The sequence below is a fragment of the Bombina bombina genome, chromosome 6 (genome assembly GCF_027579735.1).
Source record: "Bombina bombina isolate aBomBom1 chromosome 6, aBomBom1.pri, whole genome shotgun sequence".
Lineage (NCBI taxonomy): Eukaryota > Metazoa > Chordata > Amphibia > Anura > Bombinatoridae > Bombina > Bombina bombina.
The window spans coordinates 1108769317-1108913495 of NC_069504.1; the positions used below are offsets into that span (position 1 = coordinate 1108769317).

Sequence of the window (144179 nt, forward strand, 5' to 3'; positions counted from 1 at the left end):
GGCTGATCCAATCAGCCAATCAGATTGAACTTCAATCCGATTGGCTGATTAAATCAACCAATTAGATTTTTCCTACCTTTATTCCGATTGGCTGATAGAATCCTATCAGCCAATCGGAATTCGAGGGATGCCATCTTGGATGACGTAATTTAAAGGAACCTTCATTCTTTGTTATGACTTCAATTGAAGAGGATGGCACCGCGTCGGCTGGATAGAAGATGGCTCCGCTCCGGAAGGATGAAGATAGAAGATGCCACCTGGATGAAGATGGTCTGGATGTCCTCTTCTGCCCGGATAGGATGAAGACTTCTGCCGGTCTGGATGTCCTCTTCTGCCCCATCGGTGCCCGGCTGGGTGAACACGGCTCAAGGTAGGGTGATCTTCAATGGGGTAGTGTTAGATTTTTTTTTTAAGGGGGGATCGGGTGGGTTTTAGAGTAGGGGTGTGTGAGTGATGGGTTGTAATGTTGGGGGGGTATTGTAGTTCTTTTTTTTTACAGGTAAAATAGCTGATTACTTTGGGGCAATGCCCCCCCCCCCCCCCTTTTAAGGTAAAAAGAGCTGACTACTTTGTAATTTAGTTTAGGATAGGGAATTTTATTATTTTGGGGGGCTTTTTTATTTTATTAGGGGGCTTAGATTAGGTGTAATTAGATTAACCTTCTTGTAATATTTTTTTATTTTTTGTAATTTAGTGTGTTTTTTTGTAATATAGTTTAGTTTATTTAATTGTATTTTATTTTAGATAATTGTATTTAATTTATTTAATTAATTTATTGATAGTGTAGTGTTAGGTGAATTTGTAACTTAGGTTAGGATTTATTTTACAGGCAATTTTGTAATTATTTTAACTAGGTAGCTATTAAATAGTTATTAACTATTTAATAGCTATTGTACCTAGTTAAAATAAATACAAAGTTGCCTGTAAAATAAATATAAATCCTAAAATAGCTACAATGTAACTGTTAGTTATATTGTAGCTATATTAGGGTTTATTTTATAGGTAAGTATTTAGTTTTAAATAGGATTAATTTATTTAATTATAGTAATTTCATTTAGATTTATTTAAATTATATTTAACTTAGGGGGGTGTTAGGGTTAGACTTAGGTTCAGGGGTTAATAACTTTATTATAGTAGCGGCGACATTGGGGGCAGGAGATTAGCGGTTAATAATTGTAGGTAGGTGGTGGCGACTTGGGGGGGGCAGATTAGGTGTTAATAAAATTTACTATAGTGTTTGCAAGGCGGGAGTGCGGCGGTTTAGGGCTTAATTCATTTATTATAGTGGCGCTGATGTCCGGTCGGCATTTTAGGGGTTAATAAGTGTAGGTAGGTGGCGGCAACGTTGGGGACGGCAGATTAGGGGTTAATAAATATAATGTAGGTGTCAGCAATGTTAGGTGCAGCAGATTAGGGGTTCATAGGTATAATGTAGGTGGCGCCGATGTCCGGTTGGCAGATTAGGGGTTAAAAATATTTATTTTAGTGTTTGTGATGTGGGGGGCCCTCGGTTTAGGGGTTAATAGGTAGTATATGTGTGTTACTGTACTTTTTAGCACTTTAGTTAAGAGCTTTATGTTCCGGCATTAGCCCATAAAACTCTTAACTACTGACTTTTATGTGCGGTATGAGTCTTGGAGGTAGAGCCTGTACCGCTCACTTCTTCCAAGACTTGTAATGCCAGCGTTAGCCAAATCCCATTAAAAAGATAGGATACGCAATTGACATAAGGGGATTGGGTATGGAAAAGTTGCGGAAAAAAAGTGAGAGGTAGACCCTTTCCTGCCGGACTCTTAATACCAGCGGGCGTTAAAAAGCAGCGTTAGGACCCCTTAACGCTGCATTTTAAAGCTAACGCAGAACTCGTAATCTAGCTGAAAATGAATGCTTACCTGATAAATTTATTTATTTCCGGATATGGTGAGTCCACGGCCCCACCCTTTATTTTAAGACAGTTGTTCTTTTGATTATAACTTCAGGCACCTCTACACCTTGTGTTACTCCTTTTCTATATTTCCCTTCGGTCGAATGACTGGGAATTGTGGGTAAGGGAGTGATACTTAACTGTTTGACTGTGGTGCTCTTTGCCTCCTCCTGCTGGCCAGGAGTGATATTCCCAACAGTAATTACACAAGCCGTGGACTCACCATATCCGGAAAGAAAGAAATTTATCAGGTAAGCATAACTTTTTTATCAGGTAAGCATAACTTTTTTATCAGGTAAGCATAACTTTTTTTTCTAACCCTCTGGTACCTCATATCATTCAACTCATAACTTTTTTATGCAAATTTTTTTTTATTTTTTTTATTAGACAGTGTTATGAGTTTTACATGCATTTTTTGATGTATTTTTTTAAACTTTTTTGTTGAGCGTAACAGTTAACCAGAGCTCTCAAGCTGCACTATCTCGACGCGCTCAAGCAAACATGTTTACTTTCAACATGTACTATGTGCACTACTTCTGACTATCACAAAGAGTCACGATAAACCCATTATCGCACTTGTGCAACAATTAGTGTGTCACTCGTAACACAGTAAGGGTTAAATGTGTGCTGAATCTGGAAACAGCTCAGCACAGGGGTGGAAATGGATAAGCAGTTGAGGGGTTTATGTACTCCAGTGTTCCATTTATGAGACCAATACATGTAATATACCTAAGCAAACAAAGATAACATTTCTAAACATAACTTGCAGCTTCCTGTAATTGTATAGCACTGCGTAATTTCAGACAAATAAATTATAAGTTCATCTGTAACGTGGATATTTTCAAATAAGACAATTATAGCTGACCATTGCAAGAACAAAAAAGGATCTAAGGGATGTATATTATGTATTCCAGATGGATTGCCTGCTGTTATTGGCCTATTGTCAGACAGATGTGCTGATCCGTTTCTGGGTCAAATTTCTGAGCATTTTATCATTCGTAAGAATTCCATATTCTTATTTGCCAGGCCAGAATACAGTTTTATAATGATGAAAGTGAATTAGTTCACAAATCCAAATCCATGAGGATATTAACCAAACAAAAAAAACCTTAAAAATGTAATAGCGCAGGATTAATATTAATCCTATCGTTACGGCTTTCTAATAATGAGGATTGAAAATCATTATTCCAAATCCATCATCTGCATCTTCTCAATTGTTTCTGCCTATCATTTCTGCACCCAGGTATATTTGCCAGTGAATTATTCTTAAAAATGTGTATTAGACTCATTTAGCTGGAAATTTAAATGGTTTGATTTATTCAACTCTTCGTTGCAGGACTAGTGTTAAGAGATATGGCAGCATAAATTAGCATTGATTTCAGTCAAGCAAGTAAACATATCTACACAGTAGAATCTATTAAGCATCTCTATACCTCACTAGTTACTACTAGTATCAAACCCTTTGACTAAAACTTATGCATCTTCCCACTCAATAGTTAAATGGTACTGTAACATTTTAAAGGAACTACTGAGATTGGAGAAGATGTTAGTGAACCTAATCCATGTTAAAGAGAAAGATAATAATTCAGAATGATCATGATTCAGTTAGGGCATGCAATTTTAAACAACTTTCAAATTTATTTTATCATTACATTTGCTTTGTTAAAAGCTAAACCTAGGTAGACTCAAATGCTAATGTATAAGCCCTTAAAGCCCACCTCTTAGTTCTATGCATTTTGACAGGTTTTCACAGTTAGACCGCTAGTTTGTGTGTGCCATGTAGATAGCATTGTGCTCACTCCCGTGGAGTTATTTATCAGTCAGTACTGGCTGGCTAAAATGCAAGTCTGTCAAAAGAACTGAGATATGGGGCAGTCTGCAGAGGCTTAGATACAAGGTAATCACAGAGGTAAAAAGCATATTAACAGTGTTGGTTATGCAAAACTGGGGAATGGGTAATAAAGGAATTATCAATATTTTTAAACAATAACACTAATCAAGTATGCTGTCCCTTTAAGGATAGTAAACCTTGCTGCAAATGCCAGAACTGGCACAGTTTGGCAGCTCTACTACATATTCTCCAGCTTTGCATAACCAACATTGTTATATTAATATACTTTATAACCTATAAATATCTGCCTGTTTCTAATGCAACAGTTCTAGTTCATGTGTGCCGCGTAGATAACATTGTGCTTACTCCTGCAGAGTAATCTGCACTGTTTGGATAAAATGCAAATTTGAAAAAAAAACACTGCCATAAGGGGCAGTCTGCAGTGGCTGAGAGACAACGTAATCACAGAGGTATAAAGTATATTAATATGACAGTGTTGGTTATGCAAAACTTGGGAATGGGTAATAAAGGGGGTGTCTATCTTTCTAACCAATGAACAAATTCAAGGAGAATGTCCTTTTAAATAAAAAAAAAAAACAAAGGTTGTGCTAGCTACCTCCTATCCAAACTGAAAAAAAAAAATCTGTAGGTCAAATTAACAATAAACAACACATTTGTTAAAATAATTGACATCACATTAGTTTAGAAACTGTAGCCCATAGATGGAACCATACTGCACAAACATTTTATAATTATTACTCAGATAGACCATGACCACTTGGAATTTTGTAAACTTGGAATTGTCTAGACACTACAGTATAGAAGCATCTGTCTGCAGAGTCTCAGGGATTTTGGCTTTCATGTTCATACGGACTATGACTGCCAGGACTAGAAGTTTGGGTGAAAAGAGCAGAAACTGTTGGACATTCATCTGTTCATTTTGTCTAATTAGTGAGAAAATATGCTTTGTAATCAGTTATCATGAAAGCAGATGAATTTCACTTCCTATCTAATCAGTCCCAAAGAGATGCAATGAACTTTATTTATAAGTTCAAGTTGTGCTTATCTTGCAGCTTTTGTATACATAGACCATTTACACTGAAACTAAAATGCCAGCTAGAAACATTCCATACAAAACATGTTCAAGCTCGTTGTATTTATATCCCAATGCATTTTCCCAATGAAATTGTTCATTCAAAGTTGCAATAAGAAGATATTTTAGCTCCACAATGAGATGGTTCTGACATATAATTAGTCTGGGTCATAATGTGAGTCTGTAAGCCTGCAGACCTCCCCCACTAAAGCACTAGCCTCCTGGGCACACAGGGCTCTGTAGAGCTCAAAAGCCTTCCTTGTTCAATCACTGGCCTTCTTGGTGTATGGAGTTCTATAGGGAACATTGCCTTTCCTCATTCAATCACCAGCCTCATGCATAGAACTCTGTAGTACTCATAGTCCTACCCACACATCAATGTGTCTTTATGAAATGCTCATGTTAAGTAGCAATTATCAAAGACAAATACTAAAATAGAATCTATGTATTCAATGAAAACTATTTTCTGTGCTGAACCTAAATGCTTTTACGAATATATTATAAACAAATAACTTTTTGTTCTAACTAGAAAAATCGAGAGGAAATGCCCTTCTCCTGGCTGTAATTTGCTGGAATATTTCCTCAATGTTTGCCAAGATATATAATTAGTCATGTTTTGTAAAGATAAATGAGCCTCATAGAGTCACTGGAAAGACAACACAAACTAACAAAACGTATTTTGATCTTAAACACTCTACACGCTAGAAAAGTCAAACTTGCCTCACTCCTTAATTCATAGGCGGCTAGAGTGATTCAAAGATTGAAATCACATTACTTAATTTTTGCAAACAAGCCCGATAAATACATGGCTTATGAAATTAGAGAGAGGTGTAAAGAGGTGTAAAGTGTCGGCAATTCCCCTGATAGAAACAGCCCAAAACATTACAACTTCACACCCACAGGAGATAGTAGATACATTTGCCACATATTATAGTAAACTATATGACGGTAAAAAAGTGACCCACACTACAGAGACGGAGACTCTCACTTCAACTTTTTTTACACAAACCCCACTTAAAACCCTATCCAAGGAACAAAGAGAGACCCTCAATGCTCCTATATTTGGCGGGGAAGTGGGGAGAGCTTTTAGAGACCTCAAGCCAGGCAAAGCCACAGGCCCCAAAAGGGTTCCCGGGTGAATATTATAAATTATTCAAATCCACCCTAATCTCACACCTCACTAAATTCTGCAACCATATCATGGAGGGCAACCCTCTCCCATCAGAACTTTTATGTGCAAAGATAGTGGTGATACCTAAACCAGGTAAGGACCACAAAAAGTGTCAAAACTATCACCCAATTTCCCTAATTAATCAGGACCTAAAAATCTTTACTAAGATATTAGCCAATCATTTTAAACTAATTATGCCCTACTTGATTCATCAGATCAGATGGGCTTTATAAAGGACAGCGAGGCCCCGGACAATATTAGGAGGATGGCAAACCTAATACATTTCCTTGAACATTCACGAACGCCTTCTTTGCTCCTCTCGTTGGATGTGGAAAAGGTGTTTGACAGAATAGATTGGGGATATATGTTCACAACCCTGCGGAGGATGGGGTTTAATGGATCCTTGGTAAAAACATTGCAGCCAATTTACTCACTTCCCACGGCTTATGTAGCCTTAGCGGGATACAAATCTAAAACCTTCCCAATCCTAAACGGAACTAGGCATGGTTGCCCTCTATCGCCATTGCTTTTAGCGGCTAGGATCAGAATACATCCAGACATCACCAAGAGTTAGAGTAGCAACCTCAAAATACAAATTAGCCCTCTTCGAGGACGACATTTTACTAACAATTAGTAAACCACTCATCTCCATCCCCAAATTATATGGAATATTAGAGACTGTCTCAGCAATTTCGGGGTACAAGATAAATGCAGATAAGTGCAAAGCACTACCCATAGCAATCCCCATCAGACCCAGAAATTGCTAGAATTAAACTTTAACTTCAAATGCATAAAGCACACGCTCAAATACCTGGGGATAAACCTCCCAATACACACTCACCTTCTATATAAACTTAATTATGTACCATTGTTCAAACAGATCAAGAAAGACCTATTAAAATGGAGAAACTATAACTTCTCCTGGTTGGGTAGATTAGCGGCGGTGAAGATAAATGCTCTCCCCAGGATCCTATACTTATTTAGAGCCTTATCAATTAAAGTCATCAAGCCAGATATAGAAAAGACGCAGACTGACCTGCTCTCCTTTATAAGGGGCAAAAAATCAGCAAGAATAGCAAAAACTATTATAAATAGACACAAATCATTAGGTGGAATGGGGGCTCCAAACTTAATGGACTACTACAAAGCGGCTAGGTTAACCCAGGACATGATGATTTTGAAAAGATCAGGGGAGACCATGTGGCATGTGCTTGAAACGGAGATAGGAGGTTGGGGAGATCCAAACTCATTTATATGGGACACAGATTACTCACAAATAAGTAGAGGCTCCTCAAGGACATTTGCGCTAGAGCTCACATTAAGCACATGGAGGAATGATGTGGTGCCAAAAAATGACCTTCTACCAAAACACTCCACACTTACCCCACTCAGATATCTACTATCTAATGATCTCTGGACACAGGTCAAGAAATGGGAAAATAAGGGGCTTTATGGAGTAGCAGACATTATAGAAAATAGGAAAATAATAACATACACTCAACTGCAGGCGAGATTGGAACCACTAAAACTGCACTGGTACCTATCATCTCCATCTACACTCTTCAATACAGACCATAGAGACACATAGCAAGACCCCTCATCGTATAAAACACTACATATCCATACTCTATATAGTCATTCAATCATCCCCTCATGGAACCAAATCTTCTGTAATGTCAGCGTGGGAAAATATTTAAACATCCATAGAGAAGCGGAGGACTGGGAGAGGCTTTTTCAGTCAGCCGACAAAGATCTTCTGAGTATGGACCTGAAATAAAATACTACCAAAACTATTTTCAGATGGTATCTGACCCCGTTGAGAACCTTGCATATGTCCCCTCAGGGCAGCAAGATGTGGTATAGGGGATGTGGGGAGATTAAAACATATAGACACATGTGGTAGGATTGTCTAGAAGTTAGAATGGTATGTAGACGTCTGTCCTCCCTTATGAGCCAACTACTAGACGAGGATATCCAACTTACTATACAGGAGGCCTTACTTCATGAATGTATCCACACTTATGATAAATATCTTAACACCTTCATCAGAATCCTCTGTACAGTTACCAGAACCTGCATTGAGAAACATTGGAAGACAGGAACTCCCACATGACTAGAAATATACAACAAAATACAACACACATACAACATGTATAAACTAGCAACTGGGATATTAAACACTGGGTATATGGTTAATAAGATCTGGTATTACTGGATAGGTAGGGCAGTATCACTCAAATAAACACTTTCTGAGATCTGGACCTGGCTGGGCACCACAAATTGTTATTTTTTTATGCGTAAACAAAATTTACTTATTTTGTTTTCACTAAGTTCTTTAATGACCCCCCCCATTAACTTGTATTTGCTTACAATGTTTGAAATTGGTTAATAGAAGCTACAGTTATGTTGAGAACCACCAAAGCAAACTTTTCTGGGTGGCAGTCTAAATTTGGAGAGAAGTGGCTGGAGCCACAGAGTAAGGAATCTCAGGACCCAGTAACTATAAATTCTCAGGGACCCTTTATATGGACATATGTGATTACACAATTGTAGAACACTACTGGCTCTCCTGTTCTCTTATGTGTTATGGAAAGGCTTTGCAGATATTGTTGTTTATGTATCATAACATGTTTGTATATCCTAATAAAGAATATTTAAGCATAAAAAGAGCATTTAAAGCAGGTTCTAGGAGACAATTTACCAGATTGAAGAGAAATTTAACTAATGATGACACCTTCTTAAGAAAAGCAGATCAATTGTCTGACCAATTGAGTGATAGGGGTTAGTCCAGGAGGATAATATATGAGGCCAGGAAATAAGAAGATCTTCTTAGAACAAAACAGAATAAGATCAGGCATTTTGAGGGTGTTAATTTTGTGACACAATACAGTAGTCAATACAAACAGATGTGCAGAATCATACGCAGGCAATTTTCTCTGCTAGCAGTGGAGGATGGTTTGATTGAAGTAGTGAAGAAAAGTTGAAGGTTTTCTTATAGACGAGGCAAAACTATTGGCAATTTGATAGCACCTACTCAAATAAGATGAACAGAGAAGAGAGTATACAGATGGCACGTGAATAGCTGTCTCCCCTAGATAGTATTATTTGTGTAGTTACTAGAGAAGCTGTCAAACATAAGATGGGCATTGCCATTCAACAAATGTTCTATATTTATTTGCGTGTGAGCGATATAAGGTTTTCGAGTCCATTTGCATGCAAGTTAAGTTCCGCTCGTATTACAAGTTAAAAGTAAATGCATGAGCGTAATCTTGATTTACGCAGAATGATTACCGTGACCTCATAAACTCTGGTTAACTGTTAGCTCAAATAAAAAAATTGCAACAAAAACACCAAAAATACATTACAAAGTATAATTACACTCATAATAACACTATCTAATAAAAAATATTTAAAAAAATTGTATAAAAAAGATATGAGGGCTCAAAGATATGAGGTCTCAGGTGTTTCATACTGCAGATTTCAACCCAGTTACCAACGCTGACTTTAACTGCAGCCCTTGAATAGCTAATCACAACTACACCTCTAAACCTATGGTGTGCAATTGATGTGTTATATAAACGGACCGGTTTAGTAAATGCAGCTGATACTCAGAGTGGGTTGTCATCTTTATGTCTAAATTACATGATTTAAATTAACCTACCGATAAGTAAAGAGACCCAACCAATACCTACAATACTTAACCCCTTATGTGCCTTTAAAGTGGTAAACTGCCTGTTTACAAGATACCCTTTAAATATATGGGTGTGCATAAGAGGGGGCTTGCTGTAAAACCAAACTAATTAGCTTAAACTCAAGCACTGTTTATATGTTACCCCAATTAAGCGGAGCTACCTCCTACTCAGATTTGTGACAATTTTTTCCAGAATTATTGTATCATAAGCACTTCGCTACAGTACCAATAATTCACAAGAAGCATGTTAGTATAACAGTTACTTTGCTCTAGCTTAAGCCAGTGGCTTGGTTATAAGTTATATATTGGGAATATTACAACTATAACATTCACTTTAACCTGTTATATATTGAATGTATCCCAATCTTTCAAGTACTAATAATTTTTATAAACCAAACCACTGTCAAAATGACATAATTAATACGAACTGTATTTTATTGTTTATGTGCTTCAAATTACCAACTATAAACATAATCACAACTCACAATTAAAATAAAAATTTTTTTGTAAATAGAGGTTTATTGACATATTCTAGATTGTAAGTTCCCACGGGAACAGGGCCCTTAATTCCCCCTGTATTTGTCTGTAAAATTTTGTGTCTTATCGTATTGTTTCTCCACTGTACTGTTATCCTTGTACCCATGGGCAGCGCTGCTGAATCTGTCGGCGCTTTATAAATAAAGAATAATAATAATAATATTAAAGCACTAGCTTAATGTAAGAATTGACTCACAACCTATTCTAGTTTGTGTTTGATTCCGACTAATGTACGTTTCTCTGACTCTAGTATTTTAAACACACTAGTATATCAGTCATTTTGTCTCATCTTTGGTCACTGGTTATGTTGCTACTTACATAAGACCACACATATAGTGGTTAGAATTACAGGATTTAGCGACACTTATATCTATACATATTCAGTAACTATCTCATAGTGCTTTATTAACAACGCTTACTTGGTAACATATTCAATTCAAACATCCACCGTCAATTTACGATGCTTTACCAATCCAGGAGTAGTTGACACTAAGTAGTCAATTTAATATATATTATAGGAGATACTAATAGTGAATTCTAGCTATCACAGATTGGCTAGCTTTACCTATTATAGACTATTATTGGATATGACTATGATATTTATTATGCTACACTGTTAGCATCTATTATCTGTACGGCACGCTGTGAATCCCCCCTATCCGTAGTTTTAATTGTGTGTGTGTGTGTGTGTGATAATTTTAACCAAGTGTACCAATAAAAGTTACATTTTAATTTATTTTCTCACATCTATTTGACCCATTTTCGTCATTTAATAGTATTGACTCAAGTTCTTTGTGATTATTTCATATTGGAATTAACCCACCTTCTAGGACTCAGGAGTGCTATTTGTGTATACTTTTTGTCGAGGATCTCCTATTCTCCTCAATTTCTGCATCTTTTGCCTTCTATCCACCTCTTGGAGTATGTAGTTGCAAACGGTTTTATCCTCTGCTTATCTCCTCCCAGGAATACGTGCCCAGACAAGAGAAAGAAACTAACGGCTAGATTACAAGTTTTTGTCGGTAAGGCTTGCGGTGTTAACTTGCATTTTTTTCTCACCGCTCACTTAAGACAATGCTGGTATTACAGGTCTCACCTCAATACCAGCGTTGCTTACGGTAGCGGTGAGCTGGTAAAACGTGCTTGTGCACGATTTCCCCATAGGAATCAATGGGGGAGAATCGGCTGAAAAAAAACTAACACCTGCAAAAAAGCAGCGTTCAGCTTCTAACGCAGCCCCATTGATTCCTATAGGGAAATACATTTTATGTATACAGCTAACACCCTAACATGAACCCCAAGTCTAAACACCCCTAATCTTACACTTATTAACCCCTAATCTGCTGCCCCCGACATCGCCGACACCTGCATAACATTATTAACCCCTAATCTGCCTCTCCGGACGCCGCCGCCACCTACATTATCCATATGAACCCCTAATCTGCTGCCCCCAACATCGCCAACACCTACTTCTTATTTATTAAACCCTACTCTGCCGCCCCCAATGTCGCCGCCACCTAACTACACTTATTAACCCCTAATCTGCAGCCGCCAATGTCACCGCCACTATAATAAAGTTATTAACCCCTAAATCTAAGTCTACCCTAACCCTAACACCCCCTAACTTAAATATAATTTAAATACATCTAAATAAAATTACTATCATTAACTAAATTATTCCTATTTAAAATTAAATACTTACCTATAAAATAAACAATAAGATAGCTACAATATAACTAATAGTTACATTGTAGCTATCTTAGGTTTTTTTTTATTTTACAGGCAACTTTGTATTTATTTTAACTAGGTACAATAGTTATTAAATAGTTATTAACTATTTAATAACTTCCTAGTTAAAATAAATACAAATATACCTGTAAGATAAATCATAACCTAAGTTACAATTACATTATAATTAAATTAATTACCTAAATTAACTACAATTAATTACAATTAACTAATTACACTTAATCTAATCCCCCTAATAAAATAAAAAAGCTCCCCAAAATAATAAAAATCCCTACCCTACACTAAATTACAAATATCCCTTAAAAGGGCATTTTGCGGGGCATTGCCCCAAAGTAATCAGCTCTTTTACCTGTAAAAAAAAATACAATACAGCCCCCAACATTAAAACCCACCACCCACACACCCAACCCTACTCTAAAACCCACCCAATCTCCCCTTAATAAAACCTAACACTAACCCCTTGAAGATCACCCTACCTTGAGATGTCTTCACCCAACCGGGCAGAAGTGGTCCTCCAGACGGCCAGAAGTCTTCATCCGATCCGGGCGGAAGAGGACTTCCAGATGGGCAGAAGTCTTTATCCAGGCGGCATCTTGCATCAGCAAATAGGATTTTTTCTACCTTAATTCCAATTGGCTGATAGAATTCAGCCAATCAGAATTGAAGGGACACCATCTTGGTTGACATCACTTAAAGGTACAGTCATTTAGTGTTAGTCGTCGGATGTAAGAGGATGCTCTGCGTCGGATGGCTTGAAGATGGACCCACTCCGCTCTGGATGGATGAAGATAGAAGATGCCGTCTGGATGAAGACTTCTGCCTGTATGGAGGTCCTCTTCTGCCCGGATCGGATGAAGACTTCTGGCCATCTGGAGGACCACTTCTGCCCAGCTGGGTGAAGACGTCTCAAGGTAGGGTGATATTCAAGGGGTTAGTGTTAGGTTTTATTAAGGGGGGATTGGGTAGGGATTTTTATTATTTTGGGGGGCTTTTTAATTTTATTAGGGGGATTAGATTAGGTGTAATTAGTTTAAAATTCTTGTAATTATTTTATTATTTTCTGTAATTTAGTGTTTGTTTTTTTCGTACTTTAGTTTATTTAATTTAATTGTAATTAATTGTAGTTAATTTAGGTAATTTATTTATTGTAACTTAGGTTAGGGTTTATTTTACAGGTAAATTTGTACTTATTTTAACTAGGAAGTTATTAAATAGTTAATAACTATTAAATAACTATGGTACCTAGTTAAAATAAATACAAAGTTCCCTGTAAAATAAAAATAAACCCTGAGATAGCTACAATGTAATTATTAGTTATATTGTAGCTAGCTTAGGGTTTATTTTATCGGTAAGTATTTAGTTTTAAATAGGAATAATTTAGTTAATTGTAGTAATTTTATTTAGATTATTTTAAATTATATTTAAGTTAGGGGGTGTTAGGTTTATGGTTAGACTTAGGTTTAGGGGTAATACATTTAATATAGTTGCAGCGATGTTGGGGGTGGCAGGTTAGGGGTTAATAAATGTAGGTAGGTGTCGGCGATGTTAGGGAAGGCAGATTAGGGGTTAATAAAATGTAACTAATGTTTGCGAGGCGGGAGTGAGGTGGTTTAGGGGTTAATATATTTATTACAGTGGCGGCGATGTCCGGTCGGCAGATTAGGGGTTAAAAAATGTATTTAAGTGTGTGCTATGTGGGGGGGGGGGGGGCTCGGTTTAGGGGTTAATAGGTAGATTATGGGTGTTAGTGTACTTTTTAGCACTTTAGTTAAGAGTTTTATGTTACGGCGTTAGCCCATAAAATTCTTAACTACTGACTTTTAAATGTGGTAGAAGTCTTGACAGGAGAGGGTCTACTGCTCACTTTTTCCAAGACTCGTAATACCGGCGTTAGGCAAATCCCATTAAAAAGATAGGATACGCAATTTACGTAAGTGGATTTGCGGTATGCTCGAGTCGCGGAAGAAAAGTGAGCGATACACCTGTACCTGCCAGCGTGCGTACCAGCGTGCATTAAAAAGCAGCGTTGGGACCTCTCAACGCTGCTTTTTAAGGCTAATGCAAGACTCGTAATCTAGGCACAAGATAGTGTAATATTGCCTTTAATGAATGGTTAAAAACACAAAATACTGTATATTAACTCACATGATAAAGAATAATACTCGCATCAAATAAATAAATAATACCAAATATTTCAGTGTCCTTTAAATAGTGCACATAAAATACAATTTATTACAGTTAAACACATAAGTAAAAACATGGATCCATGAAAGAATAGGCACAAAATATATAAAACATTATAAAAACATTATGTAAAATGAAAACGTTATCATAAAAAATGAGGTCATAAAAAAGGCTGTCAATTTCTTTTTAAATAAAGATCCGGAGCTACCAGAACGACAAAGAAATTTTATCATCGATGGGATACAATATATTCTAACCCACAATTACTTTAACAACAAAGGAATATATTACAGACAAGTATGTGGGACAGCTATGGGGACCAGGTTCGCGCCCAGTTATGCTAACTTATATATGGGTTACTGGGAACGCATCTTCTGGGACTCATGCCCAGCGAGCGCGGACCTGGTCCTCTACAACAGATACATTAATGACATTATCATGATTTGGAAAGGCTCAATAGATGACTTAGAATATACCATCCAAGTAATGAACACCAATATGTATAATCTCAAATTCACTCACGAATTTAGCAAACATGAGATTACATATTTGGATCTAAAGATCGAAATCAAGAATGGCAGATTAGAAACGTCTACATTTTTCAAAGAAGTAGATTGTAACAATTACATTCATAAAGACAGCTGCCATCTTAACAGATGGAAGTCCAACATACCCAAGGGACAAATGTTGAGATTAAAGAAGAATTGCTCAGATCCCAAAAAATGGGAAGAGCAAACTATCGTTTTAAAAAACAGATTTCTAGAATGGGGGTATGAGGAAGGAGCCCTAGAAAAGGACATAGAAGAAGTAAGACAGAAAGATAGGAAGGATCTCCTGTCATACAAACCAAAAAAAGTCTATAATAATTTTGATGGAGACCAATTAAATATTCCTTTTATTATGGAATACAGTGAAAACAGGCACATTGTGGAAAAGATCGTAAAGAAGCACTGGCCACTACTAAGAAATGATGATATTATCGGGGATAAACTAACACCCCACCCAACATTCATTTACAGAAAGACTAATAATCTGAGAAATAAACTTTCTCCAAGTGTACCTAGAAACATGATGTCAAATACAAGAGATGTGTATGGCAGAGAAGTGAAAGGCTTCTACCCGTGTGTGAGCTGCAAGGCCTGTCAAAGAGGAGTGAAAACTAAGGAGTTCACCTCTTTTAACACAAAGGTCAAATACAAAATTAAGGACCTTATAAAATGTAGCAGCAAAGGAGTGATTTATATGATATGGTGCAGTTGTGGTTTCCAATATATAGGGCAAACCTCTAGAATCCTGAGGGATCGGATCAGAGAACACTTATTAAAGATCAAACATAAAAATACCAAAACAGCACTATACAGACATTTCTTAACCCAACACCAGGCCAAACAAAAAGATTTTAGTTATATTGGTATCCAACTGGTCACACCTAATTGGAGGGGTGGAGACCAAGAAAAAAGGCTACTAATAGCAGAATCTAGATGGATTTTTAATATAGACTGCCTACATCCCAGGGGTTTAAATAACAGAGAAGACTTATCACATCTATTAAGCCTAAAATGAATAGTTTGGGGAACAGTTTATTTGGGGGATCACTTAACCAACCAGCATGTATTTTCATACTAGCTAGATTTGCAGTTATTTTTGATTCTCCCAAGGAACTATAATAGGACTAATAGATATCCCCCAGACACAAGGGCCCGGACCCTATTCTCTTCCGATTTATCCATTAACCTGACCTCTCTTAGGATCACACACCCTTTTTTTTTTTTTTTTTTAACTTCTTTTTTATTAAGGACACAAGAAAAAGGACAAATATGGTCACAGTTTTACATCAAAGACGGCATACTCATTAGTAAATGAACATTTGTACAGTTAAGTACAGGTGGGTACATTGTCAGATATTGTCATGGAGCATTCTCTCATGTCCCATTTTTTGGTTTCCAGTTACAAATGAACAGGAACATATGTGTTTACAGTGTTACATCAAAAACAGCGTTATCCAGAGTAGGTGAACAATTGTACAGTTAAGTATAGGTATATATAGTAACAGATAATACCATATAGCAATCTCTCATGTCCCAGTTCTTGATTTACAGTTATTCTTTCTTATCCTTTAATTGGTAATAACTTGTTTAAACTTTCCCTCTCCCATCCCCCCCCCCACTCCCCCCTCCCAAGATTCAAACATCACCTAACTACATTTTAAACTCACTAACCATATGATGCCGAATCCATCATCTTATAATATTAAAACTGCTCTAGATCATTCTTTGTGGTACATAGAGGAAGGAAGAGAAGAAAAAAAAAAAAAAAAAAAAAAGGAAAAATAAATCTCTCCAGCTCCCTAGATAGAGATGTTTTCTCTCTCCTCCTCCCCACCCCCTCTCATCTGTTGCAGGAATCTCCATTCTCCCCTCAAAGAGGCTGTCAGCATGTATTCAGTATGGGCAAAGGGGAGCAATAATTGTTTTTGTGAGTCCATAGTTAGGGTTTCAATATATTTCCGCCATTTAGTTATAAAGTGTCTGAGTCGTCTGTCGGTGTCCATCTTAGTGTCTAGCTGTTCGGTAATCAGTTGTTTGTGTATGCTGTGTTTAAATGCACTAAAGGTAGGAGCAGCATTCTCGGTCCAGACCCCAAGAATAGTCTTTCTGGCTATTAAAATTATGGTAGTTAGTATTGGGATGTGCTTAGCGTCCTGTTCCTCCCAATTCAAGAAGCAGATTTGCTCCACTTCTAACTTGACCCTGATTTTGATAATGTTTGTGATCCAGTGAGCCATCCTACCCCAGAACTGTCTAACTCGTGGGCAGGCATAGAAGTAATGAAGAAAATCTGGGTCGTTAATCCCGCACTTACTGCACTTATTTACCACCCCAAGCTTCCATTTAGCTAGTCTTCGTGGGATAATGTAATCTTTATGCAGCATTCTGATCTGGGATTCTCTCAGTGTCAAGGATAGTGTTGCCCACACACCCTTTTTTTATCCCAGCTGTTTTAGATACTTTTTAGGAGAATTTAGAGTCAATATCAGCCACTAGTATTAGTTGACTACTATTACCAGTTTTACACTATTTATTGATTAATTGTCCCATCACTATCTATTTTTACAAATTCGATTTCCCTAAAGAATCTTGTACCTACTCTCTTTTTATTTGAATGCTTATAGACTATTATTATGATTATATACGACGTTTGCTGATTTTTTATGTGTCCGATATTTTAGTTTTTTATATTGTAACTTATTATGTATATGTAATATGCTGTCATTCTTATATTGCATTTTATATGTGTTTACATACTTTGTTATATTTGTATAATCAATTTATGTATCACATTTTTAGTCCACTTGTTTTTATGACCAGTCGTTTATTGTATTTAACCAGCCATTCTATGTCTTTTAACTAGCGATTCTATATGGTTTTAGGATTTCCTATATGTAGCCATTTCATGATATATCTTCCTTGTATTGTACCTGCCATTATTAGGTCTTATGACCAATATCGCCAAATAATACAACCGGAAGTAGTAATAATTCCACCGGAAACAAAACAAAGAGCGAAACCGGAAATATAATTGTAGTGAAATAGTACAACCGGAAGTGGTAATGATTCCACCGGAAACAAAAAAAAGAGCAAAACCGGAAATATAATTGCAGTGAGGCACGCTCTAGGCACCTCCGGTCATACGAAACACTTAAGATATTTATGGCATCATTAATCCATAATTTTTTGAAAACAAACACTGAAGGGCAATAATAGATAATACAAAGAAACCATTTAGAAGGAATAATTTATTTATTTATTCAATTAGACTCAACTTCCTTTTCCGGGTTAGATGTGTTTGGCGCCAAATAATTAGCGCCAAAACACTGATTGGTTAACAATAACCATAAATAGAGCCACCATTATATACCACCTATAGTCTTGAAAAAGGCCCAGTTTTGGGCCGAAACGCGTTGGCAGAATTGGTGAGCTTTTTTCCTACAGTTTATGTTCATTTGTTAGCTTTATTGCACTATTGTATATTTCTTTTACAGGTTGGATATAGGGATTACACCCAGGTTTTATCGGATACTCCCTTACCCACCACCTACACATTGTCTGGAACCTTCTTCTGAGGAGACTTGAGGAAGTTTTACTTACAACACTTATATCAAGGATATCTGACAAATGTGATGTACAACTTACAGGATGCCAGATGTTTTTCCTCATCTTAGAAATGAGCTAATGACTACAGATTTCAATGTATTCTGAAATGTATATAAGCTCGCTATCCTGAATAATAAAATTAGAGCTGGTCAACAAACATATTCTTGTGTGTTCTCTGAACGGCCCTCCAAGTACTTGAAAACACTTTGCAGGGTAGATACCAGAGTCCTGAAGCAAAGGAGAAATAGACACGGTCACATTTTACACTGTCTATTTGTTACACTGTTCACATTGTGAGGGGGTACCCCATTTTTTGTATATCCTTTTGTACTATATCTGTGCAATTATCATAGCATGTTTGCACTTTCCATAGGGAATACTGTTCCCATCCGGAGTTATATTTGTCCAACCATCATTTTTTATGACCTCATTTTTTATGATAACGTTTTCATTTTACATAATGTTTTTATAATGTTTTATATATTTTGTGCCTATTCTTTCATGGATCCATGTTTTTACTTATGTGTTTAACTGTAATAAATTGTATTTTATGTGCACTATTTAAAGGACACTGAAATATTTGGTATTATTTATTTATTTGATGCAAGTATTATTCTCTATCACTTTTTATCACACATTTTTCCTTATATATAATATATATGGTTTAACTCCACCCACCATATGTCTTTTTAGTTCCCAGCCTATCTTTGGCGCTCCTAGGCTTCTTTTCCATTCTTTAGACTCTTATTTAAGGGTTAGCTAGGTACCCTTTTAGCACCCAGGAGCTAGTAGGAACATTGTGTAAGCGCTGTGAGATACCGTAGTATCAACTCACATGATACACCCTCAAACAGTATGAGGTATGAATAACGTGTGAATCAAACTCCAAAGCCAGTCTCACAGGATACAAAAATGTATAAAGTCCTGGACGTCAACCAGCATACTTGAAAACATGATGCATAAACCAGCAATTGCCGGTATTTAAGCAATAATAAACAAACCCTAACGCATTTCAAATGATAAATGGTTAGTTCCTTCTTCCTCAGAGGGATGTATTGCCCAATTGGATTGTCCGTTTAAGTAGATGGAGCGGTGGCACGCCCCCCCCCCCCACTATTGGACAAAGTATCGGTCACATGATTTAATACGTCATCTGCGTCACCCATGTTAGAAGCTCAATAGAAATGGAGTTATCCGTTTTACGATTAATATCAGACTAAATAAAGGGTATGGGTTACACCGGTATCCTATATAATAAATGGCCAAGTATGTTTGTCATATGCAGTCATGCGCAGTAGAGACTGAACGAGGACAAACATAAAAAGACAAAAACAAAAACAGAGGCGCCACATGTGTAGATCAATAAGAACCACTGTAATCCAAAAAGTACATAGATGCAGGGTACTCACAAAAGTAATGGCACTCTGTTGTGCCAATAGAGACGGGCTGGTATTCTGCAGCAAACCAGCTGGCTGATCAAAAGATCCTCCAAATAGCGTGGACAGCACTAGAATCAAATGGCACTGAATCACCAGGGCATCAATCTCAATCACAATGGCTCCCTCAAACTGGAGCTAGGAAATGGATAAGGATAAGGGCTATGGTACCCTTGGGTTACTGGTCAGGAGTCTGTCACAACAACTACCAGACTTATATTAAAGTTAAAAATCAGTATTTTATTATACAAAATAAAAATACCAAAAATATAACAAGATTACAGCTGGGTGTGTGAGAACAGATCTCCTTTCAAAGTACAGAGTATAGTAGCGACGCGTTTCTCGGGGGACACCCCGTTTCCTCAGGCTTGTATACTCTGTATGGTTATGCATGCACTATAAATAGGGCTCAGTAACCACATGTTCATATGAACCCTCCTCTTCCTTTACAAACATGAACCAATTTTGCCGGTCAAGTCACTACGTCACTTTCTAACAATTGTTGTAGTTAATAGCCACATCAGCTTCTAGCGTATCACATAAGGTAACGTCACAACACATCACTTCCTATTATTTGTAGTCCACAGCCACATTAGAATCAAGCGTATCACACAAGGGTTTATGGCCAAGTCCCTAAAAGGGCACATACCATTGGCCATTAAGGAATCATATGTTTCCTGTTTACATTTGTAGGATTGTGTATTTATTAACAATCGGAATCAGATCGTATAATTTAAGCACTTATATGGTAACTTTCAAATGTTTAACCACTATGAAATTTCACTTGTTTAATCACACACACCTTACATTACTTCTATGGAGATAACGATATTTCTCATCAGTGCAACAAATGGGCGTATTGGGAGAGGAAGGATTCTATTGGTTCATGTTTGTAAAGGAAGGGGGGGGTTCATATGAACATGTGGTTACTGAGCCCTATTGTCCTTGAGAAACACGTCGCTACTATACTCTGTACTTTGAAAGGAGATCTGTTCTCACACACCCAGCTGTAATCTTGTTATATGTTTGGTATTTTTATTTTGTATAATAAAATACTGATTTTTAACTTTTATATAAGTCTGGTAGTTGTTGTGACAGACTCCTGACCAGTAACCCAAGGGTACCATAGCCCTTCTCCTTATCCATCTCCTAGCTACAGTTTGAGGGAACCATTGTGATTGAGATTGATGCCCTGGTGATTCAGTGCCATTGGATTCCAGTGCTGTCCACACTATTTGGAGACTCCTTTGATCAGCCAGCTGGTTTGCTGCAGAATACCAGCCCGTCTCTATTGGCACAACAGAGTACAATTACTTTTGTGAGTACCCTGCATCTATGTACTTTTTGGATTACAGTGGTTCTTATTGATCTACATATGTGGCGCCTCTGTTTTTGTTTTTGTCTTTTTATTACAGAAGTATATCATCCCTTCGGGTGAAGACAGAGAGCTGCCTTTGGACATATGAGAATTTTTGGTTGGACTTCCAATTACTTTCTTGGCCAGTTCTATGAGTATATTTTATAAATTGTTTATTTTGTATACTTCACATATATACTGGTTCTGTTTGTTATATACCACTTGTATCCCTACATCATAGCGCCTCCTATAAGGATTCCTGTGATAACACACTCACATTCCTTCTTTTTGGATGAGGACAAACATACCTGGCTGTTTGGATCCTGACAGCAGAGAGAACAGAGCAAGGCTAAAGCAGCGTGTCAGGGAACATGGCAAGCAGGAGCGTCACAATGGGGGCGAGGCTGGCGTGACAAGAGGCATGGCCAGGAGGGTTGCCACAATGGGACGTGGCCGAGAGAGAGAGAGCAAAGGGTTTGAAAGAGAGAGCCAGAGAGGGGAAGAGAGAGCAATAGAGGGGGGCAAGAACAAAAGAAAGGGGGGAGAGAGAGCAAAAGAAAGGGGGGAGAGAGAGCAAAAGAAAGGGAGGGGAGAGGTCAAAAGAGAGGGGGGAGAGAGATCAAAAGATAGGGGGGAGAGAGCCAAAAAGGGGTGAGAGAGCCAAAGAGGGGGGAGAGAGAGAGCAAAAAAGGGGGGAGAGAGAGCAAAAGAGGGGGGAGAGAGAGCAAAAGAGGGGGAGAGAGAGCAAAAGAAAGGGGGGAGAGAGCCAAAGAGGGAGGAGAGAGAATAAAAGAGAGGGGGAGAGAGCCAAAGAGGGGGGAGAGAGAACAAAAGAGAAGGGGGAAAGAGCGCAAAAGAAAGGGGGGAGAGAGCCAAAGAGAGAGCAAAAGAGAAGGGGAGAAAGAGCAAAAGAGAGGGGAGAGAGAGAGAGAGCAAAAAAGAGGAGGGAGAAAGAGAGCAAAAGAGAGGGTGGAGAGAGAGAGAAAAAGAGAGGGGAGAGAGAGAAAAATAGAGGAGGGAGAGAGAGAGAGAGCTAAAGAGGGGGAGAGAGCAAAAGAGAGGGGACAGAGAGAGCAAAAGAGAGGGGGAGTGAGCAAAAGAGAGGTGGAGAGAGAGAAAAAGATAAGGGGGAGAGAGAGCAAAAGGTGAAAGAGAGAGCAAAAGAGAGGGGAGAGAGAGCAAAAGAGAGGGGGAAAAAGAGCAAAAGAGAGGGGAGAGAGAGCAATAAAGAGGTGGGAGAGAGGGAGCAAAAAAGAGGGAGGAGAGAGAGAGCAAAAAAGAGGGGGAGAGAGATAGCAAAAGAAAGGGGGGAGGAGAGAGAGCAAACGAGAGGGGAGAGAGAGAAAAATAGAGGGGGAGAGAGAGAGAAAGCAAAAGAGGGGGGAGATAGCAAAAGAGAGGGGACAGGGAGAGCAAAAGAGAGGGGGGAGAGAGCAAAAGAGAGGTGGAGAGAGAGCAAAAGAGAAGGGAGAGAGAGAGCAAAAGAGAGGGGGGGAAGAGAGCAAAAGAGAGGGGGACAGAGCAAAAGAGAGGGGGAGAAAGAGCAAAATAGAGGGGAGAGAGAGCAAAAAAGAGGAGGGAGAGAGAGAGCAAAAGAGAGGGGGGAGAGCAAAAGAGAGGGGAGAGTGAAAAATAGAGGGGAGAGAGAGAGCAAAAGAGGGGGGAGAGAGCAAAAGAGAGGGGACAGAGAGAGCAAAATAGAGGGGGGAGAGAGCAAAAGAGAGGTGGAAAGAGAGCAAAAGAGAAGGGCGAGAGAGAGCAAAAGGGGAAAGAGAGAGCAAAAGAGAGGGGAAGAGAGAGCAAAAGAGAGGGGGAGAGAGAGCAAAAGAGAGGAGGGAGAGAGCAAAATAAAGGGGGAGAGAGTGAGCAAGGGGTGGGACTGCTGTTCTGCAAAAATTGCCCATGTACACAGGCTTTAGTACTAGTAAAAATATAAATACATAAATAGAACTATAAAATGTACTACATAATCTATAATGTCTGTACTTACAAATCATTAAAAGTTTATCATCTGACAAGTTTAGTTATATCTGTACTATACATAGAAAAGAATATATCTAGATAATATGAGGCCTATGTATCATAGGTCTTGTGGACCTGATCCGACAGTGTGGATTAGGTCCGCAAGACCTTGCTGAATGCGGAGAGCAATACGCTCTCCGTATTTAGCATTGCACCAGCAGCTCACAAGAGCCTGCAGGCTCGCCAGAAACTCGGGGCATCAAGCTCCATTCAGAGGTTGATAGATAGACCCCTTTATGTCTAAAAAGTATATAAAATATGTTACAACATTTAAACACTTTAAAAATAGCAAGTGTTAGAATAAGCGCCACGGAAATATACCCTCTAGCTTTATACGTGAGGCCTCCTAGCTGGCTTCAAAATTAAATTTATAGGAAATGGGTGATGTATAAAGCACCTAAAAGGCTGGGTAATATATAAGTCACTGTTAAGGGTAATGTGAACCTGACTGCAGCCATCTTGTTCTTCGCAGCCATCTTGTGATGATTAGCATCCATTTTGTAATGATTAGACTTTATTATAATGGTTCATTCTGTAGTGAGAAATATATGCTTGTCATCTTATTCTGCAAAGCTAGCTAACCTTGTAGATGTCCCTGGCTGTACGCCCAGAAGAATATAATGTCAATAAGATTGTCCAGCGACCTTGGTGTATCTGCAGATGCATGGTTTATTATGACTATAGAATATTGTTATGAGCTATTGAATTTCCAGAATCACACTGTGCTTTACTCTGTAGAACTGTGTAAGATGACGCGGTCCTAACGTGTCATCCCCTTAACCCTGTATGCTGTTACTGAAGTCTATAAGATAGGCTTGCACTGTTCAATAAACATGATTGGCTTTAGATCATATTGCTGCGTGGTCTGAGTCATTCTAACGGATCCTTATCAGATAATCTACATCTGCTTCAGGTGGTACAGCGGCCCAGAGGCTTCGGCCTGACCTGACACTTCCCCCCCCCCCCTTTGGGGATAACACCTAACAATTATGGTGTCAGTTATGTGGGATTCGCAGTGAGTAAGTATGAGTGCTTTTACCATGCTTTCCTTCTGTGAATCTGAACCTAAATTTAGTCTGGTAATAGGTGTTGGTAATATATGATAAAGGGTTAAGGGGTTCCTGTGGTTGAGACGCAGGTTTGCGGAGGTTATTGTCCTGCCGGCAGTTGTGATAACCCCTCCAGGCAGGTTAAGATTCCTGTGCTGGGTTACGACAGGTATTGTGAGTCCTGTCTGTGATAAGCGCGCAAGAAATAAATGAATGCCATTTGACGGTAGATTTAAGTTAAGCTCCCCCGGGAAAGTTGGCAGTGAGTGAGTCTCATGTGTGTTAAAGTTTCCCATATTCATTCCCATAATAGAGTTTTGTTACCCACCTGAAACTCATGTTGATATCTGATGCTTGCTTTGCTTTGTTTATTTGTGTTTTGCTGCTATATAATTGCTTAGAAAATATTAAGTGGCTATGCATGTTATTATTGTGGCTATTATTGTGTGGAGGAATGGGATGTGCTTATAGATAATAATGCACAGAGAAAATTACATGTATAAGGTCGAAAAAAAAGAGTTAATAGATTCTGCTAAAGACAGGAACATTTCAAAACACTGTCAGTGAGCACTGCTGTGTGGTAAATAGAGAAATCTCTGTGTTAAAAAATGTAGCAGGCAAAGAAGGGGGGCCACCACTGAGCGCGCACATAGATCAGAGAACAGAAAAAAAAAAGAAAAAAAAAACTGTTACAGCAGCTCAGTTTGTAAAACTTTTTGTTTGCTTGTAGTAATGAAAAGGAAATTTTGTATATTGAGATGCATAATGTGTGATGGTCTGTCGGTTCTCACTGTGGTATGCATGTAACAGATTTACTTTAAACCAAAAACAGAATGTATTATTTGAAAATGATTGTCCCAATCCATGCAGAAAATGGCCATTCTGCGGGGATTCGGAATGAAATACATTTTGAACTTGGTGAAAAGTTAATCTTGTGGTCTTTTTATATTTGGTATTTGGTATGCTATGAAATAGATGTTTTTCTGAGAAAGGAAAAAAGGGAGTGAATCTCTGGTATGCGAGATGAGATGGGTTTGTGTGTCTGTATCGCTGTAAAAATGTTTCTTTCTGTTTCTCTGCTGGGAAATCAGACGTTGTAAGGAGGTATTTTGTAGTGTTATTTTTTTTATACCTGTGTTTTAAAGTCAGCAGCATGTTTTAAGTATGTGGTGTTAATAAGCAGTTTTAGTTTTAAGTGATAATTGTTTTTCGGCATGTAAATATATGATATTGTTTTTGCAAGTGAAGTAACGGCTTTGAAAGTGGCTTTGAATGTGCGATGGTGTGTGTGATTTTTTGTCACGCTCTGGTAAATATGAAACTGTTTCTTGTATGATTAATGGGTTAACATATGTTGTATTTGTAAGGTCTGTGCACGGAGTTAGTGAAAAAAAAATAAAATATAGTTATAGGCTGTAATTGAAATGTTATCTAAAAGTACGTCCGTTTTTGTTGCAAGTAAATTAATCTGCAGGTCATGCTACAGTACAGAGGTGGAATTTGTGTGGTAAATCATACAAGCAGCCTAAATTATGGTTAGGGTATATATATGAGATTTACGTGATGAGTGGTTAGTCCTTAAAGGGACAGTCCACTGTACAATTGTTTTTATATTAATGTATTGTCCATGACTTGTTATACAAGCTGCATAGTATAAAATGTAGGAGAAGTTACATTTGTAAGTCTGTGTATAGCTGATGTAATTTGTAATGGGTTGAATTTCGGATAATCCTTATCTTATATTTGTCTGTAAAATCAGAGCTCAGTGCGTAGACGGAGCAATAGAAAATTGTCATTTTATTATTTAAAGGAGCAGTTTACTAATGTGAAAGGAGTTCAGGAGCAGCAATAATACTGTATTAGTAGTTTGCAAAATATATTTTAAGAGACCTTTCTTTGTATATATTTATTTTAAATCTGCCGTTTAGATAGCAGATGTTTCTTTTGCAGTATAACTTAATTCTCTCTGTAATGCAAAATGAAGTGATAAGTTGTCTACAATTTTTGTGTAGCGATCTGTGAGACTAGTGGAAAAAAAAACACAAGAAAAAAAAACAGAGGAGTGAAAATATTTAAAGGGATACAGGCAAACTGATATAACATCTGAGAATTTAAGGGAATATTTACAGAAAAGACAATGAGGTTTACTGTAAGCCTAACACTAGTATATTTAACTGTGTTAGCAGTTTCAATTAAAGATTATTTTTTAGTCTGTGTAAAATGTCCCTTTAACTAGCACTGTGAGTGCGTTCTTATGCTGCTTATGCTTGCTTAGGCTATTTAAGGATCGTCAGTATACATTTTTATCTTGAGTAAGGCCCATGGATCCTTGGGAATAATTTAAAGGGGAAATTTTATTGTTATTCTTGAGTAGAAAGCTTATTTTTGTGTTATATGCAATTGTTATATTTGGCTGGAGAGCTGCAGAATGGTGAATATCAAATTATACACAACGTTAAAGCCAATAATTTTGTTGTGGTTAAACTAATTAGCATTTATCAAGTTTTAGTGTGAATTTTATATTTTTAAGCAGTAAACAGCGTTTTTCCTTTAAGTAAAAATGAAACTTTGAGCTTGCCTTACTATCCTTGAGAAGAATGATAACACTGTGCATGTTTTGGTTTCCTTTAAAAAAAAAAAAAAAGTTCTCTCTTGTGTTTGGCTTTGTCGCAGAGAGAAAGATTTGTACTTTACATTTAAAGCGGCAGTACTGGTGTTCTATGTTATAAGTTAACAAAGAGAGAAATAAAGAAAGATAGGGGTTTTTTATAGCACTCATACTTACTTATGAGGGTATGAAGTTAGTTTAAAAAACTTTACTTTAATTATTTGTTTAAAAGATATGGGGTAACAACCCCTAACGTTACACACGAACCACTACCTAATATCAAAGAAACTAAACTAAACTAAAAACAAGCCAACAGTCACTTCTCTGTTTCCTGGCCGATAGCAGGAAACGTCGGCATCAGGTGGCTGAAGTGACTGACCGGCAATATTCAAAATATTTAGAGCAAACGCGTTTCGGCTATGACCTAGCCTTTCTCAATGCTATATTTTGCTGACAGTTAGTAAACCCGAGGCTACCGGGTGCGCGGACTTTTAAACCCATTCTCAAACCGAGAATTAGCCAATTGGGTTAGTTTCTGGGAAGACGCCTTCTTAGTATCCAATGATTACACTGGGTGGAAGACGCCTACTCACCGAATTGGACTATATGGCTGAGAAGTGTATTGGGTATGTCGCGCATGCGTGTTCATCCACTAATAGCATATATAGAAAATCACTTGTATAACAGCTGCTATATTGCAAAATTATATATATCTATATTGATTGAAAAGGTAAGTATCGTATTCAAACGTGAACCATTCAAAACACAAACTTAATCGATATTATACTCAATCGATTCCAGTATAGCGATTGTTATATACCAAAGCTTTAACAGTGTTATATCGTTGTGAAATTTTACGGCGCTATTTGCAGCTACAATACTCTTTGTAGCCATATGTTAATCCAAAAAGTGCTAAACACTGTACATTGAAAGCTTTGCTCTGATGATAAAGGATTTTCACATAAGTATCAAGCAAAACTTAGGTATGTTAGGTTACGTACTTAATTATTATAATTCCCCAAAAATAATATTTCTTGGGATTTATATGGGTTTGATTCAATATATAACCTCCATGTATAGCGATACTAATTAATGTGAAAGGTGAGTCTTAAGCTTAATCCTCACTAGTAATGTATGTACCTTATATATCACCTAATATCTGCTTAGAAGTGTACAGGTGACACAGTGGTATTACATCTAAGGCTACAATATAAGTTTTCAATTCCACTATTAATGGCATTAATATATTGTTTGGAAAACAATGGCTTAGAATCCTACTGTAAATATCTTTTTTAATAATTATTAATTATTAAAATTAATGTTTTAATAGAAAAAGTTTACTTAGATATATATTTTCTTTCTGGGTCCCAATCTATACACATATGGTATTGACCAGAAATCCTAGATCATAAGGATCCTGGTCAGGCATATATTATATGTAGACCGGGACCAGCAAGCAGTGCTATAACGTTCCATACAAGAAGTGATCTCTTTCTGCTATATATCACATCAGATATATACCCAGTAATTGTTATATTCATTCATACCATGAGGCATGACGGTATTTAAATTGAAAACCCATTTAGTTTCCAACTGTAACAATTTATCCTCAGTGTTACCTCCTCTTATTCCTGGCCTCAATTTCTCCAGACCCCAACATTTTAGGGCACTAGGTTTCCCATTATGACATTGTAGGAAATGCCTAGCGACACTGGTAATTTGTTTGGATTTGTCTACATCTCTTTGAGCTGTTCTAATATTACTAAGGTGTTCAGTTATACGTGTACACATACTCCTTGTTGTCATTCCTATGTAATATAGATTACAGCTACAAGATATACAGTAGATAACATTTGTACTCTGACAATTTATATGTTGTTTGATATTCCAAATTTTTCCAAATCTATCCACTATTTTTTGTTTTTTGAGCATGTGTTGGCATACTGAACAGTGTCCACATGCTATGGAGCCCTCATATATAGGTAATTTCTTAGCATTTCTATCATAATGGCTCGTAACCAGTGTATCCTTGATATTTCTAGCACGTCTGTATGTCACTAGTGGCTTCACTGTTATTAAGGGTTTTAATAGATCATCCCTAGTTAGGACATGCCAATGTTTATTCAGGATCTGGATGATTTGATCACTTTGTGCGGAATAAGTGGTAATACATCTTAAGGGGGTATTTTTCTCCTTAATTTTAGGGGTGAGTAATTCAGCTCTATCTTTCAGTAATGCTCTGTTGTATGCTCTGGCAAGCAATTTTTTTGAATAGCCTCTTTCCAGTAACCTTTGTCTTAGTTCTCTAGCAGCTATTTTAAAATTCTCAATGGTGCTGCAATTTCTCCTTAAGCGTATATATTCGCCCATAGGTAGTCCTCTAATAGTAGCAGGGTGATGATGACTGCTTGCATGCAAAATATTATTAGTGGACGTGGGTTTCCTATTTGCTTCTGTCACAATTGAGTTGTTAGTCTTTTCAATTGTGAGATCCAAAAACTCTACTTTAGATTTTTGTATATTAGATGTAAGATATAGTCCAAACGGGTTTTCATTTAATGTTGTAATGAGATCATGTAGGAGATTCTCAGGACCATTCCATATAAATAGAATGTCATCTATATATCTGGACCAGTGGGAGATATATTTGGTGAGATGTTTCAGATTGTCATTGAATACCACAGTTTTCTCCCACCAGCCCAGATATATATTAGCGTAGGTTGGGGCACACACAGTGCCCATCGCTGTCCCACAGGTTTGTAAATAGAACTTATCATCGAATACGAAGAAATTATGAGTTAGAATAAATTCTATCATATTCAATAAAAATTGTTTAACCTCCTCACTCATACTGGTATTTTGGTTAAGAAAGTGTGACACCGCTCTACATCCCCAATGTGTTTTTATACTAGTGTAGAGCGATTCCACGTCACAAGTTACCAGTACTGAATTGCTGTCAATATTGATCTCATTAAGTTTGTTTAACAAATGCATCGTATCTTTGGTGTGCGATGGAAGTGATTCAACAATATATCTTAATCTTGCGTCTATGTATTTGCTGGCTTTTTCAGTAAGGGAGCCTATTCCAGACACTATTGGTCTGCCTGGTGGTTTACGTGCATCCTTATGTATTTTAGGCAGCAAATACAAAGTAGCTGTTTTTGGTTCTTTTACTTCTAGAAATTTAAATTCCTTCTGATCTATAACACCATTGTCAAAGGCTGAACGAATCAATTTATTGTAACTGTTGAGAAACATCTCTGTAGGGTTACATAGAAGTGGCTTATAGTTAGATGAATTGTTAAGCTGATGTAATGCTTCCTCCCTATACATAGTGTCAGGCCAAACAACGATGTTGCCGCCTTTGTCACTGCTTTTTATTTGTAAACCTTTCATATTTTTCAATTGTTTCAGGGCTTTAATTTCTTCATTAGACAGATTATGATTGGTAATGCCACTGTTGTCCTGTAAGTCTAAAATATCTTGACATACAAGATTAAGAAAGGTCAGTGTGTTATATGACGTATGATTGGGAGGTACAAATTTGGACTTAGTTTTTAGGATAGCTCACCAGCTAGTGTCCTCATTGTCAGAATTGCAGCTAATGGCTTCATCTAACAATGCAATTAAATCATTAATGGCAGCTTGATCATTGGCATTGAGAGTATCAGATTCAGAGTTACTGAAATATTTTTTAAGGAGAATTTTTCGGGTGAATAAGTGAATATCCTTGATAGCCTCAAATTTGTTTAAATTTGGTGTGGGTATGAATGATAAGCCTCTTTTTAGGACAGATATTTGTACATTAGAAAGAGTAACATCAGAGAGATTAATTATGTTCAATTCTGGAATGTCTACTTCTTTTTGTGTTGTGATTTGTGACTGAATTTTACTAGTCTGCGGGTTCTGGTCCCGATTTTTACGGCCCCTTCTGGTTCTCGGCCTAAAGGGATGTTGGTATTGTAGATTTTATGAGGTACAATTCTATTTTTCAGGATAGTTCTAGGTAAGATTTCGCCATCAGATAAATCTACATCTGTACTATCACCTTCTCTGTCTGATGTGTCTACATCTATACTAGCAGTCTTGTTCTGCCCCCAAGAGTAGATTGTGTCAGAAGAATAATCATTGAGATCTCTATCAATCTTACGTTCTTTCCTCTCTGAAATAAAACGTGCAAACTTCTCAACTTCTCCCTTGGTTTTGTTATATGATTTTTGAAACTCTTCATTTAATTCATATTGTTTAAGTTCATCGCACAGTTTAGAAATTCCCTCATTGATATCATTTAATTTATCTAACTCATATTCAGTTAGATATCCCATTAATTTAAGCGAGCATTCAGTCAGGGCACTTTCCCATTTAGTTTTAAATTCAGGTTTATAATCATTAAAAGAAGGAAATAATTTCAATCTAAGGCCTCTAGGAATGACACTGTTATCTTTATAAAAATTGTACATTCCTATATTCCATTGCTTCTTTATCTGTTTCCTTCTAATTTTTTTAAGATTCTTTAAAGAATCAGACCATTCCACAGAACTGTTACTCTCTGTAGTACTTTTATTTCTAAGTTCAGCTGTAAGATTTGTTATATCTTTAGTCCATTGGAGCATTTCTGCCCCTAAATCAAAAGAGGCCATAATTCAAAGTGTGTTAGAGTGTGTGCTCTAGTTTAAGAGAAAAATGTGATTGATAGAGATCTCAATGATCTCAATGATCTCAATGATTATTCTTCTGACACAATCTACTCTTGGGGGCAGAACAAGACTGCTAGTCTAGATGTAGACACATCAGACAAAGAAGGTGATAGTACAGATGTAGATTTATCTGATGGCGAAATCTTACCTAGAACTATCCTGAAAAATAGAATTGTACCTCATAAAATCAACAATACCAATATCCCTTTAGGCGGAGAACCAGAAGGGGCCGTAAAAATCGGGACCAGAACCCGCAGACAAGTAAAATTCAGTCACAAATCACAACACAAAAAGAAGTAGACATTCCAGAATTGAACATAATTAATCTCTCTGATGTTACTCTTTCTAATGTACAAATATCTGTCCTAAAAAGAGGCTTATCATTCATACCCACACCAAATTTAAACAAATTTGAGGCTATCAAGGATATTCACTTATTCACCCGAAAAATTCTCCTTAAAAAATATTTCAGTAACTCTGAATCTGATACTCTCAATGCCAATGATCAAGCTGCCATTAATGATTTAATTGCATTGTTAGATGAAGCCATTAGCTGCAATTCTGACAATGAGGACACTAGCTGGCGAGCTATCCTAAAAACTAAGTCCAAATTTGTACCTCCCAATCATACGTCATATAACACACTGACCTTTCTTAATCTTGTATGTCAAGATATTTTAGACATACAGGACAACAGTGGCATTACCAATCATAATCTGTCTAATGAAGAAATTAAAGCCCTGAAACAATTGAAAAATATGAAAGGTTTACAAATAAAAAGCAGTGACAAAGGCGGCAACATCGTTGTTTGGCCTGACACTATGTATAGGGAGGAAGCATTACGTCAGCTTAACAATTCATCTAACTATAAGCCACTTCTATGTAACCCTACAGAGATGTTTCTCAACAGTTACAATAAATTGAGTCGTTCAGCCTTTGACAATGGTGTTATAGATCAGAAGGAATTTAAATTTCTAGAAGTAAAAGAACCAAAAACAGCTACTTTGTATTTGCTGCCTAAAATACATAAGGATGCACGTAAACCACCAGGCAGACCAATAGTGTCTGGAATAGGCTCCCTTACTGAAAAAGCCAGCAAATACATAGACGCAAGATTAAGATATATTGTTGAATCACTTCCATCGCACACCAAAGATACGATGCATTAGTTAAACAAACTTAATGAGATCAATATTGACAGCAATTCAGTACTGGTAACTTGTGACGTGGAATCGCTCTACACTAGTATAAAAACACATTGGGGATGTAGAGCGGTGTCACACTTTCTTAACCAAAATACCAGTATGAGTGAGCAGGTTAAACAATTTTTATTGAATATGATAGAATTTATTCTAACTCATAATTTCTTCGTATTCGATGATAAGTTCTATTTACAAACCTGTGGGACAGCGATGGGCACTGCGTGTGCCCCAACCTACGCTAATATATATCTGGGCTGGTGGGAGAAAACTGTGGTATTCAATGACAATCTGAAACATCTCACCAAATATATCTCCCACTGGTCCAGATATATAGATGACATTCTATTTATATGGAATGGTCCTGAGAATCTCCTACATGATCTCATTACAACATTAAATGAAAACCCGTTTGGACTATATCTTACATCTAATATACAAAAATCTAAAGTAGAGGTTTTGGATCTCACAATTGAAAAGACTAACAACTCAATTGTGACAGAAGCATATAGGAAACCCACGTCCACTAATAATATTTTGCATGCAAGCAGTCATCATCACCCTGCTACTATTAGAGGACTACCTATGGGCGAATATATACGCTTAAGGAGAAATTGCAGCACCATTGAGAATTTTAAAATAGCTGCTAGAGAACTAAGACAAAGGTTACTGGAAAGAGGCTATTCAAAAAAATTGCTTGCCAGAGCATACAACAGAGCATTACTGAAAGATAGAGCTGAATTACTCACCCCTAAAATTAAGGAGAAAAATACCCCCTTAAGATGTATTACCACTTATTCCGCACAAAGTGATCAAATCATCCAGATCCTGAATAAACATTGGCATGTCCTAACTAGGGATGATCTATTAAAACCCTTAATAACAGAGAAGCCACTAGTGACATACAGACGTGCTAAAAATATCAAGGATACACTGGTTACGAGCCATTATGATAGAAATGCTAAGAAATTACCTATATATGAGGGCTCCATAGCATGTGGACACTGTTCAGTATGCCAACACATGCTCAAAAAAACAAAAAATAGTGGATAGATTTGGAAAAATTTGGAATATCAAACAACATATAAATTGTCAGAGTACAAATGTTATCTACTGTATATCTTGTAGCTGTAATCTATATTACATAGGAATGACAACAAGGAGTATGTGTACACGTATAACTGAACACCTTAGTAATATTAGAACAGCTCAAAGAGATGTAGACAAATCCAAACAAATTACCAGTGTCGCTAGGCATTTCCTACAATGTCATAATGGGAAACCTAGTGCCCTAAAATGTTGGGTTCTGGAGAAATTGAGGCCAGGAATAAGAGGAGGTAACACTGAGGATAAATTGTTACAGTTGGAAACTAAATGGGTTTTCAATTTAAATACCGTCATGCCTCATGGTATGAATGAATATAACAATTACTGGGTATATATCTGATGTGATATATAGCAGAAAGAGATCACTTCTTGTATGGAACGTTATAGCACTGCTTGCTGGTCCCGGTCTACATATAATATATGCCTGACCAGGATCCTTATGATCTAGGATTTCTGGTCAATACCATATGTGTATAGATTGGGACCCAGAAAGAAAATATATATCTAAGTAAACTTTTTCTATTAAAACATTAATTTTAATAATTAATAATTATTAAAAAAGATATTTACAGTAGGATTCTAAGCCATTGTTTTCCAAACAATATATTAATGCCATTAATAGTGGAATTGAAAACTTATATTGTAGCCTTAGATGTAATACCACTGTGTCACCTGTACACTTCTAAGCAGATATTAGGTGATATATAAGGTACATACATTACTAGTGAGGATTAAGCTTAAGACTCACCTTTCACATTAATTAGTATCGCTATACATGGAGGTTATATATTGAATCAAACCCATATAAATCCCAAGAAATATTATTTTTGGGGAATTATAATAATTAAGTACGTAACCTAACATACCTAAGTTTTGCTTGATACTTATGTGAAAATCCTTTATCATCAGAGTAAAGCTTTCAATGTACAGTGTTTAGCACTTTTTGGATTAACATATGGCTACAAAGAGTATTGTAGCTGCAAATAGCGCTGTAAAATTTCACAACGATATAACACTGTTAAAGCTTTGGTATATAACAATCGCTATACTGGAATCGATTGAGTATAATATCGATTAAGTTTGTGTTTTGAATGGTTCACGTTTGAATACGATACTTACCTTTTCAATCAATATAGATATATATAATTTTGCAATATAGCAGCTGTTATACAAGTGATTTTCTATATATGCTATTAGTGGATGAACACGCATGCGCGACATACCCAATACACTTCTCAGCCATATAGTCCAATTCGGTGAGTAGGCGTCTTCCACCCAGTGTAATCATTGGATACTAAGAAGGCGTCTTCCCAGAAACTAACCCAATTGGCTAATTCTCGGTTTGAGAATGGGTTTAAAAGTCCGCGCACCCGGTAGCCTCGGGTTTACTAACTGTCAGCAAAATATAGCATTGAGAAAGGCTAGGTCATAGCCGAAACGCGTTTGCTCTAAATATTTTGAATATTGCCGGTCAGTCACTTCAGCCACCTGATGCCGACGTTTCCTGCTATCGGCCAGGAAACAGAGAAGTGACTGTTGGCTTGTTTTTAGTTTAGTTTAGTTTCTTTGATATTAGGTAGTGGTTCGTGTGTAACGTTAGGGGTTGTTACCCCATATCTTTTAAACAAATAATTAAAGTAAAGTTTTTTAAACTAACTTCATACCCTCATAAGTAAGTATGAGTGCTATAAAAACCCCTATCTTTCTTTATTTCTCTCTTTGTTAACTTATGGTTTCTAAGGGGTAGCACCGGAATCTAATGATTCTTTTTCTTACTTTAAACCAGTGTAGTGCCAGTTTATCCCAATCCCTATAGATTGTAATTTCGTATGTGAGAATTGCACTCACATTTTTCTCTTAAACTAGAGCACACACTCTAACACACTTTGAATTATGGCCTCTTTTGATTTAGGGGCAGAAATGCTCCAATGGACTAAAGATATAACAAATCTTACAGCTGAACTTAGAAATAAAAGTACTACAGAGAGTAACAGTTCTGTGGAATGGTCTGATTCTTTAAAGAATCTTAAAAAAATTAGAAGGAAACAGATAAAGAAGCAATGGAATATAGGAATGTACAATTTTTATAAAGATAACAGAGTCATTCCTAGAGGCCTTAGATTGAAATTATTTCCTTCTTTTAATGATTATAAACCTGAATTTAAAACTAAATGGGAAAGTGCCCTGACTGAATGCTCGCTTAAATTAATGGGATATCTAACTGAATATGAGTTAGATAAATTAAATGATATCAATGAGGGAATTTCTAAACTGTGCGATGAACTTAAACAATATGAATTAAATGAAGAGTTTCAAAAATCATATAACAAAACCAAGGGAGAAGTTGAGAAGTTTGCACGTTTTATTTCAGAGAGGAAAGAACGTAAGATTGATAGAGATCTCAATGATTATTCTTCTGACACAATCTACTCTTGGGGGCAGAACAAGACTGCTAGTCTAGATGTAGACACATCAGACAGAGAAGGTGATAGTACAGATGTAGATTTATCTGATGGCGAAATCTTACCTAGAACTATCCTGAAAAATAGAATTGTACCTCATAAAATCAACAATACCAATATCCCTTTAGGCGGAGAACCAGAAGGGGCCGTAAAAATCGGGACCAGAACCCGCAGACAAGTAAAATTCAGTCACAAATCACAACACAAAAAGAAGTAGACATTCCAGAATTGAACATAATTAATCTCTCTGATGTTACTCTTTCTAATGTACAAATATCTGTCCTAAAAAGAGGCTTATCATTCATACCCACACCAAATTTAAACAAATTTGAGGCTATCAAGGATATTCACTTATTCACCCGAAAAATTCTCCTTAAAAAATATTTCAGTAATTCTGAATCTGATACTCTCAATGCCAATGATCAAGCTGCCATTAATGATTTAATTGCATTGTTAGATGAAGCCATTAGCTGCAATTCTGACAATGAGGACACTAGCTGGCAAGCTATCCTAAAAACTAAGTCCAAATTTGTACCTCCCAATCATACGTCATATAACACACTGACCTTTCTTAATCTTGTATGTCAAGATATTTTAGACATACAGGACAGCAGTGGCATTACCAATCATAATCTGTCTAATGAAGAAATTAAAGCCCTGAAACAATTGAAAAATATGAAAGGTTTACAAATAAAAAGCAGTGACAAAGGCGGCAACATCGTTGTTTGGCCTGACACTATGTATAGGGAGGAAGCATTACGTCAGCTTAACAATTCATCTAACTATAAGCCACTTCTATGTAACCCTACAGAGATGTTTCTCAACAGTTACAATAAATTGATTCGTTCAGCCTTTGACAATGGTGTTATAGATCAGAAGGAATTTAAATTTCTAGAAGTAAAAGAACCAAAAACAGCTACTTTGTATTTGCTGCCTAAAATACATAAGGATGCACGTAAACCACCAGGCAGACCAATAGTGTCTGGAATAGGCTCCCTTACTGAAAAAGCCAGCAAATACATAGACGCAAGATTAAGATATATTGTTGAATCACTTCCATCGCACACCAAAGATACGATGCATTTGTTAAACAAACTTAATGAGATCAATATTGACAGCAATTCAGTACTGGTAACTTGTGACGTGGAATCGCTCTACACTAGTATAAAAACACATTGGGGATGTAGAGCGGTGTCACACTTTCTTAACCAAAATACCAGTATGAGTGAGGAGGTTAAACAATTTTTATTGAATATGATAGAATTTATTCTAACTCATAATTTCTTCGTATTCGATGATAAGTTCTATTTACAAACCTGTGGGACAGCGATGGGCACTGCGTGTGCCCCAACCTACGCTAATATATATCTGGGCTGGTGGGAGAAAACTGTGGTATTCAATGACAATCTGAAACATCTCACCAAATATATCTCCCACTGGTCCAGATATATAGATGACATTCTATTTATATGGAATGGTCCTGAGAATCTCCTACATGATCTCATTACAACATTAAATGAAAACCCGTTTGGACTATATCTTACATCTAATATACAAAAATCTAAAGTAGAGTTTTTGGATCTCACAATTGAAAAGACTAACAACTCAATTGTGACAGAAGCATATAGGAAACCCACGTCCACTAATAATATTTTGCATGCAAGCAGTCATCATCACCCTGCTACTATTAGAGGACTACCTATGGGCGAATATATACGCTTAAGGAGAAATTGCAGCACCATTGAGAATTTTAAAATAGCTGCTAGAGAACTAAGACAAAGGTTACTGGAAACAGGCTATTCAAAAAAATTGCTTGCCAGAGCATACAACAGAGCATTACTGAAAGATAGAGCTGAATTACTCACCCCTAAAATTAAGGAGAAAAATACCCCCTTAAGATGTATTACCACTTATTCCGCACAAAGTGATCAAATCATCCAGATCCTGAATAAACATTGGCATGTCCTAACTAGGGATGATCTATTAAAACCCTTAATAACAGAGAAGCCACTAGTGACATACAGACGTGCTAGAAATATCAAGGATACACTGGTTACGAGCCATTATGATAGAAATGCTAAGAAATTACCTATATATGAGGGCTCCATAGCATGTGGACACTGTTCAGTATGCCAACACATGCTCAAAAAACAAAAAATAGTGGATAGATTTGAAAAAATTTGGAATATCAAACAACATATAAATTGTCAGAGTACAAATGTTATCTACTGTATATCTTGTAGCTGTAATCTATATTACATAGGAATGACAACAAGGAGTATGTGTACACGTATAACTGAACACCTTAGTAATATTAGAACAGCTCAAAGAGATGTAGACAAATCCAAACAAATTACCAGTGTCGCTAGGCATTTCCTACAATGTCATAATGGGAAACCTAGTGCCCTAAAATGTTGGGGTCTGGAGAAATTGAGGCCAGGAATAAGAGGAGGTAACACTGAGGATAAATTGTTACAGTTGGAAACTAAATGGGTTTTCAATTTAAATACCGTCATGCCTCATGGTATGAATGAATATAACAATTACTGGGTATATATCTGATGTGATATATAGCAGAAAGAGATCACTTCTTGTATGGAACGTTATAGCACTGCTTGCTGGTCCCGGTCTACATATAATATATGCCTGACCAGGATCCTTATGATCTAGGATTTCTGGTCAATACCATATGTGTATAGATTGGGACCCAGAAAGAAAATATATATCTAAGTAAACTTTTTCTATTAAAACATTAATTTTAATAATTAATAATTATTAAAAAAGATATTTACAGTAGGATTCTAAGCCATTGTTTTCCAAACAATATATTAATGCCATTAATAGTGGAATTGAAAACTTATATTGTAGCCTTAGATGTAATACCACTGTGTCACCTGTACACTTCTAAGCAGATATTAGGTGATATATAAGGTACATACATTACTAGTGAGGATTAAGCTTAAGACTCACCTTTCACATTAATTAGTATCGCTATACATGGAGGTTATATATTGAATCAAACCCATATAAATCCCAAGAAATATTATTTTTGGTGAATTATAATAATTAAGTACGTAACCTAACATACCTAAGTTTTGCTTGATACTTATGTGAAAATCCTTTATCATCAGAGTAAAGCTTTCAATGTACAGTGTTTAGCACTTTTTGGATTAACATATGGCTACAAAGAGTATTGTAGCTGCAAATAGCGCCGTAAAATTTCACAACGATATAACACTGTTAAAGCTTTGGTATATAACAATCGCTATACTGGAATCGATTGAGTATAATATCGATTAAGTTTGTGTTTTGAATGGTTCACGTTTGAATACGATACTTACCTTTTCAATCAATATAGATATATATAATTTTGCAATATAGCAGCTGTTATACAAGTGATTTTCTATATATGCTATTAGTGGATGAACACGCATGCGCGACATACCCAATACACTTCTCAGCCATATAGTCCAATTCGGTGAGTAGATGTCTTCCACCCAGTGTAATCATTGGATACTAAGAAGGCGTCTTCCCAGAAACTAACCCAATTGGCTAATTCTCGGTTTGAGAATGGGTTTAAAAGTCCGCGCACCCGGTAGCCTCGGGTTTACTAACTGTCAGCAAAATATAGCATTGAGAAAGGCTAGGTCATAGCCGAAAAGCGTTTGCTGTAAATATTTTGAATATTGCCGGTCAGTCACTTCAGCCACCTGATGCCGACGTTTCCTGCTATCGGCCAGGAAACAGAGAAGTGACTGTTGGCTTGTTTTTAGTTTAGTTTAGTTTCTTTGATATTAGGTAGTGGTTCGTATGTAACGTTAGGGGTTGTTACCCCATATCTTTTAAACAAATAATTAAAGTAAAGTTTTTTAAACTAACTTCATACCCTCATAAGTAAGTATGAGTGCTATAAAAACCCCTATCTTTCTTTATTTCTCTCTTTGTTAACTTATGGTTTCTAAGGGGTAGCACCGGAATCTAATGATTCTTTTTCTTACTTTAAACCAGTGTAGTGCCAGTTTATCCCAATCCCTATAGGTTCTATGTTATAAAAAATGATATATATATAAATTGCTCACTACAAAGAAACAAGTATTTATATTATATTCTGTCACAGAATATAGCTTAAAACTGATAATTTTATTTCTGTGGCCGTCTGCTGTCAAACTGTATCTCACAGATATTACAGAACTCTTTGTTATTTAACATAACCCCCACTGTGTTCAATAAATAAATGAGATATTATTTAATGAAGTGATTTAAGTGACACTTTAAAATATATATAGTTATTTGGTTACTAACTAGTCTACAACTATAATTGCAATGACTTTGATTGCTGCTTAACAGCTAAGCCATGGTCTATAATGTGTCTACTATAAACACCCCTATATTAAGGCGATAGGGGACGGCAAACAAATGATGCACAATTTATCTGATTCTACTGCATTTACATAACTTGCTAATTTATCTGATTATAGTTTTGACATGCCTTGTGTCTAGGGCCTTCTTCCAGCACACAGTTTTAGTTTTATTTATATGGCTTACGTGTATTTTGTCTCTTGGTGTTGCAAAGAGATTTCAACAGCTTGTGATAAGAGGCAGCCCTCAAAGGCTTAAAAATTAGCATATGAGCCTACCTATGTTTAGTTTACACTTTACACTAAGAATACCAGGAGGAAAAAAGGTGATTTTGATGATAAAAGTACATTGGAAAGTTGGTTAAAATTAAAAGTCCTATCTGAATAATGAAAGTTTCATTTCTACTAGAATGTCCCTTTAACAGTGGATTTGCATGGTGCATGCGGCAGGAGAACTGTGGCTGTACCATGGTTATCTGATCGTTCCCAAATAAGCGCAATTTTATTTGTACAATATGCAACTGAAGTTTCTTGAGCATCTGCTGTGATTGCTTTATTTGTGTGATATCAAAGTTTTGTACATAGTAGACATTGCAGAGCCTGGGTATAGATGGTTCTTAGGGGGATGTTTTTAATTGTTTGTGGCGTTTTGCGAGTGTTTCATTTCAGTGAATGTCAGAATATGTGTTGAATTTCAGGTGAATTGTGGTTGTTTGAAATTTGTGTCGGCAGCTAATGTTTTGTTTTGTGAAAGACAAAAAACAATTGGTTTTCAATGTTTGTTTGTTATGTTTTTCTCTTTTGTGACTACGTGTGGAAGCGTGCTGTATGGACAGCATATTGAATAGTGAAGTGTATTTGATTTTGCTTGCTACTGAATTATTTTTGAGTTTCCATATTTAGGTAAAATCTGTACAGGCAAAATTCCATAAGTGCACTCTTCAAAAGATTAAAGATTGAAAGCAAGTAAACCTTTAAAGAAAGAAAAGATGAAAGACCTTTTGTCAAGCTTGTTTTAACCACCATACTGCAGTAAAAGTTGCTGAACTATCTTTGGATCCATTATTTGCTTTGCATGCTGGTACCAGCCCCAGAACTGGACTCTGGGTAATTCATGACTGTTTCCTCTGATGTGTGTCTTCAGGACATAAAGACTATCCTTCTCTGGACTGTGTCTTGCCGCTCGATATGGAGGACCTGTTATGCTGTTACAGGGTCAACCAATTAAATTAGGGGAGTATTGTTAACTCGATTCCTTATATTGCTTGTTTTGTATTCTCTTGTATTTGTTTTATTTTTATTAATCATATTTGGTATAAGAAATCATATGATTCATTGGTATTAGTGCACATTGTAGTTTATGTGCTTTACAAAGTAACACTTTAGATAAATGTAACTGTGAACTTCGCAGTATTGTACCCTACTGAATGGCCCACTGAGTATAAAAAATATGTTTAAGGAAAATGCTGCAATATATCATAATATTTTAGACCCTTCACCCTCTAGAACATAAGGAAGACACGTCTCAGCTAGAAGTTTATATTAAATATACGGAAAAATATTTGTTTAGGGAATAGATAGTCCAGAAAAGCAAGTGTATTTTTCCCTTTTATTAATTAATTGGTATGGTATTTGCTATTTGAATTTTGTAGTTACAGAGGTTTGTCAAAGAAAGGAATTATCTTACCATAAAGATGTGTTTACCTTTAAAAGAGTTTGTAGTTTTAAATGATGTTCTGTTTATATGCTGTCCTCATACAGGAGTGTGAGAGAATTTAGGTTGCATAAAATAATTAGTAAACTAGTAGAGTTTATATCAGATGAGATTGTTGAATATTAGGATCATGGTTGGAGAATTATAAACATTATAGATAGCAGCCATGCAAAATAAAGCAACACGAGGTTCTTTTATTTTTTAGAAGTTCAAAGTGACAGTATAAAGAAATTCATTTATTTTTATTGACTGTTTTCCTTTTTTCATTTTTGCTACAGGGCAGGCCTTAGCATAAGTTTTAGCATAACCATTCAGGCCCTTGATGAAGTCTGGCAGGTTTTCACTTGCTTAGTATTCATGAAGTATCATTTAAAAGTGTATAGAGAAGTTGTAAATTATTCTCTGAGAAATATCAATGTATTTAGTTTGTTTTATATATCAACAATGTTTTGTTTGATTTTAAATGACATAGGATGAAAGTGACGTTTTATTTGGACATAATTGTGATTGTATTGCGGTGTGTACTCATCCTGTACTGTTTCTGTTTGCTTCCTAGACTCCCTGTGACTCGAGTGTTTGCTTGCCATGGGTATCCACTGGTTGCCTTGTCTACCCCATGAACAAACCATCAGATTTCCAGCATCTCCCTGTGGAAGAACATTGGATAAGCACCCCTACTGCAAATGAACTGTTGGAGAATTGTATTATAGCAAAGTGTCATGGTGTAGCGCTCTCAAATGGACAAAGACTGTTCTTAAAGTGATCAGAGGCCACCTAGAGACAGTTGTGCTGTTGCTATGTCATGCTTTACTGTGGAGAAGGAACTGTTGGACATATTGGGGGGGTGCTAGCAATGCAGGTGGAGAAATGAACGATGCAGCGTTGTTTGGGGGTAGATGGGGGGCTGGTTGGGTCTCTGTGCCGGTAGACCGGTAGTTTTGGGAAGGCTGGAAGATAGATGGAAGGTATTGGAGAGGCTGCACCTATATGCAGTGACAATTAGCCTATAAATGTATATCACGACATAGGAATATTTTTCTCTTTAGTATTCTCACATAGAGTTCTGTTACCATAATATAAGGCTTTACTAATTTTCTATGCCTGTCTATTTTTATGTTATTCTGTTAGAATAAAAGGATGGTATGTTAGGGGTAATGTGAACCTGACTGCAGCCATCTTGTTCCTCGCAGCCATCTTATGATGATTAGCATCCATTTTGTAATGATTAGACTTTATTATAATGGTTCATTCTGTAGTGAGAAATATATGCTTGTCATCTTATTCTACAAAGCTAGCTAACCTTGTAGATGTCCCTGGCTGTACACCCAGAAGAATATAATGTCAATAAGATGGTCCAGCGACCTTGTTGTATCTGCAGATGCATGGTTTATTATGACTATAGTATATTGTTATGAGCTACTGAATTTCCAGAATCACACTGTGCTTTTCTCTGTAGAACTGTGTAAGATGACGCGGTCCTAACGTGTCATCCCCTTAACCCTGTATGCTGTTACTGAAGTCTATAAGATAGGCTTGCACTGTTCAATAAACATGATTGGCTTTAGATCATATTGCTGCGTGGTCTGAGTCATTCTAAGGGATCCTTATCAGATAATCTACATCTGCTTCAGGTGGTACAGCGGCCCAGAGGCTTCGGCCTGACCTGACACTCCCCCCCCCCCCCCCCCTTTGGGGATAACACCTAACAGTCACCAATCAAACCAAATATATATTTTAGCTCCTTAAGACACTAAAATGTATAAGTAGATATAAATTAGGTGTTCATGATGTAGATTAAAAGATTAATTTAATACAGCAGATTTCAATACAATAATATAAAAACAGCAATAGAAATAAACAGTGGTATAATGTAGATGGGAATTCCCAGATTAAATAAAATCCAATAAATATCCAATTGATGTCCAGCAAAGTAAAAGTGTCCAAAAGCCAAATGTCCAAATTTTATATTAAAAAGTCACTAAAATATATTCTGTTAATCCAAAATAGATGATGATAAAACTGATGTGATGAGGTGAAGAAGGTGAAAAATTGTGAAAAAATACAAATTTAAAAAAATATATATATACATATATATATGTGTGGAAAATAAAAATGAAAAAATGAAAAATCAAACACACAGAAAAAGCTGTGTTAAAAAATGGTGATAAATGCAAGTATTATAGTGAAACCAAAAACAAAAATCCTCCAGGTGTGTTCCTAATAGTAGTCTGTGTCTTTAGAATTTAGTGTAGAAATGTCCTATAAAAAATAAAACAACATAGTGTAGACCATATAAATTAAAAATGGAATTATTGAAAATGTGCTTACCCACTGTCGTTTTAGGCACTTTATACATCACCCATTTAAACACTTTAAAACATAATACATAAAGAGCGCAATTCATATTTTTGCATTTAGAATGATGTTAAAATCAGTTCATATCGTTAAAATTACAGTATATATAGAAATATCATAACACCATGACACATTTTTAAAAACTTATATGCTTGTACAGATGTATATATGTTTTACATATATTTATATGTGTATTTATGTATTTACAGACATATATATACATATAAACACATAAATATATATGTATGCATATCTAGACATCTATAAGTGCATTGGACCCCTTTGCAGTAACGTAAATAAAAACATGAAAAATTTAATTAATGCAATAATCCTATTTTCTAAAGTGTTATACTCTATTTTTATATATATACTGTGTGTGTATATATATATATATATATATATATATATATATATATATATATATATGTATATATATATATATATATATATATATATATATATATATATATATATATATATATATACTTTTTCAGCTGAATTAAAGTCCATGGGGTAATGCAAAGTCTATTTGTTACTGCTACTTTGTGCAAACCTTTTACTTCCAACTGGTAATACGAGCACAAATTTTAAAGTGCTAAAAAAATTACTGCTAGCAGTTTTAACGTTCAAAGGTAAATGCAAACTACAGCTCCACTCTATGGGACCAATTTATCAAAGGTCTTGCGGACCTGATCCGACAGTGCGGATCAGGTCCGCAAGACCTCGATGAATGCAGAGAGCAATACGCTATTGTGGCTTCATAACTGCTGTTTCTGGCGAGTCTGAAGACTCGCCAGAAACACGGGCCCACAAGCTCCATTCAGAGCTTGATAAATGGGCCCCTATATGTGGGACTCACCATAAGTGAGATCCACAGACTCATTCCTGAACATCTGTCCAACATCAACTAAGGCACACTAACTACATTATTAATGCAACACTTCACTAGGATACATCACAAGAAAGCAGACAGCTTTAAATGCGCTATTATTGAAAAGGTACAATCTAACAAAGGGGGGGGGGGGCAATGGGGAGGAGCTTTTAGAGAAGAGGTAGATCTACCAGATTGTCACATTAGGTATGGTAGATCCAAATGGACTAAACTCGGAATATGATCTGACAAACTTAGGTATAAGCTCTATAATGAACTGGAGCTAAATATCCCAAAGATTATAGAATATTGTAACCTTATACAGAAATGACGGAATTCAGCACAAGATGTTAGGGTTATATATTTAATAACCAATGGGGACTCCTAAGTCTAATGGAGCACATACTTTTAAAGTAACTAGCAACAGCTGTGAACAGGCCATTCCATCTCAGTAATTATATGTTCAAGTAATTGTCTAATACAATTTTAAAAATATAAGATGGAATGTTTAGTTAGACTGTAGAATATGAAGAGGCATAGGTTTTGCTACTATTAAATATATGATAATAAAACGGAAGATAGAATGTGCAAATCATATACAAAATATATTATATAGGGTGTAATAAAACAATATCTGTGAACTAACTACTAAAAACATTTCAATATGAAATTGATACAAGGAAAAAAAGAAAACAAAATTATTTTTGACTACCTTAATTGGTTGCAACCACCTTAAATACAACTGTGGGGATGAGTGTGAGGGGTCTCTTTCACTGCATTGTTTTGTGTTGTCCAATGAATGTGGTATATGTGTTTTACAGCTATGTGTATGGCTTCTGCCGAAATGCGTCAGCTGATTCAAAGCAGATGAGGGGCACCTCATTACTTTCATTTATGGTGTTACCATCCATGTAAATAGTACATCCATGAGTATGAGAAGCAAAGAGACAGCTCAAAACCAAAATCAATGTAGTTTTATTAACAATTAATATTGCACACATAAAATCTCACTTACTGGAAGTAAAATGTTTGAAGCCTGTCCAAAATAAGTGAATCCTGATTTAGGTGAATCTGCTCTCTGCAAAACTGCTCTTGAGAAAGCCCGGACGTACTCCGGGAGAAATGCGTTGAGATTTTTTTTGTCTAGCATGAGCTCCCATAGGTGACTGCTGCAACAGGTGAATGCTTGGATGTTTGCGGAGAGTGCGACTGACCAGCTGTTTTGTGGAGAGCAGATTCACCGGAATCGGGATTCACTTGTTTTTAATAAAACTACCTTGAATTTGGGTTTGCACTGTCTCTTTGTGTCTCATACTCTATTAGATTTTTACTTGTGGAGCAGGAACCCGCAAGTATGAAGACAGCAGCATCCCGTTGGGAGGATTGGTGAATGCAAGATACTTTCGCTTCAATTGGGGACAAGAATTGGATATACACTATTTGTCCCTGGTACTAGTAAGACTCCTTTGTATAGGAGATTTGATTTGCTTGTGTTCTATTTTATATTTGATGTGAGTGCTGCTATATTTCTTAAGTTGTTTCTTAAGCTTGTTAAACTTACAATAAATGTTACATTTTTTGAAACTCCAGTGCTCATCAATCTCTATTTCCTTGGTGGTACAAGTGACTGTGAGTAGAGCATGGAGTTTTAACTGTGATCCCTATGGTGCTCTGTTTTGAATACAGCCTATGGGGCCTATCGATCAAGCTCCGAATGGAGATTGATGCCCTGTGTTTCTGGCGAGCCTGCAGGCTCGCCAGAAACAGCAGTTATGAAGCAGCCATCACAAAGACCGCTGCTCCATAACCTGTGCGCCTGCTCTGAGCAGGCGGACAGACATTGCCGGAATTCAACCCCATCGAGTACAATCGGGTTGATTGACACCCCCCTGCTGGCGGGTGGAGCTGCTGGTGCAATGCTGAATACGGAGAGCGTATTGCTCTCCATATTCAGCGAGGTCCGCCAGACTTTCTTAAATAGAGGCCAATAACTTATTACAAGTCTTACTTGATCCAAATATACACAGAGAAACTGAATTGATGATGTCATCAACTGGTGTGCAATGGAGAGTTCCAAGGGGGCGCAGAACTGAGAGCACTGGGAACCCTAAGAAAAGCAAGTGGAGCAATTGAAATTTGGAGTAGGACAAGGTGATGTTGCTTGAAGACCGGGCTCTGTCACAATTCAGCGGTGTGACATAACCCACTCAGGATTGGAAGTGAGTAAATGAGCTACTAATGTTCAGATATTGGATAACAGAATTATTGAATTTATTTACAAAGGCTGAATTGACTATACGAGCATGTACTGTATGATTGATAGAAACAAATTAATTGCACATAAAAAACCTTTTTGTTTTGAGTGTCTCTTTAAGTATCACGTCACAGGGTCGAGTCTCACTACTTTAAAACTGACAAGCCTGTCTAGTGTTTATTTTATCGCTCATTATCGGTTTTCCTTTGTGTATATGTTAGAGTGGAATTTTTTATAGAAGATTTTTTTTTCTTTTTCTTTATTTGTCATGTGAGTCTTTAAAAGCATTTTGTTTATCGTCACACAGATTTGTCTTGCCACTCTTCCATTAGCAGGATACATTTTGTTCTCTTAAAATACATTACTAAATCAGTTCAAATCTCAGTATGCTATTGCCTGTATAGAAAATCATAGAATATCAAATATGTACATTAAAGGGACGATTTATCAAGGGCCGAATGGCCCCTGATGCCCCTGTTTCCGTGCGAGACTTCACGCTCACCGGAAACAGCAGTTATGAAGAAGCGGTCTTAAGACCGCTGCTCCTTAACTGGTCCGCTGCCTATGAGGCTCAAGACATCAATCCGCCCGATCCTATATGATCGGGTTGATTGACACCCCCTGCTAGCGGCCGATTGGCCACAAATCTGCAGAGGACGGCATTGCACAAGAACCAGAACTGCTTGTGCAATGTTAAATGCCAACAGCATATGCTGTCGGCATTCAGCGATATCTGGCGGACATGATACGCTACAACGTATCATGCCCACCAGACAATGGTAAATCGGCCCCTCAGAGTCCGATAAGAAGTGGTGCGCTACTTTTTTTCCTAATTGAGCACTAACTGCACTCATAGTAAAGCATTTGCAAGGCCAGATTAGTGTGCGTATTTTAAACTCAAAGTAAAAAGGTAGCGCACAAAAGACTAAGGTGTGCTAACTTCAGGACTTTGGATATTGCAACGGCGCTAAATCATTCTCCCAATAAACTTCTATAGACCACACTGGAGAAATTCCTATTAGTTATCGATTGCGCTATACTGACACTGCACTAGATCAACTGCACTAAAGCCAAAGGTGTGATAGCAATACTTTTTGTTCCTAGGCTCTTCATATAGAAGAAAGTTTATGTTTTTATATATATATATATATATAAATATATATATATATATATATGTGTATATATATATGTGTGTGTGATTATTATTGTAAAATATATATTTATACCTATACCTATATCTATTTGTATATATATATATATATATATATATATATATATATATATATATATACATACATAGTGTATATGTATACATATATATATATATATATATATATATATATATATTTATTTTATTTTTTTCTAAGTGGAGCATATGAATTTCAAGTATTTCTATTCAAAACACATTAAAACATATTAAAAATTAATAAAAATTGTATTGGATGTTTCACTGTATTTGATTGGGAAGGGCTCAAAATAGTATATGTATGTGTGTGTGTGTATATATATATATATATACAGGTAGCCCTCAGTTTATGCCGGGGATAGGTTCCAGAAGGAATGGTTGTAAATCTAAACCGTTGTAAATTGAAACCCAGTTTATAATGTAAGTCAATGGAAAGTGAGGGAGTTAGGTTCCTGGCCCCTCTCAAAATTGTCATAAATAACACCTAATACATTATTTTTAAAGCTTTGAAATGAAGACTTTAAATGCTAAACAGCATTATAAACCTAATAAAATCACACAACACAGAATATATAATTAAACTAAGTTAAATGAACAAAAATATTTGCTAAGTAGCATTATAAACATAATAAAATAATCACACAACACAGACTTCACTTGCATTTTTCTGCAAACAGTTCTTTCTATGCATTCCAATCTGGACTGATTTATAGACAGGAAGATCTTGTTCCTTTGAAATCTGCTCGATAGCTCAGGTCTGGGTAAACTGAATAATATCAGCTTGCTTGACTTTGCTGCAACGCAAGCGGGCAGCTCTACCTACTGGCTATTTTAATAAATGCACTGCTTCTCAATGCTTTTCATTAGCAGTCACATGACCGGAAAACAGGTTGTTATTCTGAAACGGTGTAAATTGAACTGTTGTAAACCGAGGGCCACCTGTGTATATATATATATATATATATATATATATATATATATATAGATATATATATATATACAGTAAATGTGTATATATGGTATATATATATATATATATATATATATATATATATATATATATATATATATCAATAAGAATTGTTGCATAGGAAATTAAAACATCTAAGCAAGAGTCACCACTTGCTTTCACCCACTAAAACTCCATATAGACTTTTCCAATGCACAAGAGGATTCTGGGTGCGATATGCAAATTAGATATACAACATCTCAGATTTTTTGCTTCATACTGTGTTAACACAGCAATTAAATGCAGCAATACAGAAATCACCACTAGACAGCCTGTTTCGTTCTTGTTAGAACTCGTCAGTAGCAGATACATATCTGATTGCTGCTTAGGTAAAGCTCATTTCAGGGTTAAATCAAAATTTATTTAAATTATGGTGGAGATAAAAGTCTGAGATTTACTTTTGAGACATGGAGGATTTTAAGCTCATACTTTTATCTCCATCGTAATTCAAATTAATTTTGATTTAACCCTGAAATGTGCTTTACCTAAGCAGCAATCAGAAATCTATCGGCTACTAACAAATTCTAACAAGAACGAAACAGGCTGTCTAGTGGTGATTTCTGTATTGCTGCATTTAATTGCTGTGTGTTAACAAAGTATGAAGCAAAAAATCTGAGATGTTGTATATCTAATTTGCATATCTCACCCAGAATCCTCTTGTGCTTTGGTAACAGTGTATATGGAGTTGTACTGGGTGAAAGCAAGCGGGGACACTTGCCTAGATGTGCTTATTTCCTATGCAACAAATTTTATTGATTTACTTTTGAGATCAGGGGGCCGAATTATCCGCAAAATTATCATATTGTGGATCATGTCCGCTGCACATTGATAAATGCCGACAGCGTACGCTCTCAGCATTTATCATTGCACCAGCAGTTCTTGTAAACTGCTGGTGCAATACCGCCCCCTGCAGATTCAAGGCCAATCGGCCGCTAGCAGGGAGTGTCAATCAACCCAATCGTATGAGATCGGGTTGATTTCTGGCGATGTCTGTCCGCCACCTCAGAGCAGGCGGACAGGTTATGGAGCAGCGGTCTTTAGATTCTGAAGGCTCGCCAGAAACACGGGGCATCAAGCTCCATAATATGTATATAATAATTGGATACTTGTATAGCACACAACCTCAAACTTAATCGACTCGCGGCACTGATAACAGGTATTATTCTATATGTTTATATGTATGTACATTAGCAAAACCATATTTACCCATATAAACACATTACACATGTATACACATATATACAAATATATAGACATTTATACATACGCACCTTCATATATGAGTATAATACTTTATTTTAATATATTTTGGATGTGTTTTGTCTATTTATTTATTTTTTTTAACCCTTACACTTTACTTCAGATCTCAAGTCGTGCAGCTTAGGCTTTTACTTGAGCGCAACCTATAACTTTCAACATGTAATATGAGCGCTAGTCACAATCTCCATTGACTATATAGTTTGCGTTAGAGCAATGCTGGCTGCGCTTATACTTCTTTGGTAAATGCGATTTACCATGGACTTGTAATATCAAGTTGCATGCTAATGTGGTCCCATTTCATATTTATAAGAGACCGTCCATTTTCTTTATAATTATACAACACGATCTGATAAAATCCCACCGCACAGTCAAACCTATTAGAAGGCTGCCCTGAATGAAATAAACAGATGTACAAATCAATCTACTTTGTGATGTGTAGATAGTTTCCACGAGAAGAAAATGGTTTTTAGATTTTAGTTTGCTTGAAGGATTTATAAGTAATTAAAGAACAAAAACCTCAAGCAGAGAAAACCAGCAGTTGCATAAGCAGACTCTTTGATTGCGCAGAAAATCTGAGCTGTTTAAATTTACAACAATAGCACAATAAACAAGGTTGCATAAATATATTCTAATTATAACCAGCTTTAAACATTGGACGATGGTCTTCAAGTACAATACAAGTAATTAAGCATAAATATAACAATTAAACATACATATAAAACTAATTAGCCCTTTCATGAGTCAATCTTTGTTTCCCCTGGGTAACATTTTATGTTTGGTTCTAATAATTAAACTGATAAATACAATAAGCCTAGAGAATATTGTCTCCTCTATATAGTTCACCAACAAATTGTTTTTGCTATAACAGAAGAAACATGAAAAGAAACACGAGGGTAAATATCAGACTTTGCTTAATTTTGTTCCAAAATTATATTTTCATAATTGTTGCACAAAAAGGTATAGAGGCCAATTTAACAAATGTCTTGCGGACCTGATCCGACAGTGCGGATCAGGTCTGCAAGACACTGCTGAATCCGTTACACCAGCAGCTCTTGTGAGCTGCTGGTGCAACGCCGTCCCCTGCAGACTCGTGGACAATCGGCCGCCAGCAGGGAGGTGTCAATCAACCCGATCAGGTTGAATTCCGGCGATTCCTGTCCGTCTTTAGAACGCTGCTTCATAACTGCTGTTTCTGGCGAGTTTGAAGACTCGCCAGAAACACGGGTCCACAAGCTCCGTTCAGAGCTTGATAAATGGGCCCCATAGGCTGTATTAACATAGTTGTTCAAATCAACATTCTAGGGGACCCAATAGCTTGTAATACTAAAGAGGGGTTTCTCCTCTTTCAAATAAGAGGTAACTTGGGCTTTCAGAAGTCCCAATTTTACTTTGCCAAATCTCCTTGTTGCCTAATATTGCAGGTGATTTCTATTTTACAGTGACACCTGCATATTAGAAGGGCATATGCCTATACATTTAAAAGAGAAGTATCTTGATGGAGTGGTGTACTGTACACCTCTCTATCTGCTTTTAAAGTAGAGATGGAGGTCTTAAACGACCAACCAAAGTAATAAAGTAGTGCTGGTCCTTTGAAGACTTCCCTACTATTTGTGGCAGGACCACATGCTGAATGAATATTTCACCTGGCTCTGGTAGCATATATAATAAAGGTATCTGTTGTTTCTTCTAATTAATGCACTAAAAAATGAGATGATTTGCTACCAGAGAACAACACATTGTCATTTATCAAAATACAGAGGATGACAAGATGTTGCACTGGCACTTTATGGATTAAATATATTTAACAAATCACTTTTCAGGGTAAAGGTTTTCCTCCCTAGATAAGAGATGTTAAAATTGACTGATCCATTTGGTATTTTCTAGCACTGAACAATGTCTCAACTGTCACATATTCCACATTATTAGGACAAAAGGATAGCGTTTAATAAATACAGAACCACTAAGTCAGAAGAGAAAAGGAGTGTGTGTAAAAGCAATAGGGGTCGGCTAAACAGAAAATGATGTGCAAAGTCAAGTTTCAAACAGAAAAAAGTATAGTGGAAGATGCAAACTGAAGATTAATAATTTAATTATATTTGGAGAGATAAAGACATAGATAAATGTCATCACTTGACAAAAATGAATGTGCATTCCTTGTGACGAGACTTAAAAGTATTATAGAATAAGGTACTATTAAAATATTTTGCTAAAAGAAAAAATAATAATGTGTAAACTGGGTAAACCCATTAGAGCTATTAAACTTTCTGAACAACATTAAAAAATATAGATATGTCTACATTGCTACAAACCCTCTTTTGAGGACTCAGTGTTACAAAGGATTTAGCGATTACTAAACATTACTAATTCAGTCAATAATCATGCTGATATCACCACACTGGAGACAGCTAATGGTGACAGGCCTATGGGTAGTCAAGATTCTTTGTCATACTCTTCATGCCAAACACTCAACCCCATTGGACCATTTTACTACTTGTGCTCTGGGGGATGTGGCTGAACCCCCAGGAGTGAGTGTTGAGCTTTTTATGCGATCAGAGGGAAGACTTTGCAGGGACCGATATGGCAATAGTGGATAAGCTGATTACATAGCCAGACCTGAAGGATAATGCTCTTGTCAACTCACCTGGAGGGGTTTAGCACTATGATATATGGACTGGCTTTAAGATTTATGCTGATTCTAAGGTGACCCAACTATACTGAGACAAATGAAGTGCAGTGTTTTGAAACTGACCCTTTCTATGCTGGTGGAGACTCGAGGAGTCCCTCTAGACAGGACATTTGCATTTATCGACATGTTGAGCTGGTAAGTGGGAGCAGGCTAGATGTAAGGTTGTTTAAACTCCTCCTATGCTGGCTTATTGATAAGGAAACTATGCTAGCTGACCTAAACTATGCATGTGGCTTTCCATCCTTATACATTTAACACTGTCTTAGTATGGGTAGAATATTTGATTTGATGCATTATTTTATACCTCATGTTATATATCTCTTAAAGAAGTCCATGCTGTATTTTTATAAGATATTTATTTTTCACATAGGACTATGTTTAGAGGTTCTACAATATAAAGTTAAAATACCGTTCCAGTGTGAGATAACATAACAAAATATTTTTATGATTTATTTTTTTATAGTTTTTCGTGGTTGGTTCTTGTTATAGTTATGAGTATAGAAAACAGTGCTTCTATATTAGGTGCACAAATATAATAAGGTCAGAATCGAAAAGATGGACGATAACCCACAGCAGCACTCTTAGGCCTAGATTTGGAGTTCGGCGGTAGCCGTCAAAACCAGCGTTAGAGGCTCCTAACGCTGGTTTTGGCCGCCCGCTGGTATTTGGAGTCAGTGATTAAAGGGTCTAACGCTCACTTTTCAGCCACGACTTTTCCATACCGCAGATCCCCCTACGCCATTTGCGTATCCTATCTTTTCAATGGGATCTTTCTAACGCTGGTATTTAGAGTAGTTTCTGAAGTGAGCGTTAGAGCTCTAACGACAAAATTCCAGCCGCCTGAAAATAGCAGGAGTTAAGAGCTTTCTGGCTAACGCCGGTTCATAAAGCTCTTAACTACTGTACCCTAAAGTACACTAACACCCATAAACTACCTATGTACCCCTAAACCGAGCTCCCCCCACATCGCCGCCACTCGATTAAAATTTTTAACCCCTAATCTGCCGACCGCCACCTACGTTATACTTATGTACCCCTAATCTGCTGCCCCTAACCCCGCCGACCCCTGTATTACATTTAGTAACCCCTAACCTGCCCCCCACAACGTCGCCGCCAGCTACTTAAAATAATTAACCCCTAATCTTCCGACCGCAAAGCGCCGCCACCTACGTTATCCCTATGTACCCCTAATCTGCTACCCCTAACACCGCCGACCCCTATATTATATTTATTAACCCCTAATCTGTCCCCCTCAACGTCGCCTCCACCTGCCTACACTTATTAACCCCTAATCTGCCGAGCGGACCTGAACGCTACTATAATAAAGTTATTAACCCCTAACCCGCCTCACTAACCCTATCATAAATAGTATTAACCCCTAATCTGCCCTCCCTAACATCGCCGACACCTACCTTCAATTATTAACCCCTAATCTGCCGAGCGGACCTCACTGCTACTATAATAAATGTATTAACCCCTAAAGCTAAGTCTAACCCTAATACTAACACCCCCCTAAGTTAAATATAATTTTTATCTAACGAAATAAATTAACTCTTATTAAATAACTTATTCCTATTTAAAGCTAAATACTTACCTGTAAAATAAACCCTAATATAGCTACAATATAAATTATAATTATATTATAGCTATTTTAGGATTAATATTTATTTTACAGGCAACTTTTTAATTATTTTAACCAGGTACAATAGCTATTAAATAGTTAAGAACTATTTAATAGTTACCTAGTTAAAATAATAACAAATTTACCTGTAAAATAAATCCTAACCTAAGATATAATTAAACCTAACACTACCCTATCAATAAATTAATTAAATAAACTACCTACAATTACCTACAATTAACCTAACACTACACTATCAATAAATTAATTAAACACAATTGCTACAAATAAATACAATTAAATAAACTAGCTAAAGTACAAAAAATAAAAAAGAACTAAGTTACAAAAAATAATAAAATATTTACAAACATAAGAAAAATATTACAACAATTTTAAACTAATTACACCTACTCTAAGCCCCCTAATAAAATAACAAAGCCCCCCAAAATAAAAAATTCCCTACCCTATTCTAAATTTAAAAAGTTACAAGCTCTTTTACCTTACCAGCCCTGAACAGGGCCCTTTGCGGGGCATGCCCCAAGGATTTCAGCTCTTTTGCCTGTAAAAAAAAACATACAATACCCCCCCCAACATTACAACCCACCACCCACATACCCCTAATCTAACCCAAACCCCCCTTAAATAAACCTAACACTAAGCCCCTGAAGATCTTCCTACCTTGTCTTCACCATACCAGGTTCACCGATCCGTCCTGGCTCCAACATCTTCATCCAACCCAAGCGGGGGTTGGCGATCCATCATCCGGTGCTGAAGAGGTCCAGAAGAGGCTCCAAAGTCTTCCTCCTATCCGGCAAGAAGAGGACATCCGGACCGGCAAACATCTTCTCCAAGCGGCATCTTCAATCTTCTTCCATCCGGTGCGGAGCGGGTCCATCTTGAAGCAGGCGACGCGGATCCATCCTCTTCTTCCGTTGTCTCCCGACGAATGACGGTTCCTTTAAGGGACGTCATCCAAGATGGCGTCCCTCGAATTCTGATTGGCTGATAGGATTCTATCAGCCAATCGGAATTAAGGTAGGAATTTTCTGATTGGCTGATGGAATCAGCCAATCAGAATCAAGTTCAATCCGATTGGCTGATCCAATCAGCCAATCAGATTGAGCTCGCATTCTATTGGCTGATCGGAAAAGCCAATAGAATGCGAGCTCAATCTGATTGGCTGATTGGATCAGCCAATCGGATTGAACTTGATTCTGATTGGCTGATTCCATCAGCCAATCAGAAAATTCCTACCTTAATTCCGATTGGCTGATAGAATCCTATCAGCCAATCGAAATTCGAGGGACGCCATCTTGGATGACGTCCCTTAAAGGAACCGTCATTCGTCGGGAGACAACGGAAGAAGAGGATGGATCCGCGTCGCCTGCTTCAAGATGGACCCGCTCCGCACCGGATGGAAGAAGATTGAAGATGCCGCTTGGAGAAGATGTTTGCCGGTCCGGATGTCCTCTTCTTGCCGGATAGGAGGAAGACTTTGGAGCCTCTTCTGGACCTCTTCAGCACCGGATGATGGATCGCCAACCCCCGCTTGGGTTGGATGAAGATGTTGGAGCCAGGACGGATCGGTGAACCTGGTATGGTGAAGACAAGGTAGGAAGATCTTCAGGGGCTTAGTGTTAGGTTTATTTAAGGGGGGTTTGGGTTAGATTAGGGGTATGTGGGTGGTGGGTTGTAATGTTGGGGGGGGTATTGTATGTGTTTTTTTTACAGGCAAAAGAGCTGAAATTCTTGGGGCATGCCCCGCAAAGGGCCCTGTTCAGGGCTGGTAAGGTAAAAGAGCTTGTAACTTTTTTAATTTAGAATAGGGTAGGGAATTTTTTATTTTGGGGGGCTTTGTTATTTTATTAGGGGGCTTAGAGTAGGTGTAATTAGTTTAAAATTGTTGTAATATTTTTCTTATGTTTGTAAATATTTTATTATTTTTTGTAACTTAGTTCTTTTTTATTTTTTGTACTTTAGCTAGTTTATTTAATTGTATTTATTTGTAGCAATTGTGTTTAATTAATTTATTGATAGTGTAGTGTTAGGTTAATTGTAGGTAATTGTAGGTAGTTTATTTAATTAATTTATTGATAGGGTAGTGTTAGGTTTAATTATATCTTAGGTTAGGATTTATTTTACAGGTAAATTTGTTATTATTTTAACTAGGTAACTATTAAATAGTTCTTAACTATTTAATAGCTATTGTACCTGGTTAAAATAATTACAAAGTTGCCTGTAAAATAAATATTAATCCTAAAATAGCTATAATATAATTATAATTTATATTGTAGCTATATTAGGATTTATTTTACAGGTAAGTATTTAGCTTTGAATAGGAATAAGTTATTTAATAAGAGTTAATTTATTTCGTTAGATAAAAATTATATTTAACTTAGGGGTGTGTTAGTATTAGGGTTAGACTTAGCTTTAGGGGTTAATACATTTATTACAGTAGCGGTGAGGTCCGCTCGGCAGATTAGGGGTTAATAATTGAAGGTAGGTGTCGGCGATGTTAGGGAGGGCAGATTAGGGGTTAATACTATTTATGATAGGGTTAGTGATGCGGATTAGGGGTTAATAACTTTATTATAGTAGCGCTCAGGTCCGCTCGGCAGATTAGGGGTTAATAAGTGTAGGCAGGTGTCGGCGACGTTGAGGGGGGCAGATTAGGGGTTAATAAATATAATATAGGGGTCGGCGATATTAGGGCAGCAGATTAGGGGTACATAGGGATAACGTAGGTTGCGGCGGTTTACGGAGCGGCAGATTAGGGGTTAAAAAAAATATGCAGGTGTCAGCGATAGCGGGGGCGGCAGATTAGGGGTTAATAAGTGTAAGGTTAGGGGTGTTTAGACTCGGGGTACATGTTAGGGTGTTAGGTGCAGACGTAGGAAGTGTTTACCCATAGGAAACAATGGGGCTGCGTTAGGAGCTGAACGCTGCTTTTTTGCAGGTGTTAGGTTTTTTTTCAGCTCAAACAGCCCCATTGTTTCCTATGGGAGAATCGTGCACGAGCACGTTTTTGAGGCCGGCCGCGTCCGTAAGCAACTCTGGTATCGAGAGTTGCATTTGCGGTAAAAATGCTCTACGCTCCTTTTTTGGAGCCTAACGCAGCATTTGTTTAAACTCTCGATACCAGAGTTAAATTTATGGTGCAGCCAGAAAAAAGCCTGCGGATCGTTAATAGCCCTTTTACCGCCAAACTCCAAATCTAGGCCTTAGAATGATATGCAGATGAAAAGACCTGTAGGAACAGATGGAGAGGCGCCTCATAAAACAATATCGTCTGTACAAGGGATGCAGACAGGACACAGAACAATTCCAGATAAATGGGTACTCAGATGGAGAGTGGCACTTAGATGGTGCCTAGCAAGACAGGTCGGGACCTCAAAAAATTCACCCGACAGACTGCCACGCTATCCAGGCCAATCACATGGGGATCGATCACCAATCAGCAGTCAGGATGCAGGAGTCCCATTAGCTTCCTATGTAATCACAGCGTTTAGCGGTATAGCTCACTGGATAGAACAAGCCGGGTTGTCAGCCTACGTGAGTGTAGAAAGGAGTTATAATGGAGGAAATAAATAAACTTGCAGGGAGCAAGTACTGGATATAGTGTCAACATTTATTGATAAACATTAAAAACAGCAACGGGTTTCTCGACCGTATAGGTAGTTTCAACAGGCTGTATCTGACATAAAAGTACTTGCTCTATTTAAAACACCCTTAACCAATCGTGAGGCCATATGGGTACACACCCCTCTCAGGGTTTGAAAATCACCCCCCCCCCCATAATGATGAGTGGAAACACCCTCTTAAAGGTTAGTTCGGCTGGATGTGTATACATATGGCCAACACAAAACAAAAAAGTCCACATAATATAAATCCATACAAGTTATGCTAAAAATGGACAGAAAAACTTGAAGCTAAAAAAGGAACACTAATAAGTGATTGCGATATTGTAGATGGTAGCTCATGATCTAAACTTACAGTGAAAGTCACATGATTGAATACATAGATATGACATACAAAAATATATACTTTAGACAAATAACTGTCCTTGAAGTAAATAGACATAGTCAACAAAATATATTTTTGTAACAGATATAGGCCTCTATTTAGCAAAGTCTGTCGGATCTGATCCGACAGTGCAGATCAGGTCCGACAGACCTCGCTGAATACGTATTCAGCATTGCACCAGCAGCTCACAAGAGCTGCTGGTGCAACGCCGCCAGCAGGGGGGGGGTCAATCAACCCGATAGTACTAGATCAAGTTGAATTCTGGTGAAGTCTGTCTGCCTGCTCAGAGCAGGCGGACAGGGTTATGGAGCAGTGGACTTTGTGACACACGGGGCATCAAGCTCCATTCGGAGCTTGATAGATAGGCCCCATAGAATAAAAACCACAATAATAATAATTAAAACACAATGGCCTAGATTTGGAGTTTGGCAGTAGCCGTGAAAACCAGCGTTAGAGGAGTCAGTCAGGAAAGGGTCTAACGCTCACTTTTCAGCCGCGACTTTTCCATACCGCAGATCCCCTTACGTCAATTGCGTATCCTATCTTTTCAATGGGATCTTCCTAACTCCGGTATTTAGAGTCGTGTCTGAAGTGAGCGTTAGAATTCTAACGACAAAACTCCAGCCGCAGAAAAAAGTCAGTAGTTAAGAGCTTTCTGGGCTAACGCTGGTTCATAAAACTCTTAACTACTGTGCTCTAAAGTACACTAACACCCATAAACTACCTATGTACCCCTAAATCGAGGTCCCCCCACATCGCCGCCACTCGATTAAATTTTTTTAACCCCTAATCTGCCGACCGCCACCTACGTTATCCTTATGTACCCCTAATCTGCTGCCCCTAACACCGCCGACCCCTGTATTATATTTATTAACCCCTAACCTACCCCCCACAACGTCGCCGCCAGCTACCTACAATAATTAACCCCTAATCTGCCGACCGCAAAGCGCCGCTACTTACGTTATCCTTATGTACCCCTAATCTGCTGCCCCTAACACCGCCGACCCCTATATTATATTTATTAACCCCAAATCTGCCCCCCACAACGTCGCCTCCACCTGCCTACACTTATTAACCCCTAATCTGCCGAGCGGACCGCACCGCTATTATAATAAAGTTATTAACCCCTAATCCGCCTCACTAACCCTATAATAAATAGTATTAACCCCTAATCTGCCCTCCCTAACATCGCCGACACCTAACTTCAAACATTAACCCCTAATCTGCCGACTGGAGCTCATCGCTATTCTAATAAATTTATTAAACCCTAAAGCTAAGTCTAACCCTAACACTAACACCCCCCTAAGTTAAATATAATTTAAATCTAACGAAATAAATTAACTCTTATTAAATAACTTATTCGTATTTAAAGCTAAATACTTACCTGTAAAATAAATCCTAATATAGCTACAATATAAATTATATTTATATTATAGCTATTTTAGGATTTATATTTATTTTACAGGTAACTTTGTATTTATTTTAACCAGGTACAATAGCTAAAATAGTTAAAATAATTACAAAATTACCTGTAAAATAAATCCTAACCTAAGTTACAATTAAACCTAACACTACACTATCAATAAATAAATTAAATACAATACCTACAAAAAACTACAATGAAATAAACTAACTAAAGTACAAAAAATAAAAAAGAACTAAGTTACAAAAAATAAAAAAATATTTACAAACATCAGAAAAATATTACAACAATTTTAAACTAATTACACCTACTCTAAGCCCCCTAATAAAATAACAAAGACCCCCAAAATAAAAAAATGCCCTACCCTATTCTAAATTACTAAAGTTCAAAGCTCTTTTACCTTACCAGCCCTGAACAGGGCCCTTTGCGGGGCATGCCCCAAAGAATTCAGCTCTTTTGCCTGTAAAAAAAACACATACAATACCCCCCCAACATTACAACCCACCACCCACATACCCCTAATCTAACCCAAACCCCCCTTAAATAAACCTAACACTAAGCCCCTGAAGATCTTCCTACCTTATCTTCACCATACCAGGTTCACCGATCGATCCAGAAGAGCTCCTCCGATGTCGTGATCCAAGCCCAAGCGGGGGGCTGAAGAGGTCCATGATCCGGCTGAAGTCTTCATCCAAGCGGGAGCTGAAGAGGTCCATGATCCGGCTGAAGTCTTCTATCAACGGCATCTTCAATCTTCTTTCTTCCGGATCCATCTTGCAGACCTCCGACGCGGAACATCCTGCTGGCCCGACGGACTACCGACGAATGAAAGCTCCTTTATGGGACGTCATCCAAGATGGCGTCCCTCGAATTCTGATTGGCTGATAGGATTCTATCAGCCAATCGGAATTAAGGTAGGAAAATTCTGATTGGCTGATGGAATCAGCCAATCAGAATCAAGTTCAATCCGATTGGCCGATTCCATCAGCCAATCAGTGTAGTGTTAGGTTTAATTGTAGATAATTGTAGGTATTTTATTTAATTAATTTATTGATAGTGTAGTGTTAGGTTTAATTGTAACTTAGGTTAGGATTTATTTTACAGGTGATTTTGTAATTATTTTAACTATTTTAGCTATTAAATAGTTCTTAACTATTTAATAGCTATTGTACCTGGTTAAAATAAATACAAAGTTACCTGTAAAATAAATATAAATCCTAAAATAGCTATAATATAATTATAATTTATATTGTAGCTATATTAGGATTTATTTTTAAGGTAAGTATTTAGCTTTAAATAGGAATAATTTATTTAATAAGAGTTAATTTATTTCGTTTGATTTAAATTATATTTAATTTAGGGGGGTGTTAGTGTTAGGGTTAGACTTAGCTTTAGGGGTTAATACATTTATTAGAATAGCAGTGAGCTCCTGTCGGCAGATTAGGGGTTAATACTTGAAGTTAGGTGTCGGCAATGTTAGGGAGGGCAGATTAGGGGTTAATACTATTTATTATAGGGTTATTGAGACGGGAGTGAGGCGGATTAGGGGTTAATACATTTATTATAGTAGAGCTCAGGTCGGTCGGTAGATTAGGGTTTAATAAGTGTAGTTAGGTGGAGGCGACGTTGGGGGCGGCAGATTAGGGGTTAATAAATATAATATAGGGGTTGGCGATGTTAGGGCAGCAGATTAGGGGTACATAGGGATAATGTAGGTGGCGGGGGTGTACGGAGCAGCAGATTAGGGGTAAAAAATAATATGCAGGGGTCAGCGATAGCGGGGGCTTCAGATTAGGGGTTAATAAGTGTAAGGTTAGGGGTGTTTAGACTCGGGGTACATGTTAGAGTGTTAGGTGCAGACGTAGGAAGTGTTTTCCCATAGCAAACAATGGGGCTGCGTTAGGAGCTGAACGCGGCTTTTTTGCAGGTGTTTGGTTTTTTCCTTTCCTTTTTTTAATTCCTATTGGCTGATTAAAATCTTTCAGCCAATAGGAATGCAAGGGACGCCATCTTGAATCGCGTCCCTTGCATTGAAGATTCAGTTTACGGTGGTGACCATAAGAAGAGGAGCTCCAAGTCGGATGTCTTCAGGATGGACACGCTCCGCACTGGCTGGATGAAGATCGAAAAAGCTACCTGGATGAAGACTTCTTGACGCATGGATGTGGACTTCGGCTGTATGAAGATCGAAGAGGCCGCCTGGATGAAGACTTCTTGCCGCATGGATGAGGACTTCGCCGGCTGGATGGATCCTTCAAGCGGGACTTCAACAACTGTAAGTGGATCGTCTTGGGGGTAGTGTTAGGTTTTTTTAAGGGTTTTTTGGTTTAGGGTCTGGGCTAAATACCCTTTTAAGGGCAATGCCCATACAAAGGCCATTTTCAGGTTAGTTTAGAGTTAGGGTTTTAATTTGGGTGGTTAGTTGTGGGGGTGGTGGGTTTTACTGTTGTGGGGGTGTTTTTATTTTTTTTACAGGTAAAAGAGCTGATATCTTTGGGGCAATGCCCCACAAAAGGCCCTTTGGTAGTTTATTGTAGGCTAGTTTTTTTTTTTTGGGTGGGCTTTTTTATTTTGATAGGGCTATTCGATTAGGTGTAATTCTTTTTTATTTTTGATAATTTGTTATTTTGTGTAATGTTTATTTTTAGGGGGTGTCCCTTTTAAGGGCCCTTGGAAGTTTGGGGGTGGAGGGTTGTAATAGTGTTAGGGGGTGTTTGTGTTCTTTTTAAAGTAAAAGAGCTGGATATCTCAGGGCAATGCCCTACAAAAGGCCATTTTAAGCCCCCCCCCCAAAAGGCCCCTTTAAGGGCCTTTGGTAGTTTATTCTAGAGTAGGGTTTTTCTATTTTGCTGTGTTTTTTAGCGTATTAGAATAGGATTCATCCTTTTTTTGTGATCATTTTGTTGTTGTTTTTTTGTAATTATAGGTTTTTTAGTTTTTATAATTTTTTTTTTATTTTATTTTTGGTAATGTTAGGTTTTAGTGTAAGGCAGGGTTTTATTTCACAGGTAAGTTTGTATTTATTTTAACTAGGTAGTTAGTAAATAGTAAATAACTTTATATTAACTAGTCTACCTAGTTAAAATAAATACAAACTTACCTGTGAAATAAAAATAAAACCTAAACTAGCTACAACGTAACTATTAGTTTTATTGTAGCTAGCTTAGGTTTTATTTCACAGGTAAGTATTTAGTTTTAAAAAGGAATTATTTAGTTAATAATTGTACATTTAATTTAGATCTAATTTAATTAAGTTAAAGTTAGGGGTGTTAGGGTTATATTAGGGTTAGGGTTATGGTAGAGTTAGGTTTAGGGGTTAATATAGTTTAATGTAGCTTGTTGTGATGTGGAGGACTGGCGGTTTAGGGTTAGGGTTAATAGGTTTATTTAGTTAATAAGTGTAAATTTAATTTATCTATATTTGGATTATTTTAAAGTTAGGGGGTGTTAGGGTTAGGGTTACGTTAGGTTTAGGGGTTAATATAGTTTAATTTAGCTTGTTGCGATGTGGGGGGTGGCGTTTTAGGGTTAATAAATGTAGTATAGTGGCGGCAATATCGGGAGCGGCAGATTAGGAGTAAATCCTTTTATTTAGGTAGTGGCGATATCGGGATTGGCAGATTAGGGGTGTTTAGACGTAGGGTTTATGTTACGGTGTTAGGTTTAAACAGTATTTTAATTTCCCCATAGACATCAATGGGGCTGCGTTACGGAAATTTTGTTTCCGCGATCGCAGGTGTTAGTTGTTTTTTTTTGCTTGCTCTCCCCATTGATGTCTATGGGGAAATCGTGCACAAGCACGTCTCAGCAGCTCTCTGATTGTGTACGGTATGGAGCTCAAAGCAACCATATCGCACGCAAAATGCGTATGTTTGAGAACTTGTAATAGCAGTGCTATAGAAAATTAAATAACGTAACTTTTGTTGTGTTCGTTAATTTCTCTATAGCGCTCAAAACTTGTAATCTAGCTGTATGTAAGTAAACCGAATATGTAAAATGAAGGTAAAACTGAAATAATATAACTTTTCTGATATAAAATGCAAAAAACGAAGGGTACACATTTACAAATTCCACTTTCTGATTCATCACATTGATATTTTTTATACCCATTGGCTGCATGAGATGGCTGCTACACATTGCCAAGAAATGTGTTACAACCACTCTAGTAGCCAAGGTTTAAGCTTGTTGGCTTAAAAATTGAATTATTTTAACTATAGCAGTAAAAACAATTTCTTAAATTTGATTCAGAGCTGTTGCCTCTCTTTGTATTATGTGACCCTTGCTAGCTAATGATTACAATAGTCATTATTATTCATTCTTACTGCAAGAAATGCTAGAATATGCAGAGACTGTCACTGCCTCCAGTATCATTGGGGTTATCATTTAAAATAATTTGATGCTGTCAGTCTTCCTACTTGCACATTGAATCAGATTTTTAACCAATAATGCTGCACAGATATCCTTTCCCTATGGAAACTTTAAAATCTTCAAAACTGAACTTTTACAATTCCCCAAAGCTCGGTTGCTATTAAAATGTTATCATCTCCATCCATAACTGCTCTCCTGAGGTCATAGTTAGCTGGTTGACCTACATTTAGTATGAAAAAGGATGAACACTTGTAAACAGACTTAATGATCTGATCTATGGTTCAGCAATGATCAACCTATGACCAAACATTCTATCTTGAGTAAACAAACAAATTAGTCCCTTATGATACTGCTCTTCATAAATAAGTAGGTTCTATTGATGGATGGGAAGATCTTCCAGAAATATATATATATATGAATTGTAAAATATCCTGTGGATACATACAGCTTGTACATAAAAGTAAATTGATAGCTTTTTCTGTCAAATATGATGTTAATTTTTTTTATATATTTTACCAGAGTATTAAAGTAGTGGGGTGAGTTTGTTTTATCCATTGGTTGCTGGTCCATTGGGGCAGTGTGGGCTATGAGGGCAGTGCCCTTCCAAATGCTCCCATATGTATTATTATTATTATTATTATTATTATTATTATTATTATTATTATTATTATTATGTAGTTCTTAATTTTATTTTTCAGTCTCTTAATTATTTTTATTTAGGTGGTGCAATTTTACTTTAATATTTGTGTGTTTCTAAATGGAATCATGCATCCTTGAAATACTGCTTTAAAAAGACACCTCTTAATTTTCTTTTTTTTTCTTCGCTCCCACTAGAACGTTAACTTCGCTAGAAGTTAAAACATTTTTTCAACATGAACAAAAAGATAACCACAGGATATTGTGTTTGCAGAATCACAATAACCCCATTTAGGGGTTAATAGTATAGGGGGTTAATAGAAATGCGGGGATAGCGGCGGAATAGGGATTCATTGTGTAGCGGGATAGTTTGCGATGAAGAATGTGGCGGATTATGGGTTAATAGTGTTGGGGGGATAGTGTAGCTTGTGAAAATTTATTTTAATGGGTTTGTTTTGTGTTTAGTGCAACTTTTCTCAAGTGCAAAAGCTGACATCAGCATGTTACCTTCTAAAGAAGTGTTTACGATTTTTATGACAGTGGGTCATTGTGTAAAGACAGTCTATTGGAAGTCAAAAGAGTTCTAACTGACTTAAGTCAAGGGCCTCTATTTAAGAAAGTCTGGCAAACCTGATCCGACAGTGCGTATCAGGTCCACCAGACCTCTCTGATTACGGAGTGCAACGCCAACCCCTGCAGACTCACGGTCAATGGGCCGCCAGCAGGGGGGTTTCAATCAACCCGATCGTACTCGATCGGGTTGAATTCCAGCGATGTCTGTCCGCCTGCTCAGAACTGGCGGACAGGTTATGGAGCAGCGGTCTTTGTGACCGCTGCATCATAACTGCTGTTTCTGGCAAGCCTGCAGGCTCGCCAGAAACACGGGCATCAAGCTCCATTTGGAGCTTGATAGATTGGCCCCAAGGAGTGCATCAACTTGAAGAAAACGCATAAGAAATATCCAACACTACTTGGAAAGTCAAAAATCTGGACAACAGACGTTGAAGACAGAACCTCTGAATACATTACATCCCTGAAGCTTTTTCACCATCCTAACTTCCAGACTATTTACAAAAGTTATTCAAGTATCTGGTGGACATTAAGGAAGGAGAAAATATCTTGTTAGATAGAGCTCACAGAGCTCTGCAACCTAAACCATCTAAATCTAGTGATATTAAAACATAAACAAAAAATATTCCAAGTATTAAATAAAGTAACCGTCACAGAGGTTAGGATATTGATTTTTATGGTATTACTATTTAATCAACCTGTCACATAGAAACATAGAAACATAGAATTTGATGGTAGATATGAACCAAAAAGGCCCATCAAGTCTTCCCATATTACATGTTACTTTTTCCTTAGGATAGCCTTATGCATGTGACAGGCATTTTTAAATTCCTTTACAGTCTTTGTGTTTACCACCTCAAATGGAAGTTCATTCCATGAATCCACCACCCTTTCTGTAAAGTAAACGTATATGCCCCAAACTGTAATAGAGTGTCCTTTTATAAAAAACTACTCTCACTTATAACAGAATCAAGAAGAGGTGCACTAATTGTAGGTAGGGATCTTAATATTGCTTTGGACCCCACCATCAACACATCCTCTATGCACACAAATTCAAATTCCTGACCTCCCAATATTATATACCAGTTTATCAAACAATTATGGATAATAGATGTTTGGAGAGTTAAACACCCCACCCAATGAAATTACACCTTCTACTCAATATACACATATAGATTACTTATGTGTTGATCAAATGAGCTTGAGGCTCACCAAAGACTCAAACATTGGCCCCACTGTGTGGTCTGACCACTCAATGATTTTTCTGGCTTTGTACTGGCCGGACTGCCCTATCACAACCTTCATCTGTAAATTTGATGAACCGCTAATACACCATCCTACCAACTTTTAACAAAATAATTCAAATTATATAAGATTAGACGTCCCCTCTAACCGTCTGGACAGCAAATAAAGCATTAGTCAGAGAAGAATGCATCAAACAAAAAGCCACATGTAAAAAAAAAAACATATGAGTCTTTCAATACCTGGACTAGCCACCTTAACACTCTAGAACTGCAGCATAAAAAAAACTAAAGATATAAAAATCTATAAGTCTGAAATTGCAGCTAGAAGGGAATTGAATGATCTACTTATTAAAGAAGTGCAGCAGAAAGCATTTTATCACAAACAAACCTATGAGGGCAAACAGGGAAGCACTTTACTAGCAAGATGCCTTATAGCTAAATCCTCTAAAGCTCACATTTATAAGCTAAAACCAGGAGATAGTTAATCAATATATGATACCAAAAGTATAGCCAATCATTTTAGTGAACACTATAAACACTTATATAAATTACAAGTAGATACTTCAAAGAACCATTTTGATCAAATGAAAGCCTACATAAATGTGGCAAATGTGAACAGGTTACATTCATACCAAATTCTTCACACTATCTTAGGTCACTGCCTCTATTAAAGAACTCCTGAAAGGAAAAAGTCCAGACCCTGATGGCTTTTCAAACTCATATTACAAAGTTTTTAAAGATATAGTAGCCCCCCATTTTCTCTCCCTATTTCACACTTTAGATAATGGTCATGTATTACCATCTGAAATGCAAGAATCCCATATCACAGTCATTCTCAAACCCTGGATAAATAAGAAAACCATCTATAGATCAACTAATGCCGGGGGATTTGGTTTGCAGAATATAAGAGATTATAACAGTGCAGTCACCCTTCAGAGCGTTTTAGATTGGTATGGATCGGGAGACTCCAAATCTTGGATTTCCATAGATTTCCATATTTTAAAAACTCCTAGAAAAGGTGCTTTATGTTGGGTCCTGAAAGAACTCAAACCTAGTTCAATCCGATTGGCTGATCCAGATCAGATTTTTTCTACCTTAATTCCGATTGGCTGATATAATTCTATCAGCCAATCGGAATTGAAGGGATGCCTTAAAGGAACCTTCATTAGTTGGGAAGTCGTCGGTTGAAGAGGATGGCTCTGCGTCGGCTCCGTTGAAGATGGCTCCGCTCCGATCCGGATGGATGAAGATTGAAGACGCCGCCTGGATGAACACTTCTACCGGATGGAGGACCTCTTCTTTGCCGCTTGGTTGAAGACTTCTACCTGATCAAGGACCTCCTTTGCGCACCTTGGATGAAGAATTCAGCTCGGCTAGGTGAAGACGACTCAAGGTAGGGAAATCTTCAGGGGGTTAGCGATAGGTTTTTTTAAGGGGGGTTTGGGTGGGTTAGAGTAGGGGTATGTGGGTGGTGGGTTGTAATGTTGGGGGGTATTGTATTTTTATTTTCAGGTAAAAGAGCTGATTACTTTGGGGCAATGCCCCGCAAAAAGCCCTTTTAAGGGCTGGTTAGGGGTTAATAAATATAATATAGGGGTCGGCGATGTTAGGGACAGCAGATTAGGGGTTCATAGGGATAATGTAGGTTGCGGCAGTGTACGGAGCGGCAGATTAGGGGTTAATAATATACAGCAGGTGTCAGCGATAGCGGGGGCGGCAGATTAGGGGTTAATAAGTGTAAGGTTAGGGGTGTTTAGACTCAGGGTTCATGTTAGGGTGTTAGGTGCAGACTTAGAGAGTGTTTCCCCATAGGAAACAATGGGGCTGCGTTAGGAGCTGAACGCTGCTTTTTTGCAGGTGCTAGGTTTTTTTCCAGCCCAAAATGCCCCATTGTTTCCTATGGGGATATCGTGCACGAGCACGTTTTTTCCGGCTTACCAATACCGTAAGCAATGCTGGTATTGAGGGTTGAAGTGGAGCTACATTAGGCTCAACGCACCCTTTTTTTAAGCCTAACGCAGCCCCTCAGACAACACTAAATACCAGCGTTGTTGGAAGGGTGCGTTGGGAAAAAAAGCAGCGTTAGCTACGCGGGTCTTTACCGACAAAACTCTAAATCTAGCCAAATGTTTTTACTTAGATCATCAACATCTATTTAACGTGTGGGACCAGATCACGATTTCAGGTTATCGTATATAATTTAACTGATCCCCTTTATTTCCTATAACATTAAACACAGAAATGGTGGGTGGGTTAGATAAAGCATTTAAAAAAAACAAGAACGGGATTATATGATCCCTCTGATCAAATTCCTTGGTAAGGGAAAGTTAAAATTAAAAGAATTAGGAGGAGGCAACTACACAAATTGGCTCAAATATGCACAGCTTTTACACTTCATCCAAACTTCAAATATGAAATCTGATTTTCTTAGACCAACAGCTCAGTTTGAAACAATACGTTTGAAAGGTGAAGTCATCAGAAATCCTCTCTCTCTCTCTCTCTCTCTCTCTCTCTCTCTCTCTCTCTCTCTCTCTCTCTCTCTCTCTCTCTCTATCACATAAGCTTTAACAAGCTTTTGAGGAGGTGATATTACCAGAAAATGCTAAAATGCTGAAGAGACCTAGAGTTGTAGATAGAAGAAAAATAATGGATTTTTTTTTTTATTATACTCATAAATCCTCTACTCACCTCAAATGTTAGAACTTAACTACAAACCACCACTTTGGTGATACCTAACCCCATTGAGACTTAGTACTATATACCGAGTGGCCCCCAAAGGGTGCCATAGGGGATGTAGAGACGTTGGCAGCTTGGTTCACATGGAATGGCACTGTACAGAAGTCCAGACCCTATGGCAAGTAATGGAAACACATTCAGTCAGTCCATATGAATGATTTTTCATTGGCCTTACTGAATGATTTACCAAAATTCCTCTAAAATATTAGACTAAATTTATTGCAGACTGAATGCAGCTAAATCCCAAATATTGCATTATTAGAAAACTACATTAACTCCTTCCAGAAACATGGATATCTGGAGTAAATGAACTTGTAACCCTCGAAGACTATGGATATCTTAGACTTAATAAATCCACTTCTTTTTTAGAGGTGGAATTTTATTGGGAGAAATCTTTGCATTCTCTTAAAAATACAGACTCACCCCCAACACCTTCTTAAACCTAGCTAGTGATTATACGTTCAATACTTAGTATATATGCATATGTAATATAGTGACCGCCTACAGAGATCCCCCTTTTTATTTTTATTCCTTTCTCATTTCCTTTCTTCTTCATCACTCTATGGCATATTCTCCCTTCTTTTTCTATACCTCTGCCAACATTCAATTGAAATGACATACTCAACAGAATATCTTGTCTTTCAGTACTTGGTGTAATAAATACGCTCTTAATTTTCTTTACGAGTGAAGTGCTAACATTTGCATGTAAGCGATAAGGGGTTTATCACGGTTGTTTGTGTTCATTGCGTTTACTGCTGGTATTATGAGTTGAAAGTAAACACAATCGCTTGAGCGATTTCCACTAGAATGATTACCGCATCCTCAAATCTCTGGTTAAATGTTTCGCAAATGTAAAAAGTGGCAAAAAAGTACACTTACACTTATAATAACACCATCTAACAAAAATTATTTAATAATATATGGCACACAAAAGTTATAAAGGCTCACAGATATGAGATCTCGGGTATTAGAAAAAAAGGCAGACAAGGTGTTTTAACATTGAGATACATGCATATACATGTTTAATAATGTACATGTGTGTGTGTATGTGTATATATATATATATATATATATATATATATATATGATCCTTGGATGTATGGGGGGCTGCATGACCCCTCTGTCTTTGGTATCTAATTGTGAGAAATAAATATGAGCAAAGTTAATTTTGGGGAACATAATATTTCCCAAGTGCCAAGGGCTACTTTACTACTTGCTCTGGCATTGGAGTATTTCCTGTATTTGTGTTCCATGTCCCTGGTTGTTGCTGGATTTCCTGGCTGGGACATTGCCTATGTTTGGGCTAGATACTTTCTGACTGCCTTTGAATCTTGGACTGACCTGACCTTGTCTCTGCATTTGACCCAGCTAGTACTTTTGATTGGACTTTTACTGTTGAAATATCTCAGCTCCAGGATCTTATTGCCTCTTGTTCCGATTAATTGTTCAATCTCCAGCTCTGGCACTGTCAGCTGCTGCTTGCAGCCTGTATTCAGCACTCTGGTATTCCTTGCATGGCCCAGAAGCCCTAACTCTCTTATTTGGCCCAAAATGCGGGCACTTCAGAACTTGGCTCTTGTCTTTCTCAACTTGCATTTGAGCTGCTGACATCAGCTTTACTGGTTTGTATAGTTTGTTCCCGTTTGTTGTATATATTTGCATCTCCAGTGATATTGCTATGCAATCTGCCCAGCTTTCCACTACCCCTGCCATTTGGCGCCATTCTGTAGAAAGTCCATAACTCTGACACCCCTTGAAATACACGGACTGGACTCATAGGGGCCTATTTATTTATGTGCGAGATGACATGATCCGATATTGCGAATCTTGTTCGCTGCACACTGATAAATGCCGATAGCATTTATCATTGAACTACTGGTGCAATGCCGTCCCCTGCAGATTCGCGGCCAATCGGGCGTATTCGATCGGGTTGATTTCTTGAGATTTCTGTCTGCCGCCTCAGAGCAGGCGGACAGGTTTTCAGAAGGCTAGCCAGAAACACGGGGCATCAAGCTCCATACAGAGCTTGATAAATATGTCCCATAGACACTTGTTAGGCTGCTGAGGGACTTTATCATTAAGGTGAGCCTATATTCAAAAAAACATTTTTGCAATGTGGGTACTCTTTACAGTGGAATATGTATATGTGATGGAAATGGTTGCAAGATAGAAGCAGCTCGATTGATTTCAAAGTAACTGATCTCTCCACTCACTTCTCTGATCAGAGGTGGCTACAATTCTTATGCATTCTGCCATTTTTAGAGCTGCCAAGTTGTGATACATTGTTTCAGCAAGATAGTTTCGCTAATGCGTTTCATTAAAGGTCAATGGCTTTTTTTATGTATTATAAAATAATATCTTCACAATCTCAGCAAAAGGATTAAATGTGATAGCCTGCTCTTCTCTGAAAATTATTGTTAAAACTATCATGAGCTGCAATGAAAGTGCCATAAAATGCTTTAGACTCGGACAGATGTTTTACCAACTATTCCAGGTCTTCAAGCTATTTTTTTTTTTATTTTTTTTTTTGCCTCAAGAGAAGCATTGCAAACTATAGCTAATGTACTTGCTTTATTCAGACTTTTTTTCTGTTTAGGACAATATATTTTGTTACTGATACTAGTCTCTAGACAATTATTTCTCTGCAGGGCTGGAAACAGGCACTGGATTAACACTAGTAAGAAGTTACAGAAGCAGACAAGTATGAATTTAGATGCCTGTCTTTGACATTGAGTGGACTGGAAGCTTTTTCTCTTTTGAGTAGTTAATTATATCTCATGATTGTTAAAACTATAATAATATTTTTCCACCAATGATTATGTTATATGCAATAGTTCATTGTGTCTTATCCTTTTTTGCATATGACTGATATTTTCTATAAAAGATCTGTAATGTGATAGGCAGCATACTGAAAACCTACTTATACCATTTATCCAGTCGGGAAGTGATAAATTGTAACAGACAAGAAAACATTTAGGCATTTGCCTGGCTTTAAAGTGACATTATACCCAGGCAGGCAACAGATAAGCGTTAATTGTATTAAAAGCCATTTCAGGAACACTTCATTTCTAGATGTGTGTATACGTTGTGCTATATGCGTCTGTGTGATGGTGGTCTATGCATAGGTTTGCCATATTTCTGCTTTAAAGAAGAACTATAAAGAAAAATACATGTCAAGAGCTATTTAGAGAAAGTGTTTGTAATAATGTTTAGTTATAAGACCTGAGACAATTGTATTTTCCATATATTTTCTTTTAAAGCAGCAATATGGCAGCCTTATGTATGTATAATGGTGTAGGTGCTGATGTGTGTGTATCAATCTGTATTTAGTAGACAGTAAAATGTGTGAGTATCATTACTTTTCATGCATTTCATTTTTATTTCCTAATTGTATTTCCATACATGCCTATCCCTACATTAAATGGTTGTAAACTCAATATGGACATTTAAAGGAATACATTTCAATTTTGCTTTTGGTAAAAGTAGTGTTTCAGTGATAGCTTTGATGATGCACTGAGTATGTGTATATATGCCTTATAGATATCAAACAATGTTTATGGAGGGTTCAAGGACAAGGAGGTGAAGGCACATGTTACCAGTAGCCCTAAAGGGGGGGACTGCACATGTTTCATGGTTGAGATGGGGCAGAGTCTGATGTGGGGCTAGGACAATGTTTAAAACCAAGGGCATTTGTCCTGGCTTGAGAAGCTACAGATATAAAGTGGGCAGAACTCTGTGATAATCTTGCAGGATCTGGTTGGGAGATCTGCTCTCAACATTAAACATTGTACTTAATGATACAAAATAAGTGATTGCAGGAGCAATACGCTATCTTTGCGCAGGCACCATGTTTAAATGCAGGACGCATGGGATTGAGGCATATATTCCATCAGTACTTTGTCCCTGAAACTGACATTTTTTATGTGTCAGTACTGCAAAAACTGTGCATTCATTTATATTTTTTGTAGGATCAGAAGCAGCAATGCACTACTGGTTGCAAATATTTACCTAATATCATTAGCTCACCTGATGCATTCAGCTAGCTCCCAGTAGTGCATAGCTGCTCTTCCAACAAATTATATCTAGAGAATGAAGCAAATTTGATAATAGAAGTAAATTGGAAAGTTGTTTTAAATGATTTGCTTTATCTGAATCATTATATTTTTAGGTTTTATGTCCCCTTAAGGGCCATGAAATCCAAAATTTTACTTTCATAGTTCAGGCAGAACATACGATTTAAAAAAAGTTTCCTGTTAACTTCTATTATCAAATTTGCTTTGTCCTCATGTTATTCGTTGTTGAGGATATATCTAGGTATGTAGTGTGCACACGCCTGAAGCACTACATAACAGGAAATAGTGCTGCCATCTAGTGCTCTTGCTAATGTATAACATTATTATAAAGCTGCTGCCATCTAGTGCTCCTGCTAATGTATAACATTATTATAAAGCTGCTGCCATCTAGTGCTCTTGCTAATGTATAACATTATTATAAAGCTGCTGCCATCTAGTGCTCTTGCTAATGTATAACATTATTATTAAGCTGCTGCCATCTAGTGCTCTTGCTAATGTATAACATTATTATTAAGCTGCTGCCATCTAGTGCTCTTGCTAATGTATAACATTATTATAAAGCTGCTGCCATCTAGTGCTCTTCCTAATGTATAACATTATTATTAAGCTGCTGCCATCTAGTGCTCTTGCTAATGTATAACATTATTATTAAGCTGCTGCCATCTAGTGCTCTTGCTAATGTATAACATTACTATAAAGCTGCTGCCATCTAGTGCTCTTGCTAATGTATAACATTATTATAAAACTGCTGCCATCTAGTGCTCTTGCTAATGTATAACATTATTATAAAGCTGCTGCCATCTAGTGTTCTTGCTAATGTATAACATTACTATAAAGCTGCAGCCATCTAGTGTTCTTGCTAATGTATAACATTATTATAAAACTGCTGCCATCTAGTGCTCTTGCTAATGTATAACATTATTATGAAGCTGCTGCCATCTAGTGCTCTTGCTAATGTATAACATTATTATAAAGCTGCTGCCATCTAGTGCTCCTGCTAATGTATAAAATTATTATAAAGCTGCTGCCATCTAGTGCTCTTGCTAATGTATAACATTATTATAAAACTGCTGCCATCTAGTGCTCTTGCTAATGTATAACATTGTTATAAAGCTGCTGCCATCTAGTGTTCTTGCTAATGTATACCATTATTATAAAGCTGCTGCCATCTAGTGCTCTTGCTAATGTATAACATTATTATAAAGCTGCTGCCATCTAGTGTTCTTGCTAATGTATAGCATTATTATAAATCTGCTGCCATCTAGTGCTCTTGCTAATGTATAACATTATTATAAAGCTGCTGCCATCTAGGGCTCTTGCTAATGTATAACATTATTATAAAGCTGCTGCCATCTAGGGCTCTTGCTAATGTATAACATTATTATAAAGCTGCTGCCATCTAGTGCTCTTGCTAATGTATAACATTATTATAAAGCTGCTGCCATCTAGTGCCCTTGCTAATGTATAACATTATTATAAAGCTGCTGCCATCTAGTGCTCTTGCTAATGTATAACATTATTATAAAGCTGCTGCTATCTAGTGCTCTTGCTAATGTATATCATTATTATTAAGCTGCTGCCATCTAGTGCTCTTGCTAATGTATAACATTACTATAAAGCTGCTGCCATCTAGTGCTCTTGCTAATGTATAACATTATTATAAAACTGCTGCCATCTAGTGCTCTTGCTAATGTATAGCATTATTATAAAGCTGCTGCCATCTAGTGCTCTTGCTAATGTATAACATTACTATAAAGCTGCAGCCATCTAGTGTTCTTGCTAATGTATAACATTATTATAAAACTGCTGCCATCTAGTGCTCTTGCTAATGTATAACATTATTATGAAGCTGCTGCCATCTAGTGCTCTTGCTAATGTATAACATTATTATAAAGCTGCTGCCATCTAGTGCTCCTGCTAATGTATAACATTATTATAAAGCTGCTGCCATCTAGTGCTCTTGCTAATGTATAACATTATTATAAAACTGCTGCCATCTAGTGCTCTTGCTAATGTATAACATTATTATAAAGCTGCTGCCATCTAGGGCTCTTGCTAATGTATAACATTATTATAAAGCTGCTGCCATCTAGTGCTCTTGCTAATGTATAACATTATTATAAAGCTGCTGCCATCTAGTGCTCTTGCTAATGTATAACATTATTATAAAGCTGCTGCCATCTAGTGCTCTTGCTAATGTATAACATTATTATAAAGCTGCTGCCATTTAGTGCTCTTGCTAATGTATAACATTATTATAAAGCTGCTGCCATCTAGTGCTCTTTCTAATGTATAACATTCTTCCAAAATGTCTGCCAAATAGTGCTGCAGACATATCCACACTCCTGATCTTCCCTATTTTTCAATAAAGGACACAAATAAAAAGAAGAAAATTTGATAATAGAAATAGATTGCAGTTGTTTAAAATTGTATTGTATTGTTTAATATTGTATGTTCTAATTGTGAAAGAAAATGTTTGGGTTTCATGTCCCTTTAAAGGGACACTGAACCCAATTTTTTTCTATCATGATTCAGATAGAGCAGGCAATTTTAAGCAACTTTCTAATTTATTCATATTATCAATTTTTCTTCGTTCTCTTGCTATCTTTATTTGAAAAGGCAGGAATGAAAGCTTTGGAGCGGGCCTATTTTTTATTTAGTACCATGGATAGGGCTTGCTGATTGGTGCCTGCATTTAGCCATCCAATCAGCAAGCGCAACCCAAGTTCTCAACCTAAAATGGGCCGGCTCCAAAGCTTTTATTCCTGCTATTTCAAATAAAGATAGCAAGACAACAAAGAAAAAGTGATAATGAAAGTAAATTAGAAAGCTGCTTAAAATTGCATGCCCTATACGAATCATAAAATAAAAAAATTGGGTTTAGTATCCCTTTAAGTACAGGATCTGAATTGAAATAATTAATAAACAATGGTGTGCTATGTCAAATAGCAATATATTGAAACAGAAATATCAGCTGATATTGTTTCCAGAACATTTTACCTTTTTTCTACTCCCTGTGCCTCACTACTAACTGTTCTCTATTCCTTTTATCAAAGTCTTTGCTGCTAGCAGGGTGTCTGGCAATTTCTATTGCAGGCTCTGAAAAGCACTGCTGTTTAACTGTTTGTCTGCCAGAGGGAAGTGCAATAAATGTGTCAATAGGTTGCTAAATGAAATCACTATCCATCATCCAAACAATACAATTTGCAATCTTACCCTTACAAATGTTATATTTGTCTTGGGATTGATATGAGCTATTACATGTTAGAGCAGAAACCATTTCTCCTTAGAAAATATCAAATTACTTACTGTACTTCAGCTGAAATAGATTTCAGGTAATAACAGAAGATTCTTTTTAAGAAATGCACTAGGAAATAATAACAGGTGACAAGCACTCAAGCTTTGGAATGGAGTACAAGAAATCACATTTAGTGAGAATGAAATAAATTTAATATACTTATTGTGTGTTTCAGGCAGGGAACGAGATATGAGATATTACTGTTTATTCTGGTATTACAAAGCCCATCTGGTCTGGTGATTCTCTTAACTAAAGTACTCTGATGTCATCCTTCAAACAGAAATAATTGTAAATATCTTAAATCATTCCCATTTTTCATGGTTCAGACTTGCTTTTAGAAAAAGAATTCAGATGCTTCAGCAACCTTTAGTCAAAGGGGCGTCTCGTTGGCTACTAGGTCAGAAAAGCACATATTCTAGGTCAGAAGGAGGGCTAGCTGGCTAGGTCAGAGGGGTATTGGCTATGGGGAAAGGGAAATGGGAAAAGAGGATGGCACTATTTAATAATGACCCAATTAGAAATAAATTACATTTGAAAGAGGGAGTGGGTGCTGTACACCATAGGAAATGAAGCAAAAACATGTAGTGGTAGATCCAGCTACACAAAGTGTATACTAAATAGCACTCCTCAACTTTATGACCACTAAGAATATGAGATAATAGTGATAAGATTACATCAAATTGCTTACACTTGAGAGTGTACATGAAATTCCTATAATTTGGGAACACAAAGAAGGTTAAAAAATAGGTCAGATGGGTGCCTAGTTGGCTAGGTCAGAGGGGCACAATCAGCTTCCGGTAATGACAATTATTGTGACTCCTCATATTCATTGAACTACCCAAAATATGTGACCTAGTGGACTTTCAAGAGTCCTGTGATTATCTGAATATACATGACCTAGCTACTGAAACTCCCCTGAATAGGTCCCTCCTTAAATTATCACATGTGGGCTTTAAGCCGAAACCAAAGAAAGTGGCCCCTTCCTAGAGGTCTTTCATCACAGAATTGAGAAGGATTCGGTTCTCTTTGGTTAAGCAGTCAGATAAGGGTGGGAGTATTATAGTTCAAGACAAGTCAGCCTATATACTAGAAGCTAATAGGCAATTGAATGATGTTGATGTCTATCAAAAATTAAAGGGACAGTCAAGTCCAAAAAAAACTTTCATGCTTCAAATAGGGCATGTAATTTTAAACAACTTTCCAATTTACTTTTATCACCAATTTTGCTTTGTTCTCTTGGTATTCTTAGTTGAAAGCTAAACCTAGGAGGTTCATATGCTAATTTCTTAGACCTTGAAGGCCACCTGTAATCTAAATGCCTTTGATAGTTTTTCACCACTAGAGGGCATTAGTTCATGTGTTTCATATAGATTACATTGAGCTCATGCACACGAATTTACCATGGAGACAGCTCTGATTGGCTAAAATGCAAGTCTGTCAAAAGAACTGAAATAAGGGGGCAGTCTGCTGAGGCTTAGATACAAGGTAATTAAAGAGGAAAAACGTGTATAATTATAACTGTGTTGGTTATGCAAAACTGGGCAATTGGTAATTAAGGGATTATCTATCTTTTAAAACAACAAAAAAATCTGGTGTTGACTGTCCCTTTAAGACATAACCCCACAGAGACATTTAAGAAAGAGCTTCTGTCTATACTAGATGATGGCCTAAAGGAGGGGATCCTTGACAAGGAAACAGTGGATTTCCTATTTGTTCCCAATCCTATTACTCCTATATTCCATCACCTCCCCAAGGTATACAAGTCCTTGGAGGAGGTGAGGGGTAGGCCACTTGTGGCAGGAATAGGGTCCCTTTTTGAGAATATGTCATGTTGGGTTGAATCGCTATTGCAGCCGCTTGTTTAACAACTCCCCTCATATTTGAGGGATACGAAGCACCTTCTTAACTGTCTTAAACATACTACTTGGGGCGACAACTACACATGGCTCACTGTGGATGTGGTGGGGCTGTATTCAGCTATTTCACATTCTAGTGGTTTGGAAGCAATTCAATATTCACTTTATTCTCTTAGCAACTATGATGACACACTCAAGAGATTTTTAGTCCGCTCACTTGATTTTCTGCTCACACATAATTTTTTTCAGTTTGCAGGGGATTTCTATCCCCAAAGGCGTGGTACAGCCATGGGGGCAAAATTTTCCCCAGCCTACCCCAACCTTTTTATGGTTTGGTGGGAGATGCTCCATGTCTTTGGAGATAGAAATCCTTTTAGGGGGAATATCCAGATGTTTAAGAGGTATATTGATGACCTCCTGTTCTTGTAGAGAGGAGGTCATGAGGAGCTGTCTGAATTTGTTAGATACTTGAACATGAATAATGTTAACCTGCAGTTCACTTATGCTCACCATTCACACTCAATACCCTATCTGAACCTCTTACTCATTGGTAATGCAGAGTCACATAATGTTAGCACCACATTATATCGGAAACCTATAGCCTCCAATGCCATTCTCCATGCATGCAGCAACCACCCCAAACATAAAGGTTTTGGGGTGGCTAAAGGTCAATTCATCTGTATTAAAAGAAATAGCACAAATGAAAATGACTGTGCTAGAGAGAGTGTGGCATTGGCAGCTCAACTTATAGAATGAGACTATTCAAAGAAAGTGGTCAATAGAGCTCTATTAAAGGTCAATCGTATGGATAGGGATCAGATGCTCTCGGATCAAATGTCTTCTAAAAAGATTGCCAATTATGATATGTTAAAAACTACCGGCTAGATTTAGAGTTTTGTCGGTAAAAACCCGTGTAGCTAATGCAGCTTTTTTTCCCAACGCACCCTTAAGACAACGCTGGTATTTAGAGTTGTCTGAAGGGCTGCGTTAGGCTCCAAAAGGGTGCGTTGAACTGAATTTACCGCCACTTCAACCCTCAATACCAGCATTGCTTATGGTAGCGGTAAGCTGGCAAAACGTGCTTGTGCACGATTCCCCCATAGGAAACAATGGGGCAGTTTGGGATGAAAAAAAACCTAACACCTGCAAAAAAGCAGCGTTAAGCTCCCAACGCAGCCCCATTGTTTCCTATGGGGAAACACTTTCTAAGTCTGCACCTAACACCCTAACATGTACCCCGAGTCTAAACACCCCTAACCTTACACTTATTAACCCCTAATCTGCCGCCCCGCTATTGCTGACACCTGCTGTATATTATTAACCCCTAATCTGCCGACCGGACACCGCCGCAAGCTACATTATCCCTATGAATCCCTAATCTGCTGCCCCTAACATCGCCGCCACCTATATTTATTAACCCCTAATCTGTCCCCCCCCAACGTCGCCGCCACCTACCTACACTTATTAACCCCTAATCTGCCGACCGGACCTCGCCGCCACTATAATAAATTATTAACCCCTAAACCGCCGCACTCCCACCTCGCAAACCCTATAATAAATAGTATTTACCCCTAATCTGGGCTGGTAAAAGAGCTGATTACTTTTTAATTTAGAATAGGGTAGGGACCCTTATTATTTTGGGGGGGCTTTTTTATTTTATTAGGGGGCTTAGAGTAGGTGTAATTAGCCTAATATTTTTGTAATCTTTTTTTATTTTTTGTAATTTATTGTTTTGTTATTTTGTAATTTAGTTTAGTTTATTTAATTGTAGGTAATTGTAGGTAATTTATTTAATTAATTTATTGATAGTGTAGTGTTAGGTTTAATTGTAACTTAGGTTAGGATTTATTTTACAGGTAATTTTGTAATTATTTTAACTAGGTAGCTATTAAATAGTAAATAACTATTTAATAGCTATTGTACCTAGTTAAAATAAATACAAAGTTGCCTGTAAAATAAATATAAATCCTAAAATAGCTACAATATAATTATTCATTATATTGTAGCTATATTAGGGTTTATTTTACAGGTAAGTATTTAGTTTTAAATAGGAATACTTTAGTTAATAAGATTTAATGTATTTCGTTAGATTAAAATTATATTTAGGGGGGTGTTAGGGTTAGACTTAGCTTTAGGGGTTAATACATTTATTATAGTATCGGCGAGGTCCGGTCAGCAGATTAGGGGTTAATACTTGAAGTTAGGTGGCGGCGACGTTGGGGGGGGCAGATTAGGGGTTAATACTATTTATTATAGGGTTTGCAAGGCGGGAGTGCGGCGGTTTAGGGGTTAATATAATTATTATAGTGGCGGCGAGGTCCGGTCGGCAGATTAGGGGTTAATAAGTGTAGTTAGGTAGCGGCGACGTGGGGGGGGCAGCTTAGGGGTTAATAAATATTATGTAGGCGTCTGCGATGTTAGGGGCAGCAGATTAGGGGTTCATAGGGATAATGTAGGTGGCGGCGATGTGCAGTCGGCAGATTAGGGGTTAAAAATATTTATTATAGTGGTGGCGATGTGGGGGGACCTCGGTTTAGGGGTACATAGATAGTTTATAAGTGTTAGTGTACTTTAGAGCACTGTAGTTAAGAGCTTTATAAACCGGCGTTATCCCAGAAAGCTCTTAACTACAGCCTTTCCATGGGCGTTAGGAGTCTTGTCGGTAGAGGTGTAACGCTCACTTCAGCCAAGACTCTAAATACCGGCGTTAGGAAGATCCCATTGAAAAGATAGGATACGCAATTGGCGTAAGGGGATCTGCGATATGGAAAAGTCGTGGCTTGAAATTGAGCGTTAGACCCTTTCCTGCCTGACTCTAAATACCAACGGGCGGCCAAAAGCAGCATTAGGACCCCTTAACGCTGCTTTAGACGGCTAACGCAGAACTCTAAATCTAGGCGTACATTTATAACTACATATAGTGCCCAGTTTGACCAAATTTGTGATATCATCAGAAAACATCTTCGAATCCTTACAGCGGAAGTGTCAGGGTTTTTTCCCTGCTTTGTTTGCCATGTGCTGCTGGCAGCTATTTTACTCACCTCTCTTGCTGGGTCTGGTGCAGAGTGTGTGATGCTGCTCATTTCCTGCATGCCCTCTTGTGGCCAGACTGGTGTACATCATCCGTGTGAGACAGGTTGCAGTCTCAGAATTGTGATGTCATCACTTATTATTTAAAGGGCCTCTGTTCAGTAGGCTTTACCCTTGCGTTGTCTCAGACCTGTTTGTGAGTTCCAGTTCCTGTGTAATACCTGGCTGTCTGACGTCCCTCCTGGTTCCTGATTCCTGGCTTGTTCCTGACTTTGCTGCTCTCTTTGTACCTGATTCTGGCTCGTCTGACTATTTGCTTTGGCTCCTGGCTCAGCTCGTCTGACTACCAGCTCTGGCTTTGACTCCTGGCTTGTTGTTTGACTTGTGCACTTTTTATTATTTTTTGTTATTAATAAAGGTGTGATTATTTTTGCACTTCTCATCTCATTCTGATTCCTGGCACCCTGACATTACGCAAGAGCCATGAATCCTGATGGTGCTAATAATCCACCTTTTCATACCATCATTTCCAGGATGGATGAACAGGATCACCGCTTGGATCAATTTGCATTAGCCCTGCAAACCCTGCTGACTCACACTGCACATTTGGACCAAAGTGTACCGCAAGTTATGGCTGCTCCTGTTTCTGATGCTGTACCTAGTCCTACCAGAAGCATGTCCGGTTCTACACCTCTACCTCAGCAATATGGAGGCAATCCTATTCAGTGCAAAGGGTTTTTGAACCAAGTTGGCATTTACTTTGAGATGTTACCTCAGACGTTTCCCTCTGACAGAGCTAAGATGGGATTTCTCATCTCGTTACTCTCTGACACAGCTCTTGTCTGGGCTAATCCCTTGTGGGAGACTAATAAACCTGTGATTTCAAAATACCCTGAATTTGTGGCCTCCTTTCGAAGGGTATTTGATGTTCCAGCTCACTCCTGGTTGCTGCCAAAGATTTACCAGAGGATCTCGAGGCATTGGTGTCTTTTTTGATTCTAATTAACATCAGACTCAGAGAAAGGCCTTCTTTCAAGGAGCACTTGCAGAAGCCTCCTGTTCCGTTGTCTCCAATATGTTCGTTCCCACCCATGCCACCCTCTCCTCCAATGCCTCCTGGTCCTGAGTCACCAGGTACTGCTGAGCCGATGCAGTTGGGATTCACGCTTCTCTCCGCAGTGGAGAGAGCCTTTAGGTGGAGGGAGGGGCTCTGCCTCTATTGTAGGGAGACGCTCACACCTAAGGTCCTGTCGGGGGCAGACCTTGGGTGGTTTATCCTCATCCCCGGAACTGCTAAAGGAGAAACCTTTGGTCACAGTTGTCATTTCCTGGGTGGACTCCTCCATACTCACCCAGGCTCTTGTTGACTCCGGTGCTGCGGGCTATTTCATTGACAGTGCTTTTGTATCAAAGCACTCCATTCCTGTTTTGCTTCAGTCTGTTCTGCTTGCTATTGAGGCCATTGATGGCAGGCCCCTTCAGCCCACACTCGTTACTCACAAAACCACTCCCTTATCTATGGCTGTTGGGGCTCTCCATTTTGAAACCAGTTCCAGGTGAGAAACCAGTTCCAGGTGAGAAACTCTCCACATTTTCCAGTTGTTCTGGGTTATCCCTGGCTCCTAAAGCACAATCCCAGTCTCGAATGGCGCAGGTCCAAAGCTTTGTCATGGTCTCCACAATGTATTTCCATTTGTCTTTGGAAACCAGTTAAAGTTTTGTGCACTTCTTTGGTATCTTAATTGCCAGAGGAGTACAGAGAGTTCCTAGACGTTTTTAACAAGGTGCGTGCTGGTACGTTGCCTCCTTACCGGTCTTCCGATTGTGCCATAGACCTGCAACCCGGAGCCATTCTTTCTCGGGCGGGTTTACCCTCTGTCTTTTGCGGAGAATTGTGCTATGGAGGAGTATGTTGCTGATGCTCTGTCATGGGGGATCATCCGCAAATCCTGCTCTCCTGCAGGGGCTGGCTTCTTCTTTGTGAAGAAAAAGGGTGGTGAGTTAAGACCATGCATCGATTATAGGGTTCTTAATCGTCTTAAAATTAAGAATGATTACCCTATTCCGCTCATTACGGAACTCTTTGACCACCTCAAGGGAGCTACAGTCTTTTCTAAACTTCATTTAAGAGGAGCATACAATCTTGTTAGGATCAAGGAGAGCCATGAATGGAAAACAACATTTAACACCAGGAGCGGGCATTATGAATATCTTGTAATGCCTTTTGGCCTATGTAATGCTCCTGCTGTTTTTCAGGAATTTATTAATGATTTCCTACAAGATATGTTGCAACAGTGTGTTGTGGTGTACTTAGACGACATCCTCATACACTCACCCACACTTTTGGCTCATCGTTCTAATGTTACACAGGTTCTTCAGAGACTACATGAGAATGGCCTGTTTTGTAAACTCGATAAATGTGAGTTCCATCAGACTCAAGTAACCTTTCTAGGTTATGTTATCTCCATTGCAGGGTTCTCCATTGATTCTGACAAGTTGTCTGCAGTTCTACAGTGGCCTCTCCTAGTTGGTCTTCGGTCTATTCAACGCTTTTTGGGGTTCGTAAATTACTATAAAAAGTTTATTAAAAACTTTTCTTTCTTTGTCAAACCTATCACAGACATTACCCGTAAAGAGAATGATCCACTCCATTAGTCACCTACTGCCATTAAGGCCTTTGATAGTCTTAAGACTGCCTTTGCTGCCACTCCAGTTCTGGCTCATCCTAACCCTGCCCTGCCTTTCGTTCTCCAGTGGAGTGCAATTATGAAATTGGTGACAGGGAATTACTGGCCATAATTATGGCACTCAAGGAATGGAGGCATCTCAAGGGTACTAGTGTACCAGTGCTCATTCTTACTGACCACAAGAATTTAACTTATCTATCTGAAGCAAAACGTTTATCGCCCCGACAGGCCAGATGGGCACTATTTTTGTCTCAGTTTAATTATGTGGTCTCCTACCTGCCTGGTAGTAAGAATGTTAGGGCTGATGCCCTCTCTCGACAATTTTTGCCTCTGTCCAAGAAGGAGTCTGTAACTACTCCAGTTATACCTCCTGACCATATTTTGCTACCATACATACTAATTTGTCTTCTCCCTTGGGGGAGGAGATACTGGCTGCACAAACCAATGCACCTCTTGAGAAACCTAGTGGTAAATGTTTTGTTCCTTTTGCCAGGTCTTCGTTCTGATGTTGCTGCGTATGTTGCCTCCTGCTCAGTTTTTGCACAGAATAAGTCTCCTTGACATCTTCCTGTGGGTCTTCTTCAACCTATGGCTCCGCATCGGCTGTATGGAAGATGGCTCCGCTCCACTCTGGATGGATGAAGATAGAAGACGCCGCTTGGATGAAGACTTCTACCGGATGGAGGACCTCTTCTTGCACTGCTTGGATGAAAAATTCGGCTTGGCTGGGTGAAGACGACTCAAGGTAGGGAGATCTTCAAGGGGTTAGTGTTAGGTTTATTTAAGGGGGGTTTGGGTGGGTTAGAGTAGGGGTATGTGGGTGGTGGGTTTTAATGTTGGGGGGTTGTATTTTTTTTACAGGTAAAAGAGCTGATTACTTTGGGGCAATGCCCTGCAAAAAGCCCTTTTAAGGGCTGGTAAAAGAGCTAATTACTTTGTAATTTAGAATAGGGTAGGGCATTTTATTATTTCGGGGGGCTTTTTTATTTTATTAGGGGCTTAAATTAGGTGTAATTAGTTTAAACTTCTTGTAATTTTTTTATTTTCTGTAATTTAGTGTTTGTTTTTTTTTGTATTATAGATTAGTTTATTTATTGTATTTTAGTTTAGCTAATTGTAGGTAATTTATTTAATTAATTTATTGATAGTCTAGTGTTAGGTGTATTTGTAACTTAGGTTAGGATTTATTTTACAGGTAATTTTGTAATTATTTTAGCTAGGTAGCTATTAAATAGTTAATAACTATTTAATAGCTATTGTACCTAGTTAAAATAAATACAAAGTTGCCTGTAAAATAAAAATAAATCCAAAAATAGCTACAATGTAACTATTATTTATATTGTAGCTATATTAGGGTTTATTTTATAGGTAAGTATTTAGTTTTAAATAGGAATAATTTATTTAATGATAGTAAATATATTTAGATTAATTTAAATTAAATTTAAGTTAGGGGGTGTTAGGGTTAGACTTAGGTTTAGGGGTTAATACCTTTATTATAGTAGCAGCGACGGTGGGGGTGGAAGATTAGGGATTAATATTTGTAGGTAGGTGGCGGCGATGTTAGGGAGGGCAGATTAGGGGTTAATACAATTTATTATAGTGTTTGCGAGGTGGGAGTACGGCGGTTTAGGGGTTAATACAATTATTATAGTGGCGGCGAGGTCCGGTAGGCAGATTAGGGGTTAATAAGTGTAGGTAGGTGGCGGCGACGTTGGGGGGGGCAGATTAGGGGTAATAAAAATAATATAGGTGTCGGCGATGTTAGGGGCAGCAGATTAGGGGTTCATAGGTATAAAGTAGGTTGCGGTAGTGTCTGGAGCGGCAGATTAGGGGTTAAAATAATTGATTATAGGGTTTGCGATGTGGGGGGGCCTCGGTTTAGTGGTTCATAGGTAGTTTATGGGTGTTAGTGTACTTTATAGCACAGTAGTTAAGAGCTTTATGTTCCGGCGTTAGCCCATAAAGCTCTTAACTACTGACTTTTTTTGGTGGTAGGTGTCTTGTCGGTAGAGGCTCTACCGCTCACTTCTTCCAAGACTCCAAATACCAGTGTTAGGCAAATCCCATTGAAAAGATAGGATACGCAATTGACGTAAGGGGATCTGCGGTAGCCTGGAGTCGCGGAAAGAAAGTGAGCAGAAGACCCTTTCCTGCCTGACTCTAAATTCCAGCGGGCGGTAAAAAGCAGCGTTAGGACCCCTTAACACTGCTTTTGACAGCTAATGCTAAACTCTAAATCTATCCGTATGTTTTTCTTTATACAACTGATATTTTATTAATACAGTGGATACTAGTTTTTGAGATTTATTCTAATATTGACCTCTCTTTTTTATCCCAACAACACCTTACTGTTATATTAGGTAGATGTTAATGTTTATAGTAATTTGCTATTTACTTTAATTATGTTTATTTTTGGCTAGATTACGAGTTTTTGTCAGTAAGGCTGTGCGGTGCTAACGAGCATTTTATTCTCACCGCTCACTTAAGACAATGCTGGTATTATGAGTATGTATAAACCCGGCGTTAGCCGCAGAAAAGTGAGCGGAGAGCAAAATTTAGCTCCACATCTCACCTCAATACCAGCGCTGCTCACGTTAACGGTAAGATGGCTAAACATGCTTGTGCACGGTTTCCCCATAGAAAACAATGGGGCTGAGCCGGCTGAAAAAAAAACTAACACCTGCAAAAAAGCAGCGTTCAGCTCCTAACGCACCCCCATTGTTTCCTATGGGAAAATACATTTTATGTCTACACCTAATCTTACACTTATAAACCTCTAATCTGCCGCCCCCGACATCGTCGCCACCTGCATTATATTATAAACCCCTAATCTGCCGCTCGGGACACCGCCGCCAACATCGCCGAACCCTACATTATATTTATTAACCCCTACTCTGACACCCCCAACGTTGCCGCAACCTACCTACATTTATTAACCCCTAATCTGCCGCCCCCAATGTTGCTGCCACTATAATAAAGTTATTAACCCCTAAACCTAAGTCTAACCCTAACAACCCCCAATTTAAACATAATATAAAATAATCTAAATAAAATTACTACAATTAAAGGGACACAACCAATTTTTTTTATTTCATTATTCAGATAGAGCATGAAATTTTAAGCAACTTTTTAATGTACTCCTATTATTAATTTTTCTTCGTTCTCTTGCTATCTTTATTTTAAAAGCAAGAATGTAAATATTAGCAGCAAGTCCATTTTAGGTTCAGCACCATGGATAGTGCTTGCTTATTAAAGGCTTACATTTACCCACCAATAAGCAAGCATAACCCAGGTTCTCAACCAAAAATGGGCCGGCTCCTATGCCTAACATTCAAGCTTTTTTAAAAAGATAGCAAGAGAACGAAGAATAAATTATAATAGGAGTAAATTAGAAAGTTGCTTAAAATTGCATGCCCTATCTGAATCATGAAAGAAAAAAATTGGGTTTAGTGTCCCTTTAAATAAATTAATCCTATTTAAAACTAAATACCTACAAAATAAACCCAAGCGCCTAGATTTAGAGTTCTGCGTTAGCCGTCAAAACCAGCGTTAGGGGGTCCTAACGCTGGTTTTGGCTGCCTGCTGGTATTTAGAGTCTTGTAGGTAAGGGTCTAACGCTCACTTTCCAGCCGCGACTTTTCCATACCGCAGATCCCCTTAAGTCAATTACGTATCCTATCTTTTCAATGGGATCTTTCTAACGCTGGTATTTAGAGTCTTGGCTGAAGTGAGCGTTAGGACTCTTTAGAACGACAAAACTCCAGCCGCAGAAAAAAGTCAGGAGTTAAGAGCTTTATAGGCTAATGCCGGTTTATAAAGCTCTTGACTACTGTGCAGAAAAAAGGACAGTAACACACATAAACTACCTATGCACCCCTAAACCGAGGTCCCCCCACATCGCCACCACTCTAATAAAAATTTATAACCCCTAATCTGCCGACCGCACACCGCCGCAACCTACATTATCCCTATGTACCCCTAATCTGCTGCCCCTAACATTGCCGACCCCTATATTATATTTATTACCCCCTAATCTGCCCTCCCTAACATCGCCGACACCTAACTTCAAGTATTAACCCCTAATCTGCCGACCGGACCTCAACGCTACTCTAATAAATGTATTAACCCCTAAAGCTAAGTCTAACCCTAACCCTAACACCCCCCCAAGTTAAATATAATTTTTATCTTACGAAATAAATTAAATATTATTAACTAAAGTCTTCCTATTTAAAGCTAAATACTTACCTGTAAAATAAACCCTAATATAGCTACAATAAAATGAATAATTATATTGTAACTATTTTAGGATTTATATTTATTTTACAGTCAACTTTGTATTTATTTTAACTAGGTACAATGGCTATTAAATAATTATTTACTATTTAATAGCTACCTAGTTAAAATAATTACTAAATTACCTGTAAAATAAATCTTAACCTAAGTTACAATTAAACCTAACACTACACTATCAATAAATTAATTAACTAAACTATCTACAATTATCTACAATTAAATCAACTAAACTAAATTACAAAAAAACCCCACTAAATTACAAAAAATAAAAAAGGGCAAAAGGTCCTTTTAAGGGCTGGTAAGGTAAAAGAGCTGTTAACTTTTTATTTTAGAACAGGGTAGGGCATTTTTTTATTTTGGGGGGCTTTGTTATTTTTTAGGGGGCTTAGAGTAGGTGTAATTAGCTTAAAATTCTTGTAATCTTTTTTTATTTTTTGTAATTTAGTTGTTTTTTTTTGTAATTTAGTTTAGTTGATTTAATTGTAGATAATTGTAGATAGTTTATATAATTCATTTATTTATAGTGTAGTGTTAGGTTTAATTGTAACTTAGGTTAGGATTTATTTTACAGGTAATTTTGTACTTATTTTAACTAGGTAGCTATTAAATAGTTATTAACTATTTAATAACTATTGTACCTGGTTAAAATAAATACAAAGTTGCCTGTAAAATAAATATAAATGCTAAAATAGCTACAATATAATTATTATTTATATTGTAGCTATATTAGGGTTTATTTTACAGGTAAGTATTTAGTTTTAAATAGGATTAATTTATTTAATAAGATTTATTTTCTTTCGTTAGATTTAAATTATATTTAACTTAGGGGGTGTTAGTGTTAGGGTTAGACTTAGCTTTAGGGGTTAATACATTTATTATAGTAGCGGTGAGTTCCGGTCAACAGATTAGGGGTTAATACTTGAAGTTAGGTGTCAGCGATGTTAGGGAGGGCAGATTAGGGGTTAATACTATTTATTATAGGGTTTTTGAGGTGGGAGTGAGGCGGTTTAGGGGTTAATACATTTATTATAGTGGCGGCAAGGTCCGGTCGGCAGATTAGGGGTTAATAAGTGTAGGTAGGTAGCGGCGACATTGGGGGGGGCAGATTATTGGTTAATAAATATAATATAGGGGTCGGCAATGTTAGGGGCAGCATATTAGGGGTACATAGGGATAATGTAGGTTGCGGCGGTGTACGGAGCGGCAGATTAGGGGTTAAAAATAATATGCAGGGGTCAGCGATAGCGGGGACGGCAGATTAGGGGTTAATAAGTGTAAGGTTAGGGGTGTTTAGACTCGGGGTTCATGTTAGGGTGTTAGGTGCAGATTTAGGAAGTGTTTCCCCATAGGAAAAAATGGGGCTGCGTTAGGAGCTGAACGCTGCTTTTTTGCAGGTGCTAGGTTTTTTTCCAGCTCAAACTGCCCCATTGTTTCCTATGGGGGAATCGTGTACAAGCACGTTTTTGAAGCTGGCCGCTTCCATAAGCAACGCTGGTATTGAGAGTTGCAGTGGCGGTAAATATGCCTGTACGCTCCCTTTTTGGAGCCTAACTCAGCCCTTCAGAGAACTCTCAATACCAGCGTTGTTTAAAAGGTGCGGGGGGAAAAAAGACACGCGTAGCTAACGCACCCCTTCTAACGCAAAACTCTAAATCTATGCATAAGATAGCTACAATATAACTAATAGTTACATTGTATCTATCTTAGGATTTATTTTTATTTTACAGGGCAACTTTGTATTTATTTTAACTAGGTAGAATAGTTATTAAATAGTTAGTAACTATTTAATAACTACCTAGCTAAAATAAATACAAAAGTACCTGTAAAATAAAACCTAACCTAAGTTACAATTACACATAACACTACACTATAATTAAATTAAATCCCTAAACTAAATACAATTAAATACAATAAAATAAAATAAACTAAAGTACAAAAACAAACACTAAATTACAGAAAATAAAAAAAATAATTACAAATTTTTAAACTAATTACACCTAATCTAATCCCCCTAATAAAATAAAAAGGCCCCAAAATATTAAAAATCCCTACCCTATACTAAATTACAAATAGCCCTTAAAAGGGCTTTTTGCGGGGCATTGCCCTAAAGTAATCAGCTCTTTTACCTGTAAAAAAAAAATACCCCCCAACATTAAAACCCACCACCTAAACACCCAACCCTACTCTAAAACTCATCCAATCCGCCCTTAATAAAACCTAACACTAACCCCTTGAAGATCACCCTACCTTGAGATGTCTTCACCCAACCAGGCAGAAATGGTCCTCTAGACGGCCAGAAGTCTTCATCCGATCCGGGCAGAAGAGGTCCTCCAGATGGCCAGAAGTCTTCATCCGATCCGGGCAGAAGAGGTCCTCCAGATGGCCAGAAGTCTTCATCCAGACGGCATCTTCTATCTTCATCCATCCGGAGCGGAGCGGGTCCATCTTCAAGCCAACCGACGCGGAGCATCCTCTTCTTCCGACGACTCCCGACGAATGAAGGTTCCTTTAAATGACGTCATCCAAGATCGTGTCCCTTGAATTCCGATTGGCTGATAGGATTCTATCAGCCAATCGGAATTAAGGTAGGAAAAATCCTATTGGCTGATACAATCAGCCAATAGAATTGAGCTCACATTCTATTGGCTGATTGGAACAGCCAATAGAATGCGAGCTGTCAGGGTAAAGGTCAATGACACAATATATATATATATATATATATATATATATATATATATATATATATATATATATATATATATATATATATATACTAATATATATACGTAAATGAAAATAATATAAAAAGGATGTGTGTATATATGAAGCCGTCTATTTTATCAGATGTGCTGTAGAATAGAAATTCTGATGTCAGGATTTAACTCAAAACCCCCTACAAGCTGATTTTGGCTAGGTAAATGCACGTTTATCAGGATTGGAAATCAGCATAGCCTTTTGAAGCACGACCCCTGCTGTGTAAAATACACAGACATTTTCCAAAAGGAACTAACTCAGTGACCATGCTCATTTGACTATATGCAGAGTTTTATGACTCTAAGACATTTGGTCTACCCCAATTTAATACAGTCACTTAGAGGAATGTTGGGGAAGTAATTTTGAAAGAAAACAGAGTTTGTGGCTTGAGACAGGATGAGTCATAAAAGGCAAATTAAGAGGATAGATTATCAGATAGGTAACACCACACAAAATATATGGAGACAAAATGTCTGAAATACCCTTTTGGAACTGATCAAAATCATAGAGAAACAGCTTTTATGCACATAGGTGTTAGTTAAACATCAAATACACATCTGCACTGCTGGCTAAACAGGAGATATGCTGTATTAAGACTTTTACAACTACTCGTGGATTGACCCCATGTGGGGCAATGAAGGCCTTGGGAAACAAAAGACAGATGCTGAGGTGTGACTCTGAAACTCATTAAAACAGATAACAAATAAACATTTTTTTTTCTCTCTCTCTTTGAATGCATGCCGCAGAATGTATTAAATATAGAAATTTGGGAAATTGTCTAATCCTCTATTATTACATGGGTATTTGCTAAGCTGGGAGGTAACTGTTTTAGTCAGTCAAAAATGTTTAATAACCTCTGTGTTTTTAAAAATATAAATAGATGTTTGTGGACCAAAAAGTAAATGATTAATAATACTTAATTTTATTTCATATGGACCATAGACATATGAAATGCTTAAACCATTTCTGATTATTGTTTCCATTTCTATTGCAGGCATCAATTCATATATGCAGAAATTGTCGGAGACATAGAACATATTATATTAAGTGAAAGAAAACATATTAGAATATATAAATGCCATTAATTTCAGAATAATTGGCAGTATAAACTAATATAATACAATATAAATAATGTTAGACACATGTCTCATATCAAAATGACCAGAGAGGTAATATGATATTACCCAGCTGCGATTGGTATTGCAAACTTATTAATAGGAAGAAAATTATGGTAGTTATTATACATTTTAAAGAAAGATGTTTAAATGTATAGCTGTATTTTTTTTTGTCATGCTGCATTTGTTTGTGCTGTCTAATTGTAATGCTGCCACCCGGTGTTGCCATGAGAGAACTACAGCCAGAAAGCTTTTTGGCTGTTGGAAATGGGATATTCAGATTATCCAATAGAGGGACAAGGTTTCGAAGGGCCATCCATATTTCACACCAATGATTACACTATATAGTGCTATGCAGGAAAAGGTGGAGGAGACTGGCTGCTGAGTTTTGTAACTGACTAAAGCTGTTTGCGTGGAACACAGTCAAACTATAAAAACAAAGTGGGCCATACTTTCCCTGTTCCATTGCAATTACACTTATTTTATATGAGGTGTGAAAAATCTTCAAGCTGGATATCATTTTGGTAACGTATATATAGAGTATAAGAAAAGGGCTGCTGATTACATGTGATATTTTAAAGTCACTACAGTTTAAAGATACAGTTTTCTGGGTTTTGTAAGATAAGTTATATGCATAGTCAATTTGTATTTAATAGATTTAGGGAACAGTCTGCATTTTACTAGCATTTCACAGCCTATATATTGTATTGTTGTTTAAATCTGTGTCTGATTGGCTAAGTAACTCATCTATGCAAGTTCTGATATTGTCAGTTAATTTTGTATTAGGATAAATTGCAGTTAAATAGCAGAATATATATATATCCTATTGGTTAAGAGCACAGCTTAGAATTGTATTGCTTGGATGTTAAAGACTATTTATAAATAAGGTGGGTTTTTAAAGGTAAGCGTGTATGAACTTTGCATAGCATATTTAAATAGTTTTCAAGCGTATATAAATTTATTTCATATTTCTTTTATTGCAAATATATTTCAAAGATGTTCATGGATAATAACTAAATAAAAGAGTTCAGGTATTTATATTAATTTTATTTGTTGTCTTACTAGAAGTATATTGATTGTGGGTTTAGTCTAAAGGAAGATTGTTAAATATATTCCCTGCCAAATACTCACACATTGTTCGGAGAATACTGCTAAGATTTTCATAAATATACTGACATAATAATTGGAGGCACTTTTCTGAGATTTATTAATATTCCATCATATTTGATATAATATATTTGTGGTAGATAGAAATTATTATAAAAGAGAGAAAAAGTTTCATATTTCGATATTAATATTTTGAAGATATAATTTTTGAAGAGTTGAAATATTGATTTTCATATTTCGAGATTGATATTAATATCTTGAAATATTATTAAAGATTAATTTTTGAAAGATTAATAAAAATATTAATTTTTCATATTTAAAAATTAATCAAAAATATAAATTTTTCATATTTTCAAAGTTAATCAAAAATATTAATTTTTCATATTTCGAAGTATTAATTTTTCATATTTCAAAATTAATAATATATTTATTTTTTTAAATATAACATTTTTTTCTTCTCTCTTTTTATTGGCAAAAATTGTATTAGCGTTTTAGTTTAACTAAGTACTAAACCAATATAATAATGTCTGTAGCCAGAAGTGACTCATTTAATTCTATACATAGCAATGAAATTGGTCCCATTACAATACCTATTGCTAAAGGTCAGGTCCTTAAGAAAGATATCTTAAGTTACATTAAAGGGAAGTTTAATATTGCGGGTGAATTAAATGATTTTATGGATATGCTTGAAACTAGGGCTAAAAATATTACCGTTAATAATAATATGTGGAATGAAGAGAATGAATTCTTCCAGGAATTATTAATGATTAATCAATGCAAAGCTCCCAAAAAGCGAGAAGAACTAATACTAAAATCTTGGCCCCTCTTAATATGCATTATTGATGAAATGTCGTTTTGTGTCACAGACAAACGATTGCAAATACAGGAGCTAGAAAATAGTATTCGTTCCTCGCGCAGAAGCGAAGAGGGTTTAAAAATAGCCAAAAATAAAATGGATGAATTTGCCCAAAACCTAACCGCCTTAGATAAGCATAATACAGACTTAATCGCACAGATACAAGATTTAAATAAACAGCTTGCGCAAAGCCAGAGAGAATTAAGCGATTTAAAAAGGTCATATCGCCATAATGAACACCCTTATATTAACAGTGAGAATAATGCAGATAATGCTAACTCCTTCAGCGAACGCGTCAGGGACGAGGTACAAAAACATATGGAACAGTATAGACAAATTACCCCTAACGGGTCAGAAATAGATTTCCCAAATAGGCAGTCACCTCATGATGTAAATCCAGAGAACTGCTGTAGCGCAGCTGGTGCCTGGGAGGGAAACTCTAACATAGAAACCCAAAGTAAGTCTGATAAAGTCTATGATTCCCATAAAATAATCACCTTCGTACAATGCGCAGTACCTATATTCTCCAATAAGGGAACAACATCTGTGATTGATCATTTAGAGGCTTTTGAAAATGCGTTAGCTATAATGAATGTTACAAGTGAGAAATTGAAAATTGAATTTCTGCCCTGGGTATTTGACAGTAAGCATCACAAATTCTTTGCTTCACTAAAGGATATGAATATTCATTCCTGGAATGGGGTAAAACGACAATGCAGAAAAGAATTCGGGCAATATCGCACTAAAACTGCCGCGAAAATAGCGGTATATGGTTTAAAGTGTCGTGCGAATCAGAGTCCAATCGAATTCCTTTCTGTATTGAAAAATGCGTACAGTATGTCTGAAGATAATCCCAAATTTGATGGCTCAGAATTTGTAAATTTATTTTTTGAAGCACTGCCTACACCCATCAAAATTAACTTAGCTAGAGATTTTGATGAGGACTGCTCATTGGAATGGCTGATCAAAGAGAGTACAAAATTATACTGTATTCAGCAATCCAGTGAACAGGGGGTGAAAAAGGAGTCGAAACCCAAAATTGTAGCAGAAACTAGGGTGTCACCTAAACCCCTCAATTTGGAGTCTAAAAAGAGAATTTATGCAGAGGTGGCCAGTCAAAACAGGCCATCTCCACAGAGGTTTAATTCTGCCCCTCCCCCTACACAGGTTGAGGCGCAGGGAGACTATAACCAAAGTGGGGGACATAATCAGGTGAATAATTACTCACAAAAAGAATACTCACCAAATAATTGGTATCCGCGCAAGGGTAGATACAATAGATGGCGAAGATATTCTCAGGGTAACCAGACACCCCAGGTATATAATGCTCCCCAAAGTACTAATGCTGAACAAGCTGAACCCCAGGGGCAACCACGCCAGAATAGAAATAACGGCCCTGATTCTGAGGGAACCCAATGGTCCAGGAATCATTACAATGGGGCACCAAGAGATAGGCCCAGGGGTAGAGGTAACTTGTACAATCAGGTAGATATGCTGTTTACCCAGTTAAATCGGTTGAGCGAACAAATCGCTAATATGAGTCAAAAATCTACGGCTCAGCAACCGAACAATACTTTTTTAGGGGTACAGCCAGTGGTCAGCAGTGGACCACAGGCACAGTCATAAATACTGCAGTATCACCTGAAGGGGAGGGGAGAGATATACAAAATGTAATAATAAATATCAATGATACTAATCATGTTATCTCCCCACAGACCGGAAACGGACAAATTAGCTGTGACGATGAGCGACCTCATCCGGGAAAAACTAACAAACCTCTTCCCTTGCAGCTCTCTCCTAACATTATCTCCACAGATGCAGTACAAAAGAATCCAACCGACCCTGTCATAGAGGAAACAGGTAGGTATGAAGGTTCCTCTGCATCTAATGACACGGCGAATTCAGGTAACACGTGGCGAAGCCCACAAATGTATGCTAACGCCAACTTTATGTGTGAAATGGTAGAAACTGCAGGAAGATATTATGTATTAGTTGAGCTGCAAGATTCAGTCTCCAACCCTATCAGGGGATTAATTGACACTGGGTCACAGGCAACTATCTTATCCCACAGGTACTACACACAGCTAAATGAGCTAACACCCCACAAACCTAAAATAAGAGAATTTGACGGTTCTCTAATAGGTGTTGGGGGTGACTCCCTAAAAGTCTACGGTACTGCCTGGTTAAAATTTAAATTGGGGAACAGGGTCATAAGGCACCCTGTCATTATAGTGGATCTGCTAACTGATCGTTTAATTATTGGTAGTGATCTCCTGAAGCGATTAAGCACCATAATTGATTGAATAAATAATGTAATTTGGTCACAAGTTAAACGACCTATCAATTATGAAAAATCTGGTATATCTCGCAACCGACATAGCTGTCACGTGGTGGAAGAGAAACCAGATGCTGTGGAGATTCATTTCAGGAATAACTCTGTACCTGAAATCACTATTCTACAAATAGATGATCAGACTCCTTTTAGTGGCTCTAATGGTAATACTTTTAAAATTTCGCCTGGAAAGATAGCGAATATTTCCCTAGATGGCGATGTATTAACCATATCACTCCACAAGGGGGATCATAAAATCCCTAAGGGGGGAGGCCACGCTCAATACCTCACAGGGATTGAGAGAGTTAAAGAGGATCTATTTATCCCTATACAAGTACATGACCTTGGTAAAACCAAGTATGCTAAAATAAACTTAAAACAGGAAGCTAGCTATATAAGCGAAGGTTTATTAGCTCAAATAGCTGAACCTAAAGTGATTAAATATCTTTCTCCCCAAGACCACAGTGTCAACGGCCTGGACGACAGGTCTGAAAGCTATAACATCACAGCTAAGTGCTTATTATCTATCTCTATTGGTAATAAGGCAGTGAAGCACCTGTTTTTAGTTTTAAATACTCCCAATAATCAAATATACATTGGCAATGATATCTTACATAGATATGCCATACAAATAGATTTGATTAACCCTTGCATCTGGAGCAGGTTAAAGGGGGACCCTGAAGTATTTCAGGATGAAAATGCAGCCCTGAAGTCAAACCAGCAATTGCCATATGCTGTGAATATGCAGGTATCTAGCGATGTTATAATTCCTGCTGGGGCTGATAAATTTCTTTTACCCTTACAGGTAAAGAGAGGTCAGAAATTAAAAACTTCTGAAACACTGATTTGCCTCTCCCATAGAATAGAAAATCTGGGTGTCACAGTAACCTACACTCCTATGGTGAATATTGGAACTGTTATAATAAATATTATAGTGCATAACATGACCCCACAGGATATAACCTTATCCAAGGGAACTACCATAGGATATGCACTGGAATCAAGTTATTACACTTTTGGATTCCAAAATAATGTAATTGGGCTACTACCTGAAGGATACTTAACTGAAGAACAATTAATAGAACAATCATTTGCATCTATGCCAGAGTGTCTATTTAATATTCAGTCTATTTATCCCTTCAGCTCAGAGGAAGGCATCTGTAAAATTGAAAAGCCTCTCTAGTGTTTGATCAGCCAATCAAACAGCAAGATTACCCCAATACCCAGAGTCATGGGAGCAATGTAAATTATAATCAAGGGGATCTCACCTCTAGGCTGGAAGAAGCCTATGAAATAGGACAGCCTGAAATCCTTCCAGGATTTTAGCAAATAGTCAAAGAGCAAATATCCTTAGCTAATGGCTGTTCCAGCGATGATGAACGCCAACAGCTGCGAGAACTCCTGATGGAATACAAGGATATTTTTGCTAAGGATTCTTATGACTGTGGTACTACAGACTTGCACATTGCAAGAATACAAACAGATCCCGATGCACCACCTGTATTTGTCAAACAATACAGACATCCCCTAGCCTCGTATGATTCTCTTGCAGAGATCATAAGGAATTTGGAAGAAAGAGGTATTATCAGTCTCTCCCAGAACACAGAAAAAACCCCACAGACCTTTTCACTCAATTGCTGAAATAGCCATCTAACTTTCTACAGTCTCTCCCAGAACACAGAAAAAAACCCACAGACCTTTTCACTCAATTGCTGAAATAGCCATCTAACTTTCTACAGTCTCTCCCAGAACACAGAAAAAAACCCACAGACCTTTTCACTCAATTGCTGAAATAGCCATCTAACTTTCTACAGTCTCTCCCAGAACACAGAAAAAAACCCACAGACCTTTTCACTCAATTGCTGAAATAGCCATCTAACTTTCTACAGGTAGCCTTCTGGAAAACAGCTTCATTATATTTTACCTACTAAGTTGTTTAATTGTATGTGTTTGTATATTTATTGTTAATTCCTTTTGTTTTGTTTTTATTTTAAATGTATATATTACAGGCTGTGCTAGTCATAATTTGCATAGTTTAAGCAACTCTTGTCCATTTATCTGTATTTGTTTGGTTTTATTTCACCCCTTGCCTGTCTTGTATGTCTGTCTTATCTCTGCAATATTTTGTTTTTTGATGTGTTTTTTGGTTTCTGCTTGATTGACCCTTAGCTTAAAATGTCCATAAATGTACCCTCCCACTCATTTTAACACTTTTTCTCTGGGCCATCATTAACCAATTTATCTCTCTCCCTTTACACAGTCTCTCCCAGAACACAGAAAAAAACCCACAGACCTTTTCACTCAATTGCTGAAATAGCCATCTAACTTTCTACAGGTAGCCTTCTGGAAAACAGCTTCCCTCCCACCCTACCCCTCACTCCACCCACCCCAAGCTCATTTCCTCATTTATAGATAGTCTCCCACACAACTTTAACTCTCCTAAAATGACAGGTGCAAACACTGATCAGCACATCCTTCCATTCCCTTAACCCCATAGAATACACAGTACTTTTATTATATTATGTTTCACATACCTTTTTGTTCCCTTATGCAATTGTTACAGCAATTCTGTGTCTTATATTTTTAACTGGTTCCCAATTCTGTAAAAATGCTCAATATAATTATATTCTTTTTTGCTACCCTTTGTCTCTATAACAAACTACACTATTCAATTACTCCTTCTCCCTCTCCACCTGCACTGTTCATTAGCCCATCTCTCTTAAACTCACCTTACTTTTCTACTCATGAACTTTACCTACTCCTAAACACTCTCTCTACCCCCTGCAGCTCATCTCAAAAGCAGTCTCACTACTGCAAATCTGTATCTCATCTCATGTCACTCTCCCTCTTGCTTCTACTTACTGCTGGTGACATCTCCCCTAATCCTGGTCCCCAACCAATGACAAGCCGTGCACATGCATGTGTACCATCCCATAGACTCAGAAAACAAAACTCTGCTCACCTTACTCACATTCCTCTTGCATCTAAAGCCACTACCCCTTTCACATGTGCACTCTGGAACTCTCGCTCTGTTTGCAACAAACTCACTTCTATACATGACCTCTTCATCTCCCGCTCCCTTAACCTTCTGGCCCTAACAGAAACCTGGCTCTCTCCCCTAGACACAGCATCCACTGCTGCTCTGTCACATGGGGGTCTCCACTTCAGCCACACTCCCAGGTCTGGTAATAGACAAGGAGGTGGTGTAGGTATTTTACTTTCCTCTTGTTGCACCTTCCAACAAATACACCCTATCTCTTCCCTCACTTTTCCCTCATTCGAAACCCACATGATTCGCTTATTCTCCCCTCTCTCTGTACGTGTTGCAGTCATATACCGACCCCCTGGCTCCGCAACTCAATTTCTAGATCACTTGGCTGCCTGGCTACCCTACTTCCTTTCCTCAGACACCCCTGCCCTCATTCTCGGCGACTTCAACATCCCCCTTAACAATCCCACTGCCTCATCTGCTAAACAACTTCTGCAACTCACTTCCTCTTTCGGTCTGTCACAGTGGACTGATTCTCCCACTTACAAAGACGGTCACTCCCTTGACCTGATCTTTAGCTATCGATGCACTCTCTCAAACTTCTCAAACTCCCCTTTTCCTCTTTCTGACCACCATCTCCTTACCTGCAACATATCATCCCTTCCTACAACTCTCCCACCTTCTACTCATCACACCAAACTTCACAGAAGTATTAGGTCTTTAGATCAGCAACAACTTGCTAATTCCCTTCAACCACTCCTCTCATCCTTCTCCACCTTTTCCTGCCCTGAACAATCTATCTGCCACTATAATTCTACCCTTATATCCATCCTTGACAATCTCGCCCCTCTAACCACTGCTAGGAAATCACACACTCATCCCCAGCCCTGGCATACTCCTCTGACACGGTACCTACGCAGATGTTCCCGTACTGCTGAACGGCATTGGAGAAAATCACGGAGTTCAGCTGATTTTCTTCATTACAAATTCATCTTGAACTCCTACTACTCTGCCCTTAATCTCCACAAGCAACACTACTTCTCTACTCTTATCTCTAATCTTTCTTCAAACCCAAAACGTCTGTTCGCCACTTTCAATACTCTCCTCCGCCCTCCCCCACTTCCTAATACAACTTCTCTGTCAGCTCAAGACTTTGCCAGTCACTTCACCAACAAAATTGACTCCATCAGACATGAAATCAGCTCTCAACACAATTCCATTCTCTCCCCCCCTCAAATACTCTCACTCAACCATAACCCTCATAACCTGAAACTTAGTTCATTCTCCCCTGTTACTGAAGATGAAGTTTCAGCACTTATACTGCGCTCTCGCCTCACTACCTGTCCCCTTGACCCTATCCCCTCACAGCTGCTCCCCTCTCTCTCTGCTACCCTTACCCCTATGCTAACACACATTTTCAACCTCTCCCTCAGCACTGGTACATTTCCCTCATCGATGAAACATGCACTGGTCACACCTATCCTCAAAAAACCTTCCCTTGACCCTACTTCTCCATCAAACTACCGCCCAATTTCCCTCCTCCCTCTTGCTTCAAAGCTTCTCAAAAAACTAGTATATGCACGCCTATCCCATTTCCTTACGTTAAACTCCCTTCTTGACCCGCTGCAATCTGGATTTCATCCCTATCACTCCACAGAGACAGCTATTGTTAAGGTCACCAACGACCTACTTACAGCTAAATCAAAAGGCCACTTCTCTCTGCTTATCCTCCTTGATCTGTCCGCAGCCTTTGACACTGTCGACCACCCTCTTTTGCTCCAAACCCTCCAATCCTTCGGCATCTGTGACACAGCCCTTTTGTGGCTCTCTTCCTACCTGTCAAACCGTACCTTCAGTGTAGCCTTCTCTGGGGCCTCCTCTGCCCCGTCACCACTTTCTGTCGGAGTACCGTAAGGCTCTGTCTTTGGTCCCCTTCTCTTCTCAATCTATACGTCATCACTAGGTTCCCTAATTAAGTCCCACGGTTTCCAATATCATTTGTATGCCGATGACACCCAAATCTACTTCTCTGCACCAGAACTATCTCCTTCCTTGCTAACCCGTGTCACTAACTGTCTTTCTCACATCTCTTCCTGGATGTCCTCTCACTACCTCAAGCTAAATCTCTCCAAAACTGAGCTCCTCATTTTCCCCCCTTGTTCCAAAATCTCCACCCCCAATATCTCTATAACTGTCGACAACTCCATCATTACCCCTACCCCGCATGCCCGATGTCTCGGGATCACATTTGACTCAGATCTTTCCTTCACTCCTCACATTCAGTCCTTGGCTACAGCCTGCCGCTTCCACCTTAAAAACATCTCTAAAATTAGACACTTCCTTACACAAGACACAACTAAGATTTTAATCCACTCTCTCATTCTTTCCCGCCTTGATTACTGCAACTCTGTCCTCTCTGGTCTCCCCACCTGCCGCCTAGCTCCTTTACAATCCATAATGAATGCCTCTGCCAGACTCGTCTTCCTTACACGTCACTCTTCATCTGCTGCGCCTCTCTGCCAATCCCTTCACTGGCTTCCTCTTGCCTCTAGGATCAAACACAAAACTCTCACTCTGACATACAAAGCCCTCAACTGCACTGCTCCCCCCTACATCTCAGAACTTGTCTCCAGATACTCTCCCTCCCGTCCCCTTCGCTCTACTCACGACCTCCTACTCTCCACCTCTCTTGTCACCTCATCGCACTCCTGTTTACAGGACTTCTCCAGACTGGCTCCCATCTTGTGGAACTCTCTGCCTCGCTCCACAAGACTCTCTTCTAGTTTTAAAATCTTCAAGTGCTCCCTAAAGACTCTACTGTTCAGGGACGCATACAACCTACGCTAACCTTTCCTAATACCAGTTCCTCTCCTCCACTGCAATCCCCTGAACCCTCTTAGCATGTAAGCCTAAAAGTCCAGCTGTTTGCAGATCACCTTCTTAAGAGCTGACTACAACAGTGCAACTCTTGGCAGGGCCCTCTACCCTATAATTGTTTTGTTGTACTCCCCCTTTGTTTATAGCGCTGCGGAATCTGTTGGCGCTCTACAAATAACCGATAATAATAATAATTATTATTATCAGACAGGTGCACAGCTCTTATAATAATCCTATTCTAGGTGTCCTTAAGCCCAATGGACAATGGCGTTTGTGTGCTGACTTAAGACAGCTAAACAAACGAGTATACATGTCTGGCTGGCCTGTGCCATATATTGACCAATGCCTAGCACAAATGCAGGGATCCAAAATATTCACTGCCATTGATTGTGCGCAGGGATATTGGACCATAAAGGTACATGAAGAGGACCAATATAAGCTAGCGTTCTCTTTCCAAAAGGTCCAATATGCATTCCAGAGACTGCCATTTGGATACATAAATTCTGGACATGAATTTGCTGTATTCATGCATAAGGCTATGCCTGATGCACTGGAAAGGAGGACCTTATCTTATGTTGATGATGTTTTAATCAAAAGCACATACTTTGAAAAACACATTGCAGAGCTTAAACACGTCCTCAGCCAACTTAAAAGGGCAGGTGTCAAATTATCCCTACAAAAAGCTCAATGGTGCCGCACTCGTGTAAACTTCTTGGGACATGAAGTTACCTCTGAAGGATTAAATCCCCAAAAGAAAAAGGTGGAAGCTATAGTGAATTCTAAAAACCCAACTAATTTAAAGGAATTGAGACCATTCCTGGGTATGACAAATTATTCTCGCAAATTCATTGATAATTATGCGGAATTAGCTAAACCACTACTACTTCTTCTAAAGAAAGATGTGAAATGGCACTGGAGTGAGTCTCAAGAGACAGCCATCAGAGAGCTGAAGAGAAAACTCACTCAAGCACCTTGCTTAGCGTACCCTGAAGGTGGTAAACCTTTCTTCTTAGAGACAGGTTACACAGATATAAGCATGAGTGCTGTTTTATACCAAAAACATGATAATTTGAACAAAGCCATTGCTTATGCGAGCAAAAATCTATTCCCAGTAGAAATAAAGTTTAACGATTGCAAAAAAGCCCTCTTATCTACTGTATGGGCTCTACAAAATTTCCGCAGCTATATAAAGGGCGAGAAAATTATTGTAGAAACGGCCCACCAGCCTTTGCTATATTTGCAAAGTGAGAGAATAAGGGATGGGAATTTGTCTAATAGCCGCATAACAGCGTGGACTCTTTCCTTACAAGGCTGGACACTAGAAATTCGCTACAAGCAGAATAAAAAGAATCCAGTTGCACAAGGGCTTGCTGAGCTCAACGACTGTACTGCTAGAGATCCTGGGGAAGAATTATCAGAAGATGATTTTCTGGAGGAACAATTGCTTTCCCCATATAAAATGTACAATGAGGACCATTGTCAAACATTACCTTGGGTATATGTTGATGGTTGTTCTTACCATGCCACTATTGATAATGAGCGCAGATTAGTCGCTGGCATTGGTATAACTGGGGCAAATGGATTCTCAAATATATCTGTAGGTTTCAACATTGGACCAAGATCCAGTCAAGTTGCAGAACTAACTGCTATTTTCAAAACCATTGAAATGGCTATTGAACATGGTATTCATGAATTTGTGATCATAACTGACTCAAATTATGTGCGTGACAGTTTTGTTGAATACCTGCCAACTTGGAAAAGAAATGGCATGCAGAAAAGCAATAACAAACCAGTCAAGCATGGCAAGTTGTTCTGCGAGATTGATAATATGGTGGTATCCAATGATTTAACCATACACTGGAAAAAGACCAAGGGTCATTCCAGAGTTCTAGGTCCGGATAAGGAAGGCAAAGACCTTGCGGATTCGTTAGCCAAACAAGGAGCCATAACTGGAGAACTCCTTAATATTGACCACTTAATGGGTGCAATTCAGGTAGAAGCCATTACCAGAAACCAGGCAAAACAACAAAGTGAGACTAACTTGGTACAATGGAGTCAGGATTCTCCTAGTGAGGACCTGATCACTAGTCAAAAAGAAGACCCCATTGTAGGCATCTTCTATAAACACATAGAAGATCCTGAAAGCAACCCCATCTCAAAAGATGATTGCATTGGCAAAGAAGATCTTAGAATATTAATGAAATCTAGATCACAATTCAAGTTACAGGATGGTTTGTTAATTAGAACTTCCAAAACTGGCATCCAGCAATGGGTAGTACCCACCAAGTTCAGAAGTCTAATGCTTCAACATGCCCATGATGCTCCCACATCTGGACATCGTGGTGCCAAACTCACGTACGAAATATTGCGTGATTATGCTTTTTGGCCACACATGTTGAAAGATGTTCAAACCTACTGTCAAGGGTGTTTAATCTGTCCACAGTTCCAACCCACTGCACCAACGCATAGAGCGCCATTGCAGAAGAGGGGGATGGTAATGTCATGGTCAGATATACAAATTGATTTTATCGGTCCAATAACAAGATCATCAAGAGGTAACAAATACATGTTAACTGTAACATGCCTGTTCACTAAATGGGTAGAGTGCATTAGTGCACCTAACAATAATGCAGAAACATGCGCAGCATTGCTCTTCAAACATGTGTTTTCCAGATTTGGTCTGCCCCAAAGAATCGAATCAGATCGGGGGACCCACTTCACTAGCGAAGTGATGACCAAAATGTGGAAAATACTAGGGGTTAAAAGAAAGCTCCATATTGCTTATAGAGCTGCCTCAAGTGGTGGTGTAGAGCGTTACAACCAGTCCATTGTTAAAATCCTCAAAAAGTTTGTGAGTGAAACAGGTAAAGACTGGGATGTAAAACTACCTCTAGTCTTAATGGCATTAAGAGCAACTCCAAGTAGTGCTACCAAAATGTCACCTTTTGAGCTGATGACTGGTAGAAGAATGGTTCTACATCAACATCTGCTGTACCGTACATCAGACCAAAACTTGATAAACTTAAGAAAACACCTGCAATATGCATTTGCATTTGCTCAAAGGAATTTAGAAAGATCCGCAACTGCCACTAAAACCTATTATGATCTCAAAACGTCCAAAAAGGAATATGAACTAAATGATAAAGTTTATCTTTATAACTTTGGAAGAGATCAGGTTAGGGAGAAGAAATGTCTTCCCTCATGGAAAGGTCCTTTCGTCATTACTGACAAAATATCTCCAGTGGCCTATAAAATAAGGATCCCCAAAAATGAAAGTTTCATAGATAAATGGGTCCATATCAATCAATTGAAGGCATGTCATCCCAGATCCCAACTACAGGTCATAGAGGGAGAATGAAGTGTCATATCCCCAAATGAACTAAAGACATATGTAGCTTAAAGACGCTTAACTGATAAACATGAAGGCTCAAAATAACAAACTTTCTACATAAGAGACTATCTATGTTGTATATGGCCAACATCCTCACTGAGTACCGCTGACTTTGATCCAATTCAAACACATGTGTCCTACATATATTTGAATTTGAAAGGGGAAATTATGTCAGGGTAAAGGTCAATGACATAAAATATATATATATATATATATATATATATATATATATACTAATATATATACGTAAATGAAAATAATATAAAAAGGATGTGTGTATATATGAAGCCGTCTATTTTATCAGATGTGCTGTAGAATAGAAATTCTGATGTCAGGATTTAACTCAAAACCCCCTATAAGCTGATTTTGGCTAGGTAAATGCATGTTTATCAGGATTGGAAATCAGCATAGCCTTTTGAAGCACGACCCCTGCTGTGTAAAATACACAGACATTTTCCAAAAGGAACTAACTCAGTGACCATGCTCATTTGACTATATGCAGAGTTTTATGACTCTAAGACATTTGGTCTACCTCAATTTAATACAGTCTCTTAGAGGAATGTTGGGGAAGTAATTTTGAAAGAAAACAGAGTTTGTGGCTTGAGACAGGATGAGTCATAAAAGGCAAATTAAGAGGATAGATTGTCAGATAGGTAACACCACACAAAATATATGGAGACGAAATGTCTGAAATACCCTTTTGGAACTGATCAAAATCATAGAGAAACAGCTTTTATGCACATAGGTGTTAGTTAAACATCAAATACACATCTGCACTGCTGGCTAAACAGGAGATATGCTGTATTAAGACTTTTACAACTACTCGTGGATTGACCCCATGTGGGGCAATGAAGGCCTTGGGAAACAAAAGACAGATGCTGAGGTGTGACTCTGAAACTCATTAAAACAGATAACAAATAAACATTTTTTTTTCTCTCTCTCTTTGAATGCATGCCCCTGAATGTATTAAATATAGAAATTTGGGAAATTGTCTAATCCTCTATTATTACATGGGTATTTGCTAAGTTGGGAGGTAACTGTTTTAGTCAGTCAAAAATGTTTAATAACCTCTGTGTTTTTAAAAATATAAATAGATGTTTGTGGACCTAAAAGTAAATGATTAATAATACTTAATTTTATTTCATATGGACCATAGACATATGAAATTCTTAAACCATTTCTGATAATTGTTTCCATTTCTATTGCAGGCATCAATTCATATATGCAGAAATTGTCGGAGACATAGAACATATTATATTAAGTGAAAGAAAACATATTAGAATATATAAATGCCATTAATTTCAGAATAATTGGCAGTATAAACTAATATAATACAATATTAATAATGTTAGACACATGTCTCATATGAAAATGACCAGAGAGGTAATATGATATTACCCAGCTGCGATTGGTATTGCAAACTTATTAATATGAAGAAAATTATGGTAGTTATTATACATTTTAAAGATAGATGTTTAAATGTATAGCTGTATTTTTTTTTGTCATGCTGCATTTGTTTGTGCTGTCTAATTGTAATGCTGCCACCCGGTGTTGCCATGAGAGAACTACAGCCAGAAAGCTTTTTGGCTGTTGGAAATGGGATATTCAGATTATCCAATAGAGGGACAAGGTTTTGAAGGGCCACCCATATTTCACACCAATGATTACACTATATAGTGTTATGCAGGAAAAGGTGGAGGAGACTGGCTGCTGAGTTTTGTAACTGACTAAAGCTGTTTGCGTGGAACACAGTCAAACTATAAAAACAAAGTGGGCCATACTTTCCCTGTTCCGTTGCAATTACACTTATTTTATATGAGGTGTGAAAAATCTTCAAGCTGGATGTCATTTTGGTAACGTATATATAGAGTATAAGAAAAGGGATGCTGATTACATGTGATATTTTAAAGTCACTGCAGTTTAAAGATACAGTTTTCTGGGTTTTGTAAGATAAGTTATATGCATAGTCAATTTGTATTTAATAGATTTAGGGAACAGTCTGCATTTTACTAGCATTTCACAGCCTATATATTGTATTGTTGTTTAAATCTGTGTCTGATTGGCTAAGTAACTCATCTATGCAAGTTCTGATATTGTCAGTTAATTTTGTATTAGGATAAATTGCAGTTAAATAGCAGAATATATATATTTCCTATTGGTTAAGAGCACAGCTTAGAATTGTATTGCTTGGATGTTAAAGACTATAAATAAGGTGGGTTTTTAAAGGTAAGCGTGTATGAACTTTGCATAGCATATTTAAATAGTTTTCAAGCGTATATAAATTTATTTAATATTTCTTTTATTGCAAATATATTTCAAAGATGTTCATGGATATTAACTAAATAAAAGAGTTCAGGTATTTATATTAATTTTATTTGTTGTCTTAGTAGAAGTATATTGATTGTGGGTTTAGTCTAAAGGAAGATTGTTAAATATATTCCCTGCCAAATACTCACACATTGTTCGGAGAATACTGCTAAGATTTTCATAAATATACTGACAGAGCTCAATCCTATTGGCTGATTGGATCAGCCAATAGGATTGAACTTCAATTCTATTGGCTGATTGCATCAGCCAATAGTATTTTTCCTACCTTAATTCTGATTGGCTGATAGAATCCTATAAGCCAATCGGAATTCAAGGGACGCCATCTTGGATGATGTCATTTAAAGGAACCTTCATTCTACGGGAGTCGTTGGAAGAAGAGGATGCTCCGCGTCAGTTGGCTTGAAGATGGACCCGCTCCGCTCCGGACGGATGAAGATAGAAGATGACGCCTGAATGAAGACTTCTGGCCGTCTGGAGGACCTCTTCTGCCTGGATCGGATGAAGACTTCTGGCCATCTGGAGGACCACTTCTGCCCGGTCGGGTGAAGACGTCTCAAGGTAGGGTGATCTTCAAGGGGTTAGTGTTAGGTTTTATTAAGGGGGGATTGGGTGGGTTTTAGAGTAGGGTTGGGTGTGTGGGTGGTGGGTTTTAATGTTGGGGGGTATTGTATTTTTTTTTACAGGTAAAAGAGCTGATTACTTTGGGGCAATGCCCCACAAAAAGCCCTTTTAAGGGCTATTTGTAATTTAGTATAGGGTAGGGATTTTTATTACTTTTAGGGGGCTTTTTTATTTTATTAGGGGGATTAGATTAGGTGTAATTAGTTTTAAATTGTAATTATTTTATTATTTTCTGTAATTTAGTGGGGGGGTTTTCATACATTAATTTATTTAATTTAATTGTAATTAATTGTAGTTAATGTAGGTAATTAATTTAATTATAGTTTAGTGTTAGGTGTAATTGTAACTTAGGTTAGCATTTATTTTACAGGTAAATTTGTACTTATTTTAGCTAGGTATCTATTAAATAGTTAATAACTATTTAATAACTATTGTAGCTAGTTAAAATAAATACAAAGTTATGCCGTTGACAAACGGGATAACAGATTTCCTCATGGTACTTCAACACAGTCTCAACTTAAGCTAAATGGACACCAGTCTGGTCAACCACCTCAATATAGAGGCATGATGCCTCCATTTGCTGGAAATATGTTCCCTTCATACCCAAGGCTTCCATTCCCATCAATACAAGGCCCTAACAGATTTCCAACACCTGTAGAAGTCAGCAGATCACTCAGAGGAAGAACAGCAGCATCCTGGCCTAAGGAGGCTGTTGAACGTCCTTCCATCATTAGTGCTAATGAACTTAAGCAGCTAGATAACCTGGAAACAGAAGCAGATGAAGGCTGGGCAGGTGCACAAAGTGAAGTGGATTATACAGAGAAGCTCAACTTTAGTGACGACGACGAACAGTCTCCTAACCATAAAGAAAAAACAGAGAGCTGGGATGATCGAATTTCCAAAACTGAGCTAAATCAATCAAAACTCTCTGAAAGTTATGATGGCCATAGAGAACCAGTAGACAGACTTGCAGTTAACATTTGTCAAACACTTGCTCCTTCTGGATCTAAAGGATTGTTTGGAAAAGGACCCACTCTTGACTCCCAGCATCCTCCTCAGGGTCGCCCAGTTTCTTCAAATCGTACAGCTCTTTTATCGCGTCCCAACGAAGATGAGCTGTGGAAACAGAGACGACGGCAGCAAGCAGATATTTCAGCTGCAGTGGAGAGAGCCCGTAAGAGGCGAGAAGAGGAGGAACGAAGGATGGTAGAGCAGAGAAAAGCTGCCTGTGCAGAGAAACTAAAACGTTTAAATGAAAAGTTTGCTTCATTAGCGGCTATCTCTTCTACTTCATCTTCGGCTGCCTTGACAGAGAAACAGTTGTCTGAGAGAACTCCAGAGGAAAAATCTCCCACTGAACTACCTCAAGAGCCTCCACATACAGCTGAGAAAATACCTATTGAGCTACCTGTAGAGGAATTTAAATGTAAAAGACCTGCCTCACCAGGACAACCTGAAAAAAAGAATGATCTATCTAAACCTGATGGTGATCTTCCACAGGAGGATGAAAACATGGTTTCCGAGCATAAAACCTCTAATATAGCAGAAGAACCAGCTTTTGACAGGATGCCATTGGAAAGAATGAACTCCCCATCTGCTGTACCTACTCAGCTTTCAACCAGTGTCTCAATTCTTCCACCTTCTTCAGTGTCAGCATCTATTACAACACCTTCACCAGCACCTTCCCTTTCCCCAGTCTCTGTGACAATACATGAACATGATGTAGAACCTGGTAATCAGTCACGCCCAACATTATCATCTAGCTATTCAAAGCAATTTCAGAAGTCATTGCCTCCAAGGTTTCAAAGACAACAGGAGCAAATGAAACAGCAGCAGTGGCAGCAACAGCAAGGTGTGCTGTCTCAGCCTGTTCAATCTCAGCCATCAGGTAGTCCTGTCCCTCCACCACAACACAGACCTCTGTACCAGTCTGTGGGACCTCATCCTCAGCATTTGGCTTCAATGGGCTTTGACCCCCACTGGCTAATGATGCAGCCTTATATGGACCCCCGCATTATATCTGGCCGACCTATGGATATGACGCCTATGCATCCAGGGATTATACCAACTAAGCCTTTAATGAGGAGAGATCAAATAGAGGGCCAAACTGCTTCCTCTGAGCCCTTTGAGCACATGACACAACCAATAAGAGATTCTGGAATTCCATTATCTGAATCTCGTGTGATGTGGGGAACTGAGTCTTACCAACATAAAGATCTTCATCAGGTTGCCACTTCCCCTAAAGCACCAGAAAATGCTATAGATTTCAGAAATGAGAATACTGTTGAGCAACAAGTTATCCCTGAATCCTACACAGTAGAACATATCTCCTTTGGACCACAAACCAAATCTGATTTTTTCTCAGACTCTCAAGAGCTTAACCTTCATACATCACAATTGCAGCAACCAGAATCTGTTGAATTTCTTCAATCTGAAGAATTATCTATCTCAGTTTCTTGCTTTCAGCAATCACAAAATCAGTACTCTGTGGCAGAGGACACCCCTAATGCTGATACTTACCCTGCCTTAAGCAGAAGCATTTCAAATGATTCAATTCAAAACCTAAAACTGGAGAAGAGAAGTGTTGAGGCAGTGACCTTGAACCCCAAAGTTCCCATTAGACTATCTGAACCCATACAAGATGATGCAGATGACAAAGCAATTAAAGAGTGTTTTCAGTCACCCAAACCCACAGAAGTTTGCAAAATTGAGAAACCATTCAAAGCCAAGTCTGAAACTAGATGGGGTCCTCGCCCAGGGTCCAGAGGCAGAGAGGATAGACCTGTGAGAAGGTCTGGCCCAATAAAGAAGCCTGTTCTTCGTGATATGAAAGAAGAAAGGGAACAGAGGAAAGAAAAAGAAGAGGAACATTTTTATCATGATAAACCTGTTAAACAAGAGAAAACAGAAAGGAAATCCTTAACTTCACCAAATCCTCTAGATGAAATTCCTATGCCTGAACAGCAGCAACCAATCCCAGAAACAGAGTCTCAACCTAATGCATCACAATCAAGCTTGTTGCATTTAGAAACATTAGCAGAAAATACTGTGGGGTCTGTTTCCAAACCTTTGGTACAGCCAGTATTAGTCACTCATTCAAATAAGGAAGATAAGAATATGCAAGTGGTACCCAAAGAACAGTCTTTTGATACATCTAAACTAGAAATCAAACCTCCAGTAGCATCCATTCCATCACATGCCACAGTACCACATCGTAGGGAGCATGGACTTCCTCCCAGGTCATTTAGAAAGGAATTTAGGGATAGAGATTGGTTTCCAGATCAAGGATACCGTGGAAGAAGCCGTGGTGAATATTACTCCAGAGGCCGAAGCTACAGGGGGTCATATGGTGGAAGAAGCAGAGGAGTAAGAGGGCCAAGTCGTGACTACCCGCATTATAGAGATACCAAGCAGCAAGACCTTCCTGGAGCCATAAGACATAGGGAAGAAAGTGAAACACGGAGTGAAAGTTCAGACTTTGAAGTAATGCCAAAAAGACGTAGACAACGAGGATCTGAAACAGAGACTGATAGTGAGGTTCATGAGAGTGCCAGTGACACTCCTTTGTCTGACAAAGAGGGTGTTGGCAGAATTATGCCCCGTAGAGATGAGCGAAGTGAAGAAAAAAACCCACCAACTAATCTTCCAGTTTTAAAATCAGAATCTGTAGGATCAATGTCTGATATAAGGATTGAAAGATCTTTCTCTAGAGAGGATGACTCTAAAACGAGACCTGGCTTCTTGCCAAAAGGTGAGCCATCTCGAAGAGGAAGAGGTGTGAGTGGATTCCGACATAGAGGCAGAGAACCAGGAGTCCGTCCAGCACGGCCACCTCCACCTAGGAGACCTGGCTATAGGGACAATCAGTGGATTACAAGGCAACAGGAGTCCAGACATCCTCCACAGTCAAGGATGGATGAAGGTGTAATTAGGGAACAGGAGCACTTAACACTACCATCTAGGGATAAGAGACATTTGAACAAATATGAAAGAAAGTTTGATATAACAAAAGAGAGACCCAAGAAACAAAGGCTAGCACGTCCACCAAGGCAGGATAAGCCTCCTAGGTTCAGGCGTTTAAAAGAGAGAGACAGGGATGATACAGATTTAACAGGAAACAAAACACCAGACCTTTCCAATCATAATTCTTCTGATCAGGCCAATGAGGAATGGGAAACTGCTTCTGAAAGCAGTGACTTCAATGAAAGGCGGGAGAGGGATGAAAATAAAGTAGCCTCTTCAACTACTACTCAGTTGCTTGTCCACACAAAGACACTAGAAGGTTTGACACAATCTCCTCCAAAGAGAGAGTGTACTAAAAGAAGCTTTTCCAGTCAAAGACCGGGAATAGATCGTCAGAATCGCCGTGTGAATGCTGGACCACAGAAACCTGGCAGACATTACTCTGGGCCAAGGGGTGAAAGAAGAAATGGTACCTCTTTACAGAGAGGAAAAAAAGGGCCGCTTGATGAACATATTCCAGGAATATCTATAGTAGATCATTCTGTTAGTGTAACTAATCACTATCACTCATACCACTTATACACTGAAGAAGCTAGCAATGCTTTAGCACCACAGAAAGGTGGCAGAGAGTCTGCTGGCAAGAAGAAAGAAGAACCTAGGCCCATAACAAAGAAGTCTAAAGAAAAGGTGGATGCCTTGTCACAGTTCGACCTAAACAATTATGCAAGTGTTGTTATTATAGATGATCACCCTGAGGTAACAACCCTTGAAGACTCTCAGTCTAATATCAATGATGGTTTTACAGAAGTAGTCTCTAAAAAGCAGCAGAAACGTTTGCAGGATGAAGAACGTAGGAAGAAAGAAGAGCAAACTGTACAGATTTGGACCAAAAAGGGTTCAACTGAAAAAGGAAGAAATCAGAATTCAAAACTTCCACCTCGGTTTGTGAAAAAGCAACAACAGCAAGCTGCTGCTTTACAGATCCAGTCTCCTGTGATAGCATCTCCCTACGTTCCAGTACAAACAGTTCAAGCAAGCCAAGCTACAGCACCTGTTCAGCCTCAGACAGCATCAACAAATAATTCTGAATTTTCAGGACAAACCAAAGCCCCACCTGCTTCCCAGCTGCATAACACACTGGGAACTGAACTATGGGAGAATAAGATTGTGCTAAATGACTTGTCCAAGAAAATGGGTCAGAAAAATCTTCCCCAACCACCACCTTCCAGTGCATGGAGTAAGCCTCTAACAGGTTGTGTGCCACCTACAACACCAGAGGCTTCTAGTCAAGAAACTTCCATAGACTTGGCAATAGAATCAATCCAGTTTGGAGCCCCTGTTTCTAGCAGCAGTGATAATGAAGGTGGTTCTACATTGTCTGATAAAGTTACTGATTCACTACCTGAGCCAAAAGAGCAGAGACAAAAGCAACCACGTGTCGGCACAATTAAATCACACAAGATCACAGATATCAGTCTTATTCAAAATAAAGGATACAAGCCAGGTCCTATTGGTAAAGAGCGATCTTTGAAAAATCGCAAAGTGAAAGAGGTACAACAACAAGTAGAGCCAGAAACTCAGGAAAACTCGATCCCAGCCACAGGGCTGATGCCAGAATCTGTTCCACAGAAAGAAAGCACAGTAGTAACAGAAGTTACCACGGAAATAAGCAGCATACTATCTGTTTCTGCTCCAGAATTTGGAACCAGCTCTAAGGACTCTGTAATCGATTACACCAGCCCATCCAGTTCAATTCCAAATGTTCCAACTCCATCCAGCAGCAAAATAGATTCTACTCTAGTGTCCAGCGTACCACTGTCTCATACTCTTCCCCTTCCAAGAAGAGAGACACTCCAACAAAACTCGAGTTTGACACCAGTGTCTCCAGCTACTGTTGACCTTACTCTAAAGATGGAGTCTGCTCGCAAGGCATGGGAAAACTCTCCAAGCATTGGAGAAAAAGGATCACCAATCACCTCTGTTGCACCTCCCAGTACCAGCACAGTTGCAGTTGGACCTTCTACAAGCTCCAACAGTGGAGTAGTTGGAGTTTCAGCCAGTAGTAGCAGTGCAGTGTCTCCCACTCAAAACAGCATACCATATAACTCATTTTCTATCACATCTATTGCCCCAATACCTGTGGCATCAGTCACAACAACCACCAATTTAGCAGGTGCCGTAACATATACTACATCTTCCCATAGTACAAAAACATCAACTTCTGACCCACCAAACATTTGTAAGGTGAAACCACAGCAACTTCAGAGCAGCAGCAATCTATCATCCTCTAACCATTTCTCCCAACTCAGTTGCATACAGTCACCATAGCACAGAAGCAGAGCACCCAGGTCTACGTTTCCCAATCAGCGGCAGGACCTGCAGCTCAGATTCCTGCCTTCTATATGGACACTAGTCACCTCTTCAGCAGTCCGCATGCACGATTAGCTCCCCCGACGCTGACACAGCAACAAGGATTCCAACCAGGACTCTCTCAGATTCCTATTCCCATCTATGCTCCTCTGCAAGGTCAACATCAAGCTCAGCTTGGTTTAGCACCTGGCCCATCTGTATCTCAAGCACAAGAGTTGTTTACTACTTCCTTACAACCGTACAGGTCCCAACAGGCATTTCTTCAGAACAACCTATCTCAGCCCTCTCCTGTTGTCTTATCTGGAGCTACTCTACATAACTTCCCTGGGGTTCAACACCAAGACCTAACTAAGGCTCAGTCTAGTATGGCTTATCAACAGACCTCTAGTGCACAACCTATTCCTTTCTTATATGAACACCAAATAGGCCAGTCTGGTCTAGGAGGTTCTCAACTAATTGATACACACATTCTGCAGACACGTCAAGGTTTGGGGCAGCAAAACCTTTACTCAGGGCAGGTCCAGCAGACTAATCAAGCCAACTTTTACAACACAGCTCAGTCTCCTACAGCTCTTCAGCAAATGACAGTATCAATGCAAGGATCACAGCTGTCATTGCCCAGCTTTGGCTCTACTACAGGTCAGCCTCTCATTGCCTTGCCCCAGACCCTGCAACCAGCACCACAGACTCAGCACCAGAATCTTTCTAGGGCAGGCCAAGTTAGTCAAGGTTACCGTAGCCTCATACCTACAGGCAGTCAACATGGTATTATGGCCACTACTGCCAAGGTAACCGATATTGATCTTAAACCTTATGGTGGTGGTTTGGATTACGTGAAACCTGGTACACCACCTGGAAGAAGCACAACTCCAACATCAAGTCCTTTTCGCACCAGATCTACAAGTCCCAACAGTCAGATCAGCAAAATAAACTGTCTGGCTTACCAGAAGCACCAGTATTCTTCAACTGCATCTAGTATAAGGCTGGGTCAGGCTCCCTTTCCTACGCAATTTCCTCCTCAGGTTAATGTTGAGGTGGTGCTTCCTACCATGACAACCTTTATCAAGGATGCAGTATCTGAGGCTTTGGCTGCTCTCCCACCTTCAAATAAGATTATCTCACAGCCTAGCCTTGTCCCTTCATTGGTCCGAACACCTCACCCAAACACCTTTCAACCTCCAGTTCAACGGCAGCCCATGGCACTACCTAGTCAGACGCAGCCACAGATGCCCACAAGTTTGATGAGTCATCCTCGCCTTCACCACATGTCTCGGGCACATCCTGTTCCACCATCAAGTGTGCGGGTAACTCCAGCACATGCTGCTATGAAGGCTGAACAGGAATTAAAGGCAAAACAGAGAGCAGAGGTTCTACAATCAACACATCGTTTCTTTGAGCAGCAGCATCAACAGAGCAAACCCTTCCATCCCAAACTTCCAAACAATACCGCTGTTTCCACTAAAACTTCAGACACCCTTTCGGATGCCCCAATGATTGCACAGGACAATGTTGAGAACACCAAACCTGCTTCTCCTTTGGCTCCAGTCATAGTGCCAGCCTCTGCTAAACCCATCAGAACTGGACCAATTAAACCTCAAGCCATCAAAACAGAAGAGACAAAATCATAGAGACAGTTGTTTTCCGTGTTATGTCGGAAGTATAACACTGAGATGAATTAATATTTTTCTTTTTTTTTTTTAAACTAAAAGATGCAGCAACCTATAAATTTGAATGTGGACTTTAGAAATGTGCAAATGATAACACCACTTTAACACCACTTCCATTTAAGGTTTTGTAAATTGAGAAATATTTTATTCATGGTGGGTCCAACTACGTGCACATTTTCGATTTTATGAATACATGAGGGGCTGCAATTTTGTGCTTACATGAGGGGCTGCACTTTTCAGTTTGGATTGACATGTCACTACTGTATGGTTAGAAATTCTGGTAATGCAGAATTTATTTTCATTGGCCACACTGAGACAGAAAGGGCTTAAATACAATGCAATGTAATTTGGAAACCCAAACACGCTTTATGGTCTTGTTTTGGGTTAAGCTTATTGATTTTATCTCACACACTGTATTTGGCTTTGTAAAAATGTATGGTTCCTTTTTATAAAACCTTAATTTTGTTTGGGCCTTGTAATAAAGCAGGCCCCCCCGACTGACAAGATTAAATACTGGAACCAACCAAATTTCTGCAGTTCTAAATACACTTAGCCTGATGCTTTCTATTTATTTAATAGTCTTTGTAATACATACATTCATGGAAAAATATAACTATAGTTTACTAGTCAGTTAAGAATAACTATCCTAGAGGGGAAAATTACTAGTCCACTCATAAAAAAGTCTTAACTCTTAATATTATAAACACATATACTATTAAACTAATCTGGCTGCAGATTTATCTCACCTTTGTTAAATATATAGAATTTAAACATATTGCTGCTTTCTTAAATGGTTCAGGAACATTACAATATAATACTGTAATGTTCTCAAAAACCTACATGAGACAAAAAAAATACATAGATTCTATCAAATCAATTTATAACAAAACAAAAATGAAAAAAAGAAAGGGCACATGCATGCATTAGAAAATTAATTTGTAAATGAGAAAGCATTTTGAGATTTTTTGGAGCATGGCTCCCTTAGAAAAATAATTTGGTGTTGAAACAGCGAGGTTAGGTATCTATAATGCAAGGAAAATTGGCATAGCAAAGTCATAAATATTTACTTCATACATATTGGGTGTATTTTGCTTTAAATTAGTTTGCAAATGTCAGTACTTTCCTTTTATATTACATAAATTGGTAAACTAATATTCTCTGTATTATCGAAATAAATCTCAAGGTTGTCATTACAGATCATGTGAAAATATTGATGACAATAATAGTTTCAGGCAAAAAAAAGCTGCACCTCAGTTTAATTTTTGTTTGATCTTTTTAAATATAAATGTTCACGTGTTTTGTTTTTAGCTGTGATGTTATTTTTGGAAGTAAATGAAGGGGAAATATTTAGAACTGCTGTTTTCACATATCTTATATATTTGGCTTTGTACAAGATTTGCAACCAATTTGCTCTACTACCCCATTTTCCAACAATGTGTTTAGAGGGAAAACGTTAAATGCATTGTATTAAATACTTAAGTTCTTTATTTACATTACCAGGTTTCATTACAAAATCTAATAAAATATGCTTTAAAGGTATTTGTGTCTGTTACACATGTATTGTACCTTTATTCTAATGATTAGCTATTCAGATATGATTTATTAAACTTGATTGTATAAAAAAAAAAAAAAAAAAAAAATACAAAGTTGCCTGTAAAATAAAAATAAACCCTGAGATAGCTACAATGTAACTATTATTTATATTGTAGTTATCTTAGGGTTTATTTTATAGGTATTTCGTTTTAAATAGGAATCATTTATTTAATAATAGGAATTTTAACTAATTCAGATTTATTCGGTAGATTCGGCGCTATTTTAATTCAGAAATTCAAATCGATCCGGATCTCCGAATTTACAGAATTTACCGAATTTACGAATTGATCCGAAAAGAATCGCACATGTCTACTTTTATGCTGTTTGCTTTATTCTTTAATAAATATCTGTTTTTGAATTTAGTACTTTTTTATGCTTATATAGGTCAGAGGGGCATCTGGGTGACAAAGTGAGAAGGGTGGCTGACTGGCTAGGTCAGAGGGGTGCCTGGTTGGTTAGGTCAGAGGGGCGTCTGGCTGGCTAAGTCAGAAGGGTGGCTGGCTGGACGGGTTAGAGGGGCACCTGGCTGGATAGGTCAGAGGGGAATCTGGCTGGATAGGTCAGATAGTTGCCTGGCTGGATCAGAGGGGCATCTGGCTGGCCAGGTCACACAATCTTTCGGATTTTGTTTATTTATTTATATATATACTAGTACTAAAGCCCGTGTACACGGGCCATTTTTTGCAGTACAGCGGTCCCACCCCTTGCTCTCTCCCCCCCTCTCTTTTGCTCTCTCTTCCCCCCTCTCTTTTGCTTTCTCTCCCCCCTCTCTTTTGCTTTCTCTCCCCCCTCTCCTTTGATCTCTCTCTCCCCTCTTTTGCTCTCTCTCTCCCCTCTTTTGCTCTCTCTCTCCCCTCTTTGGCTCTCTCCCTCCTTTCTTTTGCTCTCTCTCCCCCCTCTTTTGCTCTCTCTCCCCCCTCTTTTGTTCCCTCCCCCCTCTTTTGTTCTCTCCCCCCTCTTTGGCTCTCTCCCCCCTCTTTGGCTCTCCCCCCCCTCTTTGGCTCTCTCCCCTCTTTTGCTCTCTCTCCTCTTTGGCTCTCTCTCTCTCCCCCCTCTTTGGCTCACTCCCCCCCCCCCCTTTGGCTCTCCCCCCCCTTTGGCTCTCTCCCCCCCTTTGGCTCTCTCCCCCCCTCTTTGGCTCTCTCCCCCCTCTTTGGCTCTCTCTCCCCCCTCTTTGCCTCTCTCCCCTCTTTTGCTCTCTCTCCTCTTTGGCTCTCTCTCCTCTTTGGCTCTCTCTCTCCCCCCTCTTTGGCTCTCCCCCCCTTTGGCTCCCCCCCCCTTCTTTGGCTCTCTCCCCCCCCCCCTCTTTGCCTCTCTCCCCCCCTCTTTGGCTCTCCCTCCTCTTTGGCTCTCCCCCCTCTTTGGCTCTCTCCCCTCTTTTGCTCTCTCTCCTCTTTGGCTCTCTCTCCTCTTTGGCTCTCTTTCCTCTTTGGCTCTCTCTCCTCTTTGGCTCTCTCTCCTCCTTGGCTCTCTCTCTCCCCCCTCTTTGGCTCCCCCCCTTTGGCTCTCTCCCCCCCCCTTTGGCTCTCTCCACCCCTCTTTGGCTCTCCCCCCCCTATTTTGCTCTCTCTCTCCCCTCTTTGGCTCTCTCTCCCCCCTCTTTGGCTCTCTCCCCTCTTTTGCTCTCTCTCCTCTTTGGCTCTCTTTCCTCTTTGGCGCTTCTCCCCCCCCCCCCCTTTGGCTCTATCCCCCCCCCCTTTGGCTCTCCCCCCTCTCTTTGGCTCTGTTATGTTATATATTTAAATGTTTTATTTCTAACAAGTAAATAGTAGAAATGTTGCTCCTTTGATAATTCTGTCTAAAAGTTGGAGCTTAAACTTAAGGCAGAGTATCTGTGAGCAATTACTGTAATGTGGTGAGATTCTGGGTTGTATCTTTAATGAAAAATAAACCTTTTAAAGCAACAAGATAAGCGAATACAGAAAACACTAGTTCAGTGAATTCAATTATGCAAATCAGAATAATGCAAAAATAGAATATATTAGTGCATATAACAGGATAAGTAGTAAATAAGTTATAGTCCGTTTTCACACACTCACTCAGATAAGTAATTCAGCTTGTTATAGTCTAGGGTAGAAATGTCAGAGAGATACTTGCAGTTCACAAATATACACTTAGCCAGCATAAGGTTTGTAGGAAAGATTATACCTTCGGTTTAATAAAGTAGTAAGTACAGACCGTGAACTGAAGATCAGAGCAGCAGAGCGTTGTGGCATCTCAGTGGTAGCTCCGACTGAGCGAGTGTGACTCACTTCCGGTTTCGGCGAGCAGGCAGCTGGAACGCCGCAAGGGAGATTAGTGACAGCGTGCGAATACCTATTGATCGCAAAAGAGAGAAGGTAATGCAGGTTGTCAGGTGTTGGTTGCAGTGACGTGCACTCATAGGAGGCAGGTGAGGCACTGCCGCACCGGCCATTTGGAGTAACTTGAAATTAAAAATAAAATGTTATAAAAAAAAAAAAAAAAACATTTGGCTAGATTACGAGTTTTTGTCGGTAAGACTTTGCGGTGCTAACGAGCATTTTATTCTCACCGCTCACTTAAGACAACGATGGCATTACAGGTTTTTATAAACCCGGCGTTAGCCGGAGAAAAGTGAGCGGAGAGCAAAATTTAGCTCCACATCTCACTGTAATACCAGCGCTGCTTACGGTAGCGGTGAGCTGGCTAAACGTGCTTGTACACGATTTCCCCATAGGGAACAGCCAATCAGATTGAGCTCGCATTCTATTGGCTGTTCCGATCAGCCAATAGAATGCGAGCTCAATCTGATTGGCTGTTCGGATCAGCCAATCGGATTGAACTTGAATCTGATTGGCTGATTCAATCAGCCAATCAGATTTTTCTAACTTAATTCCGATTGGCTGATAGAATCCTATCAGCCAATCGGAATTCGGCGGACGCCATCTTGGATGACGTCATTTAAAGGTACCTCATTCGTAGTACAGCAGTCGGCCGGGATGGATGCTCCGAGGCGGCGGAGCGAAGAAAGAAGATTGAAGATGCCGCCGGAAGAATGAAGACTTTGCTGCCGCTTGGAGGAAGACGTCGCCGGAGGAAGAATTCTTCTTTGCCGCTTGGAGGAAGACATCGCCGGAGGAAGAATTCTTCTTTGCCGCTTGGAGGAAGACATCGCCCGGATCGGATCAGGAGTTCGGCCCGGTGTGGTGAAGACAAGGTAGGGAGATCTTCAGGGGGGTAGTGTTAGGCTTTTTTAAGGGGGGTTTGGGTGGTTTTAGAATAGGGGTATGTGGGTGGTGGGTTGTAATGGGGGGGGGGGATTGTATTTGTTGTATGCAAAAGAGCTGAATTCTTTGGGGCATGCCCCACAAAAGGCCCTTTTAAGGGCTGGTAAGGTAAAGAGCTTTGAAATTTGTTTAATTTAGAATAGGGCAGGGAATTTTTTTTATTTTGGGGGTTTATTATTTTATTAGGGGGCTTAGAATAGGTGTAATTAGCTTAAAAATCTTGTAATCTTTTTTTTATTTTTTGTAATTTAGTGTTAGTTTAGTTAATTTAATTGTATTTTTAGATAGATGTTTGTAGTTTATTAAATTTATTGATAGTGTAGGTGTATTTATAACTTAGGTTAGGATTTATTTTACAGGTAATTGGGTAATTATTTTACCTAGGTAGATATTAAATAGTTAATAACTATTTAATATCTATTATACCTAGTTAAAATAATTAACAATTTACCTGTAAAATAAATATTAACCCTAACATAGCTACAATGTAATTATTAATTATATTGTAGCTATCTTAGGGTTTATTTTATAGGTAAGTATTTAGATTTAAATAGGAATATTTTAGTTTATAAATGAATTAGATTAATTTAATATAAATTTAGTTAGGGGTGTTAGGGTTAGATAGAGTTAATATAGTTAATATAAATACTATAGTAACTATATTAACCCTAATATAATTAGGGTTAATATAGTTAATATATATAATGTAATAACTATATTAAGTATAATATACTTAGGGTTAATATAGATAATATAGCTGGCGGTGGGGTAGGTAGATTAAATTAGGGGTTAATCATTTTAATAGAGATGGCGGAGGTGTAAGGGGCTTACATTAGGGTTAATAATTTTAATATACATGGCGGCGGTGTTAGGGGCTCACTTTAGGGGGTTATAGATATAATATAGCTGGCGGCGGGGTACGGGAGCGGCGGTTTAGGGGTTAATAACTTTATTAGGTTGCGGCGGGGTACGGGAGCGGCGGTTTAGGGGTTAATAGCTTTATTAGGTTGCGGCGGGGTACGGGAGCGGCGGTTTTGGGGTTAATAACTTTATTAGGTTGCGGCGGGGTACGGGAGCGGCGGTTTAAGGGTTAATAGCTTTTTTATTGTTAGGCTAGTGAGGGGGGATAGTGGATAGAGGGTTAGACAGTGCGGGCTATGTTAGGGAGGCGTGTTAGACAGTGCGGGCTATGTTAGGGAGGCGTGTTAGACAGTGCGGGCTATGTTAGGGAGGCGTGTTAGACAGTGCGGGCTATGTTAGGGAGGCGTGTTAGACAGTGCGGGTGTTTTAGACTTTAGTCAGGTTTTATAGGCGCCGGCAGATTCTAACGTGGCGCAAGTCACTGACGACGCCAGAAATTTGTACTTGCGCAGATTTCTGGACATCGCTGGTTTGTGAGACTTACGGCACGTTAGCATCTGACAGCGACCTATATGGGATAGCTCGAGTTGCGAGCTGAAACTGCGGGCGACGCCGGTTCCCTCGCTTGCGCCGCAAACTGCGATCTATATCGGATCGCGCCCTTGATTCTGATTGGCTGATTCCATCAGCCAATCAGAATATTCCTACCTTAATTCCGATTGGCTGATAGAATCCTATCAGCCAATCGGAATTCGAGGGACGCCATCTTGGATGACGTCATTTAAAGGAACCGTCATTCGTCGTTCAGTCGTCGGCCAGGATGGATGTTCCGCGGTGGAGGTCTTCAGGATGCTGCCGCTTCGCTCCGGATGGATGCCGCTTGGATGAAGACTTCAATCGGATGGAAGACCTCTTCTGCCCCGCTTGGATGAAGACTTCAGCCGTATCATGGACCTCTTCAGCCCCCCGCTTGGGCTTGGATCAGGACATCGGAGGAGCTCTTCTGGACGGATCGGTGTGATACCCGGTGAGGTGAAGACAAGTTAGGATGATCTTCAGGGGCTTAGTGTTAGGTTTATTTAAGGGGTGTTTGGGTTAGATTAGGGGTATGTGGGTGGTGGGTTGTAATGTTGGGGGGCTTGGGTATTGTATGTTTTTTTTTACAGGCAAAAGAGCTGTATTTCTTGGGGCATGCCCCGCAAAGGGCCCTGTTCAGGGCTGGTAAGGTAAAAGAGTTTTGAACTTTAGTAATTTAGAATAGGGTAGGGCATTTTTTTATTTTGGGGGGCTTTGTTATTTTATTAGGGGGCTTAGAGTAGGTGTAATTAGTTTAAAATTGTTGTAATATTTTTCTTATGTTTGTAACTATTTTTTTATTTTTTGTACTTTAGCTAGTTTATTTAATTGTATTTATTTGTAGCAATTGTATTTAATTAATATATTGATAGTGTAGTGTTAGGTTAATTGTAGATAATTGTAGGTAGTTTATTTAATTAATTTATTGATAGTGTAGTGTTAGGTTTAATTGTAACTTAGGTTAGGATTTCTTTTACAGGTAAATTTGTAATTATTTTAACTATTTTAGCTATTAAATAGTTCTTAACTATTTAATAGCTATTGTACATGGTTAAAATAAATACAAAGTTACCTGTAAAATAAATATAAATCCTAAAATAGCTATAATATAATTATAATTTATATTGTAGCTATATTAGGATTTATTTTACAGGTAAGTATTTAGCTTTAAATAGGAATAATTTATTTAATAAGAGTTAATTAATTTCGTTAGATTTAAATTATATTTAACTTAGGGGGGTGTTAGTATTAGGGTTAGACTTAGCTTTAGGGGTTAATACATTTATTAGAATAGCGGCGAGATTCGGTCGGCAGATTAGGGGTTAATAATAGAAGTTAGGTGTCGGCGATGTTAGGGAGGGCAGATTAGGGGTTAATATTATTTATTATAGGGTTAGTGAGGCGGATTAGGGGTTAATAACTTTATTATGGTAGCGCTCAGGTCTGGTCGGCAGATTAGGGGTTAATAAGTGTAGGCAGGTGGAGGCGACGTTGAGGGGGGCAGATTAGGGGTTAATAAATATAATATAGGGGTCGGCGGTGTTAGGGGCAGCAGATTAGGGGTACATAAGGATAACGTAGGTGGCAGCGCTTTGCGGTCGGCAGATTAGGGGTTAATAAGTGTAGGCAGGTGGAGGCGACGTTGAGGGGGGCAGATTAGGGGTTAATAAATATAATATAGGGGTCGGCGGATGTTAGGGGCAGCAGATTAGGGGTACATAAGGATAACGCAGGTGGCGGCGCTTTGCGGTCGGCAGATTAGGGGTTAATAAGTGTAGGCAGGTGGAGGCGACGTTGTGGGGGGCAGGTTAGGGGTTAATAAATATAATACAGGGGTCGGCGGTGTTAGGGGCAGCAGATTAGGGGTACATAAGTATAACGTAGGTGGCGGTCGGCAGATTAGGGGTTAAAAAATTTTTTTTCGAGCGTCGCGATTTGGGGGGACCTCGGTTTAGGGGTACATAGGTAGTTTATGGGTGTTAGTGTACTTTAGAGTACAGTAGTTAAGAGCTTTATAAACCGGCGTTAGCCCAGAAAGCTCTTAACTACTGACTTTTTTCCTGCGGCTGGAGTTTTGTCGTTAGATGTCTAACGCTCACTTCAGAAACAACTCTAAATACCGGAGTTAGAAAAATCCCATTGAAAAGATAGGATACGCAATTTACGTAAGGGGATCTGCGGTATGGAAAAGTCGCGGCTGGAAAGTGAGCGTTAGACACTATTTTGAGTGACTCCAAATACCGGCAGTAGCCTAAAACGAGCGTTAGGAGCCTCTAACGCTGGTTTTCACGGCTACCGCCAAACTCCAAATCTAGGCCTTTGTGAATTTGGTACGCAAGATACCTACTATTTTATGGTTTTAAACTTTTTCGTTTTCATCTGTTAAAATAAACTTCACTTGAGTCCAGTTGCGCTCTCCTCTCTTTGTTTCTCAGCTTCTATCTTCCCTCCAGGGATTTGTTTGTGATACACCCTCAGAAGAGCAGCACACACCATTTGTTTGGTGAGGACTAAAAAACGTATCTACTTTACCTACTACATTTGTGGGACTCAATATATAAAACATTCCGTATTGGGACATTTGGCCATTTATAGTGTAAAATATTTTATGTTCAGCTTTCATTGTGAATTGTGCAGATAATATTTGAAGCCATAGTTTAACTCCATTTATAAATTAGGATTTTATTCATTCTATTTAAAATAATTTCTAGCATAATTCATTTGGATTTTATATGCATTTTTATAAATTTATTTATACTGCAATTTAGCATTTTAAATATCCTCATCTTATCAGTAGCACTGAAACTTTGTTTTAAGTATTTAGTTTTAAATAGGAATAATTTATTTAATTGTAGTAATTTTATTTAGATTTATTTTAATTATATTTAAGTTAGGGGGTGTTAAGGTTAGGGTTAGACTTAGATTTAAGGCTTAATACATTTAGTATAGTGGCGGCGACGTTGGGGGCGGCAGATTAGGTGTTAATAAATGTAGGTAGGTGTCGGCGATGTTAGGGACGGCAGATTAGGGGTTAATAATATTTAACTAGTGTTTGTGAGGCGGATGTACGGCGGTTTAGGGGTTGATATATTTATTAAAGTGGAGGCGATATCCAGTCGGGAGATTAGGGGTTAAAAACTTTAGTTAAGTGTTTGGGATGGGGGTGGGGCTCGGTTTAGGGGTTAATAGGTAGTTTATGGGTGTTAGTGTACTTTTTAGCACTTTAGTTAAGAGTTTTATGTTACGGTGTTAGCCCATAAAACTCTTAACTACTGACTTTTAAATGCGGTAGGAGTCTTGACAGGAGAGGCTGTACCGCTCACTTTTTCCAAGACTCGTAATACCGGCGTTAGGAAAATCCCATTGAAAAGATAGGATACGCAACTGACGTAAGGGGATTTGCGGTATGATCGAGTCGCAGAAGAAAAGTGAGCGGTACACCTGTACCTCACCTGTACCTCAATGCTGCTTTTTAACCCTAATGCAAGACTCGTAATCTAGGCGATAGTTTTCCAAACTGTTCTAATATTGCACAATAGAGGCAGCAGGTTCTGCTTTCTCTCTATTGAGCAATATTTTACATACATTTTTATCACTAACCGCTCTACTGAGACACCCGGTGGTTATTCGTAGCTGCAGCGTGGCTGAAAAACCTATTATAGAGGCATCTCTAGTGGGGCCTCTTATTTTGCTGGGAGCCTCAGACAATCAACGTCGGTCAAGTATTATCTCCTGGTGCTTGACAGCACCAGGAGAACGTACTGACCTGAGTTGTTTGACTCCCTGCTGTGCATGCGCAAAGCAAGGACCACTGTCTGACGGGAACAACAGAGTGACAAAGACTGTGGCATAGTTGTCAGCAGTATGCTAGGGCTGTACATGGATGTTAGTAAAAATAAATATATATATATATTTTTTTTCATTAAAATTCTGTTTTCATAGCCTTATTTTTATAATTTCTTAGGTGCTTTGCTTCCCTTTTATTTTAACTATTAGATATATAATTTCATAGTGGGTGGGGTTTTAGTACTTGGGCCACTGAATTGTACTTGCCTCCTGGTTCCAAAATTGCCAGTCATTCCCTGAATTTTTTATGCATTAGTTGCATTAGGGAGTTTCTGGTTTTAACATGTGGTCATATTGTTTGGAAGCCTTGTTTGTGTGCTTGCAAGTATTTCATCCTGCCTGGATCAGAATTCAGTCTACACCGAAATCGCTATTATTTAAAAATAAAAATAAAGCCTTTACAACCCATTCCCCAGCTTTGCACAATTAACATTGTTATATTAATATACTTTATAACCGTTTAATCTCTAAATTTCTGACTGTTAAAGCCACTACTGACAGCCTCTTATCACATGCTTTTTATTAGCTTTTTCACAACAAGAGACTGCTAATTTATGTGTGTCATATAGAAAACAGTGTGCTCTCTCCCGTGGAGTTATGCAGGACACAGCACTAACTGGCTAAAATGCAAGTCAATAGATAATAAATAAATAAATAGCCCTGAGATAAGGGGACTGTCTGCAGAGGCTTAAATACAAGATATTAGATACAATTCTAATCGTCATTGTGTAACCTGCTAATTTAATCGTAAATTTAAGTTACCTCTATTAGGTTCATATATGTGCTTTTAAGGCATATCATAACCACTGCCTCACTAGCCTCTGAGCTCACCGCATGTCACTGGTTGGTTGTAAAAAGATGGGGATTTTCTATCATTTTAAACAATAACTATTCTGGTGTAGACCGTCCTTTTAAACTAACTATATTGTCTCATATTTCAGTATCTTTTATTTTTCTTGAACTGTTTTTAAGTTTTCTTATGTTAGTAAATATTTTTATACAAGGTGTAGTTTTGTTTTTTTACTTTATTTGTTTAGTTCTGCTTTGAAAGCGTTTTTTGTAACTATTTAATGGACAGTACAACACTTTCTATGCATAAAGAAGTGAGCAGTCGAGGGAAAATTGCAGCTTCATTCATTATAATGGACTAAAACTCACTGTGAAGGACAGTTACATACATTTAGGAATTCAACAATTTTTGAGAAGGGAAGTTGTGGCAAGCAAAATATTAGTTTCAATAATAGGTTTTATTGAATCTAAGCCAATATATTATATTTTATTTATTTTTTCTGAATGAGTGAATATTTTACCTTCATAATCCAGACAGAGCTTGCAAGTTTAATCAATTTCCCAATTTAGGGCTAGATTAAAAGTGGAGTGCTAATTTGTTGCGCACCCTCAATAGGGCAAATTTGCCTGTTTGCAGGCGCACGATAAATAACCAGCCATTACATTATAGTCACTTCAGGACCACATCTATAAAAGGCATAATTATATATTAATGTTTAATATTGTATTGTAAGTCTCATTCTCACTGTTGTGATTGTCACTAACATTCATGATTATTCCAGACTCCATAGTTAACTATTGCAATCCGTTTCCATCCGCACCACTACTAACCCATATTAATGCATATTTTAAGTTGTCAGGATGGGCAGACAATGCAGTCTTTTTCTATCACTAAATGTTCACTTTGCAACTGTATTGTTTTAAACAATATGTATATCTATTTTGCCCATTTCAATTTTTGAGTGAACTAAAAACAAAATGGCAACTATGAGTTTCTATGCAACAGAATTATTTTAGTGGATTTTAACTTTGATTAAACTGTAAAGTGAGACCCTGCTGCCTTGCTGCTTTGTATCTTCCTAAGAGACCCTTAAATCAGATCACACTTTTGTAAATGGGTTTTTATAGGGGAGGAGCCTCTATGCACACTAAGACCAGAGTGTCAGAAACCTTTGTTCCAGATTACAAGTTCATGAATGTAAATGCACTGTACAAATATTATTTCGACAGATATCACTAAATGATTGCCTGGTTTTAGTAGTATATGCAGTAAGGTTACATATAGGCCAGTTACATTGGGAAGTTTGCTTACTGATACCTTTGTCACAATTCCACACTAATTAATTCCCTTTTACTTGTATTCCCAAACTATTATCTAACTGAATTCCTTATATCTCCAATACAGCCACTCTTTCATTCCCTTATCACAGCATCCATCCACTGCCTACCTATATATTCTGACATCACCACTACAAAGCACGTCCTTACCTCCTGTAAGACTGTGTACTTGAAATGTTCTTTTGATTTATTTATCAGACTGTAAAATTTATTTTAGATGGTATCTTGCTTGCTCATGCAATGCTTATTTTCCTGAATTAAAATATATTATACGTGTCATTTGCCTGCTGTGTCCAACCAAGGACTGCGCAGCAATGTTTTACTTTAATTGTACTTTAACCACAGGACAATAATACCACGTCAGAGAAGAAATATAAAATATATTATTATAATGAACTACCACCAACTACTAACTCAGCAGATTGTTGCTTGTTAAAGGGACACTGGATCAGGAGCTAAAACAATGTGGAGCAGAAGTTGTGTCAGTTTTTTATGTCCAACTAATGCTCATGACATTTCCTTCTAATCCTCATTGGTAGATAGGTACTTCCTGTTAATCCTCATTGGCTGACAGGTACTTCCTGCTAATGCTCATTGGCTGATACTTTCTTGTTATGCTTATTCAGTAATAGGTGTTTTCTGCTAATACCAATTTGTAGAGTACCTTAGTTTATAAATAATTTGCACTGGAGCGTGTATCGTATAATATGCAAGTAGGTGAATATTTACAATAAGTGAGTGGATTTCATCTCTCTTTTGTCATGATCAGTTTAGTTCCGGACACCATTAAATGTTGGTTTCATTATACAGAGCAAAAGCTCAAATAAAGGGGAACATTCTCTCTGTTCTGTCAATAAAAAGTATAGTTCAAAATGTATTACAGCACTCTATTAAAAAATATAGATCCTATTTTTATTCAATAAGACATTTTTATTTATGTGATAGTTGTCCTTGTCAGCCAGTTAGCAGTAGAGTCCTAAGACTAAGTTGTACAAATGAATGCACATCTGCAGGGCTCGATGGGGAATAAAAAAAGGACTCAGTATAATGCAAACACATATTTCTCAAAGGGGATAACTTCCCCCAATATTTTGTCTCAGAATTATATTATATTAGTTTGTATTAAAAAAAGTTCCAGATTGTTGTTGTATGCACTCTAAAGCCATAATTGCATCCATTAATAACCTCTTTAAATTTAAAATTTTAGCTTTTCAACCCCAGCTGCTTCAGTCCACCGTAAAATCTCCTGGTACCCTGGTAGACCAATCCAGCCTTGGTTAGCTTCACTTTAAATTTAAACAGCTTTTACTTAAAGGGACATAAAATGATAAAATGTGCTTGTTACAGCAATAATGCACTACTGGGACCTAGGTAAACACATCTGGTGAGCCAATGACAAGAGACATATATGAGCAGCCACCAATTAGCAGCTAGCTCCCAGTAGTACATTGCTGTTCCTGAGCCTACATAGCTATGATTTTCATTAAAGGATACCAAGAGAACTAAGTAATTTGAAAAGTCTCTTAAACATATATTCTCTGTGAACAATAATTTTGACTTTCATCTTCATTGAACTTGTTTGATGCAAAAAATGTAACATATTATTTGAGTTTTATGTCCCTTTAAAAAGGAAGCTGTTGGGGGCGGAGCCTAGGCAGGCATAATGGTGGACGTATAGTTTGTCTGCTCCTGGTGCATCTATCTATAAAAATGGAGATCTGACACTAAAATATATTAAGAGTGTCTTGATAAATATGCCTACTTGTTCCTGAACTGATACCACACAATACCGCTTACCGCACTCTAACATCATACGCGGCAGTTCTAGCAACGAGACCAGACGGACCCGGCGCAGTGGAGGCCTGAATTTCACCCCCGGCAAGGGTATACCGCTCCCCAGCAAGAGCGACAGTCTGAGCCATCACAGCCAACACCGGAGGATAGCGCAAAAGCACTCCGGTGTTCTGAGAAAACGTTAGCACGCTGCACGGCTCACAACAGGGACTCAAGACAGAGGGGGAGGACCTCATAACCAAGCCGCCATGACAGCGTGAGTAGCCATGCGGGAGCCTGAACGAGCAGTGACACATGCCTGCAATAATTAAGACCGGGGGCAAAGCTATTTATAGAACTATGGATTAATGTACAATTCAGCCATAAACATACCCATAAAGCTCAAGATGGAAAGTTCTGGAGCTATAAGGAGCACATAGAAGGGAGAGTTGCTGCGGGGCAATACATTATATATAAAATCTAAGGTCTGTCTAGCATGAAAATAAATTCTGTGGCTCAAAAGAATATAAACTCATAACTTCACACAGGTTATCACATACTGCACAGAGCTAGAAGGAGGGGAGAGAGGAGGCTTTCAAAAGCATATATTAAAGTAAAGAAGGACTATGGTTTTAGCTTAAAATTTTATACATAAGGTATACTGCTGAAAATTGCATCTAAGTATTTCAAACGCCAAAATAAAACTGAGACAGCTTGCAGGCAGATAAAGCCCTCATCTCTCCCTATAAAAGACAAAAAGATACTTGTGTGGCCCATCTAATAAAAATAATAAAAATATAATATGTCACTCAGGAGAAATAGCAAACCAGGCTGCACATCTAAGCCCGCGGCTGCCAGCATCTTTTTTAAACCGCAAAAAGGAGATAAGATAGCGGAGAGAGGAGATGAGGTAGCTGAAGAAGAGATGGAAGAAGACATAGCTACTACCCCAACAGAAAGCAGCAATATACCTATAACCAAATCTGACATCAAGAATCTTGTATCTAAACAGGATATCACCTCAATATTTGATAAAATGTGGGAGAAGATGGATGCTCTCCAAAGCACGGTTACTAATATTCTCACAGAAATTAAACAAGACTTCTCTGATATGCACCAGACTAGAAACGCTAGAGGAAAAAGAAGAAATAATGGAGGAAGACATTTCCAGCGTCAAACAACATCTAAAAGAACATCAGCAAAAGCTGGCGGACATGAATGACAAATTAGAGGACCTGGAAAACAGGAGTCGTAGGTGTAATGTCCGTCTGAAGGGCATTCCTGAATCAATCACTCCATCTGCACTAGAGGATTACCTGCGACAACTATTTCAAGCCATCACAGGGGTGTCATCAGAGGAAAAATTCCAGCTGGAAAGGGCTCATAGAGCTCTTAGAGCTAAACCCAAAGAGGCAGAACCCCCGAGAGATGTCATAGCAAAACTTTTTCGCTTCCAAGAGAAGGAAGAGATTATGTCGGCAGCGAGAAAGAATCCTACTTTCAAGTTCAAAGGTTCGATTATACAGTTCTTTCAAGACCTCAGTGTTAAAACTTTACAGAGACGGTATACCCTCCGTCCGTTGACGCAGCTTTTGCGGAAAAGCCAGATCACTTACAGATGGGGATTCCCCTTTGCCCTGCACGTACTCCATGAAGGCAGCACTTTCACCATTAAAGAACCTTGGGACATACCAGAGCTTTGTCAACTACGAAAGCTGGATTGCCCGGACCTCCCAGTGAACTCACAAGACACCTCCAAAGCGAGATCACTACTCTCAAAAGGGACTATTCAAAATGGTCGCTGGACGAAAGTCTCCAAGAGGAAGCAGAAATCATGAACATTCTAAAGGTCTTGGAGGGCTGGCAACAGCTTTCTAAAAACGTCTAGAGTTTTGCCTTCTCTGGGAGGGGATAATAGTTCACAAGTCACTGGACGTAAAGTAGATTAACTTAGCAGATCCTTTGAGATTTGCACAATGGTCTGTTGTACTTGAGGTATGAGGGGTGAAATTCCACTCTTATAGTTGGCAGCTCCAATTAGCGAAGAGACCATATCGGGACTGCATAAAGACACTATGAGATGACTTGATTGATAATAGAGAAGAACAAAGATAACAATAGATCAGTCACTTACGTTTACTAGTTAGCGGTCACTGTTAGTTAGAGCCAAGGTCACTCTAATCCACTTGAAATGGTTACAAACAAGTTGAGCTCCATATGATGTAATATGGATCTTATATGCACATCTAGTTAGAATATAGGTTTACAGTATAATTATAAAAAGTACTTTGAAGTATTTTTTGAGTTTTCCAAAACATTTATTATGTTTAAATTTACCATATGTATTTCTGTTTCCAAGTTGAATACCGTCGAGCAGTGGTCCAGAAAGTTTCTACATGCTGGAGATGGCCTGAAGGGGACAAAAGTCACTCAAGACCCAAGGAAAAAGGCATCATTCTACAGGTATGAGGGGGTAGAGATGAGGGAAGGAATGGGTTCTAGAATACAAATCATTTCACACAATGTTAGGGGGTCTAAACACCAATGTGAAGAGGAAAACGGCACTCACCCAGTATACAAACATGAAATCTAAAATAATATTTTTACAGGAGACACACTTCGCACACAATCAATATCCTAAATACTGGGACAAACATTTTAAACAACATTATCACGCCACTTCGGATAAAAAAAAAAGAGGGGTATCAATACTCATACACGATTCAATCCAATTCACTAATGAAGAAGTGATCAGGGACAAAGAAGGGAGATATCTCATACTGAGAGGCAATATCCAGGGTACCCAATTGACACTTTGCAACATATACGCACCGAATGAACAGCAACATGATTTTTTTAAAAAGCTGTCACATTTACTAACCCAATGGTCTCAATCGCTATTGATAGTGGCAGGAGATTTAATATAAATTTAAAGATACTTAAGGACACTAATACCACTAGTCTCACAAACAAACAGAAACGACTCAACTCGATCACTAAATTAATTAGGGAAGAATTAGAAGCACACAACACAATGGACACTTGGACGACTCTATATGGCCAAACAAATGACCACACTTACTATTTCCCCGCTCATAAAATATATACTAAATTGGACTTTATATATATCAGTCAAACTTTGATACCTAACCTAATATCCTCGTCTATTCATGCGTCGGTATGGTCTGATCACTCTATAGTACAGATCCAGCTGAAAGGTTTTTCAGACATAAATAGACAAAAATCATGGACATATGACCCCTCGTTACTGAAACACCCAGATATCCAAACTAAAATCTTAAATAGCCTTAGAGAATACTGGAGGTTAAACGTTGACCCGAACATTAGACCGATTATTGTATGGGCAGCCCATAAGCCATATCTTAGGGGATTAATTATCAAAGAGAAAGCTTTGTATATAAAAAGAATTAGGTCAACGATAGATTCTTTACAGCAAGAAATAGAATCGTTAGAAAAAGCTCATCAAACAACCTTGTCCCAAATGGATTTCATTAAGCTAACCAATAAAAGAAAAGAACTGGCTAAAATTTTAACTGAAAATAAACAAATTAAAATCATATTATTTCTTATACGCAAACAAACCTGATAGGTTTTTGGCCAATAAATTAAGAGAAAAAACAAAATCCTTCACTATAACTCACCTGCAGAAATCGGACGGCACACTAACATCTAACTCTAAAGACATTGTAGAGGAGTTTGCTAAATACTATGAAGCCCTATATGATGGGAAAAAGGTCGGCCACTCCTTGCTGAACGTAAATCTGAGAGAGCAAATACTAAAGAAAGCAGCTCTGCCTAAATTAAACATAGACGAAGCAGAAGCCTTAGAGGCCGAGATCACACTACAGGAAATAGTGACAGTGATTAAAGACATTAAACGGGGTAAGGCAGCAGGTCCTGATGGGTTCTCAGGGGACTACTATAAGTTATATAACACTGAGTTAATCACTTATTTACACAAATTTTGTAACAACATTATGAAAGGCTCCTCAATCCCGCCAGAACTTCTCCAAGCCAAAATTGTTGTTATCCCTAAACCAGGGAAAAACCCTACTCTGACACAGAATTATAGGCCGATTTCGTTAATCAATCAGGACATAAAAATCCTTACAAAAATTTTGGCGAATAGGCTTAAGCAAAATTTACCCACATTAATTCACCCAGATCAGGTGGGCTTTTTTAAGGATCGAGAAGCACCTGATAATATTAGGCGCACTATAGCCTTGGTGGAATATTTAAAAGCGACAGGAACGCCTTCTCTGCTCCTATCTTTGGATGCGGAGAAGGCGTTCGACAGGGTGGATTGAGGATATATGTGATAGGAAACAGTTTAGATTAAACAATAATGTTTCAAGTTTTGATAGTTTAAAGTGTATGTAATCATTATCACCAATAATACCATGACTTAGATATTAGGTACCTGTATGATTACAGAGTTTATTTTAGATTCGTGATAAATGTCATTTCTATGCGACTTAGAAGGAATGATATACTCAAATAAGTGAGTTAGAGAGAAAAAATGGATTCTATCTTAAGTAATGAATGAACAGCATAGACTCATAATCATTGGTGATTTAGTGAGATGAAACTGAATAACTCATATAAAAAATAAATAGAGTTATTGTGGAAAAGTTAAACACAATATAGATAACTTTCTGATATAAACAAAGTTAAACTCCTTAGAATGATCCGAGAATAGAATAATGTGAATTTTTATAGGATATTATAGTTCCACATAGTAGAATGAGATTTTCAGTAATGCATTACGAACTCGGTTATGTCCTAGCATGCTATTAAAGTATTCGTTGGTGCACATACCTGATTCAGGAGTTGACTGTGATGTTACAGAGGATAGTTGAGATACTAGACCCTTAGAAAACAAGAGCGTTCAGTGAAGAGTGGGTGAGCAGCAACCACAGAGAGCAGCGATCCTTCGACTCCGGCGTGGTGCGCAGTGAGAGCGGTGATGACGTCACCCGCTGTCTGTCAGTCCGTTCCGGTTGAAACACAGAGTGCTGTAGATTCACGCAGCTGAAGATTTGGTTAGAGTTTACTCCAACTTTGATAGGAGTAAATAACAAAAGGTATTATTCCAATATGAGAAAAGGAAAATTACAAAAGTTAGATTAAGAATATAATAAATGTCAGAAAACTTTAGGGCTTCTTAATGTTAAGGAGATAGAAAGACTGGTACTGGTCTCCTATTCCACTTCCAATAATCAAGCAATGATTTCTGGGAAGAGGTGAATAAATAGAAATGTGTTAGGGGAGGAGATCTTGCCTTAAAGGGATAATGAAAGGCAAATTGTTGACAATATATGATGGCAGTCCTAGAGCATATGGGATTTGGCAGTAAGTTCTTGGATGCAATCAGAAGCATATACTCAAGCCCAACGGCAACAATTAGGATGGCAGGCTATCAATCTAGATCCATACAAATCCTGAATGGCACCCGTCAAGGGTGTCCACTCTCGCCACTGTTGTTCGCCTTGTGCGTAGAACCTCTGGCTGCCTGCATTCGAAACTCTAAAGAAATACATGGGGTCAAATTGAATAAGGGAGAATACAAAGCAACATTGTTCGCGGATGATATCCTGCTTTCAATCTCCAAACCCATGCTCTCCCGTCCCGCCCTATATAACCTACTAGACGACTTTTCCATGGTTTCGGGATTTAAAATCAACTCCGAGAAATGCGAAGCACTACCCATATACATTCCAAAGCACACACAAAAATTAATAGAAGCTAACTGGGACTTTAAGTGGGCAAATGGGTATGTCAAATACTTAGGAATAAATATCACAGACACAGTGGAATTATTATATAGGGTCAATTATAGTCCAATATTTAAAACTATAAGGAAAGATACATCCAAATGGAAAAAAGGCAATTTTTCTTGGTTAGGTAGACTTTCGGCAATAAAGATGAACATCCTACCGAGATTGCTATACCTATTTAGAGCCCTACCTATCAAAATTCCCATGAAAGAACTAAACGAGTTACAGTCCGAACTTATTAAATTCCTTAGAGGAAATAAAAAAGCTAGAATAGCTGCGCACATTCTAAAACAACATAAACAATTAGGAGGATTGGGTGTCCCAGACCTCCGAGACTATTACCATGCAGCCAGACTGGCGCAATGTGTGCTACTAAGTAAAGACTGTCAAGGAATGACATGGCCTAAGGTCAAGTCAGACATTGGGGGACTGGCGGTCCCAGAGGAACTTCTATGGAGCCCAAAAGACACAAACACCCACCGGTTAGCTCATCTAACAATTACAGAAGACTCTAAAACATTGTGGAAATCATTAACTAAGACATTAAAACTAATTACACCACAGACTATCATAAAACCAATAGGGACGTTACTTCCAACTGATTTCCAAAAACAAATAAGCAAATGGGAGAACAAGGGCTTATACAGGGTGGATGATTTCATGGAGGGGGGAAAGGTATTGACTTTCAATCAATTGAGAGATAAGATTCACCCAGACACACTACAATGGTTCTTGTACCTCCAGCTCTCGCATGCCATATACAAATATAGACAGGGTGCCAATGAGACAAAGAACACTACCTCATTTTATCTCCAGGCAGGCATAAAAAAACGATTACACACTTATATCTAACTATTCAAAACGCGAAAGACACAACAAAACCGAGGCTCCATGTTAGCTGGGAACACGATTTAGGCACAACCTATAATGATGATGAGTGGAAACAAATCTTCTCCGAACTAAGTCGAAGTTTGATGGGGGCAGATTTAATAGAAAACTCAATTAAGACAGCTTATAGATGGTATCTGACCCCTTTGAAGACTTCGCACTACACTCCTGAAAGCAATAGATTATGCTACAGAGGATGTAAGGAGGTGGGTTCTTATCTCCACATATGGTGGGAATGCCCAAAGATAAAACCCATTTGGAATAAATTGCAACAACTGATTAGGAGAATACTAGGTGACACATTCACACTCACAATCTCAAAAGCTTTGCTACACACTCACCTAGACTCTCTAAACTCAGCCGCTAATAAATGGATTAACATAGTATGTACAGCCACTAGATTATGTATAGCTAGGAAGTGGAAGGTGGGAGCCCCGGAATGGAATGAGATGCTCGTTAAAATTGATGATATCTATAACATGTCGGCATCGGCAGCATGGATGCAAGGTACAATAGAAAACTTTCATAATATCTGGATCCACTGGACCCTGAATAAATAAATACGGGCATGGCGAGATCAGGAGTGGACGAGGGGCTGGAGATACTCTTTAGGGTCACAACTAGTGAAACATTGAAGCATAATCTGTTGGACACTGCTGGACGGGAAAAGTTTAGGTTAATGTTTTTGTAGTTATACTTAATTTAAATGGTTTATAGGTATAGTAGGGAAGGGGAGGGGGGTATGAGAGGAGTTTTTTTGGTTGTTTTTTTTTTTTGGGGGGGGAAGAAAAATTGGGGATGGATAGTGTATGTGGTGTATTGTCTTACGGCTAGATTTAGAGTTTTGTCGGTAAGGACCCGCGTAGCTAACGCTGGCTTTTTTCTGGCCGCACCATAAAAATAACTCTCGTATTGAGAGTCCACATAAAGGCTGCGTTAGGCTCCAAAAAAGGAGCGTAGAGCATATTTAACGCAGCTTCAACTCTCGATACCAGAGTTGCTTACGGACGCGGCCAGCCTCAAAAACGTGCTTGTGCACGATTCCCCCATAGGAAACAATGGGGCTGTTTGAGCTGAAAAAAAAACCTAACACCTGCAAAAAAGCAGCGTTCAGCTCCTAACGCAGCCCTATTATTTGCTATGGGGAAACACTTCCTACGTCTGCACCTAACACCCTAACATGTACCCCGAGTCTAAACATCCCTAACCTTACACTTATTAACCCCTATTCTGCCGCCCCCGCTATCGCTGACCCCTGCATATTATTTTTAACCCCTAATCTGCCGCTCCATAAACCGCCGCTACTTACATTATCCTTATGTACCCCTAATCTGCTGCCCCTAACACCGCCGACCCCTATATTATATTTATTAACCCCTTAATCTGCCCCCCACAACGTCGCCTCCACCTGCCTACACTTATTAACCCCTAATCTGCCGAGCGGACCGCACCGCTATCATAATAAAGTTATTAACCCCTAATCCGCCTCACTAACCCTATAATAAATAGTATTAACCCCTAATCTGCCCTCCCTAACATCGCCGACACCTAACTTCAATTATTAACCCCTAATCTGCCGACCGGAGCTCACCGCTATTCTAATAAATGTATTAACCCCTAAAGCTAAGTCTAACCCTAACACTAACACCCCCCTAACTTAAATATAATTTAAATCTAACGAAATTAATTAACTCTTATTAAATAAATTATTCCTATTTAAAGCTAAATACTTACCTGTAAAATAAATCCTAATATAGCTACAATATAAATTATAATTATATTATAGCTATTTTAGGATTAATATTTATTTTACAGGTAACTTTGTATTTATTTTAATGAGGTACAATAGCTATTAAATAGTTAAGAACTATTTAATAGCTAAAATAGTTAAAATAATTACAAAATTACCTGTAAAATAAATCCTAACCTAAGTTACAATTAAACCTAATACTATACTATCATTAAATTAATTAAATAAAATACCTACAATTACCTACAATTAAACCTAACACTACACTATCAATACATTAATTAAATACAATACCTACAAATAACTACAATGAAATAAACTAACTAAAGTACAAAAAATAAAAAAGAACTAAGTTACAAAAAATAAAAAATATTTACAAACATAAGAAAAATATTACAACAATTTTAAACTAATTACACCTACTCTAAGCCCCCTAATAAAATAACAAAGCCCCCCAAAATAAAAAATGCCCTACCCTATTCTAAATTACTAAAGTTCAAAGCTCTTTTACCTTACCAGCCCTGAACAGGGCCCTTTGCGGGGCATGCCCCAAGAAGTTCAGCTCTTTTGCCTGTAAAAAAAAACATACAATACCCCCCCCAACATTACAACCCACCACCCACATACCCCTAATCTAACCCAAATCCCCTTAAATAAACCTAACACTAAGACCCTGAAGATCATTCTACCTTGTCTTCACCTCACCGGGTATCACCGATCGGTCCTGGCTCCAAAATCTTCATCCAACCCAAGCGGGGGCTGGCGATCCAGCATCTGGTAGCTGAAGAGGTCCAGAAGAGGCTCCAAAGTCTTCATCCTATCCGGGAAGAAGAGTAGATCTGGACCGGCAACCATCATCTTCCAAGCGGCATCTTCTATCTTCATCCGATGAGGACCGGCTCCATCCTGAAGACCTCCACCGCGGACACATCTTCATCCGGCGATGTCCAACTGAAGAATGACGGTTCCTTTAAGGGACGTCATCCAAGATGGCGTCCCTCGAATTCCGATTGGCTGATAGGATTCTATCAGCCAATCGGAATTAAGTTAGGAATATTCTGATTGGCTGATGGAATCAGCCAATCAGAATCAAGATCAATCCGATTGGCTGATCCAATCAGCCAATCAGATTGAGCTTGCATTCTATTGGCTGATCGGAAAAGCCAATAGAATGCAAGCTTAATCTGATTGGCTGATTGGATCAGCCAATCGGATTGAACTTGATTCTGATTGGCTGATTTCATCAGCCAATCAGAATATTCCTACCTTAATTCCGATTGGCTGATAGAATCCTATCAGCCAATCGGAATTCGAGGGACGCCATCTTAGATGACGTCCCTTACAGGAACCTTCATTCTTCAGTTGGACGTCGCCGGATGAAGATGGGTCCGCTGTGGAGGTCTTCAGGATGGAGCCGGTCCTCATCGGATGAAGATAGAAGATGCCGCTTGCAAGATGATGGTTGCCGGTCCGGATCTGCTCTTCTTCCCGGATAGGATGAAGACTTTGGAGCCTCTTCTGGACCTCTTCAGCCACCGGATGATGGATCGCCAGCCCTCGCTTGGGTTGGATGAAGATTTTGGAGCCAGGACCGATCGGTGATACCCGGTGAGGTGAAGACAAGGTAGGATGATCTTCAGGGGCTTAGTGTTAGGTTTATTTAAGGGGGGTTTGGGTTAGATTAGGGGTATGTGGGTGGTGGGTTGTAATGTTGGGGGGGTATTGTATGTTTTTTTTTACAGGCAAAAGAGCTGAACTTCTTGGGGCATGCCCCCCAAAGGGCCCTGTTCAGGGCTGGTAAGGTAAAAGAGCTTTGAACTTTAGTAATTTAGAATAGGGTAGGGCATTTTTTATTTTGGGGGGCTTTGTTATTTTATTAGGGGGCTTAGAGTAGGTGTAATTAGTTTAAAATTGTAATATTTTTCTTATGTTTGTAAATATTTTTTTATTTTTTGTAACTTAGTTCTTTTTTATTTTTTGTACTTTAGTTAGTTTATTTCATTGTAGTTATTTGTAGGTATTGTATTTAATTAATGTATTGATAGTGTAGTGTTAGGTTTAATTGTAGGTAATTGTAGGTATTTTATTTAATTAATTTAATGATAGTATAGTGTTAGGTTTAATTGTAACTTAGGTTAGGATTTATTTTACAGGTAATTTTGTAATTATTTTAACTATTTTAGCTATTAAATAGTTCTTAACTATTTAATAGCTATTGTACCTGGTTAAAATAAATACAAAGTTACCTGTAAAATAAATATTAATCCTAAAATAGCTATAATATAATTATAATTTATATTGTAGCTATATTAGGATTTATTTTACAGGTAAGTATTTAGCTTTAAATAGGAATAATGTATTTAATAAGAGTTAATTAATTTCGTTAGATTTAAATTATATTTAAGTTAGGGGGGTGTTAGTGTTAGGGTTAGACTTAGCTTTAGGGGTTAATACATTTATTAGAATAGCGGTGAGCTCCGGTCGGCAGATTTGGGGTTAATAATTGAAGTTAGGTGTCGGCGATGTTAGGGAGGGCAGATTAGGGGTTAATACTATTTATTATAGGGTTAGTGAGGCGGATTAGGGGTTAATAACTTTATTATAGTAGCGGTGCGGTCCGCTCGGCAGATAAGGGGTTAATAAGTGTAGGCAGGTGGAGGCGACGTTGAGGGGGGCAGATTAGGGGTTAATAAATATAATATAGGGGTCGGCGGTGTTAGGGGCAGCAGATTAGGGGTACATAAGGATAATTTAAGTAAGTTAAGTAACTTAAGGCGCTTTGCGGTCGGCAGATTAGGGGTTAATTATTGTAGGTAGCTGGCTGCGACGTTTTGGGGGGCAGGTTAGGGGTTAATAAATATAATATAGGGGTCGGCGGTGTTAGGGGCAGCAGATTAGGGGTACATAAGGATAACGTAGGTAGATTAGGGGTTAAAAAAATTTAATCGAGTGGCGGCGATGTGGGGGGGCCTCGGTTTAGGGGTACATAGGTAGTTTATGGGTGTTAGTGTACTTTAGTGTACTTTAGAGCACAGTAGTTAAGAGCTTTATGAACCGGCGTTAGCCCAGAAAGCTCTTAACTACTAACTTTTTTCAGCGGCTGGAGTTTTGTCGTTAGAATTCTAACGCTCACTTCAGACACGACTCTAAATACCGGAGTTAGAAAAATCCCATTGAAAAGATAGGATACGCAATTTACGTAAGGGGAACTCCGGTATGGAAAAGTCGCGGCTGAAAAGTGAGCGTTAGACCCTTTTTTGACTGACTCCAAATACCGGAGGTAGCCTAAAACCAGCGTTAGGAGCCTCTAACGCTCGTTTTCACGGCTACCGCCAAACTCCAAATCTAGGCCTTAATTTGCATACTTTAATATCCCTAAAAAATGTCTATACACAATGTGCACTGATATGTTATATATGCAGCAAAACAATAATAAAAAGTATTTCAACCTAAAAAGGAAGCTGTCACCTGATGATGGCTGAATTATATGTTTAAAAGCCCCAGTTGTTTATATTTTGCCAATCATA

General features: G+C 38.2%; 1 protein-coding gene across 1 annotated transcript; it reads left to right on the forward strand.

The window, feature by feature from the left end:
* Positions 1–36017: 36017 nt before the first annotated feature.
* On the forward strand, positions 36018–119091 carry LOC128664907 (protein PRRC2C-like). The gene is given in 8 exon segments (XM_053719699.1): positions 36018–36484; positions 36562–37168; positions 46893–47024; positions 47117–47198; positions 53979–54099; positions 110651–116475; positions 116478–117547; positions 117638–119091. Coding segments are annotated over 8 exon segments (8820 nt in total). The 3' UTR covers positions 118154–119091.
* Positions 119092–144179: the final 25088 nt, after the last annotated feature.